The following is a 144,179-nucleotide window of genomic DNA, read 5'->3' on the forward strand; positions in this document are numbered from 1 at the left end:
TCCCGAGTGTTCATCCTGCAACACCCACACGTGCACACTCGGAGCACTCAAGGATGAAGATGTCCTTTAACCCCAAAGAATGAGACACATTTGTGACGATCCAAGAAGTGTCCCTAATAGAAGACTGGGATTTGAAGAGAGCAGAACTCCTTGCCAACAACGGACGGACTGGGTTTTTCTGCCGGAGCCAAGAGCACGGACAGGAGTCTCCTGGGAAGGCAAGAGAGCGTGTGGGGATGCATGTCCATGTTGAAGTCTGGTGATGCTTCGAATGGACAAAGAATTTGACCTGCAGGCAGGGAAGCTGTAGATCCGACTTCAGGGAGAAGTGCAGGAATTCAGGATTCGGTTGTCTTTCCGACTTCCACAAAAAAACCATGAGGCAGGTCGAGCAGGGACTGAGGTGGCCTCACCTTTTCTCAAGTTTTATCTGCCAGAGAGCAGTGAACAGGAAGCTCCGAGAGAAAGCCAGTGGCCTGAGCTAACTGTCTGAGAAGACTGTACGTAGTAGCGTATCTCTGGAAAATTCTAGAAGAAACGTATGGTCATAGGATCACAGACAAATGAAAGATGATATGCTTTAAAATTAGGGCTTTCTCACAAGGGAAGATGACTTTTCCCTACAATGCAGTAAACCTCAAACGACTCGGCATGCAAACCACAGCCTTGCAGTTGCTGTCCTGTTTGTGTAAATAATCTTCAGAGTTCAGTTGCTGGTGTCCATCCTAAACCCCTTCGCATCATCAATCATTTTTCCTGTTAACAGAGCTTGCTTTTTCTTACAGTGGAATTTCTCAGATCTTGCTTATTAACTGATCTAACTTCTGAGACTTAACTAGACATTTTTTTTAAAAAAAAGATTTATTTATTTGACAGCCAGATTGACCCAAAGAGAGACACAGACAGAGAGAAAGGCAGAGACAGAGAGACATTCCACCCACTGAGTCACTCCACAACTGCTGCCAACAGCGAGGGTCAGGGCAGGCTAAAACCAGAAAGCAGTCTCTCTACCCAGGCCTCCTATGTGGGTTACACAGACACCATTGGCAGCGAGCTGGATCAGAAGCCAGGACTCTAAACCAAGGTTCTGGTTTATAATGCTGGAGTTCTAGCTGGTGGTTTAATGTGCAACACCACAAACCAGAACCCCAAACTAGACTTTTTTTTTTTAATTAGAGAGAGTCAGCAAAACACAAGGTGGAAAGGACAGAGCTCCTTTGCTTCTAATGAAGTACTTTTCATTTTAGTTTTAATTTTTACCTCTTACGTATACAAATATATTGTTAAGGACATGTTTATACATTCATGTAATCCAGGTACAGTATGATGGTACTGTTTAATGGACCCATTACATCTTATTTTTAAAAACGCCCTTTTTTGGGCCCGGCGCGGTGGCGCAAGTGGTTAAGTCCTCGCCTTGCACGCCCGGGATCCCATATGGGCGCCGGTTCTAGTCCCGGCAGCCCCACTTCCCTTCCAGCTCCCTGCCTGTGGCCCGGGAAAGCAGTCGAGGACGGCCCAAAGCCTTGGGAACCTGCACCCGCGTGGGAGACCCAGAAGAGGCTCCTGGCTTCGGATCGGCATAGTATCGGCCCGTTGCGGCTCACTTGGGGAGTGAATCATCGGATGGAAGATCTTCCTCTCTGTCTCTCCTCTCTGTATATCCGCCTTTCCAATGAAAAAATAATAAAAATAAATCTTAAAAAAAAAAAAAAAAAAAACGCCCTTTTAGAAGCCACTGCTGTGGCATAGTACGCTAAGCTTTCACTTGCATTGTCAACATCCGTATGGTTGCTTGTTGGTGTCCCAGCTGCTCCACTTCTGATCCAGCTCCTTGCTTGTGCCCTGGGAAATCATCAGAGAACAGCTCAGGTCTTTGGGCCTCTACAAGGCCACCTTGGGAAGTGGCCCAGAGGATGGAAGATCTCTCTGTGTCCTTCTCTGTAACTCTGCGTTTCAAGTAAAAAAGAAAATGAGTCTTGAAAACATATGCTTTTAGAGTGCTTCATTTTTAGTGGACCTACATGCAATGAGCTATTCTTCCGTGCTTACTAAAGATGACTACTAAGAATTTTCTGGAAGTATTAATAGACATAAGTATTCAACTTAATGTTTCCTAGTTCCTGAAGTTGCCTTTTTTTCCCTCCACCTTGCCTGCTGTCCCCTGCCTTCTTTTTTGTTTTGTTTTGGTTTGGTTTGATTTTGGAAACACAGAACCATCTTTCCGTATCTCGTTCCCCTCCATTACTTCTCAGACTGTTAACACTGGTTGTGTGATTGTACCTCCAAACGCACCGAGCACCCGGCGCTGTGATTTGGGTCTGGGGAGCTGGCTACAGTTGTTATGGACAATTACAACCACCCTCTTGTCTTTTCTCTCTTTGTGCTGTTCTTTCTGTCTTTTTAAGGCCGATACGCATGATCCTTCAGTGAACACTTCAGTAACGTAGGAGTGAGGCAGTGTTGCTTTTATTATTTTTATTATTGTAAAGCTTTTATTTGTTTTTATTGGAAAGGCAGATTAGATTTACAGAGAGGAGGGAGACAGAGAGAAGATTTTCCATTCACGGTTTTCTTTCCGAATGGCCACAACTATTGGAGCTAAGACAAGATGCAGGAGCTTCTTGGACCCCTACGTGGGTGCAGCTCCACAGGCAGGGAGCTGGAGGGGAAGTGGAGCAGCCAGGACTTGAACCGGTGCCCCTGTGGGATCCCAGTGCGTGCAAGGCAAGGGTTTGGCCATTGAGCTGTTATACCACGTCCATCGGTGTTGCTTTTCTCAGTCTTTCATGCATAAGATTTAGCTTAGTCATAACCCTTTGTGCAATCCTGTGCAAGGAAAACTCTGCCTGCTGATGACAAACTTGTGGGAGGCTTACAGAGGAGTTTGTGGGATGGGCCTCAGGCTACCTTTCTCCTAGAGAGGAGCTCTGGAACCTCAGCTCTTTCTAGCTCACCTAACTACAAACATAAGTCATTGCATCGGATTGTTGCCCTGCTGTGAATTCCACATACTGATAGGGACCTGTTTGCAACTGGCTTATCTTTCTCTGTATTTGTTTTGATTCCACTGGTAGATTGTTAGCTCCTTGAAAACACAGACTCCTTGTGTCTCCTTTCATCATCCCAGTACCAACCAACCCGTGTTTACTATTGATGATGAACATGCCTGTTGCATTTTGATTAGATTATATTTTGAAAAAAAAAATTGAAGGCTTTTTATTTGGTAGAGCATCGGATTTTTTCCTCTTTTTTTTTAAACACCTCAGGCTCCGCCTAGAAACATATCTTTCACTATTACCTTTTCCTCCATTTACCCATCCACTGTCCTCCCTTAACCATCTTGAAAATTCTGCTTAGCCAACGTTCTTCTAACAGCTCAAGCAGATGTCCAGAATCACATTTTTATTATATCTCTGGAAATTTGAGGCTTGCATTTGGAGGTTGCAATGAATCATGGTGGACATTTAGTTCTTGGAAAGACTGACTGAACAGTTATGAAACTGGAACTCAGAGCTGCAGGTTAAGCAGCCATCTTAGCCTGGATGCAATGCTTGCATCCAATAGGAGCGCTGGTTGGGAGTTCTAACTACTCTCCCGATTGGTCCAACCCCCCACTAATGCACCTGGAAAAGCAGCAAGGGGTAGTCGAAGTGTTTGGGCCCTGCCACTCCCATGAGAGATCCTGAGGGAGCTCTGAATTCTTGGTTTCGGCTTGGTCTAACCCTGGCTGGTGTGGCCATTGGGGACTTAATCATCGTGGATGAAAACTCTGTCTCTCTTTGTGTGTCTTTCTCTGTCTCTGTCTCTTACACACACACACACACTATATGTACATACACTCTGTCTCCCTCTCTTACTGTAAGTCTACCTTTCAAATAAATGCATTAAAAAAACCCCTGAAACTCAAGGAATGAAATAGGATCAGAGAATCAAAGTGAAAAGAAAAAAATTTACAAAATCCCATATGAGAGGGTCTGCCTGGTGTGTCACCACATTTGTCTTGCAGAAATGAATGGCTTAATTGCTCCTCCAGCTCAGGAGGATCAGCTGTCTGACTGGGCTCTGGTTGTTCCAGGGTAAGCCAGTGGGTGAGACACCTGCTAGTTCAAGTTCCAAAGGTTTCCTGAGTCATATTACAAATTCATTCCTGGGAATTTCATTGAGCTGCTTTTAAAGCAGTTTATATGCACAGCAGTAATGGGTAAACTAGCTATTTTGACACATTGCAAAAGAATGCTTTTGAAAAGCAAAACATTCCTGGTGGAAACAGACAAATGATTGAGGGACATTCCATTGTAGCTGAACTCACTGTTGTTGTAGGTGTTTAAACAGCCAGTTCCCATCTCGCTATTTAAATACCTATATTCTGAATTAGTTATTCACCAGGGGGAGATATGGGGAGAAGCAAAAATGGTACAATTAAGTTACAAATATAAGAGATACTGTCCAAAATATCCCAACTGTCCTCTTTTTCTTCTTTAACGAGTGTCATTATATTTTGATGTGTTTAATAATACAGCAGAGGTTAAATGAAACATGAAAAAGGGATGTACATTAAAATTGAGATAACTCTTCCTTCAGTGAAGTGGAACCCAGCAGATGTAGCAGCACACTGTAATTGCTGCCTGTTTCCTGTCAGTCTGATTAAGTTGCATTGTCCCAGCTCCAAGTGTAAGAATCAGTGGCTTCCCATTGGGCACAGCATGGGACGACGGGCTGAGGCAGTGGCATAACTGCACACACCTCCTGCTTCTCGTAATAGTGTAGATGTTCAATATACATTGATGACATATAAAATCAATAGGCTGTGGAGTGTACTAGGAGCACACCATAATCCGTCTTCTCAAAGTCGCATTCCAGGAAAGCCAAATAAGTAGCCTTCCCCCCTAATCTTAAGCTCGCTGGACCAACCCGCTTACTGCAGTGCTCAAACACTCCTTTTAAAGAAATAAGTGTATTAAATGTGATCACACATTAGCCAGATCTCTTCTCCCTTCCCAACTGTGTTCTGTAGGCTCTGACCCAAGCAGCCAATTGACAAATATTTGTTGAGTGTGTAAGGAAGTCCAGCATTCGTACGGAAAGACACCAGACAGTTTGTGATCCACTTGGGGAGAGAACACTGAGGTTACAGAGCTGTTAAGAGATACACTGAGTGAACAAGAGTTCAGGGAAGGGACAAGTTGGTGCAGCCTCAAGTGCTGTGAAAGGTTTTTCTTAAAGATGGATTTGCAATAGGCCTTGAAAGATAGAAAGGGGAGGGGAAGGAGGAAGGCATGAAATCATGGTGACCCAACTGCCTAGGTTCAAGTGAGCTGGGGAGACCTTGAACAGCCATGTCTAATTGGAACAGGTGATTTGGGGATAAAGCTAAATTAAGATTTTTGGAAGCAGTATTCCAATGAAGATACCACACTGCGGTGATCTTGCACCTTTCATAAAAATAGATCTATTAACGATAGTTATAAGCAGCAGCTCTCTAACTAGCTTAATTTCACTTGAGAAGTTGCTGATGTGAATTTTTGTGTTTAAAAGGTTCTGTTGGTGGCAATAGAAATGGAGTGTAAGCAGTCATTTAACTTAGATAGTTGATGTCCATGAGCCGATTTGTCTAATATTTTTCTGACAGTTAGAGATACATGCTGATGTGATGTAAACACTTGTATAGCCAACATTGCCATATGGTGAGCAATCAAACGACGCTCCACCATACTCGCTGTAAACATTTCAGACTTCTCACCTAAAAGAGGACATTAGGGAATGACCTAAAAGGACATGAAGATCTGGAATCTGCCCTCAGTATGCTCGCTTATTGAAGAGATGAGAATGACATCTAAATAATTCCATTACCACATAGCCCTAAGAGGACAGACAGCGCCTAAGGAAATTCAGAGAAGATGACTTACAGCTGCCAGCAATCCACGCATACCATTTTTTTGACACAGAGGTTTGATTCAAGTTTGACTTCAAGTTCTTAGGCATCATGTTTCTAGCAAGGGGCTGTGCCATTCAGATAAACTGTTCATTCGACCCATGTAGTCCATGTAAGCCCTGGAAATAACTTTGGAATAATTATGACTCTCTAGATTCCCAGGAAATGAACAGTTCCTCTAACCTGTAGTGGTCCCTGAGTGACTGATCTGAGATTGAGTTAACTGGAGTCCTGTGTGGAGCAGCTCAGATGGAAAGAAGCCACACTGATTTAGAGCTTCTTAATGATGATAACCTGTTTCCCTGGGGCTCCCTGTTATCCCCGCATGGCTGGAGGAATTCCAGGTACCCTTCAGTAATTTCTAGCTCTGCACTCAGCAGGGTTCACCTGTGCTGAGGTTTGCCAAGTCACTGGCTTCCAAGTGGCAGCTGCTGTTTTCCTCTTGCTCACTTCCTGAGGCTGGCCTTGTGGGTCTCCATCTTCACCTGCTATTCATCAGCAGACCGATGTGATGGCATGGTTAGCTGACCTGACTGGCGGAGCTGTCTATAAGACTTCCTGATTCAGACAGAGGGTTGCAGTGCAGTGATTGAAACCATCAATGGGGAAGCCTCCATTGCCTCTTGGAGTGCCTGTTTCACGTTCTATCTATTTTGACTTCTGATCTAGCTTCCTGCTAATGCACACCTAAGGAGACAGCAGATGCTGCCTCAACTATCTGGGTGCCTGCCCTTCACCTGGGTGACCCAGATGGAGCTCCTGGCTCCTGGTTTCTGTCTAAATCAGCTGGGCTTTTGCAGACATTTGGAGAGTGGACCAGTAGACAGAACTCTCTCACACTTTCAGATAAACAATGAAAAGAATTGTTTATTTTTATTATACCCGTGTTAAAGAGTTGTAAGGATTTACAAAATGACCCTGCTCCTTCCTTTGTTGGTCTCAGTGTCCTGCGGAAAACCAACTGTTGCTTCCAACTCAAGCATCAGTTTTTGTGAAAGCTGATTTAGGGGGCTGGTGCCATGGCATAGTTGGCTATGCTTTCACTTATGGCCCTGACATGCCGTATGGGCTCTGATTAGAGTCCCAGCTGGTCTACTTCTGATCCGGCTCTTGGCCTTGGAAAGGAGTGGAGGAAGGCTCAAGTCCTTAGGACCCTGCACCTATGTGGTAGACCTGCAACAAGCTCCATGATCTTGGTTTTTGATCGGCTCAGCTCTGACTCATTGTGGTCATTTGGGGAGTGAACCAACAGATAGAAGACTTTTCCCTCTGTTTCTCCTTTCTGTAACTCCACCTTGCAAATAAAAATAAAATATATCTTCAAAAATACATTTAAAAAGCTGTTTCAGATTGCTGGTTGCCATCTTCGTTCTTTAGGAGTCTGATAGAAATGCTTTCTGGGAATGGTGGAAGATAGGCTAATATCGGCATCTATTTTTTTTATATAGCTTTCTTTTTGTTGTGTATCAGCCCTAGACCTTGGACCAAGATGATGTGACACCATTTTTTTCTTTTATGTGATGTGTTTTTTCAAGTAACATCCTGGTCTTTTAAAAAAAATAGGTACGTGAGGGGCCTACGCTGTGGCCTAGCGGCTAAGGTCCTCTCCTTGAGCACACCGGGATCCCATATAGGTGCCGGTTCTGGTCCCGGCAGCTCTGCTTCCCATTCTGCGTCCTTGCTTGTGGGCTGGGAAAGCAGTCGAGGATGGCCCAAAGCCTTGGGACCCTGCACCCATGTGGGAGACCTGGGGGAGGTTCCTGGCCCCTGGCTTTGGATTGGCGTAGCACCAGCCATTGTGGTCACTTGGGGAGTGAATCATCAGGTGGAAGATCTTCCTCTCTGTCTCTCCTCCTCTCTGTATATCTGACTTTGTAATAAACATAAATAACTCTTTTAAAAAAAAATAGGTATGTGAGAGAAAAGCATACCTTTCTGCCTGTACGGATATACCTACTCCTTTTCTCATAAAAACATCTTCCTGTGTAGGAATGACATGTATTAGCAGTCTCCCTATTTGAAAATCAAATATATTTGATAAAGAGGCAAGCATAAAAGTATTATTAAGGGAAATACTACCTCCTGTATCTAGTGGTGTTTATTCTTTCTATTGTCCACAGGCCTGTTGAACATTGTTTTAGCTTTTTTGCATAATGCAATCAGTATGTGTGATGATCTTATGACAGCATGGCCTCCTCTTAGCACTGTTAACACAGTTCTTGACCTGAAACCTTGGGGAAAAAGAGATTCTGACACTCTGGGACCAGAACATGAAGACCTTGGACATCCTGGACTCTGGACAAACAAATATCAGAAACTTAAAAAAATAGAATATTATGCCTTGGCCAAAGCTGAAGCAAATCTGAAGCTGGAAGCTTCTTCCATGTCACCCATGTAGGTGCAATGTCTCAAGACTTTGGACCATCATCTACTACTTTCCCAGGCCACAGACATGGAGCTGGGTGGGAAGTGGAGCAGCCAGGACAGGAACCAGCACCCATATGGGATCCCAGTGCTTGATGGAGGTGGATTAGCCAATTGAGTCATTGCACCAGGCCTGAGAAAGACTTGCAACAGGTGAGCAGATTTCAAAAGAAAATGCTGATTATAAATAAAAAGTGCTTCAAATGAAGAGCAGAAAGAAGAGTTAAAAACAGAGCATGGATCCATCTGAGAGCAGCCTTTGGCATCAGGAAGACCTGGGCTTAGTCCTTGCTGTCCCCTACTTCCCGAGAAAAGCTTAGTGCAGGGCTAGTCAACCTGGATTCAGCCGACACCCCAGAGCAAATAATGCTTTGTCGTGAGTGGCTCTCCTGTGGATGGTATGATTAGCTGCATCTTTGGACTCTGCCAGTTGCAAGCCAGTGGTACCCTACTCGTCTGTTGTGACAACCCAAAACAGCTCCAAAGATTGCCAAAGATCTCCCGAGGTGAAAGAGAGTCTGATCTAGAGTCATTACTTTAGGCAAATTACTAAGACATTAAAAAGAAAAGTCATAGAAAACTATTGTGTAACCATCATGCTCCCAGCTAGAGCCAAAACTATTGCCAGGGAACTAAAACCAAGAACTTTGAAAAGATCATTCAGTCACATTGAATCATCTCAAGTTTCTTTCAGATTGAAGACTTACATTGGTCCCGGTGTGGTAGCCTAGTGGCTAAAGCCCTAGCCTTGAATATGCCAGGATCCTATATGGCCACCAGTTCTAATCCCAGTGGCCCTGCTTCCCATCCAGCTCCTTGCTTGTGGCCTAGGAAAGCAGTCGAGGACGTCCCAAAGCCTTGGGATCCTGCATCCATGTGAGAAGCCTGGAAGAGGCTCCTGGCTCCTTGCTTTGGATTGGCTCAGCTCCAGCCATTGCAGCCACTTGGGGAGTGAATCATCGGATGCAAGATCTTCCTCTCTGTCTCTCCTCCTCTCTGTATATCTGACTTTGCAATAAAAATAAAATCAATCTTTTTTTTAAAAAAGACATGAACTCTCCATTCCTTTTCTGCTTTGTGAAATGACAGAGAATTTGGCAAGCTATGGCATGGTGGGATTCAGGAATATTGCCAGCACAATTATGTAGCATCCACGTGTACTTACCAGGTGACTTACTTTAGAAAAGGAAGAATAATTATGTGAGCTAGGATGGGTTTGTAAGAACTAAGGAAGCCGGGCCCGGCGCGGTGGCGCAAGTGGTTAAAGGTCCTCGCCTTGCACGCCCGGGATCCCATATGGGCGCCGGTTCTAATCCCGGCAGCCCCGCTTCCCTTCCAGCTCCCTGCTTGTGGCCTGGGAAAGCAGTCGAGGACGGCCCAAAGCTTTGGGAACCTGCACCCGCGTGGGAGACCCGGAAGAGGCTCCTGGCTTCGGATCGGCATAGTATCGGCCCGTTGCGCTCACTTGGGGAGTGAATCATCGGACGGAAGATCTTCCTCTCTGTCTCTCCTCTCTGTATATCCGCCTTTCCAATGAAAAAATAATAAAAATAAATCTTAAAAAAAAAAAAAAAAAAAAAAGAACTAAGGAAGCCAAACAGCCCGATCTCTTCCTTCCTTCTCTCTTTCTCCATCCCCCCTCCCCTCCCCCTCCCCCTCCCTCCCCCCGTACCATCCTCTCTCTGTCTCTTCCTCTTTTCTTCCTGTATCATTCTTCCCTTTTTCTCTTTCTCTTCCTTCCTTTGTTTGTTGGGGGACGAGGGATATAGACTACTCATTTGAGTAATACTTGGGCACAAGTGGAGCATACCGCTTTATCATTCTGCTGCTCACCGTCTGGAGTTAGAGACCCATCCCACACCTGAAGGGCTCAAGATGCCAAGAGGAAGTAGTCTCTTGGACCAAGCACTCTTCTAACAAGCCAGCTCTCAGTTTAAGGTTCCTGTGGCCACTCCTCAGTCTTAGTGATTCAGTTGGAAGATTCGCAGAGCTCAGGAAAGCACGAACACTGTACTTAGCAATCAGGATTTCACTCTAAAGACAAGGCAAAGTGTAAGAGAGAACAGAGCAACCCATTGCTTCTACTCACAGAGTAGATGCTGTTAGTGTGTTTGCCACTCCACTTGTGTTTTGTTACGTAGGCAGACTGGATTAAATCATTGGCCCTGTCATTGAGCTGGTCCCCCCCCCCCCAACTCCTCCCTGGAGGTCAGGCAGCTCAAAGTCCCAACCTTATAATCATATGATTAGTCTTTCTGGTGGCCAGTCTTTATCCTGGTTATCTAGGAGCACGCAGTGAGTCATCTCATTAGCATAAGTGAGATATGCCTATCGCTCAGGAAATTCCAAGGTTTTTTTTGAAGCTCCCTGACAGGAACCTGGGACAAAGAACAGAAAAATTCTTTATTATGCCACAGGTAAATTTAAGGAAAGCTTTTTAAAATCCAAGCTGTTTTTATTAAGTAAGATGGCTGCTATAATGTCTTTTTATATGGATGGAACGTACAAGTGTGTAGACTAGTTAATGCTGTGGTAAGTGGAATTAATACTTAACTGAATAATTATATCTAAAGATTCAATGAAACTATGCGGGTCAGCTAATATTTTAGCAAAGTTGATAAAAATTCAAAAGTAGTTTAGACTTCGAAGAATTACAAAGATATGCATCTCTGAAAGATTCAGGTGTTAAAAGTTTCAGTTTCCTATTTTTTCACTCCATTTTCTCTCTTTAAATTCTGAGACTTAGTTTACCGTCCAGGATAACTAACACAGCTCCATCCTTAATGTTGCTATTCTGTGAAGGAGGAAGGCAGAAGAAAAACAAAGAGGAGATGTGTACATTTCCTTAAAATCTTTCCCGAGAATGCTCAGAGATGCTCGTTTACTGATCAAGGGCATGGACTTGCATCACCTAAGTGCAAGTGAGGCCGGGATATGTAATTTGTGTGTTTGTTTTGGTTGAGCAAAGGACTATCCTTTCTGTGAAACAAATGAGTAGACTTATTTAAAAAGCTGAGCTAAGACAAAGACTAACAAAATGGAATTTAGCAAGGTGAATAAATTAGATTTTAGATTAAAAGAACTCCAAAATTTAATAGGTAGAAGCAAAAGAATTTTAAGCAGAAGCAAAAAAATGACTGGATACGATACTAGTGTCACCAGTCCAATGCTGCCCCTGCTCTTTCCCGAGGAGGGACCCAAGCGAGGGACCCTTTGTCCGTTTAGAGTCGCAGACACAATGGCAATATAACAGTGGCACTGGGACAAGTTTATTTGATGATTAGAGAATAAAGATGTAGGAACCTGTTCTGGATTCTAGAACCATGAAAAAATGGCAGCAGAAAGGAGGAGGCAGGATATTCTTGGACTATTCCTATTTTCCTGGAATGCATGTCCCCTCCTTTCATAGTTGGATATTTTCTGTACTGGTGACTAATAGGTGTGTTGCTCAACATGGACATTAGATTACAACGATGTTTAGTGTTGCTTAGAAGTTGCTTGTGAAGCCATATTGGGTCTAGCATCTGGTTTTGACCAGTTAGCCTGAAAAGGCATTTCTAAGCTGAATGCATCCTGTTCTCAAAAAGAAGCAATGTTGGGGTGGGAGAGAAAGCTTAGACTGGGTAGGTGCTGCCCTAGATAATGACAGGAAACCTTGCTTAGCAATGTAGTCAAGGAGCAATTTTCACCTGCATAATATTCATCAGCAGTGCAAAGATGGATTAATAGTTTAATCCCTTTGTCACTCTTATGCTCAACATTTGGCCATGTTGGCTTCTTTTTCAATGTTTGGTTCCCATTCTTCAAAATTATAGCAGTGGCACAATGAATATTCAGAAAATTTCTTTGCATACCTTGTGAGACAATTTATAGTTTTAATTCTTGAAAAGCAATTGATAGGTCAAATGGCAGGCACGTTTGACTTTCTGTACAGCTTGCCTTGCAAAAAACACCAGTGCACAATTTTACAGTAAGAATGACTATGCATTTAGTAAATGTACCCAACACTGAATATTTAAAAAACTTCTCATTAATATGATAATGGAAGAATTATAGTGCATTGTAATTTAAACACATATTTCTATACATCTAAAATTGTCTTCGTTCAGATACCTGTTTTTTTCAAATTCTTCCATGCACTGTGGTCTTGCCCTATTTTCACCTTCCAGGGGAAACTAAAGTAGACATGGAATAGCCAGGTCCTCCCAGTGTAAGATGTGGTTGTCCCAAGGTGTGACACAAAGCACTGACTCCTTAATGTCATTGTTAAAGCTTATACTGAAGTACTTAATATGTACAAGAAGCAGGAAGAATAATTCAGAGAGCATATCTTTGCTCTATATCCAAAATAAGAAGTTGGTCATTGTTGAGGGAGTTAGATCGCCTTTGTTCATCCCTTTCACAGTGTCTCGTCTCCATCATCTCACTGGTGAAGGTGATTTTTCTACTCACAAGGTGCTGTTCTTTGATTGCAGACTTTCTACATGTCCAAGCATGATAAAATTCATTACACTAAGTTGGAGTATCTTGATGTGGCGAAATGTTATTTATTAAATTAGTAAATTATACTTTATTATTTTTATTGCACATGGTATATAATACATAAAAGGTGCTTACCAAGCCACTCATCATTTCCCTAACCCAACACAGCCATTACAGTTCCTGCTATAATATCTGTGGTGCCATCTTGTAAAATACTGAATTTCAGTCCTTTTAAGTCTAAATCACTGTGTTGTAGGAGGAATGGCAAACTCAGTTATATCAAGTTTAGCACTTAATTTCAAAGGAATACCAGCTGCGGAATGGAGACTTCAGGATTGGAAAAGATTACAGAAAGGTGCCTGCCCCATGATGTTAACGGAACAGACACAGGGTGAGGCCTGAAACCTTGGCAAGAGCAGATGAAATGAAGTACACAGAATGGCAGGAGTGCCACCGTCACACTACTGAACATGGCAAGCTGGATGCTTTACAACAGTGTCCCTATGCTGGACCCAGTCTCGCGAAATTGCCTTAATGAGAACGATCTAGAAATGTTAAACTCTTGTAGTTTTTCTATTTTTCTAAATTTGTATTTTGAGTTGCCATTCTTTCTGGTGCCACAAAACCTCATCTGATTAATCTGTATTAATTCGACTATTCTAGTACTTTTTTTTTAACAATCATTTTGGATCTATTCACAAATATTTTGAAGCCATTTTTTTCTGATCTGTGGCTAAAGCTTACTTCGTCCTGTCTAGTCCTGCTCCCTTCAAGGAAGGGAGTCTTGTGTAGTCAGCAGGCTCATGGTTTTTTGCAAGTGTTTCCTTACCAGGCTTTGGAGTCATCTCTCTTCCCTAACTTACCCTCCTCCATCCCAACTGATGATGAATGCCTCTACTCAGGTGCCCAGCCCATGCTGAACCCTTGGCCAAAAACCCCAACAAGCAGCTCAACCCAGATATAAGAGCCACAGGTTAGATCCTGACCTCTTCACCTTCTGCCCACTCTGGGTGGGTCCCCGTGAATTTTCCATAACAGCAATGTTTAGCTTACTGCTATTGCATTCTTAAATAATAGACTAGCATCAACATTCCAGATTATACTGGCCAAAACTCACAAATAGCAGTTGCATCCCCTGATTTTAAGAGTCAGTAGTTTAACTGCATAAAGAATTTGACAGAAACGAATTTTCTTTGTCAATCATTCTTGAAGTTATTTAAGTTATTGTAAAGTCAAAGGAAAGACACACATAAAACTGAGACATCTTTTTGCTATTGTTATCATGCTAAAGAAAAGTTGGAAATAGATACAAAATAAAATCACCTTAAAAAAGTGTGCTAAATATCAAATTCTTTAAGGAAAAACCCATCAGATCAGTTGAACCAATGCCTATCAATATTTCAAATAAGGTGACCAAATTACTGGCTACTGAGATTAGTACATATGAAAGGGCAGCAACAATTATTCAAATGATTGCAGAAAGATGAGAGGTGAAAAAGGAAGAAAGTAGTGCTACAACTTGGTATGAATTTCATTGAGTTCCGTAACTTTTGCTGACGATGACAGTGAGACACAAGTTACACAGAGAAACAGAGAAGGGAGAGAGAAAAGGAGTGTACCTATCATCTATCTGTCAGTATCTATCTGTCCAGGATCAGTCTATCTATCTGCATTCTAAAATAATGCCTATTTGTAGCAAAGGCCTAAAGAATGTTTGTTGTGTGAACACAATGTAGATAACCGAAACTTGAGGCTATTCAAAATAAAAAATAAAATAAAATAATAAAATGTGTAGTAGAAACCCCTTTGGAACATAAGATCAATTACATAGCTCTTTCTTGGGAAAAGAAATTCCCTTTCCATTTTTTTTTTCCTCGTACAAACTTCTTGGGTTGCATTGCTAATGATGACCTTCAACTGTGATCCACTTACTGGTCAGACCTGAGGTTTCCGATTGGCCTCTGTCCTGACTGTTTGATATAGGATGGACTGTCCTGCTGAGCTGTTATCAGCAGCTCTCTATCCCTTCAACCGGAAGAGGTCTCTGGTGTAGAAAGCACAGTAAGTCACTGGGGCAGTATTGAATAAACTGCTTAGCTAAGTGAGGGTGAGGATTGGGTACATTAGCTTCTTAGCTCATGCTGAAACAAAATATTGAAGCAATAGTTACAGTTAAAAATCAGAAAGAAACAGGATTCAAAAGCATGATCAAGAAATACACAGTGCATTTAAATAAATAAATGTTGCAGTTTGTAGCTCCATCTCATGAACAAGGTGCTGGGGGCTCTGCTTCCATCTCAGGCTTCCTGCCACGGTGCATCCTGGGCAGCAGCAGGAGATGGCGCCCCTCTCGGATCCCCCTCCTCCATGGGGGAGGCCAGGACTCAGTTCCTAACTACTGCCTTTGGCTTGATTCAGCCCTGGCTGTTGCTGGCATGTGGGGAGTGAACAAGCAGATGGAGACTCTTCTTTTTGTTTTTTTAAGTAAATAAAATAAACAGATAAGAAAAAAAAAAAACCTCATGAGCAAAATTAAAAGTCAAAAGGTAAAATGGAGGAAAAAGCTGTCACAGCTACCACGAAGGGCTGACCTAAATGAGTATGTATAAGGGAACTTTAAAAGCACTGGGATCCCATAGAAAAATGTACAAAAGACCAGAAGAAAGAATTTATCAAAGAGGAAGATGATTTTTTAAAAAAAGGTGGTGGAGAGGGAGGATAATGAATAGCCAGTAAAGCCACTGAATGTTACTGGTCCCAAATTAATATAAATAAGACCATAAAAAGCTTTTTTCAAAAAAAGCTTAACAGATTTGAAAAGATTGTTTTGGCATTAGTGTTAGTCACCAGTAGACCTGTAAGAAGGACAGACACTCTTTACATAGCACTGTTACAACTGAAAATGGTTACAATTGCTAAAAATGAATCTGACATTGTATTTCATGTTTATTAAGAAGGATATCTATGTGGACTAGGTCATTCTAAGTGTAGAAATCTGTTCTATGAAATAGTCTTAAGCTCAAAAATGTATGCTCACACACTTTGACAGAATTTGTAGCAGCATATTCTGAAACCCAAAGACATTCAACCACAGAGAGAATTATGTTGTACTGGGCTGAGGTAAAATCAGTCACTAAATGACATTACAGATAATTTTTAGTGGCATGGGAGAAAAGAAATGTAAAAGGCAGAATGCAAAATTTTATGCATAACAGGTTTATACTAAGTTTAAAAAAGTAGTAAGACTGGAAGGAAATCACAAAATATTAGAAAGGCTGAATTTACTGGTGGGATGTATTTTCACTGTCTCTTTTTAGTGTGTTCTCTCAGCTTATGCTTACACTGGTTGTCTGCAATGAGTAAGAATTATTTTCATATTCAGAAAAATATCATTATTCCCAAAGAAAATCTTTAGAATTAATTTTGCTTTTGGCCTAGTAGAAAATAAATGGGGGGAAATGTGCTGATAAATTGTTTTGTTGTACTTTTTAAGGAACAATTTCACAGATCTGTTCAAACACAAACTTTAAAGTAATAACGAATTTTTGGCAGGGAAGTGGTTTATTAAAATCTTAGTATATTAGAAGCAGAAGAAAAAGAATTCCCTTTGTAAGCTCTAGGTTCAAGTAGAATCACAACCTTTTTTTTTGTTTGTTTGGTTTTGCTTTACCTGTGCCATCACTATTCACTTATTTAAAAAACAAAACAAAACAAAACTACATATCAGGTATTTTGCCTTTATTTCTCGCAGTTTCTGAAAGTTCTGATGATTGAGCTGAAGACCAGGAAGAGGAGATAACTTTCCGGCACCACCTCCTTCACCTTCTCAGGCTTCTATGTCGTTTTTCTAACTGGCTGTGGTTCACCAGGAGAGAGCCTGTATCTTCACACATCCCGGAAGAACCGGCCTCTCCCACTGAGCCAGCCCAGGAGACACTGCCCAAGAGCTGGAGGCGGGGCAGGGCAGACTCCCAGGAACCTTGCAGAAGTTCATTCGCCTCCTTTTGACAGATGAGGACGCTGAAGTCCAGAGGGGTGAAGCGAGTTGCCACGGTCACACAGCCTGGTACAGGCACCGGTCACACAGCCTGGTACAGGCACCGTGCACGTGGAGTGCTAAGTTTTTTGATTTGAAAGCTAAGCTTACTATGGCTGCGTGGCGTGCTGACTTTGTTTAAATCATACAGATCATCTATTTTCTAAGTGAAGATCAAATTGTCTTCAATTTGAGACATTCTGAAGCTCTTTTTTTGTCCTCTTCAAATCATCTGCTTAATGACATCCAGCGAATCTACCCATTTAGATGAATTCGTGTCCGCAACCACATGCCAGACAACTGACTGGTCTTTCTGCGGGGTTAGGCTCATTTCCTTGGTCATCGTCTCTGCTAGCCTCTGCAACTAGTCAAGACTGGTGCACACTCATTCAAAAGCAATTCCTCTGTACCCCTAATCAACTCCAATTCTGCTCTGGCTTCACTCTGTACCCCCAGGTGGATGACTCCAGGATGGATGAGATAGAAACCTTTCTTCTGTAAAAAACGGAGTGAGGAATAGTGCCATCCTTGTAGCATTGTAGGACAATTAAATGAGACATTGTAAGCTCCTGATCCACTTTGGGTGGGGGCAGGGGGAGGCTCTGTGGGGTGGGTATCCTTTGTTCTGCCCCTCCTGTCCTGTTCCATGTTCTTTACTTAAAGGCTACTGTGTGCCAACTAAAGGCTTTGTTTTTCTTTTCCCCCAGGGACACTTTTTATTCTCTCTTCCTTAGCTCTTTTCTAAGGGACCTTTTGGAATTTCATACTTGCCCATTCTCCATTGCACTCCACAGGAAGGAACAAGATCTAATAGGCTTAGGATATAGTCATTAACCCTTCTCTTCCCTTTTTCATTGAAACCTAAACAAACAGCAAAAGAACTCAAAATGATAGGGACAGAGTCCCCAAACTGTCAAATAATCTTCTTCCAGTGGTCAAAGGAAGCTTGTCGAGGATGGACTGAAAATAAGGGGAAAAGAAAGATCCTCCCACCCCCCGCCCAAGTGACTTCTTTGGAGTCCCTTGTCTGTGCCCGGCAGGGCCCTGAAGGGTGGGTGACAGCTGGCCCTGACTCCCTGGGAGCCTGGCTTACACTAGGCATTCTGGATTGCACACGTGCTTATGGTGAAAGCGATACACGGTGCTGGGAGCACAGAATCTTTCCCACCCATTGACATTGAGGAGAACATTCCCCCCTCCCCATTTGATGGTAAGGAATTATTCTTCGCAATTAAAACCAAACGAATGACCGGGTGAAAATCCTTTCGCTGAAAGAGGGCTCAAGAAAGTTTCAGGGATACCAATTCTATGTTCTATGTCCCTTGCTCGCACATCCGCTGATCTGGGAAATGCCAGAGGCCTTGAGAGTATTCGTGACTGCTCCCTCCCCAAACCTCCAGGATCCTGGACAATCGGTGCTAAAGTGCTGTCCTCCGTCTACGTGTCCCAGCCAGGACATCTCCCTAAATACATTTCTGAGTGGAGAAAGACGATCCTGTTCTGCTGCGGGATCGCCCCGCAGTGATGGTGCGTGCGTGGGGCCGCGCGCATTCCGGAGCTCAGATTTCCTTCCGTGCAGGTCAAATGGTACAGTCTGTGGGCGGCCAGAGTGATAGGAACAGCTGTCCCTCAGAGGTGCTCAATGCTCCCGCTGCCAGAGTCGCCTGGAATTCTGCCGCACTGATACGTGAGTTCCAGGCATTTGAATCTAATATGTTCAAATCCTCCGGGAGTCGGGGGAGTCTGAACCACGCACAGGATTTGTTGTCACAGTTCAGCCCTCCTTCCCTTCTGCAGCCGGTCCTCTGTCCACTTTGGATACACACCGCGGCACGCACCGTCCTGGCTACATTCTCATCCGCATCTCGCACAGTCCTGGCAGGTGCGGCGGCAGTGGCGGCGCGGTCTCAGCCGGCTCGGTGCGCGGTGATGGCCACCCTCGCCCGCCGCGGGCTCCGCGCGAGCCCACCCGACGCTGCCTGGGCGCCCCGGCGAGGGCACCGCGGTCCTCCCGAGAGCGGGGCTCCGTGCGCTCCCCGCCGGCCCCACTGCCCCGCGCGCTCTCCAGCTCCGTCTCAGGGACGCGGTGGCTCCGCCTGGCACCGGGCAGCAGCTGCCTCTCTCGGCCTGCCGCCGATCGTGCTGCCGAGCCACTCGCGGGACCGAGAGGCCGTCGCCTCCCAGGCTGGCCCCGCGGCTTCCCCGCGCATCAGCCACCTCCCTCCCAAGGGAAAGCCACATCCGAGGAGAGATTTGAGTCAACCCCAGGGTTTTCGCAGCTGTCTGGATTTTCAGTTCGCGGGATCCCTGTCCTTCCTTTTTCTATAGGTGGTTCAAACTTTAGATTTAGGCTGCAAATGCACATCGTTAATAGTCCTTTAAGGAGAGCTAGGGGGAATGGAAACCTAAATGCTTGTGTGTGTGTGTGTGGGGGGGGGGGTGTTGGATCTCTGGCCTCTGCGGGCCAGGCTCCTCATTTTCGCTTGGACTCTTAACAACTTTAGCTAAGCAAGGCAATTTAGAACACTTTTCTCTTACTTGTCTTAGAGACTTGGTTAGGTGGCTCCAGGAAGAAGCCCAACAGCGCTGTGGTCAGCATGTTGAACTCTGGGATTAGAAATGTGGCATTTCTTTATATCTCGGAGTGGGGAGAAGGGGGCTCAGGTCTCTCTCCCGACCCCATGGAGGGCTTCCACATTCTGACCACACGACACCAGGAGGTGGCAGACACACGACACCAGGAGGCCAAACAGGTGGATTATCTCCTCCCAAGATTCTTCCGCTGTGATTCTCTCTGTTAATACTGAAAATAACACATTGAGTTAGATGTTAGTTTCTCTTTTTAGCTTCATGTTTTTAACTTTGAGGAGAAAGGGGGCTGGGGAGGAACTAATTGTCTCCTTTAAAAGCCAGGAAAAAAAACCCAATCCCATTGATCAATAGGGGAAACCGCAGGCCCACGCTGGCTCTGTGTAAGGAGCAGAGAAGCTTGGGCTGTGTCAGACCCAGGGGCACTGTAAAGCCAGCTGAGTTGGCTGCATGCTGAGGCGAGGGGTACCCAGCACGCGGGAGGGAGCGCAGTCTTCAAAAACATCTTGGGGAGACGCACAGGCCGGGTAACCTTTGTTGAGCCCAGTGAATCATTCCCTATATTGTTTTGGACCCTCCCCTGTGCTGGGCTACAGAGCCAACCTGCTGTACGAGGGGGAAGAAGACAAGCAAGATGTGGGAGCTCCCCCTGGTGCCTGGCTGTGTTCACGCTGACTGTAAGCCAGTGCGTCTACACCGCACCAGGAAAAGGAACTGAGCTCTGTCCACTTCAAAGGCTCATTTGTAAGAAGGTGGCAGAGTGCCTAGGTCAGGATCTCCTGGCTTTGAACTTGAACCCAACCTGTCACCTTGGGAGGACTTCTTGTCAGAGGGCATTTGTACTCCACAAAATGTGAAGTGGGGGATTTGTCTGCTCCCTGGTGAATCCCTTGGAATCCAGCTGGATGACTTTCTGTCTGAAATCGTTAGCCCACCATTGTCATATGACCTACTAATGTTCACACACATCTTTTCGTCCGTGGTGATGTGATCAAGATGTCACAGAACTCTCTAGCACCTGCTGAAAGAATGTTCCAGTAATGTGCTACGTTCACAGTGACCTTTGAAACTCGAGGGGTTAGGAAACTGTTGACTCTTGTCACCTGGAAAGGTGATTTCAGAAATTTCACTTGATCTGCTTGGGGTGTTCATACAGCGGCCCTCCAACGATTTATCAACAGGGATGTGGCTAGAGCCGATCCTGGTTCATATCGCCCAGAGTGCCAACGATGTAGGAATAAAATCCCTGCCAACGTCTGGGCAAATCGATTCAGGTACACACGTCAGTGTTAACATAGTGAAAGTGTCAGTGCCATGCTTGCACCTTGGAAGTGAAATGCAGCGTTTTCTTTTCATCTCACTGTACGCATATAATTTTGGTTAAGTGGGAACGCTTGGAAGCCGTAAGTGAAACTGAAGCCCACTCGAAAGACCGGTCACCAGTTTGAATGAATCCAGCTCCTGATGTTCCCGTGTACCCTTGCTGTTGCTTCTCCCAGCACGGTGTGCTCATCCCCTCTTCCGTGGAGGTCGTGCCTCCTGTCTGCTGCAGGGCCCTTTCTTGCATCCCGCCTCCTGCATTGGCCACTTACTTTTGTCTAGTTTAAGGATCACTTCTTTCCCTTTCACCTGCAGGGACTGCCCCCTTTGCTAAGGTCCTCTGTATGTGTTGTTTGTCACCACCAACGAGCTCTTCTTTGAGTGGACCCCACACGGACATAACGTGAAACCTGCACCAGGCCTGTGTGTTCTCGTGGCTCTGCGCTGAAATCTTCATGGGTAAAAGTCCCGGCTTTTGTTTCTTCTGTATATTCACTACCCAAGTATGCTGATGTGTTTAATAGTTTCCTGCTAAATGAGTAAATTGAAGGAATAATCCTGAGGGAATTTTTTAATCTCGAAAAATTTCTAAGTCCCATGTCTCTTAAATGAAAAATTGTCAAATTAAGGAGTCATTTCCAGAAGTTTAATTTATGTATTAGTTGTGCTTTGCATCCACCCCAAAAGGATTTAAGGTGGGCTTAAAATATTATGAAAACTAGACAAGATTATTAATTCTGTTCCTGCCGGCTCTAAAAATCATAGTTCTAGATCCCAGTGCAAACAATGCAGGGTTTTCTTTTAAGATAAAAAAAAAATCTGCTTTATAATATCTCTCATATTTATGCTAAAAAACAAATCAAAGCCACAGATAAAAATTTCAGAAATATTTTTGCATCTTCTCTGCATATCACACACACACATACGTGCGTGCATACACGCTCACACCAGAACGGCACTGGCAGTGAACATAGGTTGTTTAAAGTATAGCTATTCAACTGTCATATAAAGTGAAATCTATATTTTCCCTCCCTATATGACTATATATTTAACATCTCCATGCATATGTGTGTGCATACATATGTATATGTTATATACACACACTTCACATTATTATTTCAAAGGAGATTTTGCTCCTTCTGGCTACCAGCAATAACTAGTCAATATTTACACTCTTGAATATCGATGACATGGTGCATACACAGGAAAGCTGTGGAAAACATCTCCATTTTCAAACAAGGTTTTAATTATTTGTAAAGACTTCAATTGTTCACTATCTAATGTCATGGGTTGGTCCTCACAGTGTGAAGTGCAACTGTCCAGGACCCCCGCCGTATTATAAATAGGCTTCTAAAGCCGGGTTGATTGATGTTTGGCATAAAACGCTATTCCTCTGAGCACATATATTCCTTCTGTTCACCATTTTCATAGAAAAATACCAGGGCTGATTTTTTATTCAAATCTCCAATTTATGCAGGGTTTAAACTACTAAATACTTAAAGCCTTCTTCAGGTCTTTTTTTCCTTTTTGTTAGATAGGTAACTAAATCTTTTGCTTCAACACAAATAAGAATTGGAGATTTAGCAGATTCCTGTGGGGGAGAGAAAGAGTTTATTAATTATATTGAGAATCAAATAATACGCTTCTTTGACACTAATGTTCCATCTTTCTCCACCCCAAGCATCCTATGGGACAACTTTAAAGCTTTTATCAGGGTCTAGATTACTGCATTTATGGCTCCTTAAAAGAAAGAATTTAATGAATGGCATTCTGAGTTGAAGGGAGAGTTTAAGATGTAAGCTGCAACAGTGCGATGAATTTTTTTCCCCCAAATACATTCCAGGGATTGTACTATAAAATATCCAAGAATTAAAAAAAAAAAAGCACACTAAAGTACATTTTCATGAGCTTTAATAAATTTTTAATACTGATGAGATGTAAATTTTTTCTTCACAACCCTTATCTGCTTTTGACAGAGTCCTACAGAAAACTTTAAGTACCCGTTTAAAGCAATTTACAAGATATTGTAGCGATTCCCAGTAATAAAGAATGATAAGTGATCTTCTTAAAAATTTTTATATCGACAATATTAAACCCAAGTGCCTTATCCGGATTCAGCTGGTTTTGGCCAGTGCCTATGTTGGCACACTTTTCAGGAGTACACATTTACTTTTGAGGCTTTCTATCAGAAACAAATTTTACCTGACTATAATTCTGAAACTGCCATTACCTGATGAAAAGCAATACTTATTATTATCATATAACACTTATTACATACCAGACACATTGCTAGGCACATTATGTGTGTGTATACGCAGACATATATATAGACACATATACATATTGCCTTGGGTTTTTGTCACTATTCTTTGGTGGTGGTTACTTCATTGTCGTCATTTTAAGGAAGAGGAATTGCAGGCATAAAAAGAGTTAAAGTTATTTGCACAAAGTTAGCTGCTCAGTGAACGGTGATGGTAGGAACTGAACTCAGCACTTGGGTTTCATCATCCATATCCTAGGAATCAACCAATTTTTTTCTAAAAGGACCAAGTGGCAAATGTTTTAGGCTTTGCGGGTCGCACAGTCATAATTCTAGTGCAGAAGTGGGTCTAGATCATGTGGAAATGAATGACATGGCTTCATTTTAGTAAAGTTTGACTAAAAACAAAACTAAGCAGTTGATGGGGCAGATTTATGCTGTGGCCCATAGCCTGCCTGCATGACCAGTGCGGAGAAGGTCAGCTGAATGGGCTTCAGGTCAGAAGAGCTCAGGGCCTGTTTTCTGAGTAGGCAAAAGCAACATCAACCGGGGGCCTTGGAGGCGCCTTCCACCTTGAGGCTTGACTCTGAACATCACTTTCAAGCATCTGGAAGGTTTCCCTTTGAACACACTTGTGAAGTGGGGTTGTGCGTTAACTCATAATTCCTTGTCACTCTTGCATTGTAGCTTCTTGGTTCTATAAGCTGAGATAAAAATGTGTCTATCTTTCCCAAGCACGGAAGGCCACTTGGCTTCCCTCACGGGATAGCTTTGCTTTGTTCTTTGGGAATTATTGGAACCCCAAGGTCCTCTCTTTGCTCTCACCTTATCTTGGTTAGTTAGATATTTAGCTTGTTCCCATGTATCCGTGTGATTGCTTTCTGACTTTTAAGTCCACTTATGCCTGGTCACACCCACCTCCTGGACAACTTCTCTGATGCCAGCTGATTCTATAGAATTCTATTTTCATCTTCTCTTGGGTCCTCCATTACTATATCTATGACTATGCATTAGAAAGTGATTTCTGTCCTCGATCCCCAAACAGCCAACGCCCATCCATTCTCCCTGTCATTAGATACTTATTCTTCATGACAACTTGAAGTTTTTACTCACTGAAACTTATCAGTGGCTACCAGCACAACCCACTGGACAGATAAAGGTCTGGTTGTGGGTCTTTTCAAACAAGGCCATGAGATAAGGAGAGAAACAGAAAATAAACTCCTCTTTTCCAGTAACTTAACTAAAGTTAGGACATTTTCTTTCACATTCAAAAATAAAGTAATACGACTACTGGCAATCTATAGTGATTCTAGGAAACCTGCTCAGTGATTTGGCCCTGAAATTCTCTGAAATAACATGTTAAGGGTAATACAGTTTTAGTCTGACTGACTGGGAACACTACAAATGCAATAACTGAAAGAAAAACCAAATAACAGTGGATAACAAAAAGGAACCAATTCTAACCCTTACACTCCCTGTCACCAACAATGCTTTCTGTATTCTTCCCATTCAGATAAACTTCTTAAAACTCATTTTTTAATCCTAAGTATTAATGATGATTTATACTTTAAAGAACTAAGTGGAATCTTTATCCAGCAGGACAATTTTGTGCTGTTGAATTAATTCCTTGGACTCAAGCAAGTCTTTTAAAATTTCTTACATCATCATGAGATCAAAGGGCTCTTTGGATTCAAAGACAAAGCAGTAATCCCTTGTCTTGTGACCAAAAAGAATGATGATAACCAGTGATCCTGGCTCTTAAGTAGATTGCAGTGTCATTATAGGATGAATTTAACACATAGGAGACGATTACAACTACCAGGAGTATCGCAGTCAAAATTTATGAGTTCAAGGAAGGGAGGGATGGCTGAGTACAGGAGTTAGTGCTTTTCAGAGCAAGCAGGGTTCAAAATAGTGGAAATCCAGTTATGAGAGAAAGACCCAAACATGATGGGTAAAAACATCTTAACTCTATTTGTAGCTCAAGTTTGGGGTATACAACCTGGCATACAGTAAGAGTAAGAATGATTATAATCTCTACTTTCCAGGGAAGCAGTGTGGTGAATAAGCTCATGGATATGGGAGTCATACAGATCTTGATAAGGAACTTGGCCACACCACTGATTGCATGTTATTATCTGGCTAACCTTTGATAATGAAAGTGTTCTTTTCTTCAATTCTGTCACTGAAAAATAGAGAGAATAAGGGATAAAATCTCAGCATAGACTATGTTACACGTCATATCATCTGTGGATCTGTGGATTTCTTTTTTCCTTTCACTCTCAGAACTGAATCGAATGAGAGGTTGAACTCCAGGGAAGCCCCGGGGTCCTGAGGCCCTGTGCTTCACACTAGGGGCATTAGTAGCTGATAATACTAGGGATATTGTTATTGTAGAGGACACCAGGCTCGTCCTGAATGTGAAGGGACTCTGGTTTGAGTACAGAGAACAAAGCTCATTGAGTTAGTTTAGTGAAATATCTATCCCCACTTTAGGTTCAAGAGCCAAAAAAGACAATAATTAAACAAACAAACAAAAAAAGAAGCAGCAGCAGCCATGCAAATGCTATCGTAGGCTCAAACAGGGAAGACTTTATTATTGTTTGTCAATGAAAAGATAGGTTTTTGCCAACTTATTTCACTGTACAATGATGAACTAACTGTCAAAAACAGGCTGTAACCGATTGTAATAGAGCACTGTTTTGTAGCCAGCATCCCATGTGGGCACTGGTTTGAGTCCTGGCTGCTCCACTTCTGATCCAGCTCCCCGTTGATGGCCTGGGAAAGCAGCAGAGGAGGGCCTAAGTGTCTGGACCCTTGTACTCATGTGACTGACCTGGAAAAAGCACCTGGTTCCTGGCTTTGGATTGGCTTAACTCCAGCCACTGCGGAGATCTGGAGAGTGAACCAGTGGATAGAAGATCTGTCTCTTGGTAATACTACCTTTTAAATAAATCTTAAAAAAAAAAAAATAGGTTGTGGAGCTTGGCATGGTAGCCTAGTGGCTAAAGTCTTCATCTTGAACGCACTGGGATCCCATATGGGCACCAGTTCTAATCCTGATGGCCCTGCTTTCCATCCAGCTCTCTGCTCATGGCCTGGGAAAGGCTCAGCTCTGGCTCTTATGGCTGCTTGGGGAGTGAATCAACAGACAGATCTTCCTCTTTCTGTCTCTCCTCTCTGTATATCCGCTTTTCCAATAAATAAATAATAAAAATAAATCTTTAAAAAAAATCTTAAAAAGATAAATTGTGATGAAATCTTAAAGTGAGCTATTTTGTTTAACTAAATAGGAGCTACTTTTCTTCCTCATGTAGGGTGAAAATAGGCCTGTCTAAGTTAGGAAGGAAATTAGGGTGCGTTTTTATCTCTGTAGTGGCGAGGCAAGCTCAGTAAAGGAGTGAAAACTGAGGCCTCTGTACTGGATGGAGAGCGGTGTGAGGCCTGGGTATTTCCTAGGAGCATCCACTCCACGGCCAAAGGAGTATTTGTGAGCAAGTTGACAAACCCACTGACTGAAGACTGAGTTGAGGCTCTTGTCCCATGGAAGCTTCCATTCTACTGCTGGGTTCTGTGTTTAGTTTTGGCTCTGGCCCTCACCCAGGGTACAGTAGTTGCACTGAGAGAAAAGCTGTTGCAGCAACTCTTGAGGCCCCCATAAGCATTGTTTGTTTAGTTTTTGCTGGCTGGGTAGGCTCCTTCTAGCCCAAGATGCCCCAGTGGACTACACTGAGACATTGCTGTTTGCTTGAGATGGATGTGTCACTTAACAGCTCAGTTTGCCACTGCCCTGATGTGATCACCTCTGTCTTTATTGTAAGTGAAAAATGCGTTGAATTCACCTGACTGAATAGTCTAGCTTAACAACAACACAGTAGGCTATGGAATATATCATTTCCCTTTGGGATCGCAGGACTGCCAGTTACCACAAGCAAGGGTTCAACATGGCCAGCCCAGGAGAAGGGCAAAATTCAAGACATAAAATATAGTTTCCATTGGAGGTGTGCCACTTGGACATTATTGTCACGTGGAAAAATTCTAAGCTGGATCATGGCATATTAAATCATTTTAAGTTCGGGGCTGTCTGTAACTACTAAACAACCAAGCCACCAAAGGTTTGCTCTTAAACCTGCATCGTTAGTAGCAAAGCAGATGTTGTAAGTGGTACTAATTACCACGTGACATCAGCTTCAGAGACAAGAAGGAAACGTCCCTTAGAGCTGCCAAGTAGAAAGCAATTGATAAACTTTAAGATCTTAGTTTCACTACCACAGTGGAAATGCAAGGGAGGTTGTAAGGATTAATAACAGAGCCAATGCGGCTGGTGTTGTGGCACAGTGAGTTAGGCTGCTGTCTGTGAATTAACGTCCCGTATAGGCATCAATTTGAGTCCCGGTTGCTCTACTTCAGATCCAGGTACCTGCTAATGCTCTTGGGAAAGCAGTGAGGATGACTCAAGACTGTCGGCCTCTGTACCCATGTAGGAGACCAGGAAGAAGCTCCTGGCTCCTCACTCCTGACTCCTGGCTTGGGCCTTCCCTAGCCCCTGCTATTGCAGATGAAAGACTGCCCTTAATCCCTCTTCTGTCCCCGCCATGTCTCTCTCTCTCTCTTCAGAGACATAAAATAAATCCTTAAGAAAAAGAAGAAAATAGATAAGGTTGAAAGTGCTTGCTATTCATGAAATACAGAAGTGAAAATAGGGAGAGAAATGGAAGTGAAGCCTCTGGCAGGATCAAGGCGCTGTCTCTCCCCCTTGTTCTGTGACTTCTCTCAGACCATGGAAGAGGTTACCTGTGGCTGACACTGAGAAGTGGAGGGGTTATAGGCATATGTATATATACATGCAGTACATGAATTAATGGCTTTTTTTTTTTCTGCTCCCGGGGTCATTGCATTCCTTTGCTTGTATCCTGAGGACATTACCCTGCTCTCAACAGCCTTTCCTCTCCCCGACGTCAGGAGTACTAGATAGCTAGACAGTGAATCAGCCCAATCAATGGCTAAAAATATTTGAAAATTCCTTGGCCTTCATGTAAGTTGGGAAGATTTGGATGCATACTTGTCGAGCAAGTTTTGTTGCTGGCAGAGACTAACCTAGCTCAGAGAGATTATGGCCATATCCTTCTACACCTCTACCCTCCCAGGGAGGGGGTGCTTGGGGTGAAAAAAAAACCATAGATTTTCACCAGGGAAGACATTCTGTCCCCTGTGCTACTGAGGTCCCTCAAAGTCCAGTTAAAACTCAGTTGTTCTCATTGACAATCAGTGAGGGTGATTTTTGGCAAGGACCGACCATGTCATATTAGAACCAAGATCGTGCCCAAGCCTCATCTGATGGTAGCTCTGGGTTGGAGGGCAGGCTCTCAGAGAGATGTTAGCAAACCTCTGCCCCTTTCTAAAGGGGCTTAGCTGGAGCGAGACTGAAATTGTCTAAGTACAAAGGAAGTAGGGGAATACCCTGTTCTATTACCTAAGTCTTTCCACATGTGTGTATCTCCTGTGCATGCTCTATATAGCTATACAGCACTTGGTGCAGAGCTTAACTAAGGTTTGAGTGCAAAAACAAGTGATCAGAGAATAAGTGAAAAAGCCCTAAGGATTTCAGAAGAAGAAAGAAGACTAATTTGAGCAGAACTAGGGTGTGGCTGGGGGAGGAAAGGTTAGAGGACTGAGCCAAGTTCTTTCAGATCTTGGGAAAAGAAATGAGATGACAGACAGATAGTCCCTGATATGTTGAGATAAAATAAAGTCATGCCCTTTAATTATCCTAGTTAACATTCAAGTTATCTTATTAGGGCTCCATTTTTTTTTTTTTTACCATAATGCATATTTGGTAGAGTTGGTAGGTGAGAAAAGAACCAAGAAGTCTGATAATCTGTGAAAGATACAGGCCTGAGGTCATATTCCTGAAGTGTTTCAGTGTTCATATTTAGAATAGCACATTATTGTAAGAATTGGATGATTCTATCTTGTTTTAATTTTAACAGAATTCATGAGTCTCACGGGAATTTTTTTTAAAGCTAATTTCTTATACTTCTCAGCATCTCACATTAGATCTAGTTCAAATAAATTACCACAAGTTAGTGTAAGTTTATTTAGCGGTAAAATATTTTTGAAATCCACATGTAGGTTTTTTACAGTACTCACTTTCTATGAACTTCTTGAAAGCTCTTCCAGGATGTGTGTGTGTGTGTACTGGAGATAGAAACAAAAATGGATTCTGCTTAGCTCCTTGTTATAACCATTAGTTTATGTGAGTGAACTTAAATACTTTGTGGTATAAGGGGATGCTTTATTTCAAATATGACAAGATCCAAGAAAAATTTTCTTTGTATAATATTTATCGATGAGTCTAAAGCTTTGAGGTTACTTTTGGTGTTAAACTAAATTGTTAATGTGTCCAACAATGCTTTATTTTTCTGGACAAGAAAGATAGTTTAAAATATGTAATGACACTACAGTAAAAATAAAGTGAAAAATTTCCTTTGAACCACTATATTTTGAAGGTGAGCTATTTTAAAATCAGAATTCATAAGTCTTCAGCTCTGTTAAGAATGAATATATTTCACGTAATTTTAAGGTAGGCAAAAATAGCTTATAGTAAACAGTATCATCGAACATTCCTATTTTTTGAGTTGATGAAAAAAAAAAAAAACACTTGTGAATCAGTCTGTCAGACGTCAATATCAGCTCCAGCAGATTTGGGTTGTCTTCCCAATACAGTTAGGATAGCTGGCAGACCGGATATTGCAAGGTGCAGAGGGCAGTGATGGAAGAAGCACGAACAGAGTCCGGATTTGGGATAAACGGTGTCTCATGCTAGCTAACACAGGCTTCACCATGTTAGCCGGCAACTGTGAGGCTGGCGGCTTTCCTCCTGCCCAGGAGACGCTTGTACTAGGAAGAAATTCCTCTGATGAAGCATTTGACAAGCCTTAGTTCCTGATGTCTCACACTCAAGCCTTACTTTTGAGTCACATCTGTTAGTTTAAAGCATTTTTAGTTTATTGAAGAAGCCTTCACAAAGAAAAAACAGATGATGAAACTCTCATCTGTCAAAACTGTTATTAAAACCAGTAACAGTGTGAAATTTTGTTTAAATTGAAAGCATCATTTATTTGTATCAAACATTTTATAAACAGTCACATCTGAGAGAGGTTTGGGGGACCTGGAGAGCCCTCAGCAAAATGCAGCTCGTTAGGCTGCCTTGTGTAAGGCGGGGGGCTTCTTCACTTCATCTTACCAAGAGACCAGAAGGGCGAGACCCTCAGAGCAGTGGCTGGTCTGCCTTGAAGGGGAAGAGGGAGCCGGGAAGGTGGGCAGACGGAAGGCAGAAGCGGGAACAGAAAGACAGAGATCACATGGCGCCTGTTGCTGTCTGCTGATGGAGTAGGTGGAGCAGCGTGGGCTGTAACATCCTCAGAGGGCTGAGGGGAGAGAAGCGAGGGGAGAAAAGGGACACTGATGGATAGACTGAGCGAGGCTTCCTTCCCTTTTCTCCGTGTGGACGGTGGATGCTGTGAACAGACCTGCTACTGTTATCAAAGGGTGTTTCACAGCCAGGAATACAAGCCGCCCTTGAGCACCAGGAGCACTCGGTTCGTTTCGTCCGCTCTTCATTCAATCCAGATGTTTGGCAACGTGGAGACAAAACATCCGACACTGTGCTCTTGTGTAGACTTCGCCTTCAAATATACAAAAGATCCAGTTTCACATTCTCAACTGTCTCATGCTTCCCTGGCATGTTAGAGTCAGCAGCTTGAAGCTGGAATGTGCGTCCAAGGGAAGGAGAACAGTGCAACCACGTGCGTGATTTCCACAAGCCAATGGCCTTTCTTTTTTCTAGGTGATGTTGTCACACTTTCAGATCTTCTCTTAGGAAACAAACAATGTTTCCCTGGGAGGTGCAGGGCCATGGGATGGGGCTCACGGAGTATTACAGAGCAGTCCAATTCCACAATTCCCATTCAGACCCTTTGTTAAAGGTAACTGGTCTCAGACCTGTTCAGGTTTTGTGGGATGGCTGTCTCAATCCCTTCCTCACTGGTGAGAGGAAACTTTCTCTCCATCCTGGGTTGCACTGAGAAGTCTTTCTCTAGCCCAGCACACAGAGCAACTATTGGGATATGTGAGGTCTATTAAAACCAAGACCTCAGTCTGTGTCTCAGCTGTTACTGCTTTTGCAGCTTCAAGGAGGAGAAAGTGAAAAGTCCAGATATACTTCTAAAACAGCAAAATTACATTTCCTAGAAAAAGTACCCCTATTGTTACATTAATGTCCTATTTTCTTGAACATTTGTTCAGCACCAGAGAAAAAAGATGTAACTATTTTCTTAAATGAGCATTAATTTAAACTTCTATTTTATTTTACTGCAAACTTTTCTGCTCTTTTATTATTACTTATTTATTGCAATATAACTATTGCAGTAATGTTTTATAGGTTCTACATTTAGGCATTAGCAGCATTAATGAATGCACCTTTTGTGAGCTTTGAAATCCCTATGGCCCATCTAGTTTTCATTGTTGATTTGCTCTGAATCCAGTATCATTGTAGCTATAAGCTATATTTATCCATGGAAACAGAAACCAGTTGGGAAATAACACATTTTAAATTAAAGATGTAATCACAACATTTAACAATTTTTTAAAGAAACATTCATATTTTTATTGTTTGTGGAGTCAAAGTATAGTGATAATTCAACTTCCATTCAGTTTTTACAAATAGAGAATCATTCATTTTAATTTCAAGGAACGTCCCATAAGAGAAAACAATTAAAACTTCAATTTTTCTTGAAGAGAAGTGTGCCAGACTGATCACTAAGATTTTTCAGCACAATTTCCATTAAGAAAAGATGCTATGAGAAAAATGAAATGAACATAAAAGGAAAAGGAAAGATGACTTCAGTTTTCTGAAGGTGGATGATTAGCCTAGCAGCTAACACACTGTCAAGACATCCATGCCACATCAGAACAGCCAGCTTTGATGCCTGGCTGTGGCTCTTCATTACAGCTTCTGGCTAATGCAGATGATGGGAAGCCACAGGTGACAGCCCTAAGATCTGGAGACCTGCCGTCCAGGTGAGATGCTTGAATTGCATTTCAGCTCCCGACGACGGCTGTGAGGGCTTGTCCCTGGTCACTGTGGGCGTCTGAGCAGTGAATCAATAAATGCAAGCTCTGCATCTGTCTGTTTCTGAAATAAATGGATGAAATAATGTTTTTCTAACTAGTCAAGAATTTGTTCATGTTTTCTGTAAATGTATAACGGCAGTTGCCAAGTCATGTATATCAGGGTTTTGATAGAAATCGGGTGACACATTTTTACAAGAAGCACTGGGCTGGGTTTAGTAAAGAATGATTTTCAAAGACATATCTTGTTATAGCAGAGAGATGGAGCAGCGTGTCTGGAGTCTCCAGGGAAGGAACCATCATGAATCCATGTGAAAAAAATCCACTGAATCATGCACATCTTTGCTCCAGCCTATGTTCTTCATCAACTTTACCATTCTTTATTATATCATTCTACAGCTAGAAAAATAATCCCTGCTTAGTTTTAATCCTTTCATGTAGTACTGTTTAGTTCAGTACAACACTGAAACTTCTCCGAAGTTAATTGTGAGCATCTGGGCAGTACGTTTAGTTGACCAAAGGTCTTCTCGAGGCTCTAACTCCTCTTCTATGTTGATTGAAAAAAAATTTTTTCCCCTATTTTCTCCATCATTTTGTCTTTTCCTCTATCCTTTATTTCTGTTCTTAGTTCATACGTTTTGTTTCTCCCCAGTGTTTTGGCTTTAACTGAATACTGTTGGGTGCCTTTTTTCAGTGGATGACTCATAGTCTGAGAGCGCCAACTTCCATTTTTCTGCAGATAATTTCCTTAATCTTTCTCAAAAGCTGACTTTTCCAATTCCTGCTGTGCTGGAAAACCTGTGTATTCTAGCAGATTTCTGACTAATGCTTGCATATTCTTCCTGTAGAATGCAGCATCCAGCATCGCTGTCTGAGGTTTCAGATCTTCTGTAAATGGATATTTGGCCAAGATGGAGATACCATTTCCAGAGGTTAACATTGTGAGTTTTTATAAATGTGTAAATCAGGTACTTATCACCACAACTGAACGACAATAGCTTCCTATCACCCTAAAAGTTTTTCTATGTATATGCACAGTCATCCCCATGTTGACTCTAAGCAACTGTCATTCTTCCCTCCACCCCATCGTTAGAGATTGGGTTGGCCTTTGTGGAGTTTTTAATGTGTAGCATTTATTTAATTTGAAAGGAAGGGAGAGGGAGAGAGCGAGCTCTCATTTACTGGTTTGTTCCTCAGATGTTCATCATAGCTAGGACTGGTCCAGACTAAAGCCAGACCAAAGGCAGGAGCCAGGAATTCCATTCAGATCTCCCATACGCGTGGCAGGACCCATCTACTGGGGTTATCACCTGCTGCCTCCTACGGTTCACATTAGCAGGATGCTGAAATAACAAGTGAGTTCTTTTTTCTTTGCTTTTTAAAATTTTGCAAATACATAATTTAAATTTACTCTACAAGCACAGGCTTAATGCACCACTAACCATAATATTCTAGAAGCAAAAAACACATTTCCACAGGAGTATGGATAAGAGCTAAAAATAATAATATAATAAAAGGATATCTATTTCATTCCTATATATTTTTATATTCTACGTTAACTTTGATATATCAGATAAACCATGATATTTGTTTTTGGGGATTGGTTTGTTCACTAAGCCTAATCGTTTCCAGCTGCATTCATTGTGTTGCAAATTACAAGATATTATTTTTTGGTGACTGGGTAGTATTTCATAGTGCTCATATGCCCACTATTTCTTTAGCCAGTTGTCAGTTGGTGGACATCTATGTTGATTACAGATCTTAGCTAGTGTGAATTGAGCTGTAATAAACATGAGGATACAAATAACTTTCATATACTGGTATCATTTAATTTGGGCAATTTTCCAGGAGTGAGATGGCTGGGTCATATGACAAACCTATTTTTAGATTTCTGAGGAATCTCTGTACGGTCTTCCATAATGGTTACACTAGTTTACATTCCCATGAACAGGGTTTAGGCTGCCTTTTCCCTCACATCCTTCCCAGCATTTATTGGTTTCTGACTTTTGCATGGTAACTATTCTAACTGGGGTGAGATAAAACCTTATTGTGGTTTTTATTTGCATTTTCTGGATGGCTAGTGATCTGGAATATCTTGATATATATTAGTTGGCCACAAAAAAACATCCATTTCTTAACCGGATTATTTTGTTGTTGGGTTTCTTGGGCTCTTTATACATACTGGATATTTTATCTATTCCAATGTTTTCTTGGATTTTCCCAATGTTTTCCTCTAGTAATATGAGAGTATATGCTCATATAGATCCTTGATCCATTTAAAGTATTTTTCCTGTATGCAGTGAAAATAAGGGTTTTGTTTTTATACTTCTGCACATGTAGATCTAATTTTCCCAACAAGATTTGTTAAAGAGGCCATCCTTTCTCCAGAGACTGATTTTGTCCTACTTGTGACTTTTAAATAAGAACTAATTTCTTTTTTTTTTAAAGATTTATTTTTATTATTTTTTCATTGGAAAGGCAGATATACAGAGAGGAGAGACAGAGAGGAAGATCTTCCATCCGATGATTCACTCCCCAAGTGAGCCGCAACGGGTCGATACTATGCCGATCCGAAGCCAGGAGCCTCTTCCGGGTCTCCCACGCGGGTGCAGGTTCCCAAAGCCTTGGGCCGTCCTCAACTGCCTTCCCAGGCCACAGGCAGGGAGCTGGAAGGGAAGCGGGGCTGCCGGGACTAGAACCGGCGCCCATATGGGATCCCGGGCGTGCAAGGCGAGGACTTAACCACTTGCGCCACCGCGCCGGGCCCAATAAGAACTAATTTCAATGATTTTCAAACAATTCAAAAACCAATTGAAAGGGGATCAAATGCTCCCAAACTCCTTCAATGAGACCAACATCACTTTAATTCCAAAACCAAAGAGATACATCAAGGAAAGAGAACTACAGGCCAATATCCCTGATGGACATAGATACAAAAATTCTCAACAAAATATTAGCTAGTTGAATTCAATAGCACATTAGAAAATTATTCACCAGACCAAGTGGGACTTATCAGGGGTATGCAGGGATGGCTCAATGTGTGCATATCAATAAATGTGACGCATCACATTAGCAAATTGGAGAAATAAAAGCCATATGATTATTTTAATAGATGCAGAGAAAGCATTTGATAAAATACAGTGTCTCTTCTTGATAAAAAGCGTACGCAAATTAGAGAGAGAGAACGAACATTCCTCAGGATAAGCAAGGCAAGGTTTGACAAACCCACAGACGGCGTCATAGTGAAAGGAGAAAAGTTGTTGGAAGTATTTCCACCAAATTCACAACCAGACAAAAATGCCCACTTTTGCAACTGCTATTTAATACAGTTCTGGAAGTTTTAGCCAGAGTCGTTAGGTAAGAGGAAGAAATCAAAGGAATGCAAACTTAGAAAAGAGGAAATAACATGATCCTAGATAGGGGGAACCAGAAGACTCCACCAAGAGAGTGTTGGAATCCATGAGAGAGCCTGGTGGAGTTGCAGGATAGAAAACCACTACACAATAGTCTTTGTATGTAGAAAAACTGCCATGACTGAGAAAGATCTTGTAAGATCAGTGTCATTCACAATAGCAACAAAAACTGTAAATAGCTTAGGGTAAGTTTACCCCAGGATGTAGAAGATCTCTACAGTGAAAATTACAAAACATTAAAGAAGGAAATAGAAGAAGATTCACACAAACCAAAGGAAACGTCTCCCACGTTCATGGATTGGAGGAATTCAGACCATCAAAATGTCCATACTGCCACATGCAATTTACAGATTTCAGTGCAACCCCAATCAAAATATCAGAATACTAAGATCTAGGAAAAATAATGCTAAAACTCATATGCAAATACACGAGATCATGAATAGTTACAGTTATAACAAAAGCAAAGTGGAAGACATCACAATGCCACACCTCAAGACATACAACAAGGCAGTTACAATCAAAACAGCCTGATATTGGCACATGGAGACCTATGAAATTGAACTGACCATTTGTTTTTAATATGATTAGTGATGTGGCCACTTAAAAAATCAATTTGTTTCATGTTTTTTTTTTATAATCTACCCATCTTATTATTTTAAAAAAACCCTTTCATCTTATTTTGCTGACTTACTGTTATATTTCTTTTTACTGCCTGCTTTATAGCTATACTTAACAGATCCTTTAGGGTTTACAATACATATCTTTCATATATCACAGTTTATCCATATTATATTATGCTATTTCACACACAATATTATAGCCTCATAACAATGTATTTCTGTCTCTTAAACCCATCCATTTGGCTGTGTTTTTAACACAATTTGTTTCTCAATGTGTTATAAACCCCAAAGTAAATTCTACTTTAAACTGTCTATTATCTTCTAAAGAAAAATTTTGAAAGCGCAAAAATTATTTTTATTTTCCCTCAAATTTATCATTTTAACTGCTTTGTATTCCCTTCAGTAGTAAGCTTCCACCTGTAATTTTTTCTGTAGTGAAGGTCTTCTGGTAAAATATTTCTTAGTTTTAGTTTTTATTAAAAATCTTTATTTCACCATTACTTTAAAAATCTTTTTGTGCAATATATTACAGATTTCTTTTTCCATTGAATTTTTAAGGTAGCTTCTGCTTTACGTAATATTTGGTAAGAAGTCTACCGGTACACTCACGTTTTCTTCTTTGCAATGTCAATTTTCTTCTCTCATTGCCTGTAAGGTGTTTCTCTGCACTTTTTTTTTTTTTGAACAATTTAATTAGATTGACCTTTTCCCCACTCCTCTATTTTTCTTAGGGTTAATTTATTAACATCATTTCAGAGGGAGAGAGAGTGAAAGAGAGAGATGGAGAGAGCAGAGAGAAACACTCCAATTTTCTGGTTCACTCCTCAGATACCTACGATTGCCAGAGCTGATCTTCATTAACTCAAGGAGCTGGAAGTTTGGGCTGGGTCTCCCACACAGGTGGCATACACCCAGTTGCTTCAGCCGCGCTCTGTTGCCTCCCAGCCTATTCCTAGTTGGCCGGAAGCTAGAATAGCATGTTGGATCTGAAACTTGACCTCAGATATTCTGATATGGGGCGGAGGGGGAGGAGGTTGTTGTTGGTGGTGGTGGTGTGTGTGGCGGGGAGGTGTTAGGGGCCAGATTCTTAACTGGATTCTTAACTGTCAGAACAAACCATTCTGTTTGTTTGGAATTTTATGACTTTGTTGGACTCATCAAATTTAGACACATATTGGCTATTTTTTCATTAAGCATATATACATTTTTTTCTGACCTCTCATTTAACTTGCTTTCTAATATCTAGTCATACATATGTTAGTTTGATATTTTATTTTAGGTCAGTGAAGTTCTTTACTTCTTTTTAATCCTTTTCTTCATAAGTGTTTCCTTTAGTTTATATTATTGTATCAATGGAATCTTTTCGGTTCTGTAGTGCTTCATATATTAATAGATTCCATCCAATGAATTCTTCCATTTTACAGTTTTATTTTTTTTCCTAATTGTTTCATTTAGTTCTTTCTTGTATCTTCTACCTTATTTTTTTCTGCAAAAAAAATTTTTTTAAACCTTGAGCATCTATGTATTTATAATAGTTGTTTTAATGTCACTGCTAACTCCGTCATCTCTATTATGTAGGAATTCATTTCTTACTGGCTATTTTTTTTCTAGCATGGGCAATATCTTCAGATTCCTTCACATACTGAAATACTTGACTTGGTGAAAGATACTGCAAATTTATGTTTTTGTGGCACAAGATTTTATTATATTCTTTTAAAAAAAAACGTTAAACTCTTTTTTGGTGTGTAGCTAAACTTTTTGGAGAACAGTGGGATTATTCCAAGGCTTTAAACTGTTTTTTAGGACTGGTCAAGATGAGCCCGTTCCCTATGACTAACTTACGCATTGTTCCTCTTGTCTCCTTGTGTGTGTTTCATGTTTTGTTTCCATTCTAACAAGTGGAAAACAAAATTAATCTTGGCATATAAATGAATTCTGGGAACTTTTAAAAGTTGTATAAATCCATGACAATTCTTTTTGTCTTCCATAAGTTGTTTTTGTAGAACTTTACCACATACACATACATGCATATATATAATGAACGTATCATATATTTATTATTAATGTGTATACTTATATAATAAATATAATACATATATTTATTAAAGACTCAAGAAGATTCCCTGTTCAAGTTCATGGCTGCTCTTTCTCTGTGCAATTTTCTCTTTTCTGGTATTTTATGTGGTGAGTTTTTGCTACATAGGTTATTATGAACTATGATCTTTTTCTACTCAATTCAGCAACCTGGTGAAGTTCAGCTTGATTTTTCTCTCACTGAGTTAGAATATTGAAAATCACTTCCAGGCAAAATGCTAGTGCAGCTAGAGGATTTAGCTTATTCTTTGGTTCTTCTATTCAGAGATTACAGTCCTATGCTGCCAGTTGCCTGATTTCTGAAGGCAGTTGCTTCATAATATTGTCATTTTCCTGGTTGTGTATGACAGGAAGGCAAGTCTGGACCCTGTTACTGCATCATGGTTGAAAGTTAGTCTTGTGCCATCTTTGATTTCTCTCTCTTGCTTTGCTTTGCTTCCACATCCAACTTCCATTGTTTCCATTAACTCGATGGCTAATAAACCATTGCTAAAGAAGTTATTGCCTGTGTTAACATCTTTATTTTAATATATTTTACTTATTTGAAAGTCAGAGTTAGGGAGAGAGAGGGACAGCAACAGTGAGAATGAGAGCAAGGGCGAGAGAGTGAGAGTGGGAGAGCAACAGAAAGAGAGAGCGCTTCCATCAGTGGTTCACTCCCCAAATGGACACACCAGCCGGGCCAGGACTGGGCAGAAGCTGGAAGCCAGGTCTCCCACTTGCGTGCAGAGGCACAGGCACACGGGGTGTCTGCTACTGCTTCTTGTGCATCAGCTGGGAACGTGACTGGACTTGAATCTGGCACTCATTTTCAATGCTGGTGTTGCACACGGCAGGTTAACCCAGAATGCCACAATGCTAGTCCCCTGTTAACATCCTGACCTTATCCTTCTTTCAGATCTGCCACCGTAACCACAATGGAGAAGTCTAATGCCAGCTGTTCAACAGATACAGTTTATAAGCAACATTTCTGTCAAATATGCTGCCATTAATATTACTAACATATCACATGTCATAACACTAATTCGATAGAGAAAACAAGTTCTATTTTCACTTTATACTTACTGCTTCTCCTTTCCCTAACATGACTTTTTTTTTTTTAATGTTTAATGTCTTTTCTTCTTATTAGGCAAACCCCACAAAATAAGAAATTGCTCAGTCCTGTAATTAAGTGTTTGTATATACAAATATAAGTATGTAATACAAGGATTTCATTTACACTGCTTATTTGCTTCAGAGTCTGAAGGGGCCAATGATGTGGCATAGAGGTAAAGCTACCACCTGCAGCACGAGCATCCCATGTGGGTGTCAGTTTAAGTCCTGGCAACTTCACTTTCCATCCAGTCCTTTCTAACAGCCTCGGAAAAGTGGTGGAAACTGGCTAAGGTGGAAGACCCACAACAATAACCCCAGGTGTCACAACTACTTATGGAGAGAGCCAGTGGGTGGAAGATCTCTCTTCCTCTCTCCTTCTCTGTAACTGTGCCTTTCAAATCAATAAAAATGAATCTTGAAAGAAAAGCTGTTTGAGAGACACAGCAAGGGAAGAGCTCTTATCTGCTGACTCATCCTCAAATGCTCAAAATGAATGTCAAATGTAGGAACTGGGGACACCATTCAGTTCTCCCACAGTCACTTTTGGTGCCCAGGGTAGGCATTAGGAAGAAGCTGGACTTAGTAACAGAGCTGGACCCTGAACCTAGGCACCCTGATGAGATACTTGGATAGCTCTACCGGCGTCTGAACCACCAGGCCAATCACCAACAGGCTTGGAGTCATGGACACAAGCACACGTTCACTTAGTGTAGGGAATCACCGATTACAAACGTAATCATGGCCATGTTGGTGGGAAGAGTCCAGGTAAGTCTGGGCAGAGGCATGGGTGTCTGAATCGCCAAGGCATGTAGCTGTGGCTGGGGAATCCATGCCAGCCCAGGTTTCCTGCTGAGGATCCTAGGTCCCTGTCCACCTCTGCCAGGTGGTGGGCAAATCCTGAGCTTGTCCAGGGCCGAGGCTCAAGGCCCGGGAATTCCCTCTGTCCACAGAGATGATGCTGTGGGCAGAACTTGGGCAGCTCAGAGCATGCTCAGGCCCCCAGCTCCTCCCACTGCCGCCATGTTGGTGGGCGGAGTCCAGGGAAGTGTGCAGAGGCAAGGGTATCTGAATCTCCAGGCCATGTGGCTGTGGCTGGGTGAATCCACGCCAGGCAGCCCAGGCACTAACAGTGCCGGGCCAAGTCCGAGGGCCACCGGATGATGTACTCGGGGAATTTAGAGGTGTGGGCTTTCAGAGAATCTGGAAGATGGCACAGGTGGGGGTGAGCAGGGACTATAGGGTTCATGTCCAGATGAGGAATGACTTCTCTGGAATTTCCATGGACAAGGTAACTCTACTTGAAGGGCTGCAACAAGGAACACATTAGAGTATCAGAGAAGGGAATAGGTACTGTGAAGCTGGGCCAGGAAGTCGACAAATACGAGAGTGAATCATGTCTGGGGCAGGATCTGCAGGGGAATATGTGGGCCCACCCATGTAGAGCTGCAGTCTCTCTTGGCATGCTCAAGAACTGTGGCTGTGAATTGGCTTGGTTGAGGAGCTAAGGGGATGCCTCAGCTGGGTTGGCGTTCCCACTGGTGAATGCAAGAGCCCAAATCCGTGCATTGTCCCGGGCTGAACATGGCTACAATCTACCTTGGCATGGGTGTGACTTGGGTCTGGGGAGAGCCAGGATTGGCTAGACTCCAACACCCACTGGTACTCATGAGAGTCAAAGTAGGGTATAGAATGGGCTGGGCTAGGTCTCAACTCCCACTGAACCGTGTGAGAGCTGTGTCTGGGCCTGAACCAGGTGTGGATGGGCTGCAACACCCAATAGTGAGAACTGGAAAGAGTAAGGGCTGATTGGGTAAGGACACCATTCTTGCCAGGACAATAGGTGGACAAAGTCAACTTGGGTGGGGGACTCACTGCTATGTGCAAGATCTGCCACTAGGAGGAGACCAGGTAGAGGAGCTTGGTGAACTCCTTTGTCAGGTTGCAGTCCCTGCAGGTAAGTGCAAGAACCAAGGCAAAAAGCAGCCCAGACCAGACCAGGTTACAGTACCTGCTCACATACATGTGGGTCAGGTCTTGGGGTGGGCCAGGCCAGACCAGTTCTTAATATCCACTGACAGATCCATGAATCAGGATGTGGTGTGGGAGGGGCCAAGTCAGGCCACATCACCAGCCAGTTCACACTGGGGGCTGCTGAAGCACCCATTGGTGGATGCCAAGGGAAGATGAGCCGTGGCAGTCTGGGCAAGGCAGGTGTCAGGTCTGTGAGCCCAAGGGACAAAGAGGCCCTGGGATCTGCCAGTGAGGTGGGTACAGGATCTATGAACCCCAGGGGTGGGGGGAGGAGAGGCCTGGGTCCAGGTCACCAAGCCCACCTGCATGGTTGGGACCAGGTCTATCAGGCTTAAGAGTGGGGGTTCCAACTTGGCCTGGGTCTCCTGGTCTAGGTCCTAGGGCGCACCTATATAGTGGATGTTGGGTCTGTGAGCCCCGGAGATTGAGAGTCCAACAGGACCTGGATCTCCTGGTTTAGGTCCTGGGGTGCACCTATATAGTGGGTGTCCTTGGGCCTGCCTGTGTAGTGGGTATTGGATTCATGAGCCCCAGGGGTAGTGGGCCAGGAGCGTCTTGGGGTCTCCTGGTCCAGGTCACCAAGCCTGCCTACTTGGTGGGGGCTGAGTTTGTAAGGCCCAGAGGTGGGGGGATCTGGCAGGTCCTGCGTCACAAGGCTTGGGGCCTGGGACCCAACTGCACAATGGTTGCTGGATCCGTGAGCCCCATGAGTGGGAGATCCAGCATGACTCAGATTGCCTGGCTCAGGTTCATGAGACCACCGACGAGGACTGGTCTTCCTCAGTGTAAAGAATGAAGTACTACACGACAGACCATAGTGCACATGGAGGACATTGTATCTCATTGGAGCCTGCAGAGGACATCTGGCACCAGAGCAGAGAATCAAGAACAGAATATATGGACAACTATCCCAGTGAAAGGATGACAGCCAATATCTGGGTGATTGGAGATTATAAGGTGGATGGTGTCAGCCAATGGACATTGGAGGGATTCCTCATCCATAGGTCAGCGAGATCAACAGCATTTTGAAACTATCACATCCACCTGGGCAGAACCTTTGGAACATATGCCATTATGACCCTTTCCCCATCCTCGGATACTGGGATGGTGGGGAGGTTGGGGGTGGCCTATACCCTTATTACCTCCCTTCCCGAGAAATGGGAAGAAGATATAAAAAGCTTGGAAGCAATAATCACACCCATTTCTCCCTAGCACTAGAACCTTTCCATCCTGATCAACTATGTAAACATCATCTAAAACAGAAAGAAAGAAAGAAAGAAAGAAAGAAAGAAAGAAAGAAAGAAAGAAAGAAAGAAAGAAAGAAAGAAAGAAAGAAAGAGCTTAATAGTGCCCAGCACAGTAGCTTAATGGCTAAATCCTTGCCTTGAGTGCCCGGGATCCCCTACTGGTGCTAGTACATGTCCTGGATGCTCCACCTCCTATCCAGCTCCCTGCTTGTGGCCTGAGAAAGCAGTCGAGGACAGCCCGAAACCCTGAACCTGTATGGGAGACCTGAAGGAGGCTCGTAGCTCCTGACTTAGGATCAGCTCAACTTGGGCCCTTGCAGCCAGCTGGGGAATGAACCAGCCGATGGAAGATCTTTGTATATGTCTCTCTTCTCTCTGTAAATCTGCCTTTCCAATAAAAATAAATAAATCTTAAAAAAAGAACTTAATAAAAACATAAATATACATACACACATATACATATATCTATAGCACTATATAATAATACATAGCCTATTACAGACAAAATTGAACAGCAATCAAGGATTTTACTGATTACCAGTTTCTTTATATTAGAAAATACTACTAAAATGTTAGTTGCATTGCTGATTGCATGCAACTGATAGTCTATGTAATTGATTAAAATCATGAGTATTCAATTGTTTTTTTTCTGAAAAACATTTAGAAATATTTGTGTTATAATCTCATTATTCAAGTAGTTTGCACATACTTTGCCAAAAATCTCCTTTTCTTCATTTTAATGATATAGCTCCAAATCATTTTTCCTTTGTGTGTTTGATAACTATAAGAATGGGGCTGGTTTGAGAAGATAGACATGAGAATGTGATAAGAATTCTACCTGCTTTCTGTGGGTACCATTGCCATCGCTGAGATGAAGTGTGTTTATCTCGGTGTGCGGAAAGATCACATTCATCGCTTGAGTTCATTTCCATTGCAGGCTTTTTTTTTCTATCAAATCTAATTCAATATACATATTTTTTCCTTTAAGCATATGTGTTTACGTTCCTTTCAGCTTGCTTTCATCTGGGGAAGGGGAAGGGAATTAACCTTTATTTCATATCTACTTTTGACATAGCCTGGTTTCAGCACTTGACCTATATTGTTTCATTCAATCTTTTCTGTAATCCTGGAAAGCTGCAAAGCTGCCATCATTATTCTCATCTTCCTTCCTTCCTTCCTTCCTTTCTTCCTAAAGATTTATTTCTTTTTACTTGAAAAGGATATTTTACGGAGAGAGGAGTGACAGAGAGAGGTCTTCCATTCACTGGCTTACTCCCCAAAAGGCCACAACAGCTGGAGATGAGCCAATTTAAAACCAGGAGTGGGTGCAGGGTCCCAAATCTTTGGCCCATCCTCCATAACTTTCCTGGGCCATCATCAGGGAGCTGGGATGGAAGGGAGCAGCTGGAACACAAAACCAGTGCTCATATAGAATCCTGAAGCCTACAAGGGGAGCATTAGCTAAGAGGACCATCGTATGGGGCCCCATTATTCTCATTTTTAACATAAAAATCTGAGAGTTGGGGATCAATATATACAAGATGGTTTAATTAGGAAAGTGCAGAGCCAGAGCTCAAATAAAAACAATCCCCTTTTCTTTCTTTTCTTTTTAAAAATGGTATTATATGGCCTCTTGTTAGGGAATGATTTTATGGAAAGCTCGCAGGAGGTTACAAAGTCAATCATTTAAACAACAAGATTGGTATATCTGTGATATTTATGAAAACGCTTATGACAACATGACAAATGGATGTGCTCTGTGTTAGAATGTAGGAATCTCTTGGGATTTGCTCAGTATCAGAGTAAACTTCAAAGAGCCGTATTGCTCAACCATGTTCTGAAATGGGTTCTCTGTATGTAAGGATTCTCACTTTTAGTTTTGTGTTTTGGAGTGTGATCAATTGCTCTTAAGAGCCTATTGTGATTAATCTAGGTAAAAACCATCTGTGAACAAGTGTGCTAAGGTATGGGTGACAGTAATAGTGATGGCAATTTGGTGTCATTTGACATGCCACGAATTTCCCCCAAAGTCTCCCCTAATTGCGTTGCAACCTGCCATTTTTTGGAATTGTTAAAACTCTAAGCAATCCAACGAGACTGTAAATTACATATTATGATGGTATTTGTTGTCATTACTTTAGTAATATCCTGTTACGAGTGTGAGGCAAGATACAGAGTATGTTGGAATTGGCTCCAGAAAGATGAATTATAATCCCAAGTTACCCATGGCATAAGTTGAGTAATTTAAGCAGCCCCCAGTCTTCACTTTGTCAACCTTAAAATAAAGGGATTTAACAACAGAATCACGGTTGAAGTTTTTCTTTCCAAGTTATTTCCCCATGGAAAAGAAAGTAGCAAGTGAAAGAAGAAGAAAATACAAAAGACGCAAAAAGATACGCAATCAAAAAGTATTTTCCCATTCCAGCTTTATCATCCTTCTTGTTTCTTTGAACAGCTATATGCATGTCAACACACATTTCATCTGTACACATAGCCATGAATGTAGGCACATATGTGTTTGTATACAAATTTCCTTTTCTAACTCAAAAGGGAATACACTGTATTCATCGTTTAAATTCTATAATAGGACACATATCTTGGGGATGTTTTTCTTATCATATTTTATCATTATTTCTACAGTTCTATAATATTTAATTGTATGTATATGCCACAATTTGGTTAATCAATTCTCTGATGATCAACATTTTAAGTTTTCTACAAAGAAGATACTTGTCTGTGATATTTTAAGCAAAAATAGGCAAATGGAATGAATTCTGAGAAACGAAATTACTAGTACAAACTGATTTTTAAAATAAGTATGAGACAATGCATATCTATTTTTAAAAAATACACCGTTTTAGGGAAGATCATGGTTATTTATAAAAATCCAAGCAAAAAGGAATAACAAAAAAAGAGGAAACCAAAAATATATTTCAACTCATAGCTATATAGCACTCATCATTTTTTAAAAAATGATCCATTTAGTTCTAAGGCAATTACACAGAGATATAGAGAGAGCAAGACAGACAGATATATATTGAATGTGCTGGTTCACTCCCTCAGATGGCCACAATGTGATTAGAAGTGAGCCAAGCAAAGCCAGAAGCCTGAAGGCCCATCTCTCCCACGTGGATGGCAGAGGTGCAAGTGTCTGGGACACCAGCTACTTTCCTGGGCATGGTAGTAGAGAGCTGGATCTGAACCAGAGCAAGCAACCAGAGCTAGAACTTGTTGGGTTCTGACTCCTAACACCACCATTTTTACCTTAGGTGGCTATCATAATAGATACTTGTTAGAAAGACATAGCGATAAAAATAATTTCTTTTTCAAGAGACTCATGGAATTTTTATAATTTAAATGCTATACTGAATTTGTCTTTTATTTTAATCTACCATGATACAAAATTAATTGAAGCTATAGTAAGGGAATTCCTACACTAGCATTTCATTGCCACATAATATACTAGCTTGTATTGTAAGATTTATTTATTTTTATTTGAAAGGCAGTCTTATGAAAAGAGGAAAGACAGAGGGAGAAAGAGAGAGAGAGAGAGAGAGAGAGAGAGAGAGAGAGAGAGAGAGATGTTCCACCTGGGCCCAAATGGCCACAAGTGCTAGGGCTGGGCTGATTGAAAACACCTGAAACTTCTTCCAGGCCTCCCACGCAGGTGCAGGGGCTCAGGGCGATGGGGGTTCTTCGGATGCTTTGGCAGGTGTAGTAACAGGGAGGCGGCTCAGAATTAGAGCAGCTGGGACTTGAACAGACTCACTATATGATGTCAGCACCAAACCTTTGATGGCAAAGCGCAGGCCTTGAAATTAGTCTAAAATCTTCCTGTAAAATTAGAGAAATATTTGAAGCCCCCTGATAATGAAAGCCACTTATATACAATATTCTATTTTGCCTCTCCCACCGTCATGGTTTTTTAAAGTTAAAAAAAAAATCTTTTTTTTTTTTTTTTGAGGATCCATGACCTTATAATCAAATCTACAGAAATTAGTCTTTTGGTTTTAAAGTCATGTTTCTAGTTTTACTTGAGTCAGGAATGATCACATTTTTACAGCTAAGGCTTTTCTAGTCTTGGGTTATTCTGATTTACTTATTGGTCAGCAAGGTTTAAGTTTAATGAACAAATTTTTTTTAAGAGTCAAATGACTATTTTTCTAGGGGTTTGAATACTTTAAGAACACAAATTAGCTATCTTATACACAAGGAATCAATTACTATTTATAATATTCTTGGTTCCTATTTCCTTTAGAATTTTCTATAAATTATCATTTTCTAAAATAGAATGTTACATTGGAAACTGTACTTTGATCCTCATCTTGCAAATTATTTACCTTTGTTCTATGGCCACGTTATGGAGAGTGAGAGGACCATGTGTAGGGTTAAGGAGGAGTCTGGATTAGGCAAGCCTGGGTGGCTCTCGATACAGTCCAGAAACCACCGCACCACATGCTGAAGTTAGGAGCTTTTAAGCTCCCGTTGCTACATAACAGCCAGCGATTTTCTTCTCACATCATCCAGTCTGTGGGCCATATTCTGGTTGACACACGGTACAAATCAGCCAATCAACTTAGGTGGTACGCATCACAGACGATCCGACCAACTTACTCTCAGAACACCTTAAGCTAATCAGCTAGCACGTGTGTTTGGGGTTAGCTATGCTGCAAACTTAGTTAACAAACCGAAATGGAGTTGCATCTGCCAACCGTTACGAAGTGTCATCACACAGTAGTCTGAAGATTTGTTTTTTGAATTACACTCAAAATTTAATTTGAATATATCTTAGTATACATTTTCTTCTATAGCAATCTTTTTAAAGATTTATTTTTATTGGAAAGTCAGATATATAGAGAGGAAAAGAGGCAAAGAGGAAAATCTTCCGTCCGATGATTCACTCCCCAAGTGGCTGCAACGGCTGGAGTTGCACTGATTTGAAGCCAGGAGCCAGGAGCTCTTCTGGCTCTCCAACATAGGTTCAGAGTCCCAAGGCTTTGGGCCGTCCTCTCCTGCTTTTCCAGATCACAGGCAGGGAGCTGGATGGGAAGCAGGTCTGCTGGGATTAGAACCGGTGTGCATATGGGATCCTGGCGTGTTCAAGGCAAGGACTTTAGCCTCCAGGACATCTCGCTGGGCCCTTTCATATAACTTTTGAGGGAATTTGGTTACCCTAATTTTCATGTTTACATCTTTGATTCTCTGGAATTTTTATTATACTGTGTAACACTTTCTCATTAACTGTTTTCCAACTTGGCATTATTTTGGGATGACTGATTTGCTTTAGCCTTCATATATTATTTCTTCTTTCTGTTTCCTATGTCATTTATAGTTTTTCCTACCAGCAATTTAGTTTTTAAGCATGTATGTTTTCCTCTTGCTGTTTCTAGCATTTCTACTAATGCATGACACTATACTTTCTGTTCTCAGGTTATTTCCTCAACTTTTAGCTTCCTTTAGTTTTCATTTCATATGTCTTATTATCCCTGCACACACACACTCTTCCGTCTTGCCCCTGCTCCTACTGAAGTGAGTTCATATTATCTCCAGGTTTTTTTCCCCTTTGATATTGAGTTTTTTTCCACATAGAGTTTAACTCTTTCTTTTATTAAATTTAAATGCCCAGTTGTCTCTACAAGCGGAGATAGATCTGCCTTCTAACCCTGTTGAAATTCTACATGACAGCAGCCTCGGTTATCACAGACTTGTTCCTGGAATTTCTGCACGGTGCTTACCCACCACTCTGTGCGCTTCTGTGTAACTTGGGGAATGTTCCCAGAACTTTATTCTTTTTTTTCTTCCTCCTATTTCTGAGCAGCAAAATCTTGGTGATGAACAATGAAGAATGGCTTCAATATCTTGGGTAAAATGGATGCATATTAGTGGCCAAGTTTTAAAGATTATGCTGCCAAGTTGTTGCTCCTTTCTTGGGCTCTTTTCTATTGGTCTATTTTTAAAAACTTTATTGAGAATTTATTTGCTGATACAGTTAAATACAGGTAGGTTAATGTTTTAACCTGCCATATCTTTTTAATAGAAATACTCTGCATGATAACTATTGAGAATGTTTTCCAAAATAGCAGCCCCAATGTACTTTCACAAATAAGAAAGATGAAACTACAAATTGCCAATTCCCGAACTCTTTGTGAATCATGATATGTAGAGGTGCTATTTTTCATTTCAATGTGCTGCTTGTGTGAATGAAGTTGAGTAGAAACTTGTTTTCCTATTGATTTGTAGGAGTTCTTTATATATTATGGGAATTCACATTGGTAAGCATCTCCCCACTTCATCATTTTTCTTTTGGCCTTAATTTTGTTGTTGTCATCCTTTCTCTGAATTTGTAGTTTTTATAAAACTCAATATATGTTTTTTTATACTTACGAGTTTTATGACTTGCTTAGAAATGTTTTTTCAGTCCTAGACTTGAAAAAATCTGGAGGCTAAAAAAGTAGACCCCTCAGCTGGTCCAATTGTTTACACACATGTTCTAATGCCAAGCCTGAGTCTAGAAACCAGATTTCACACACGTTTTAAAAGTACTTTCCCTGGTTAGGGTTCGCTGGATATGGTCCTGTACCGGGCCCCCAAAATGTGCCATCCTTTACTCTAATTAATACTTCACAAACAGAATTAAACTTCTGCAAGGCCCAAAACTCATACTGGGCATTAATTAGAAACCAAAGAAGTTGTGTTCCAGCTCATGACTTTGTAAAAATGAGTCTTGGTGGGCGTTACTGAGATTGGAAAAAGGAGAGGGCGGTCATCTGCTGAACCAGAAGAACAAGGCGTCTTGCGTGATGTGGCTAGCGGCCTGGAGGACGGTGTAAAGTAAGACCAGGTTATTTCTGCCCTGGTAGCCAAGCAGGTGGAAAAGACTAGAGCAAAAGAGGAAAAATGAATATTTGGTAGAGCATTATTGTCACAGTTCTCTCAGAAACCTATTTTATCGCAGAGGGAAGACAGTGTTGGTTAAATTATGACAGCCATGCGCCACCCCGCCTTCTGCAGGGCCCTATTAAGCAGCCTGTCGGTAAGGCAGTGGCACAGACAGGGTATCTTCTGTTCAAAATGATAAGGTGGAGAACACGAGGCCAAACGGAATTATCCAAGTGGCAGAACATTCACATATAAAATAATTTATGGGTTCGCCATAAATGTTGTTAAAGTCTGGGACTTGTACAATGATGAGTTATGAATTCAGCCCTGTTAATGTTTCCTTTGCAATATGTGGTGGGAAAAAGCTATTAAAAGTACTATCGTCACTATTTATTCAAAGATTCCACACCACCAGAATAAATTGCCTAAAAGGAAACATCTTGTTCATAATGATTTGGAAAACAGAGCTTTAAGCCTTGTCCATTGAATGCTTAGCTTTATAATAAGGAAGCATTCATAATATATATGTGATATTTGTTAGTGCTAAACACATAGCCTAATGTTTCATGAAAGAACTATTGTGCTCTTGATTTTATAATAAACAGTAAAAATTCCCAGAGTAGATCTGATGCAAGTGGAATGTTTGCTTATATTTAACAAAGAGAAATAGTGTAAATAATTCACGAGATGCAATTTGACTCAATATTTTCCTGGCCTATGAGATGTATGGGCAGCCTGCTTTCATTTTCCCATCAATCTTTGCTCCCTTCTTCAAGTTGTGATCCCTTCTGGTTTGTAATTCACCTCTGGGTCAACTCGAAAATCGGTTCAGATCAACTGATGGAAACGTATGTGATACATCAAAGGGATGTGTGCTTTCTTCTTTCCTTGGGCTTGAAGTTCCACTTGCTGCCTCCTTTGAGAAAGACAATAAGAGCAGGGGAGGAGGACTCACCTCACAGAGCACCACTGCTTCCTGTTCCTCAGTAGGAAAGAGCTTGGCTTCTGGTCCCTCCCCCATGTCATGCAATCAAAGGTGGAATGGCCTTTTTAAAAGGCCATCAGTCTGGTGACATAGAGTGACTGTTCCTCGGTGGAAGCTTAGCTGTACTTCACTGGTCTGACTCTGCTGGCAGGGCCTGTGCTTGAATCTGGGCTCCTTCTTCTGGAAACTGTATCCAACCACTTTGGTTCCAAGGTGTGCCAAGAAGAGTCTCGCCTTGCCACCAGGGACAGATGGCAGTGTGAGGGTCAAGTCCAAACCCCCTTCCTTAGTAATACTGAAGGTCATACTAAGACTACAGACTTTCCTAGTCTCTGCATCATCTCTTCTCACCCACCAATTTCTTCCCGAAAACATTTCTTTTGGTTAATTTCCTGCCCATCTTTTCTTGCGTTATTAGGAATCTAAGTATATTTTTCCATTTTTGGTGATTGTCAAACTCTAACGAGGTTTTTCTGTTAGCTTCTTTCTTTGATCTGTAGCTGCTACTTCTTTAGAATGCAGCAAGGCAAATATTATTTTAAAATTGGCTACAGATAACCCATTCACTAAGTGCATGAGTCAACAGATGTTTTTCCTTACAAGCATGAGTTGTGTGAAAAAGGGTGATTGCCTCATTCTTCCTTCCCCCACCCCCAGCGCAGACTCACCCAGAAAAACAGTTCCCAAGGCTGCAAGGAGGAAATGGCCTCAAGTGACTGCGACAGAGTTTGAAATCAGAGCAGAAACAATGGCTTAGAAAGACATCTGTATCAGGACCGCCAAAACTTTAAAAAAATGTAAGGGACTGTTGCGTAAATCCTTCTGTTTCTGTCCTCGTGTGCCCGAGGTGGAGAAGGATGTGATGGAAGCCGTTTCCTCGATGAGCACATTGTACTTACGGGTTGTTCTCCAAAGCTCTGGGAACAAGGAGATGCTCCCGGTACCCATCGCTGGTAAATCTGAATCATCTCTGCTTCAGTTTCCTTAGGCTTCAACTCTGAGAACTTGTCAGAAGTGACTCAAAGTCCTTTCCAGCTCTAATCTCCTCTTGTTCGGTCCAAGTGCTTTCTGAGTTGCCGTCCGAGGCATGGCAGATACGAGCCAGCACCGAAGGAGTCGGTTTCCTGGAAGAATGTTATGCTCTTTGTGACAGGAACAGAGTTCTCTCCCTGGGCGTGGGTGGGTGTGCTGGGCAGAGATGAGGGTTCTTTCTGACTGTACTTTCTTCTAGGCCTGTTCTGGAAGCTTCCTCAGAACATCCAATTCTAACAAGAATTCTGCTAAGTCTGTCTAGCAAGATCCTGATCACCTTTGAGATCTGACTGTATTCTTTGTCTTCTAGCAGCCCACCCACAGGCAATGTCTGCTCTCCCAGGCCTGCTTTCATGAGAATCCTGTTAGGTCCGCTCAGCCAGAATGTATGTTGGTCCCAAGATTTTCTTCTTCTCCAACTCCCACCATGCTCTTCGACTAGAAGCTCCCACTCGCCCATGCTGTATTGGGAATTGAGTCTTATCCTTTTCCGATGGTGAATCCTATTGATATCTATCTGATGGTCCAGAATGAAGTCTTGCTTGTTGTGCTTTAACAACATAGAACAACTTCTTTTCCCTTGATACAAAAAAAGATTCTGGGGAACTTTGCCTAAGAACAGAATCTGGAAAGAGGAAAAGCTTATGAGATGTGGATTCTCCATCATCAGCATAGATGTCAGATGCACTGCAAAAGTTCACTTTGATGCACCCTGGATTGCCTTTTCAGAGAACTTAGAATGAATCCTCTGGGCTTGGACCCACACTGCTGAAGTTCATTGCACACCTTCAGATGTGTGGCTCTGCACATCACTTCAGCTTAACCAAGCCACCCTTCTCTTAACCCTCCAAACTATAAATATCGCTTCTTTTCTGCACCTTTTTTTTTTAAAAAGATTAATTTATTTTTATCGCCAAGTCAGATATACAGAGAGGAGGAGATACAGAGAGGAAGATCTTCCATCCTCTGATTCACACCCCAAGCAGCTTCAACAGTAGGAGCTGCACTGATCCGAAGCCAGGAGCCAGGAACTTCTTCCAGGTCTCCCATGCAGGTGCAGGGCCACAAGGCTTTGGACTGTCCTTGACTGCTTTCCCGGGCCACAAGCAGGGAGCTGGATGGGAAGCAGGGCTGCTGGGATTAGAACCGGAGTCCATATGGGAATCCCAGGGCATTGTAGGTGAGGACGTTAGCTTCTAAACCACTGCACTGGGTCCCTTTTCTGCACTCTTGACTGCAAATTATCAGACCAAATCTGTTAAACCAAGACCAAATTCATTCAAGTAAAGGGGAAGGAAATAATAACACTTTACATGCAGGACCACAGAAGAAGACAATGTAAATTATCACTTTATGCCAAGAAGCACAATAAAAGCATGGGGATATTCCAACCACTGAAACAAAGAGTGCACATGTTGTCCTGGGGGCCTTGGCGGACACCCCTCCAGAGGGCTCGCCTTGAAACACAGCATCCTCTGCAGCCTGCTCCCCACACCTGAGTGATTCTCTCCCAGTTGTCCTCTCAGTAGCCAAGGACATGGGTTCTGAACCAGTGCAAAGCCCATGGACCTTTTTCTGAGGTTACTGCTTTCTAAGACAACACTCTGGTTTTCCTTGGAGCACACCATTCGGGGATTGACCAGGAGTGAACCCTTTTAGTTCATCAGATCCAACAGTTTCATAGTTAAAAGTAGGTTAAGAGGCAGTTCATCAAAGTTCACATCGTACTAGGACATCTGACCTGAGTTGGGAGGCCTGCCTGGCCGTAAAGGGAGGTATTCTTTTGGGAGAGGCTGGCATGTTTATGATTCTTGAGGTTATGTGAGCTCAGTTTTTCCCCTTAAACATCTGCCACAGGTGCTGGAGAAACACTGCTTATATTTTCGTATGAACATGGTGTAAATAATGTCCACTTTCAATAAACCTTTAAAACCGAAACAGCTGCCATGTGGGACTTAGAAAACAACTTGTGACCCCCTGTGCATCTGGGGTGACCTTATCGCCAGCTCCACTTGAAACGGCTGCCCCTCCTCCCGCCCTCAGCTTCGGTTCACTGCCCTCTGAAGTTCAGAGCCCGTGACTGCCTTTTCACAAACACAGGGCGATGACTTTCAGCATCAGGTAAGGTGTTTGTCCTAAATTTTTGAAGAGATGCTGTAGGTGGAATGCTCACTGCACTCTAGGCTTTATGACCAACAAAAACAGCAACAAGCCTGGTTTTCCAGAACGTTTGAAAGGCACGCACAACCATCTCTCTCCTGTGTGTTATTTGTTATGTTAGTAATCACAGCAGCGAAGGATTTATCTTCTCAGTTCTGCCAGCTTTCCTGATGTTTTGACCTAGGGCAAAGGAGCAGTTGGTATAGCCTGTGTTCGAATATCTATTGAGTTTGGCTTTTCAGGCGTTTATACATTTCATTTGCTTCAACCACACAGGATTTTCTTTTGTACAATCTTCATAGTTTCAAAGAGTGAGAAGAGCTTTTTCTTCTGTATAACTAGCAGCAGACTCTTCAAACATCCCAGGAACAAACTGGGAGCATCGAGCAGGTAATAAGGTTAGAATTCTCACTTTTCATAGAAAGGTGTAGTTTACCCCTTTGAAGATGTATTTCTAAAGATCAGACATGAAACAGTGGAACAAAAACTACCTAGAACCGCTTTGCCTGTGACGTGTGTGCGCATGTGTGCCCTGCTCTGAGTAGCTGCTGCTTGAGTAGTTGAGTGCAAGTTTGCTCAGGTACAGCCTTAGATGACTCTGCTCAAGATCACTTCGCTCAGCTGTTTTCAACCAGGGCCATTTTGCTCTCCAGGGGACCATTGGTCACTTGCTGAGTTGATGGTTACAGCTGGGCGAAGTTTCTACTGGCACCCAGTGAGTAGAGATCAGTGATACTGCTAAATACTCATGCTAAAGTGTACAGTATAGTTGGATCATTTCCACAATGTTCCCTGAATTATCTTGTTGAAATGTTAGCAGTGAAGCCCAGCACAATAGCCTAGTGGCTAAAGTCCTCACCTTGCATATGCCGGGATCCCATATGGGTGCTGGTTCTAATTCCGGTTGCTCCATTTCCTTTCTAGCTCCCTGCTTGTAGCCTGGGAAAGCAGTATAGGATGGTCCAAAGCCTTGGGACCTTGCACCCGCTTGGGAGACCGGAAAGATGCTCCTGGCTCCTGGCTTCTGGCTTCAGGTTGGCTCAGCTCTGGTGTTTGCGGCCACTTGGGGAGTGAGCCAGCAGATAGAAGATCTTTCTCTCTGTCTCTTCTTCTCTCTGCAAATTTGCCTTTCCAATAAAAATAAATTTAAAAAATAAAAATAAAAATGAAATACAGTTTTAATGACGATATGGAAAAATCACAATTCTATGTACAGCTGGTGGGAGTATAAAATAGTGCAGATAACCATGGAAAGTACTCGAACTCATGAGGGAATCTTAACAAATTTGGAGAAAAATGAATAAAAATGTATATTTACTTTGATGCAAAACATGCTTGCAGCCCCCTGCATGGTTTTTTTTCATAACAATTCCTATTGAAAAGTTTGTGGTAAATTGAGCATTCACGTTCTACTGGATGCTATATCATGATAATCTCTAATGTAATATAGCAATAAATTTTAGGTTTCAAAATGTGTAATCTGTCTCAGCCATCCCAGTTAGTAGTTCAGCAGAAATAAGAATACAGCACGTGAAACTACATGTACGAGGGAATTCATTCTTACAATTTTTTGTAGCAATACAGAACTGGAAGCTAGAGGGATGTTCAGCAATAGAAAAGAGGCATGGCTGAATAAATTACAACGCATTCATTCTACAGTCTGTTACATAACCAATTAAAAATCACAATATCAATCCATATGAGTTAATTACTCAAAGTTTCCATCGCAAATTGACTAATACAACCCAGTTTCAAAGGAATTATATTATTTGGGGACAGCATGGGAAGTAAAGCTTCTATCTTGAATCTGTTTGATGGATTCCTCAGTACACTTGACACAGAATTTAAGAGGGAGGACTGAGACTGGCATGGTTTTATAGCAAGTTAATCCTCCGCCTGCCATGCTACCATCTCAAGGCACCAGTTCAAGTCCCAGATGCTTCCCTGCCCGTGGCCTGGGAAAGCAGCTGAGGATGGCCCAAGTCCTTGGCTCCTGGATCCTCGTGGGAGATGAGAAGAAACTCCTGGTTTCTGACTTTCTCTCTCCCTCCTCCTGCCTCTGCCCCTCTTCCTCCTTCGCCTTCAGTTCTGTTGCATTGGCTTATGCATCTGTCTTGGTTTCAGAGTTACATTTAAAGAATCACTTTAGCATTGTAGCAAGTTTTCATCTCGTTTTAGAGTTGATTTGTATTTCAAAGGATGTCATGACTGTTTTTATTCCTTTTCTCTTCAGGTTAACATTTAGAAGAAGCTTTGTCAGTTGGGATTCTGCAAGGTGAGTATATGCACTAATTTGTTGAGAAGTGACACCTTCACTGTGGGCTTTTTTTTTTTTTACCATTAAAAATCATGATTGTTCTCTATGTAGTCAGATTTTTAAAAAAAGATTTATTTTATTTATTTGAAAGGTAGAGGTGGGATAGAGGGAGAAATAGTAAGAGACATCTTCCATTCTGAGGCTCACTTTCACAGTGACTGCCAAAGCCAGCAGCCAGGAGCCTCGTCTGGGACTTCCTTGTGGGTACAGGGGCCCAAGGTCGTGGGCCACCCTCTGCTGCTTTCTGAAAAGCATTAGTAGGAAGTTGGGTTGGCACTAAATTAACCATGACAAACCGGCATCCCTATGCTTCGCAGTGACGCAGTGTCTTGAACAGGCCACAACCTGACCCCAAGTCAGATTTTGTAAAGTCCTTGAACAAAATTTTCTAGCTTTCACCACTGTGTTGCATACAGCTGAACAGCCTGATTTGATTTTTTCGTTAAAGAACTCTCCTAGCTTTTTAATGAGGTTTTCTTTTGCTTTTTTCACTCTATTCTCTTACTGTTATTTAGAGAATTGAGCAAAATTGCAAATGCTAGTGTTTTGTCAGATAATAGAACTGAATTTACTTTTTCATCCTAATATTTTTTATTGCTTCTCTTTGATTTGTTAGATATATTAAATAATATTATCCACATTAATGCACCTATAAAAAAAGATTTATTTTTATTGGAAAGTTAGATATACAGTGAGGAGGAGAGACAGAGAGGAAGATCTTCCATCCTCTGATTCACACCCCAAGCAGCTTCAACAGTAGGAGCTGCACTGATCTGAAGCCAGGAGCCAGGAGCTTCTTCCAGGTCTCCCACATGGATGCAGGGTCCCAAGACTTTGGGCCATCCTCTACTATTTTCCCAGGCCACAAGCAGGGAGCTGGATAGGAAGCAGGGCTGCCGGGATTAGAACCGGCGCCCGTATGGGAATCCCAGGGCATGTGAGGTGTGGCCTTTAGACACTTGGCTACTGTGCCAGGCCCACATTAATGCACTTCTTAAAAAGGCATTCTTTAAAAAGATTTATTTTATTTTTATTGGAAAGACAGATTTACAGAGAGAAGGAGAGACAGAGAGAAAAGTCTTCTGTCCGCTGGTTCACTCCCCAAGTGGCTGCAACAGCCCGAGCTGAGCCCATCTGAAGCAGCGATCCAGAAGCCTCCTCTGGGTCTCCCATGAGCCTGTAGGGTCCCAAAGCTTTGAGTCATCCTCTACTGCTTTCCCAGGCCACATGCAGGGAGCTGGATGGGAAGTGAAGCAGCCAGGAGATAAAGCAGCACCCATATGGGATCTTGGCACATGCTAGGTGAGTATTTTAGCTACTAGGCTATTGTGCTGGGTCCCACAATGATAGAGTTGTTATCTTATTAGTTCCTATATTGATGTCATTTGCCCGATTGTTACCATTCAATGTTTTCTTTATAGACTTTTCATCTGGTTAAGAAAGTTTCTTTTTAACTGTAGTTTGAAATAAACATTGGTTTTATCTTTTCATTTGTCAGCAAGGATTGAAATAGTCATTTTTTTATCTTTGCGAAGGTACAACATTGCATTTTAATTTTCTTAATTTCTTTAATTTTTTTTTAAATTTTGAATTTTATGGTACAATTCCACAGGATGTGGGATCCTCTCCCCTGTCAGGTTCCCACCCCAGACTGAGTTTCCCATCTTATGGTAACTGTCTAGTCTTTCCTCAGCAGTTTTAACTTCATACCCTTTGGTACTGTAAATTATTTTTCTAATTTTTGTCCCAATGGTTCTGGGATAGGCGGTCTTTGGTCATTTTTTAAAAAATTTTTTTGCACTTACTCTTTTTGAGAGTCAGTGCAGTAGCGTGCTATTTTAGCGCACTGGTTTGCACGCTTATTTGCTCAGGCTTTCGACTGAAGCCTAGCTTTCTTTTTTCTGCTCTGGCTTTGCAATTGGGGTTTTGTTTTTGTCCTTTTGGTTAGGATCCTTTTTCTTTTTTTTTTTTTTTTTTGGCTGTGACATATCTTAACAGAAATGGTTCATTTTAGTGGATCAGTAAAACTCAAACAGGAAGTGAATTTATGTTCTATTTGGTATGTCTTCTCTGGTTATTGGACTAGTCAGGATTTGGAGAAGAAAATCTTAATGATATTTTAAGCACTTGTTGTGTTTTAGAAAATCCCGGGTGTCCTGTCCTTTGAAGGCGTGTTTCGCCATGCCTCGCACTGCCCTGTCTCAGCGTCATCACGGCTCACGCTCCGCTCACGGGCAGCGCTACGCGGTTTCTCCTGACTATATTCGCCATAGGCTACTCTCCCTTTTCAAGTCAAAATTATTTTTTTTCTTACCCATTAACAGTCTATTTTATTTCCTATTGCTGTATCTATGCCTCACATCTTTTTATAATTTTATTTACTAACAGTAGTGATGTGAGGCCTGTTTGTTCTTACAGTTTTTAAATAGTGCACTTAATCTTCCTATTTTCAAACATCTATTTATTTCCTTGAAATGTCAAAATCCCTCAGGTTTTGATTTGTAATAGATTAAGTATCATTACTTTATAAGTGGGCTGTGATATTATGAATTTCTTATTAACCCAAAGTGGATTTCCAGGAGAGAATTTTAATTTGGGCATTTTTTTTTCTGTCATGAATGTTTGGTTTTATTTCATCATAGCCATAGACTATGGCTTGCATAATTTCTATTACTAAGTTTTTGAAAATATTTCCTTGTCTAATATACCATCAGTTCTGAGTTTGAAATGATTGTGTATTCTTCTGCATTGGTTACCAAGTTTCTGCATGGAATTCGTTAAATCAAACACATTCATTGTGTTAAATCATCATTTTGAGGGAGTGATTTTTCTATTGATTTCTAGGAGCAAAGTAGTAAAATATTCCATAATGTTAGTTAGTATGCCAGTTGCTGTCTGGATCTGAAAGAGATTTTTTTCCTAAAATGTGGTTTGATAGTTTCATGTTCAGCGCATGCAGCGTTCTGTTTCTTACGGAGGATACTGTCTTTGTCTCGTTGGATGCTTCCTGCCTTGGCTAACTGGCCTTGTAATGCTGCCATGTCTGCTGCCTGTTATTAGCGCTTGCCTGCTCTAGCTCTGTCCTTCCCTTTACGTTTGATCTTTCTGACTCATTTTGTTCTAGACGTATCTCTTGGAAACAGAGAGACCTTGATTTGGAGTAAAGAAAAACCTCACGCGAAATCCTCTGTCTTTAAACTGAAAAAAGTATCTGTGGCCATTTACGAAGGAAAATGAAAACACTTGGCCTCATTCTGACATCCCTGGTTGGTTTCCTATTTTTATGTAAATCAGTTTTTTACCCTTTCCTGGAGTGATCGGGTTATCTTTATTGTCATCTTGTTGTTGGCTTGTTTGAAGAGTTTACTTATTTTCACCATTCATCCAGGGTTTATGCTTTTTTAAAAACTTTTTTTAAAAAAAATTATCTATTTTTCTTAAATTTGGAAGTGGGATATGTAGAGAGGAGGAGAGACAGAAAGGAAGATCTTTGGTTCGCTGCTTCACTCCCCAGGTGGCCGCAACGGCCAGGCCGTGCCAATCCAGAGCCAAAAGCTAGCAGCCTCTGCTGGGTCTCCCACGCAGGTGCAGGTCCCAAGACCTTCCGCCATCCTCAACTGCTTTCCCAGGCCACAAGTAGGGGGCTGGATGGGAAGAGGGGCATCCGGATTAGAACCTGTGCCCATATGGGATCCTGGCGCGTGTAAGGTGAGAACTTTAGCTACTAGGCTATCGTGCCAGGCCCCCTTTCCTTTCTTTTTGTTTTTAAATACTGCATCTACACATGTTCTTTGTTGTTAATTCCTAATGCTGGTCAGTATTCTCCAAAGCAGGACCGAAACTTCCCCTTGATTTTTGACTGTTACCTACTTCGTGTTGCTGTGGGTAGAAATTTCATTTCAATGTTGTGGCTGATTTTCTTACATCTTGCTGTATTTTATCAGGAATTATTTCTTAATAATTGGACTAAGATTAAAGGCACCTTCATGATTTGGATATGTTTCTAAGCGTTGTGTGTTCCGAACTTATTCCTTTAGACTTACATGCCTTTCTTCCTTCTTGGATTTTTTTTTTTCCTTTTTTTCACTTTTCTGGCACCCATTCTGGAAGAATCTCTAGGAAGGCTTTGTGGGTGGCACAAATGCCTGTGAACGACTTTACTGAGTTACTGGGAATAGAAATGGAGAATTCAAATCATTTTCCTTCTCAACTTTGATGCTATTTTTTCTTTCTATTTTAGAATTCCAGTTCTGATTATTATTTTTTTTTTGAGTGGAAGAATGAAATAGGGATGCGATCGTTTTCTTTTCTGTTGTCAGGCTCCACTGGAGACGCGTTACGAGGCTAAGGAATTCAGAGAAGGCACTCATCTGTAGATAAATGTTGACGGAACCAAAAATTGGAACTTGCTTAGGGCAGTCTCCTCTGAGGAGGACACGTTTCAGCTAGATAATGCAACAACAGCACAAATTTACCGGTAAACTTAGACTGTAATCTACTGCAGATTCTGGACTTCATAATTTAAATACTAGATTGCGTTAGATCAAATAAATTTAGATTTTATTGGAATCATACAAAATCGAAAATAATTATACCCGTCACCATGTATCGTTAAATCTATTCCTGTGCTGATATCCCAGCGTATGCCTTATTCCTATCAGATTTCCTAGGACAGAAACTGGCAGACTAAGACGAGTCACTACTTGTTTTTGCAAGTAAAGTTTTGTTGGAACTCATTCATGCACGTATTGTGTATGGCCGTTTTTACACACTACAATAGCGGAGTTGGGTAGCTGCAAAGAGACTGCATGGCTCACAAAGTCTAAAATATTTATTATTTGGCTCTTGATAGGGCATGTCTACTAATCGCTGTCCTGGGACACTCATCAGGGCAGAGACGACCAGAACAACAGCTCATCTTGGACATCCTTAGCATGTCTAACGACTGTACAGATTGAAGACCAAAAGCCCATTGAGTATTATTCTGAAATAACTCAATGCTATCTCTGAATCACGCCCGTTAATGATCACTTGCCTTTTAAATGATTTTCTTCTTTGGATGTCGTTTCTTTCTTCTGTTCTGGGATTTGTGCAATTTAGCATTGTGGTTTTCGTTTCTTTGACTGCGTGATGTGAGGGAAGTTGGCATATTTTTAATGTGCCGTTGTGTGGGCTCGGGCTGTTGATTGCTTTTGGCCTAGGTGCTGTGCAGAGCTCCAAGGTTTGGCTTTCTGAACGCAGCCTGGCAAAACGGAAACATTTTGTGAAATTTTACAAATGTCACACACACTCGCACGCACACACATTTTAAATTGCAAAATTCTCCCCCCTTGGCACGCCATTTCTCCCAGGGTTTTGTTCTTCATAATAAATTAATAGACTTCCGTTCTGTAGGAGCACTTGAGCGGGGCGACCTGCCTTCGCGGGGATGAAACTCGCAGTGTAAAAGGTCGTTGATTTCCAGGACCTACTTTATTGTTCTGCCTTTCTCAAAAATCGAACAGTCTTGTATTCCAAAGAGAAGGCGGCTTTATTGTAAGCCCAACTGTTCTCTCAAAGATTCCTGATTTGATTCCCATTGAATACTATTTCTCTAGATCAGACCCAGAGGATCTGACTCCCAGCAGCTCTCTGCTGAATCCTGAGTGCACACATGAAAACCGAATTTAGAGAGAAAGGGGAGAAATGCTTTTTTTTTTTTTTGCGCACCAGTGCAACATCTAAAAATTTGTAGCAAGATGAACGTTCCTCCATATTTAGTATTTGAGTCCTTTTTTCCTCCATAGGCAACTAAGAAAGCTCTTTGCAAAGGAATCAATGACTTCAGCATGAGGGGCTATTGTCATTGGCTCACTGGTAACACTGAACTTTTCAGCTCCTGCTTAAGGTCATTCAGGATGTTGAGGTTGGGGGTGGAATTGTTGGGCGGACTTTACTCCTGTGGTGGCTGGGTTTCTGTATTTAGTATTGTGCCAGTGTTAAGACACGCCCCTGGCTTAAGCAAAATTTTCCAGTCTACCAAATTTGTAGCTCTGAGCTTCCAGCTCCATTTTATAGATTTCTGGCACTTTAAGTACTGCTCACAATGATATCTCACCCTTTCCCTTCAGCTTGACCCCAGGGTCCTTGCACCTGTGAGCTGTCTCCCCTGGCAGCTTCATTGAGATGGGCTTGGCTGCCTCATTCAATGGGCAGTACCCCTTTCAGTTCAGCCCTTTTAGGATCGGAGTCATTTGGCAACCCTCTGCATCCAGGATGTGCAAGAGCAACAAGGCCAAATGGGATTGCCTTAGCACATCATGTTGCCTGGAGAGCAGACAGTGTAGCTCAGAACCTAAAGAGAAAATAGAGTGTCTTTGTTTTGTCAGTTACAGATCTGGCTTCCCGCATGAATCCGCAACTGTTGGGGCTTGGGGGAAAGAAACTAAATGTTCAGTTCTATAATTTAGACAGTACCGTGGGGAATGCTCAGTGGACTGGAATGCTTGCTTCAGATCTGTCTTGGAAGTGTCAGAGTTAAAAATATGGGCTCCAACATCAGACTGTTAGGGTTAAAACCATGGCTCTCACTGTGCATAGCCAGGCTGTGCCTCGATCTCCTTGGAGGTAGGGTGAAAAAGCAGAGTCACCTCTGAGCTTTCCGATTTGGAAGTTACCAAGCATGTACGGTATGTGATTTAACATTTAAAGAAGTTGAAATTAAATGACAATGGCAGTTCTTTCCTTCACTTGTACTAGCCATGCTCAAAGTACCCAAGGTTCACATGTGACTGATGGTGACCGTATTGGGCCATGGAAGAGAATATTTCCATCATGAAGGTCTATTGGAAAGCAGTGGCTTAAGTCTCAAAGACCCCATGAGAAGTGAGTTGGTACGTCTAAAGCATTCAATGCAATGCCAGGCAAACAGAGAGGATTCAATATCATGATGATCATCGCCTCTGTATTCTACACTCCCAATTCCTCTTTCAAGTGGTAACCGATCTACTGAAGAAGGGTAGGGTTATTCATATTCCGGTGCTAGTATTTGCTCTAAAGCTCCCATGCACAAGTTTTTTTTTTTCCCCTCGCTCCATCTCTCCCTGCATTTTTTCTTCTGGAAGACATCATATGAAGAAGAACCTCTTGGCCAGACTGCCTGCTGTGAATCTAACAGTTTCGGGGCCCTTCACAGCATGGTCTCCTCCATCTCATCATGGCTGCTCTCTGGACATTTTCCTCTTTTTCAGCTGGACTTTTAGCTCCTTTTGGGAGCTCCAGGAACTTCTATTTATTATTCCCGGTAACCCACAGGTGCATGCTGAGATAGACATCTTCTAGCTGAATTTTTTCCCTATTTTCTGAAATAGGGAGCTGGACAAAAGTTTTCTGTCCTTAGAGTTGCTTAAACATGGCTCCCTCTTTCCAGGGTCTGTTGGTCCAGGTGTCCTCTCGGAAGACACATTTACATAGGAAAGATCACAGGAGAAAGGCAGTTGTTTAGCGAGACTCTCCTTCACAATGACACACTGCAGAGTGCTCCCCCGTCTTCCAAACCATCATCACCACCTTCGGCCTAGAGCTTCCCTGATTGCGATGCTATCACTTGTTGCTTAGCGATGACTCAAGACTTTGGCTTAGGGGATTTGTATCCAACGATTTCATTCCCATGGATTCTATCCTCAAGTGGTGACTAGTATCCTGAAGCTGTGTAATGGAAATGACAGTGGAGGAAGAGATGAGATAAATGCATCAAACACTGTGGAAGTAGAGTCGTAACTGCCTGATTGTCCACTGATTGGATGTAGGTGGTTAGGAGGAGAAGGCTGACATCTGACATGAAGTGTTGACTTAGTGACAGAGAATTCAAAAGTTTATGTACTGTTTTCTCAGTAGGAGCCATTTCTCAAACAAGGACCATTGTGCTGTGAAATTCACGCTTCCCGATGGTAAGCAGGTTCTAAGACAGATCCTCGAATGCAATGGTCCCATTACGATGCTCTACATGAGACGTAAAGGTAATGGTGGAAAATAAAAATGCACAGTTAACAGTTTGGACATCTTAACTGTAACATGAGTTGCTGAGTTTTTAGAACCAAGCAACAAATAATAGAAGTCAAAAATAAAAGTGATTTTCTTTGGGAATAATACATATTCATTTTCCCCTTGTGACTTAATGATATGCTGTCTCACAATATTTGCTGAGAGTCCTGTGATATCTTAGGAAGAGGAAGTTGCCTTTCCCTTTCTTGCAAGAGGATTTGCATGGAATTAAGACTTGGGGCCCTGCCATGGAAGTCTGATGTGTCCCTGGGTGCACCATAAATATTATCTGATGATGACAAGCATTTGATGAATAATTTTCAGAGTGTTGTTTGTAATTACTGCGGTAATAATAATTATAGATCCAAAAGCAGAAAAGCATAACTATCAAATTTAAGAATAAAAGGTTAAGCCTCATAGAAATGTGATCATTTTTACTGGTTGTGGAGAAAATGTTACAACGACTGAAGGAACATATGGGGAACTACCAGCAGACCAATTCATGTGTTGCAGCTATTTAACTGAATTACAAATGCAAAATGCATTCTTTTCCCAGTTTCATTCCATTGAAACCCAAATGGCTATGCGAAATGGTGTCATACACCTGGTGAAAAGCTTTGCTTTTTTAAAAATCTCATCGCTTCACCAAAGCGCCTGGTGTTGAACCAATAACAGCATTCTTTCCGTATTTTTAAAATGAGTTTAACCACTTTTCAGAATATTCAGTTCTCTTTCCATGGAACAATGAAGCATCGAGAGACTTTGAGCCTCTTTTCTCCCTTTGTGGCTTTGTTGGCATCATTGATGATGCTAGTCATGATTAGCAAAGTGAATGAGAAGGGCTTCCTTCCCCCTTACGGCCAGGAAACACAAGGAGAATATGTGTGTGTGTGTGTGTGTGTGTGTGTGTGTATTGTTGTTGACAGAAGTGGAAGACTATGTTGTAAAACAGTAGGAAACACCTTGCAAATTGCTAAGAGAATGTAACCAAGGATGGAGGATCAAAACCCACAAATTAAAAATTTTGGATTATAGTTGAGACTGCAACAACAAGAAAAGCACAAAAAAACCTCTTAGTTGAAGTGGAGGGAAATGGGATCTCTTAAAAAAACACATTTAAGTAACATTTGATGTGTTTGGGAACATGGGCTATATTTAGTCACAGCAAATTATATAAATTGGGCATTGCAAACTATTGGACCTTGAGCCACATCTGGTAACCAGTTGTGTTTTGTTTGGTCTACTTGCTGTTTACAAAAAAATATCTTATTGGCTATTAACATTTAAAAATCGGGAGTTTTCACGTAACAATCCAGATTTTTAGCTCTCCTGTAAAAAGATCTGGCAGCACAGGGGGCCTGAATGTCTGCAAGGTGTCTGTGGGTTGGAATAGAGACCAACTGTTCCCTCCGTGCCCTCAGAACTGCACTCAATGTTACACGGAGCTGGGAGTGAGCCCTTGCGATGCTGAGGCTCTTGGGCTATAACCCCTTGTGGCATCTGAGAAGGTTTGGAGGTAAGACATTCAGATCGGTGAAGACACAGAGCCCTGCAAATCTCTTCTTGCTTTCTTGCACATAGGTTTTTCTCATTTTAAGTTACCTTCGAAGACGCCTATTTTAAGTTCTTTAGGATAGAATTAAACAATCCGATAATGTTGTTTGATGGCTCTATTCACGATTTACTTGTGGACCCAGCCATCCCCCAGGTGGCCTTTTAAGCGAAAGCACTTAATTACTTTCTACAACCTAAGGGAATGTGAAATTACAAATACAGCTAGATTACTAAAGCACATGTTTGGTTCATAATTTGTATCTTGTGCTCATTTCCATCGTGCAATGGAATAGTTTAGAGCAGGAAAGCTTGGGGAGCAAGGGACTGCTTTAATAACATGGCACGAGTTAACTTTTAAATAAGATTTATTAATTTAACATAGAAAATCTAGGAAATAACGAAGTACATTATGAAGTTCAATTTTATAATGTGACTCCCAAACCATCTGAGGAATTAGATGCTTGCAGCATGTGAGGCAGTCTGATGGCAGGTATTCATGACTGTGAACTTGCTCACTGCTTGTAGTGTCTGATTCTCTAGCCAAAAATACACATAGTCAAGAGATGACCGCTTAGTCCTATGAATTAACAACACATAATGAAAAAATATACTTATGTTTAATATTTTAAGCACCATCTTTTCAAACACGGCTTATGATTACTTTCTAAGGGGATCGTAGAGCATACAAAGCTCACATTTATTTATTAATTATTTTACTTTTTGAAAACGTGGTCTTTTTGAATGGAGAGAATTCCAAAAGCTGAGAAACTTCTTCTGTTTTAAACCGAAGTCAGAAACACTGCATTTCCATGACCTTTTCCTTCAAAAGTTACTCAGAAGTTTTGATTCAAACTTTCCAAAATAAATTTTTCTTTGGCGTGAGACTAAAGTATAATAATTTTTGGTTCAAAAGAAGTTGTTGCGTGAGTTATGTTTTTTGAAGAAAAAAAAAACACTGGAAAGGAAATAAATTAGGGCTCCAAACAGAGTCCTACTTTGGGTTTAATTAGGAAGCAGGAGTTGTGGTGCTGCAATTACTGGTACTGGAAATGATGTGGCCACATCACCCATGTTATTTAGACATAAAAATTTCAACTTTCTCTTCCCAGAAAAATCAAGAGGTGTAGTCTGTACTGAAAAAAAAAATCTCTCGTGACGTCAGTAAGCCTACCACATCACCCGATGTGCCTAAGGAGACAGTCACACTGGTGCATGTAATAGAATGTAGCTTCCATCAGCACAGGAGTGGGTTAAGAGGGTGGATAAGGGGTGAGCAGTGGGGCCACTTGCTGACCCTTTGCGTCCCACCAACAGCTGCAAAAGCAAGACAGCACTCCTGAGATTTCATAGTTGGGTGAGAACATAGGAGCAAGGAACAAGAGGAGGGAGTTTTCTGGAAGCTTTGCGAAGAAGAGGGGGGAAACCCCACTGGAAGATGTCACAGGCATTCTATTCATGCCGTGTCATTTAGTGCAGTCTTCTCTCCCCTGTTCACCAGTCTGGAGCAAAAGTCAATCTCCAGGGTGACAACAGATGCTGGGGAGCACTCCAGCAAAGGATCACTCCCCAAAGAACAGGATGCTGTCTGTGATTCAACACCAGCCCCAGGAAGTAGAAGCCTGTCCACTCACGTCATTTTTCTGTTCATAGAACCAATGCAAGACATAATTGCATATTGTTATCATGTGTCCTTGGTCTCCTCTGGTTTGTGACAATTTCTCAGTCTAATTTTTTGATAGCTATCTATCTGTCTATCTGTCTATCTGTCTATTTCTCTGTCCATCTCTCTAACATTTCATCTCCCCAGAACTACATAATTCCAATACACTATGTGGGCCCAGAGAAGAAAATGTAGCGAGGATTTATAGTGTCCATTATGTGGCCTCATGTATTGGTACCCTACGTGTCTTCTCATTTAATTCTCATGATAATCCAGTCATCCAGATAATCCAGTTAGCTGCTACTATCATCACTGGTTTGGCAGGTTGAGAAGTTGATCTTCAAGTAGCAAAACCTGGAGAATGCTCTTGGTGCAGTGCTGAGCTGCAGTGAAGGACATCGGCAGCCCACACCAGTGCCCCTGGTTTGAAGCCCTGTTATTCCATTCCCAACCCAACTTCCGGTCACTGCACGTTCTATGACACAAGCGACAAGGTGGTTCAAGTACAGGGTTTTTGCCATCTGTGGATGAGATCTAACTGCGGTTACAGACTCTTCGATTTGGCCTGGAACAGCCAGTGCTGGCTGTTATGAAATTGGCGGAGTGAATCTGCTGACGAAGTTCTCTGTCTCTGCCTTTCAGATAAAATGATAAACACTATAAAAAGCCAAGTGAAACCCTGAAAAACAGAACAAAATAAAAATCAGGTAGTTAGCTTGGTTCTTAACTGTTATTCTATAAGTAATCAAAACATGTTAGAGAAGAGGATTTCATCATAACTGACTCTATCAGCTGAATGTGGAGTAGGGTGAAAAGGCAAAATGTGTGCCTTCTTAAACAACCAGGAAACATTCAATGATGGGGTGACATGGAGGGCAAGGAAGAGGCCCGAGTCCTGGTCTGGCAGTAATTCAAACTCCTAGCCTGACTCAGGCAGCAGGCACAGTGAAGACAGCAAGGCGTCTGCCTCTCAGCCAACGAGCAAGATCTGCTGGGAAAGACTGAGCATATCTAGCCATCACGGTGAAGGGCGAGACACGGATGAACAGGATCAAGAAATGACTTGTGATGCCGAACTCCTTTTGTGAATGATGGAAGGAGTCCAGGTCTGGGAAAGCTGTAAATCGTTAGAAACATCTCTGAAGAGCTGAGAGTAAATGTAGCTTATGCTTCGAACAGTAAACAAGGTAAGGCAGCCTTGCCCAAGTCTCTGGATGCTTTGTGGAGTCCTTCAAACAAAATGCACAGCTTGGCCCTCTGGGCACTTGCACATGTCCTTCATGCAAGGTGTCTGGGAGACCCTCTTTAGATTGGGCAAGGATGAATTAGTGCGGCTTTTTCTCCCCACCTTCCAGGCACAGGAAGGGCATCGCTGCTCGTTATCCAGGCTCCTCTCACCCTGGTGGGCGTGGGGATGAGACAGGCTTGGAAGCTGAGTGTAGGGTTCACTGCTTTCGTTAATGTGTGCAGCACCTGAAGGTGGTGGACAGACCTGAGAGTTCACAGCAGGTCATCTGTTCCGTTCCGCCTGGTTTTCCTTGATGGGCATTCGGTGTAATGACTCCACAACCTGCCGAGCATCTTCAAAACCTGGGAGCTCCAGCCGGCAGAGTGTTACTGGGTTTTTCTGAATTGAAGTCATAAGGATGAAGACAGCGAATGGAGCAGAAACTTCTATAAAGTAATTCTCTACACAGAGAATGAAACTTCTGTAACCAGGCTGCAGGTCCCATAGGACAGAGCTCTGGCTCGTCAGCATACCAGCTGTCCAAACAGGCCCTTTCTTGTCATTGTTTTCCCATTGGTTGCCACTAAGCTATGCGGAGTTATTACAGCCCCTTTGGACCACTGCACTGTAAGAGTGGCTACAGGGGTCAGGACTAAATGGTAGCATCTGAAAATCTGTCTTTCCTATCTATAAAAAGTCATGGAACAATCTGCCACATACAAGCCAGGGCTAATCCCATTTTGATCTACTACAATTGATAACTTAGATCAAGAATTGGAAAGCTTTCTGGAAAGATAAGATTGCAAACTATTTTTAGGCTTTGTGGCTCCTTAGCTATTGCAAATGTTCAATTTTACTAGTGGGTTTCCACTGCAGTAACAGTAAAATATGAAGATAAGTGTTAATAATAAGTTACTGAGCATGACTGTTCTCCAATAAAACTTTATTCAGAAATCAGCAGCTAGAATAAACCCATAGTAGTAGATAATAGAGAATATTACCAATGTCTGTGTTACATAATAGACTCTGAACTACTGAAAACCACAACTTTCTCTTCTTTGTAGCAGATTTCTTTTCCTTGTCTTTGGTATTCTTAAAGTCACTGCCTTCTTTTTTATTCTTGAAAAAAAAAAAGAAAAATTTTTTTTGACTTACTTGAAAGGCAGAAAGAGAGAGAGCTCTTTCATTTGTTGGTTCACTCCCCCAAATGCCTTTAACAGCTGGGGTTGTGCCAGACTGAAATCAGGAGTTTGGAACTTCCTCTGGGTCTGCCTAGTAAGTGGCAGGTCCTGATTGCTTTACCACAATCATTAACCAATTGTGGGCATCTCTGTCTGGATGTCTAATAAGTATCTCCAGAATAGTAATATTAATTCTACCATTGTGTAAATCCATCACTCACTTCAAGGCTAATTTGAGTAAAAGGAATTCTAACTAATCAAATATTCACACACCTGAGTGGTATGTGGCTCAGTGGTGGGTGTTGCTTAGGGTACCTGTATCCCATGTTGAAGTGCTGTCCAGGCCCTGGCCTGCATTTCAGCCTTCTTCTACCCCATGCTCGGGGGAACAGAAGGGATGGCTCTTGTAGCTGAGCTGGCCACACCCAAGCAGAGTTCCCAGTTTTAGCCTGACCCAGCCCTGCCTGGTAGTTGCACCCCAGTGCATGGAAAGTTCTCTTTCTTTATGTCTACTTTTCAGATAAATGAAAATAAATGTTTAAGAACTGCAGTCTCCAATCCAGGCATTTATCTTGGATATTCTCTTTTTAATCTGTCCATATCAAAACCACTCATAAGCCCCGCAGCATTTAGTCAGATTGTATTCTAAAGCCGCCACTTCTAGCACCGTTTGCTGGTCCAAGTGCTGGAGCTTCCAGCCCAGATGACTGCACCCTCTTCCTGTTGGCTCCTGTTTCCCTACAGCCCATCCCCTCAGAGTGAGCTGTGAAGCATAAATCAGAGTGTGTCACAAGGACTGCGAACAGCCTTCCAACCTTCCTATTCTTCCTATCAGCAAGTTCTCTTAACTCTTCCTCAAAATCATGTAATAAGATCCGGCTTCTTCTCTCGCAGGGTATGTGTGCTACCATCCATTTTGGCTTAAATTTAAGGAGGCTTACCACTTCACTGCGTCACATCCCAGCTTGAACCTCAGGCAATCTAAACTTGAACATGCCCTCCCCTCCAGGAACCTCCAATGTGTTTGAGTAGCTGCCTTCCTTTCTTCCTTTCTTTGTTTTTTTGTTTCTTTGTTTCTTTGTTTGTTTGTTTCTTTCTTTCTTTCTTTATCTCTTTCTTTCTTTCTTTCTCCCCCTCTCTCTCTTTCTTTCTTCTTTTTTTGTGTCTTTTTTCAATATGCAGCTCTCTAAACAAATCTCTCTCTTCAAAAGCCCCTCCCACCAGCCAAGTTGAAGGAGTGTTCCCATTCCTAGTATCTCATTTTATCTTTTATGAAAAAGTGATTTGTCCCTGTAAACTTTTACTTGTGGTTAAAGTGTTTATTATGTCTCATCTCAAGACACAGAGGCATCCTCTGGGTAAAACTCCTTCTTATCTTTCTCATTACTGTATTTTTAGTATTCACAGCAGTTCGTGGAACAAATATCCAATGACTGCCATTGCACTCGATGTCTGAGTCTTTAGCTGTCAGAGATCTCTGTGACCAATCAACAGCATATGGGAGGTGACAGGGAGAGCAGTAGGAGGAACAGTGGGCAAGCATCAGGAGGACGATGGTTTATAATTGACTAGGGCAGGAATATTATTATGGCAAAAGAGAACTGAAGAACAAAATCAAACCTTAACAAAATCCGCATCAAACAGCAAAGACAATTTCTCTATGAAATGATACACAAGTGGTCCATGTGTCTGAGCAGTTTGTGAACGATGGCTGCTTGGGTTACATCTCCATGGGAAAGAAGTTCTTGGGCATCCGACCCAGTCCCCAAATAATTTTAGGGAGCTAAAGATTCAGTCGCATTTCCCAGCCATCTTTGCAGATGAGGAGCCATTGGAAAGCAAATAGAAGTCATTGAACAGAGCTTCCTCTGAACACTTGTCTTTCTCTTCATTGCTGAGATACAAATTTAATGGCTGGAGCATGGGCAGCTATTTTGAAACCACAGTGTGAACCAGTTGCTGAATGGATATCAATAATTATTTTTGTTGACTTGAAATTATGCAAACAAAATAAGCCCTTCAGCGAACAGTAGACTGGCTGACCACAGTTCCCATCTCACACGGTCACACCGCATCTCCAAAGGGTTTGAGAGGACAAGCAATTCTGTTTTGTACATCATTGCATTTTTAAAAAACTGTATTGTTATTACTGTATTTCCAAAAGCAACAAACTGTATATCTTCCTGTGGGAAGTATTTTATAAAGGTTTGCCAAACATACTTTGAGGAAGTCAAGTCACCTCCATTGCTGACATCATCTTTCCAGGCTCAGATACATTACTTCTTAAACTCAAGCAGTCACTTGTCGATTTTCAAGTTTCTGAGGGATTATCCAGCCAGTCCTTTATTCATTCCAAGATAGCCTGCATTTTGTGGCTTCTGCTACTTTATTTTACATATCTTTACGTTCATTAAGTGCCACCACCGTAAAAATAATTCTTGGCAATTGTCTAGAATATTTAACTTATCAGAAGCTCATTAACTCTTTTGTTCTCAATTTAGTCATGCCCTGGCAAGGGATAAAAATATAATTAGCCCTTCTTTTACAGGAAAAGCCTGAGACGCAAATAGTCTGAGTGACTTAGTTTCTAAAAATAGGTTTAGAATGAGAACTGAAATCGCTTGCCTTCCATTGCTAACTAGTCCTTCCATTGCTAAAGATTGGCCAAGATTCCATATAGTGTCCGGCTCTTTTCTGTGTGTGTGCCCTGGGGCACTGTGTTAAGTAGGGTTCTAAAGTTATGTTCTGACTCATCAGGCATAAGGACTGCTCCACGGGACAGGATTGATGAAAGAATCCTGGTGAAGCTGAAGGAACTGTCCCCCTCTGGAGAACCTTAGGATGAGGATAGGCAGCGTCAATCCCAACATCTAGTCTCTTTTGCATCAGGAAGTTGGACTGGTAACAATGGCAATGAAAGGATATTAAATTTCTAAATATCTGACTTTGTCCTGGAAAGTCCTCGTGTATTTTATTTTTTTCTTTGAAGAAAGTTGTACTTAGAAGATGGCCTCTTCCACAGTTCAAACTACATGATGAGCTCATGTAAGGAATGCATTTTTAAATTTTAGCACTTTCTATAAAAGGGTTTTCTAAACCCCAAGCTGAAGTTGTTACCACAACGGGGAACATGGAGATAATTTTTCATTCTTTCATGCTATGCTGAATGTCAGCAGTGGAAATTCCTAAAAATAATCCTACCTTGTATTTAGATAGCACCTTTCCTGGGGGATCTCAAGCTACTCAGCAGACATCATGTAATTAATTCCCATAAAGCATCAAGAAGATGGTAGTATAATATTAGTGTTTGTCTTCTACATGAAAGTTAGGCATTTCATACTTACATTTTTTATTAATATGGTTTTCTGTGAACTTTATGCCAGGCAAAAATAGTACTTTATTTTTTTCTAAATGTATTTTAGAAGCAGACGGTTAAGTAGAGAGTGGTCTTTCTTCTGCTTATCTATTTCCAAATGTCCGTAAACAGTGTGGTGAAAGCCAGGAGCCAGGAACTCAATCCAGGTTTACTGTGTTGGGGGCAGGAATCCAGTCCCTGAGGCCTCGCTGTTGCCTCCCAGGATCCACATGAGTAGGAGCCTAGAGTCAGGAGCCAGAGCTGGGAATTGAATCCAGACATCCAGATGTGGAAGGCTGGCATTTGAACTATTAGGCAAGTGCCTTATCTATGCTCTGACTGTTGTGTTGCAGGATATCATGAGTGACAGAAATGAAGAGCATGTGAAAAGTGGGGAATTTCTCCCAGGACTGCTGCTGGAAGTTTGGGAGACTTTAGTTTCTGTTTGGGGCTCCTCAGGGAGCCATTTTGGGTATTAGAGAAGGGGACATGAAAGAGGAACCTGTATCCCTGCATAACAACCTGTATGACATATTTGAATGAATAGAGGCAAATGAGAAGGGTCAAATTGGAAAGAAGTGGATGATGTCATCCAGTCATTTGAGATGCCAAGTTGCTCCTGTCTGCACTTCCACCTTTTCATCTTCTTGGCATGCTTTTGTCTTTCTCTCTTCAACTCAAGTGTAAAAGATTGTCACAGGTCAGATCTACAGTCAGTTCTGGACACTTTAGAGTTACCTTCATCTGGGTCAACTTTAAACTTCATGTCCAGTTTTGCAATGAAAATATTAAGTGATTATACACACACACACACACACACTGTGCTTAAATTAGTGTCAGACAGGTAGTAAATGCTTGTGTAAACCATCATTACTGAACATGTCAGGTATTACTGAGTGGAAATGACCGCATCCCGGGTTTCCACACTCATGTGTCCTTCACACCTTCAAATCATGGGTAGCTTTCATCTCTATCCTTGCAGAAAACTGGTCCTGGCAGAGAAGATAACAAAGAAAGTGTCATCATGGCCACAGCAGGTGTCTGGAGAGCTCTAAGAGGAAAGAGGGACTGAGGATAAATCAAGCACTCTGCTGGAGGTGGGTGGGTGTGTGGTGATAACGGATGTACATAGCAAAGGTGGGTGAAACTCTGGAGGTCTCAGCTTGGAGGGACAGGCATCAGCTGCTGTGGAGCCCAAAGCTCTGATTTGGAAGGGGCAAATGTTTATGTAGGCTCCAGCTTGTGCCCAGCCCTGCAGGCTGCCTGTAAGCTTACAGCTGAACATAACCATCATGGCACTGTGTTCTCTGAAGTGGCCAACAGGAGGGAAGGGCCAGGGACATTCTCGCCAGCCCAAAGGTTCTGGTGCTGCCTTTGAGTGTTTTCAAATTGGCAAGAGTGGCCTGGTGATTTTCCACTGGCCAAGTCAATCTTCCGTGCTCATGGGCCTGAAATTTAGCATTTGTGCTGGTTCCAAAACTGGTCTCATTGGCTTCGACAGTCTTTCAAAAAAGCTGAAGATGTAACACCAAATCCATATGCAGAAGTGAACTGGGCCTTTAGTACTCCCAGATCCTAAACTTGAAGTGCCTTGTCTGCTTTTAGTTGATTCTACATCAGGCCCTAACTTAGTCTTGGCTCACCCTGAAAGGAAGACATTCTTGAGCAACGGCCCAAGGCCATGGAATTCTGCCCTTGGCACAAAACGGAAGCCTTCAATGAAGCATTCAGTACGACCTTAGCTGCATCAATTCTGCCATGCAGTAGTCACCTATGGTTCAAGGCCACAAAGAATACAAGAGACGGGATTCTTTCATGGATGCTAGCTGCAAGAAAAGATTTTCTTTTAAGATGTAGTCAGTTTTTGAGCAATAGAAAAACTGCCTTGACCGCTTCATTAAAAATAATTAAAAGACTCTTTTGAAAATTCTAGGATTAGTTAATGAAGTGATAGATAACAGTATCACTATTGTTTATTATATCAGCATTAGTGTCTATGCAAAGTCGGTGACATAGGCTCAAGGGTTCATGTTCCTAAGAGTTCACAGATTTAATTCCTAGTGCAAAGAAAAATTTGGAGAAGTTTAATAATTTGAATACTCTCTGTCTCCTCAGAAGGAGAATTTCTTGAAGGTTTTGTTAGTGGGGCAAACTTAATGCAAGGAACAGAAACCCAAAACAAGTAATCTGAGCAAAAAGGGAAAGTTCTTGGCTTACCCAGGACATGCGGAGGACAGGGAGTCCTTTTGCTTTCCGGGGCTAGTAAAGTGAACAGCACTTTCAAAGCTCTGGCTTGCTTACTTCTTATTGTAATTCATTTTCTTCTGTGTTGTTCTGTTTTCCTTAGGTTATTTCATTCTGAAGCTTGGCACAGAGGGCCAGCCAGCAGCATTTTCAGCTTCTATCAGACTTTACTGCTTAATGATGGAGCCAGGGCTGGTTTAGGAAATGCAGAGGGAAAGTCTGGGGCTAAAGTTATTGGCTCATCTGTTAGTGTGGTTTCCATGAGTGTAGGCAGGAAATGGGAGAAGGAGATACACTTCGAGATAAGCCAACTTGATCCCTGTCTAGGAGGCGATACCAAGTTTAGATTCTGTTCATTAAAACTGTTTTAGAGCTGGGCATTATGGTGCAGTGGGTTAAATTACCACTTAGCACTGCCACACTCCATGTTAGAGTGCCAGTTCAAGTGCTGGTTGCTCCACTTCCTGTTCAGGTTCCTACTGACGCACTTGGGAAGCAGTAGATGTTGACTCTAGTGGTTGGGGTTATGCCACCCACATGATAGACCAGAATAGAGTTCCTGGCTACTGGATTTGGCCCAGCGCAGCTTAGGCTTGTAGTAGCCATCTGGGGAGTGAGCCAGTAGATGGATGCTCTCTATTTCTATATTATATATATTTTTTCACTCTGCCTTTTAAATAAACAAATAAATAAACATTCTTGTTTTTTTTTTAAAGCATTCTTCATCAACATTCTTAACTCTCTCATCTCTCATCTTTCTCACATTCTTTATAAGCATGGATTACTTCCTATGTTCTGGCCATTGCCATTTCTATGTTGTACAATGACTTCTACTTGAGGCACAAAGGACCATGCAGAGTACAAATGAACAGATCCCAGAGTGAATTAAAGGTCCTGTTTTCACAGGGAGAGAGAGGAGTTCCTGGCTTCCTGGAAAACGAGAGCTGCAGTGCCAAGACAGGTGTTGATCTGTGCTTTATCACATTCTCCCACCTCCTGCCTGTGCACATGGCTACCTGATTTTTGTACACTGAATGTGAGTCCTGGAAGGGCTTGTTTTCCACAAGTGCTTGGAATTTCCCATGAGGTTACGTGCAGCCCCGTGTTGTGGGAAAGTCAGATGACTTTTTCCAGAGTCACCAATCCCATGCCTTATTCCATTCCCATGTCTATTTTAATATGAGCCAGAAGTGTAAAAGATAATAGGTGGCTAGTTCACAGTAGGTCCATAGTATTTTATAAACGTGCCCTTGTCAACTGTGCTGAGATAGGAGTGTAACTCATACAGGTACTTTTGGGGGTCACACTTTTAGAGAAGGAGCACGGTCGTCCTTTCCCTTCACTCTGCAGGGCTTCCCTTCACTCTCTGGGGCCACAGGGCTGTCCCATCTTGGGCTTAAAGGTGAGTGCAAAGCCGTAAGAATGGCAGGTCCACAAGAGGAAAGAAACCTCGAATCCTTACCTCTTATGTCCCCAAGACATCTGAGGATCCAGATGCCTTCTCAGAGCTCCTTGGGAGCAGAGAGTGATAAGACAGAGAGGTAAATGTGAAAAAAAAATCATCTTTCATGTTGCTCAACTCACTTTCATCTGGGATTTCTGTCAAGTACTCTGAGTTTATATCCTTCCTAAGACAGTGAGTCAAAATAGGTATATTCAGGTTAAGTCACCAAGAAGGGGCAGTGGCACAAATTGAGCAAAAATTTTAAAAAACCTGGAATATTTGAAGAATTATTTTGCTTGACATTCAGAAAAAATAACTTGCAAAAATAGAGTGATAAACATAATTAGTTGAACAGTCTGAGAGCATGTCATTTATCATGTATTATGGAAATCAGAGATATTTGAGGTGGAAAGAATTGGAAAAATTCATCTGGTCTCAAGTACCGCATTTTAGTGCAGAGTTTTCCAATCTTGACACTACTGATTTTTGGGCCAGGTGCTTCATTGCTATGAGGGGCTGTCCTAGGTATTGTAAGATGCTGAGCGTCAACCCTGGCTTGTACTCATTAGATGCTCGTACTGTGGTGTGCCCCACTCCCCAGGCAGGACAGTCAATGTCCCCAGGGTGTCGACTGCAGCGGGGAACGGTTCCCAGTGGAAAAGGTCTACATTTGAGACTAGGAAATGAAGACCATGTTAGTTAGAGGCTCAAATCCTTTGTGCCGGTTTATACACAAATTTGAAATGTGTGAGCCATTTGGAATATTGATTTAGAGCTTGGATACACACTAAAAGGAAATAAAAATAAAATGATAGCAATAATAGATGTTGATGAAAGCCAAGATTTCAGGGACCATCTTAATCTCTACTTAAACCTCTATGGACTTAGAATCTCCTATTCTAAAGTGGAAGAAGCTAAGCATGGTAGAGGCCACATGGAATTCACAAGGTCTCACATAACCAGGAGCCTATAGCACCTGTTTGAATCTGCCAATGAATCCATACAGGTCTTCACCACTTTAATAGAAAGGAAACCACAGAAAGAGCATCCTACCTTTGGAATCAAATTCTCACATCAGCAAAAACAAGTTACATAAATTACATACAGCCCTCTCTGACTGTGGGCTTCATATCTGTGAAGCCTACCACCCACTGAATCACAAATGTTTGGGGCAAGAAATGCATATATACTGAAAAGGTAGAATTTTTCCTAGTTGTTTTCTAAATATAAAACAACAACCATTTATATAACATTAATATTTGTTTTAACTATTATAAGAAATCTACAGAGAATTAAAGCATATGAAAAATTGTATGTTGCTTATATGTAAATATTGTGCTGTTTTCTATAAAGGACTTGAGTATCCAAGAATTTTGGGATCTGGTAGGGGTTCTGTAACCAATCTCCCATTGGATATTGAAGAGTGGCTTTATATTGGTATAGCTGTATAAATCCACACTTTCTATTTACGTCTTTATTTGAGAGGCAGATTCTGTCAACCGCTGGTTCACTTGTCACGTACTCACAACAGCCAGATCTGGACCAGGCTGAAGTGAGGAGGTGAGATCTCACTCGGGTGGCAGAACCCCAAGCCCTTATTACAACACCTGCTTCCTCCCAGGGAGATCAGTAGGAGGAAGCTTGGAGCTGGACTTAGGAGCTGAGCTGGGACTCAAACCTAGGTGCCCCGGAATTGGATTTGGTCACTCCAAGTGGCACACTAACCACTGAACAGGTGAGCATCCTGATGTGTTCTTTAATCCATGTGCATCTTTTCTCATTTTCTAAACATTTATTGATTCTACCTTTATAGAGGGCAATGAAGTAAAAAATGGAAAATACTTTATGCATTTACTTTCAGACACTGGATTGACCCCTGAGAGTAACACGAGAGAGAGTGCTTGTTTTGTTGTTATGATCCTAGTACTGATGAGGAAATGGGAGCAGCATCAGGTGTTGATTCAATTTGCTGTATCTTACCCAACCTTTCAGCAGCAGAGCTAAGATTAGCATCTAGCCGGTTTGACTCTGTTCATTTCTTAAGGCTGCCACAACAAAGGGTTACAAATTGAGTGGCTTAAGACAAGAAGATATTTATTGTCTCAAAATTCTTGGGGCAGGAAGTTTAAAATAAAGGTGTCAGCAGAGACATGTTCCCTCTGAAACTTGTAGGTGGATCCTTTGGTATTTGTTGGCTATTCTTAACATTCCCTAGTTTGTAGCTGCGTCACTCCTCTCCCTGCCTTATTGTCCCAGGAACTCTCCCTGTGTGTCTGTGTATTTCCATGGTGATCTTACAGAACACCTCTCTTTGAGCTGGAGGCCATTATACTTTAGTATAACAGCATCTTAATTAAGTATATTTGCAACAAACATACTTCCAAATATGGTCACATTCTTGGGTCCGGGGACAAGGATTTCAACATATCTTCTCTGGAATACACAATTCAGATTGCAGAAGTGCTTCCAACAGGCCATGAGGGCATCCTTGTTGCCCAGGTGTTTACAGGAGCACAGCAAGAATGGAGTGTGCCTAGATGATAATAATGATGTGGAAGCGAGAATCACGTCATCACTGAGGTGTGGAAGTTCAGAGACAGTGGAGAGGCTTAACTGAGACTGTTGATGGAGTGGCAGTGGACAGACCTTTCTCAGAGAAGTCACGGAGCAGGTGGGGGGACAGAAGGAAAGACAACACATGCGAACTCACCACACACACACTCTCTCTCTCTCTCTCAATGTAAATATATACCTAGGCAAGAAAACTCCAGGCTGATGCCCAGAATCAGGATCTCTCCAAGAGTTCTCAGTGTCTACACTAAATAAGAACAAGACAGGGGCATGTGTCCAAAAGTTGTCACTTTTGAGATCACAACTTCCTGAGATCAGCCAGACAAGTTCCCTCCTCAAGGGTAGTGCCACATTGCATAGCTGGGATTTCTGAAGCCAGAAGACGCTAAGGGCTTGCTCCTAACAGCATAGCTAGTAATTTTGGAGAACGGTGAATCCGGGCACATATTTTCTACTTTTTGGTTATACTGTTTTTTTCCTACAAATTGTAAAGCTAGAAAAATGGACTGGAGTGATATGATGAACTCTTGAATGCCAGGCTATCTCAACATGGAAGCACAGTGGGACACTTGGAAGATGGGGAAGAGGTCATGTCCAAAGACCTGGATGAGGCATGGGGAGAAGAGGGGCAGAAGGGGTAGAGAGATTCAGGGTGCAGACAGTAGGGGTTTGTGCTGGCACTCCACATTGGTAGAGGCAAGGATCAGGCAGTAGAGAGAGAGCCTTTGGACATCAAACAGAAATCCCTGAAGGTTTGCCTGTGGGCCCCTAGAGACAACCATAATGCCACCAATGGAGATGGGAGAATTTAGGAGTGATAAGTATAATAATCGATGCTGATTTGCCTGCCCTGAGGGGTTTTCCAGGTATTAGGACTTTCAATGCTGAAGTAGTGAAAGTTCCAATCCAAAGTCCTAGAAAAGAGTTGATTTTTCTAAGAAAAAAAAAAGTGGCTTTGGCTTATATTTTTATGGCACAAATGAATGCTAGATTTAGACATGACGAAACCTAAGAGTAAGACAAAAATCTCAAAGGAATCTTTCAGTTCTTAAATTCTAATAACCTTTGAATCCACCCAAGATTTATTTACCTGGTTGTATTTATGATTTGGAAGCATGGGGAAGAATATCAATGGCAGAGCCGGTTCTGTGGTCAGCATCCTCAGAGGGCCCTGCCTTTGTCAACTCATTATTCTGATCTAAACTGGAGTCTCTAAGGCAGACCCTTGGTGAAGGTCTTACCTGTTCTTTGGCACACTCTGCATCTCACAAGTACACATTTCTGTAAAATCATCATGCTTTTCTTGCTTGGATGTTTTAAAAAAAATTCAGATCTCCACAACACTTTCTTTTGCTGTTGTTGTGAGTAAATCCTTAATCTCAGACTTGTTTACATCAAACCCACCCTGAGGATATCTGCTCAACAATGAATGGCCTTTGTGTTTGTCTACTGGATGACAGCAGTGGCCAGTTCCTCGTTCACCTTGGTACTGAGGAGGTATGTTATTCACCATGTGGCTGGTAAGATGCATAGGAATAAATCCTGATTTCCCGGGCTCCCCGCCTCCCACCACCAAAATCTTATTTTAGATAGTAAGAGGTAATTTTTTCAGCACAGTGCACATAAAATTAAGCATGCAACTGCCATTATTAATGGGACTCAGGCATCTCATTCCTTGTCCCCCCCGACACACATACACAGCTATATTGCATTTGGGAGGCTGAAGCTGTGCTAGGCTGTTGGATCTGAATTGTAAAGTCTGTAACTCATCCCTTGAGATAAGGAGCAGCTTAATTTCTCATGGAAGGGAGACTGAGCTCTGGTCTCTCACATCTCAAAGGGCTTGTGCAGAAGAATCTATCTGTTGGCAAGTGGGGGAGTCTCATGCTTTGTTTTTCAAAAATCTGCCCATGTCAGTAGACTACGTTAGAAAATGCCCACAGCACTTTGTTTTGTAATTTTGTAAATTCAGTGTTGACCCAGTTCTGTATGTCACCTCAACACATGAGGAATTAATACCCTCTCTGTTTATTTGTAAGTTGCCATGTTTTCATGATGAGAAAATCTCTCCCATGTTGCTTTGGTTACATCCTCTGTAATGCGCGCGATACATCCTCTTCTCAAGGCAAAACCCTCTTGGTCTTTGAGGCTTGAATTTTACCTAGAAAAAAATGTTGGACTTTTTTTTTTCTTTCTAAAAGTAGGACTGGAAAACATTAGTGCCCGGTAAATATTTCTGGTGACCTCGTCTTTTCTCGCCCATCTGGGCTGGCCCAGTTCGGGGTAATGTATCGTTTAAGTAGAGGAAATCTGGATCCATTATAGTGCACAAATGACACAAGTGGCATAAAGAGCAGAATCAGGAGATGGTAGCTGTCAAGAGCAAGAAGCCTGAGAAATTATCTGGCATTAAAAAAAAGAGGCAAAATAAAAAATACCCAAACAAGAACAACAACAATAACAAAAAAAGAATCAATGATGGTGCCACCTGTGATTTAGAAAGGAACTTAATTCCATCCTATTGAATACTTTTGTAGGTTTCTCTTGGCAAAATTGATTGTGGCTGGAAGCCTACAGGTGAAAGCCATTACTTAAACTATGAATTTAGTAACTCTTCCAGCATAGTCATATGGACAGACTTAGCTACTAGATCTTTTCGCTGGGAGCAGATCCACCATGCCGAAGGCCAATAGCGTTATTAATGTTGCTCACAGTAAAAAGTTTTTTGTTTTGTTTCCTACGTGTTTCCCTCTGACAATAAGTACTTAGATTTTGCAAATTGAAAAAAGATGTTGAACTGAATCAGTTATGGCTTTCCTGACCCACACAGGCTACAAAAGCACTTAAAGTGTTTGGTGGTTATTGTTTTCCCTTGTAAAAAGATTCTCTTTCCCCACCACTCCCAATCTTAGTTTTCTTTTGTAAAGGATTTAAACTTTGAAATGTGCTCAACCAGGGAATAAAATCTAGTGAATACATCTCTGCATCAGCCATGGATGATTTTTCTGCCACCCAGTTCAATGTCTTCTAGTCTTCAAAGACTGTCTGATTTTGGTTGAGGTTGGGCTTGGGGGCCCATCGCATTTTGTACTTTCAATGTTACTCTTAACAAGCAGGAAGACTATAGTATAGAACTGCCAACTGGGTGCTTGACATGATGCTGGGGCTCTGTATGCATATAGCCCTTATCTTTTGTGGCATAAACTGCATCTGCACAGCTGCCAGAGATGAGTGGGCAAGAGCCAAAGCTAAGAGGGAGCTAATCCACCTGTCACACAGTTCCTGTAACTCTTCCAGCCTGGTGACAATGCCATGGTCATTTTGAAAGCTCTTAATACTCAAAAACCATTTGTTTCTTACAAATGCATGTTTAGATGTGGAAGAAAGTAACAGCTATCTAAAACTATACCTTTCCAGCAGACTATCCTATATAGTTCTCCCACACAGGAAGACAGGTGCAGGAAAATGAAATCTTTAAAATAAGTTAGCAAAACAACAGTTCCCTGGGGACTTTGGCTCCTCCTTAAATTTGTGAAACAAAGCACCTTGAAGACTGAGTTCTATATACACACAACACTATGCAATTCCCAAGGACACTGTTCTTGACATCTTGGACATGGGCCTTTTTTTTTTTTTTTTTGCTGAGAACTTTGTTTATTGAAGGTTTGTGCAGTGGTTCAGCAGAAATTATGCAGCATCTTTCCTCAAAGAGAGCTGCATTAATGTGCCAATGCCCTTTATTTAATGCACTTTAAAATTCTGACGCGCCTTTTAAAAAGTAGGAGTTGTGTTGGGAAAGTCTAATCACCGTTCTGCACGAACGGAAATGTGCTATTTTTGCAAGGGTAGTGCTGGAGTCGGCTTTTAGCATAAGGGCGTCGCTAGAGTACAGATGTCCGAAGAGACTGGTTCATTTGGATGCCCAAATCAACCAGCTAGAAACGTAACTTCTGCCGAAATTAGTCGGAGGGACTTCAACTAATCATTTAAGCAAGTGGGGAATGGAACATCTTACGATTGCAGGGAATATTCAGAATTAGTTCTACAGAGACTCGGTTGGAGGGCAAACTTTCTTCACTCCTGGAGCAGCATCCACCCCACTAGATTAGTCTGTGTGCTTATAATGACTTCATACAGATTTTTCAAGTCTCTTGGGATACTATAGTCTTGGACTGCTGCTCTAATCCATTTGCCTTTCTTCTCAATCATGGACCCACCCTTCTCTCTTTGGATGCCTCTCTTTGGATTTCTTCCCATTCCAATCAGTGTGTCCTTTTAAAAAGTGTTTCATTAAGGTTGAAGTTCCAAGGACATTACTCTGTTCTTTGAATAAAATGTGCCTTCTTTTATGAATGCAAACTGTCTGTGCCCTGACTGCACAATCAAAACAACAGGAAATACGCCCAGTGCACTCAGGCAAAATAGTGTGTGAGTCTCTTGGAAATATCTAGTAACAGGTGCAGTCAGATAGACTGGCAAAGTGTTTGGTTGCATAACAATTACTAATAAGAAGATAAACATTAGGTATGCATTATTAAATATTTTTTCATACCGAAGGAAAATTGTGCTTCCAGTAATGGTTTCTATGATGCTCAAACTCAATAAAAAATAAAAAATAAAAACAAAAAACACTTCAAACTCTCCAAATGTAAGCACTGTTCTAGTTGAACAAAATTTTCATATAAATATTTGTTTCTGTAAGTGGAAAGTATATACAATTTTAATCCAAATCATCGAAAGATCTGGGTCATCTCTCAATACTGGGTGATAGCTCTGTCAGTGGCTTTGGATGACAGTGTAATCCTATTTATTCCATGCTCTGCATGCTAGAGAAATTGCAGTTTAACAAACTAGTTAACATGAATACATTTCCCTCCTGTTTAATAAAAGAAAATACTTGCCAATTTTGAGGAAATTTTTGGTTTCTATGAATAAGGGTTTGGCACAGTCTTAAGAATGGTTCAGATGCAACTGGGTAGAAAATGGCTTTACAATTCTTTAAGACTTCATATTTCTGCAATTTTTAATGTATCTTATGCAATCTGGAAAAAGTATATATATATGTATACACACACACACACACACACACACACAGAGGAATTTGACCATTTAACATTACTTGCTATCTTCATACTAGTTTGCAAAGAACCTGAAAAAGAGGAAAAATTTTTATAGCCAAGAGAAGGGCATAGTAGTTGCAGTAATCCTTTTTTCTTAAATTTTGTTTTCCTACATTTGAATTTAATATTCATTTTTTTGCTGCCCTAAAAAAGCAAAAAGTCAAGTTTTAGATGAAAAAGGGTTGGTTATGTCTTAAAAATTTGAATAAGTTAAATCCAATAGAATGTTTCTGTGTGAAGAACAGGGTGTAAGTACTTGAAGTGCAGCACAAGAGTGAGGTGGGAAGAAAGGGAAGTGTGGAAACAGGGGAGAGGAGAAAAATCTATACACGTAAGTGGAAACATTCAAGAGCTTTACATTCTAATGAACGCATTGAATTGACTGCGTGGGAAAGTGAAGATGCAGCTGCCAAGATGAAGTTCTAACTCAACACACGCTGTCGGGTTTCTAGAGATTAAGGTTAGGAAAACTTAAAATCCAACATGGGTCCAGATATCATCAATACACAAAAATAGGAAAATGACCATAGATGACAGGAGACAGTCTATCCTCATCCTGTTCTGACAGAGGTGGGGGAAAGGCCAAATCATTGCTTCAATTCTCTGCTCACAAAAGCTCTCATCTCTCTCTGTTCCCACACATTCATATTCAGTTCAAATGGTGAGATTTTAACTACAGCTCTGGTAGTTAGGTTGGCGCTAACGCAAACATCAAGAAACTTGTCATTTTAAAACATGTTAGTAGCTCGGAAGCATTGAGGACTAAAACACTGCCAAGCAGTAGTCTGTGTATGTCTGTGCGTGTGTCTCTTTATCTGTGTACGTAGAAGATACACCAATGGACAGAGGAAAGAGAGAAGAGAGTTGTCAACATGAATGACATTGAAGAAAGATTTTCCTAAGGAGCATATTATGTGTGTGTGTATTCACCTATTAAAGAACATATGTGAAACTATATAAAATTATATAAATTGAACGTAAGTATTTCCAGCCACGGAAATAAACACACACATATTGTATATATATGTGCATGCTTTCAAAAATGGTTTTTGTTAGTAGCAGTTTTGTTTGTTTTGGGAAAGAAACAAGAAACAAGTGCCATTTTTCCTTGCTGCAACATGGTAGTCACTCCCACCAACCCTGGGTCTCCTGGCTACGCCAATTACCCTTGCTTAGCTCCTCATTATTCACAGTGTCCACCTGCCTGTGTGCATAATAAGGTTAATCATGAAATAAACTCATTGGATTTTTATTGAGTTCTTATACAGAATGTCTTCCAGAATTCTCAGTAATGCTGGGCCACCAGGAAATAGCGCTCCTGTGCTAAATGCTGCCCCCTCTGCTGGCTGTCTCAGAGGGAATGGTAAACTACTGGCTCACACATAAATAAGAGCTGTTGCTTGAGAATACAAGGCCATTTATTTTCAGGGAAACAGTGCTTCGCATTGAGACTTAGCCCTGTAGTCTTCTGGCATGGATGCTGGTAGCATCACCAGCACTTTTTCTTCCCAGAATGCCTTGGCTGCTGAAGGGGAAAAGGCTGATCTAGGGGAGGCTGAGTAGAATACAGCAGTTGTGCATCTTGGGCTTAGATAAGCAATCAGCCCCAGCTGGTTTCTGATTTCTTCTTCATTCTCTGCCCGAATCTGTTAAATTCCTAATGGGGGTGGGACAGATTCACACAGAGGGTCATAGCATGAAAGCAATTTTGATACAAATTTGATACAAATACATGCATCACATTTGATCCCATGAGTGTCACTGGACCTGAGACAGATTCTTGAGACTAATACAAAAGTTTAGACTCTTAGAAGAAGCATTGCATTCATTCATTGTAAGATGGTTTCTACAAAATACACACACACACACACACACACACACAGAGGAATTTGACTCTCAAAACAAGTTAGAAAATTAAAAAAAAATCTCAGAAATATAGGTTTGAACATTACTTAAATTTTTATGCAAAGGCTATTTTGTTTTGTAAAAAGATGAATTAATTAGACTTAATGTTCTAAGCATTATCTGGAATCTAAATTTTGTCTGGAAATCTAGGCACTGGGGAAAAATTCAAGCCTGTCTGATGAGGTTTTAGTAAATAGATTGGGTTCAATAACAAAGCGAGTTTTGTCCTATAGCTAGGAAAAATTTTGTATACAAAAGTATTGCTGGCCTTTGAGAAAAGATTAAGACGCTAAATCTTAGTTTTCAAATTGGGAACCATTATGAAATTCTAAAAAAAAAAGGAAGGAAAGAAGGAGGAAGAGAGAAAGAAAGAAAGAAAGAAAGAAAGAAAGAAAGAAAGAAAGAAAGAAAGAAAGAAAAGACGGTGCACAGTAGGAGAAATGAAGGAAGACATTAAAGGCATAGAAAATGCTATCTAGTGTGTTAGATCGCATTAGGCAGTGTAAATTCTTGAAAAATTACTTGATCACGTGACATACATTTTGCTATTATGTCGTTATTCAATAACTTACTTAAGGAAAAGAAGCCACACACACAAAAACGATAAAAAGAATAAAAAGGATGGATCTATAAAATCTGAATTTCTGAATTAATGGGAACTTGGGCTTTATTTTTGATGTCGATCTGCTTTGATTGTTTTTATATTTGGTACATGTTCCCACATACATACCTGGCACGAAATGTGGTGATATTGAAATATAGTTTCTTGCCTTTGAACTTCATGCATACCTTACTTGTCCTTCAGAAGGGGAAACATCCTGGTTTGGTTAATGGGCTTAAAAACAACAACAAAAGTAAATTGTGATAGCAATTAGATTTCTCAGTGAGCATGCTCAGTGGGTCTCTCAGGGTTGCTAGGCAACCAGCTGAAGGTGTGTGGCAAAGAGGGCCCCAAATGGGAACACAGAAGCACCTTTGGCATGAGTTTCACCTAGGCTAGACACTTGGGCTTGTTTAGTAATTAACTGGGGGGAGATCCCCTGGTGTCTTCCGTGCGCACCCTTTCCAGAATTTGGGGGAACGTTTTGTGATAAGGAAGGGGCCACAGACCCGGGGTTCCAGCAAGGCGGGTTCAAGGAGCCCGGTGAATCCTGCCACACACAGCCCTGCCTTTGAATCAGGATGCAGTTTTACAGTGCGTGCGTGTGACAAAGCATTTTTCATTTCGGGATTCGTGGTTAGCTCTTCTCCACCGCATGCGGGCTGCTCAATTATGTCACGGCACAATTCTAATCCTACCCCGGATCAGGCAACAGCCGACATCGGAAATTTAAGCCTTTCCCATAAATCCATTTTTACATCCTCGAGTCGTGTAACAGGGAGTTTCCAGTTAGACCGCGTCGTGTGAAATCGGAGGCTGCAGCCCGCTTTCGCACACTCCGGGATTCTGCTGAAGGAGCACTTACAAGTCCAAAATGAATCGGCTCTTAGCAAGCCCACCAAGTGCTTCCTCGGGTGAGCGTGTGGTGCCGTCCCCATCAGCACCTCCGAGTAGCAACCCGACCAAACACCTGGTTCGGTCCACGGTGACAGTTCACGGTCTCTCCAGTGGTAACAATTTAGAGGCAGGATGCTAAACAAGATATATACATGATGTCAAATATTGGCTGCACACATCTAAGCCAATCACTTCTAAATAAATTAACCATGGCACTGCCTAATACGATCCACCTGCTTTCTTACTAGCGTTGTTCCAGACCCTACCTGAACCCCCCTTTGATTAAATGTCAAAAGCTTGCCTTGTGCCTGCAGATTTCACTGAAGGCGGATAACAGAAAGGTTCCTCCTGTGACTCCATAAAACTGAAATAAATTCCACTGGCATCTTGTAAATTTTTATTTTCTACAATGACTGCAGGCCCCATCTGCGGCCCAGCTGTTATTAGAACGGAAAGCGTTGGCCCTTCTGCATTACAAAACAGCATAGAACAGTAATTGCCAGTGGAAGAGATTAAGTGTAGACACTAAAAATGTTTACTCGCAATGAATATGCATAACGATGGGTAGGAAACAGCACTGGAAGATTAAAAAGAGAGAAGGGTTTGTTTACAAGGCTGGGAAAAAAAAAAAAGAGTGGAATGTCAGTTGGCCCCGAGCCTGAAATAGGAACGAAAAACCTTTGGGCAAGGCATTAGGGAGAAAAACAGATGGTTTGTGAACCTTTTATTAGATAGAAAAATCATTAATCAAGCCCAGGCTGGAAATGGCAGGGTTTTTGGTAGTTCATATTTTAGTTTATTTTTTCTTAAAGTGACAGTAGAGTTTTTTTTTTTTTTTTCTTTTTTCTCTTTTCGTCTTTTTGGGACAGTCAGCCATGGATCTTCTGTGGACAGGCATTGCTTTTGTACACCATTCCACATGAGAGCCAGCTCGCTTGGTGTTAGCGCTGATGTGTTCTGCAGAGAAAATTCCTCCAAAGGGTTTCACATTTCAGCACCTGTTTTGCCCATATAGCAATTAAAAAAATGGCAGCGTGGAATATGGTGTTTTTTTTTTTTTTCATTCATTTGCCATTCCTTTGCTTTCAGAAACTGGGGAACACAATGAAGAAGAGGAACTTCATGCAAGGCCGTGCTGGTGCAGCTGACTCCCAGCAGGCTGTGCGAATGTGTCGCAGCAGTAATTACAAATGGGTTTATTCTCTGAGAGGAGATCCAGGCCATTTCAAAGAAAATTGAAGGAGTGTGCAAGGACCTCATTGGAAATGATATTTTCTGTTAAAGTAATCTGCACCTTTGGGGCTGGCAGAGGTTTTAGTTTGCAGTTTTGTTTATGATGGGAGAAAAATCTCAGGGAAGGATAACTCCTGCGATGAGCAGAATCCTGGAATTAATGGAGCAAAGCGCATCATTTGCTATTAGCCAGTCATCAAACCTTAGAAAGTATACCATGCCAAGGGCATTCTTGGTTCAATGAAATGCGTGTAATATTACGCGCATTCAAAAACTGTGCATATGTGGATAAACACATACTAATGTGTTTACAAGCATCTAAGTGTGTGCCTATATGGGTTTGTGTGTTTGTGCAGGAATAGAAGCATGCAAGATCATTTCCCACTGTGTCAACTTCAGGCGTGGGAGAAAGAACAGCAGCGCGTGATGGCTTACATGCAAGATTAGTCCAGATGAATCTTGATCTTATAGTCTCCAAATTTGGTTGTGATTTGCCCTGTGCCCGAAGCTGGCAACTCATTTCTGCTTTGAACAGCTACCCTTGAACCTGTGTTCTTCATGAGTGTGTTTAGTGTCAGGAAGAGAGACTGGCTTCATTTGGCTTCTCATTACTAAAACTATGTGTTGTTGATGAGGACTTCCTTGAACAGTTACTAGGAGCAATTTTTATAAAAAGGAATTAGGAGACTCTTTTTAGTGGCAAATGTTTTTCAGGAGCTTTATTCCCTAGCAAGTCAGCAGCTCATTGGGCAGGTTACTCCCTGGGAGATGCGCTCACAGATAATTAGCTGGTTTCTTTTCCTTATTTCCTAAGAGAGAAACTTTGGATATCAAGGACAGCAATCACTCGCCTTGTCATCTGACCATGCTCCCATCATCACACCTGTTCTTCCTGTTAAGGAAATGAAACCGGTTGAAATGGCCACATCAAAGGAACATGAAAGACCAGAAAGGGTCTCTCTGACGTCATGACGAGGTCTTAGGATGAGCACGAGCTTTTTCTTCCCCTTCCTCAGAGTTTCCTCCAGGAGCTTTGATAACTTCATGTGCTCACACTGAATGAACGCCACCGCCAAGGATGGGCATTGGTGATGGCCTCTCCACACACCCCAGACTCTCATCTTGTCCTGATGTGACTTAAAGTAGAACCTGAGGCTTGACGCTCAGAGACGTGGCTGAGACACTCCTTCAGAAACACATCTCCAACACAGTTCATGTTTTCTGTTTTGTGACATTCTTTCTCTGAAGAGATGCTTAAAGCAAAAGAGGTTTCCTGCCACGAAAATGACATTAATATTTCGTAAATTAAGAGTGAAGAGAATGTTTTGGCTGCTACGGGGACGTTTACCTTATGTCGTTTATCTAAACGCTTTTCGATTAAAACATGACACAATTTTTGGACCAGCTTTAACCGGAAAAAAAAACAATTCCAAGAACTTTCTTATTTCTGAGCCTAACATTCTTCAGTGTGTTCCTCACCAGAATCCACTGCGGACTCTCAAGCCTTTCCGCTCGAGGAGAAAGACTTCCGAAATAATAAATCTTTCCCGACGATCATCTGAGTGTACGAAATCCAACAATTCACCAAAACTCCACAAGGAGTTGTCGAATGCAAGAGTTTAAAAAGTAATTATACCTGTCCCTCACTGTGGTGACCACTGTGTTTCCAAAGGCAATCAATTTATTTTTTAAAAAAATTTATTTGCTGGTAACAAAAAAGCCCCCTTCCAAATCTTTTCATTGCAAAGTAATAAAGCCGTTTTAAGTGAGCACACACTGGAAGAAGCATTAAATTGCAAATGTGTTTATGAATTGGAAAATCTGGGAAAGAGTGAGATGTTAGGGACTGTTATAAAAAAAAAAATCTGACCCTCTGGTATTGTGCATGGCTACTGTCTTTTTTTCTTACAAAGTTGATCATAACTTTGCTTTAATCTCAGACCCTTTATTATTCCAATCTATTTATGGTTATACACTTTTTTTTTCCCTCTTAGAACCTGAAAGGTTTTTGCACTTGAGTTTGACGTGCTAGATTAGGGGAAGGAAAATACACTTGTAGAGCAGCTATTATAAAACAGCAATGGGAATAACAGTTGCCCACAGAGCAGCACAAAGAATCTGCCATAAACCATTCAACACTGAATGGAAGACTGAAACGAAGGCCAAGTGGCTTCTCTTGGGAGCAGTGAGGAACAGCTTCTCTTCCGACTGTGGATCCCACAGAAGAACTGCCCACGTATTCCTGAGAGCCGGCCTAATCGTGCTGAAATGAAGTCCCGCCGGCAGAGAGGCCCGCCATCAAGGCTGTGAAGAGGGGCTGAGAGGGGCTGAGGCTCTGAGCATGGGAGAGCAGGCCTCGTGGTCTAGCCTTGCTGGGCCATAGCCCATCATTCATAACAATGATCAAAAGAGAGACGATGTCTTCGCAGCTGCATTAAATTATTATGGAAATTGGCATTTGGAAATGAATTCAGGGTGAGGCAAGAACAAAAGAACAGCCACGAACAGGAGGGATCAGGTTGGCAGGCCGGAGGATGATTCTCAAAGGCAGAGCGGGTTGTGATCAGGCAAAAGTTATTTTCTCTGTCCTTTATTTTTCCTTCCGTTTGTAGAATTTACAGGAGGATGTTCTTCGTCATGCCACCTGCATGAAGCAAGAGCATGAACAAGGTCATGTTTTCTGAAGGACATGGGGAATATTTAATATAAATAAGGAGAAGACCTTATTAGAAGAGTTATAGGAGGAAGCAGTGACAGTCTCTGCTTCCAATTTTATAAAACCCCAGTTTCACAAGAAAAGTTTTTATCATGGGAGCAAAAGCTTGTGAGACATTCTAATATAAATGTTTTGTATTGGTAAAAAAAAAAGAAGTAGAAATTAAAAACATAAATTTTCCATTTTTTTAAGTATTGACTATTTTTCTCAAGATTTATTTTTATTGGAAAGTCAGATATACAGAGAGGAGGAGAGACAGAGAGGAAGATATTTCATCCAATGATTCACTCCCCAAGTGACAGCAATGACTGGAGCTAAGCCAATCTGAAGCCAGGAGCCCAGAGTTTCTTCTGGGTCTCCCACGCAGGTGCAGGGTCCCAAGGCTTTGGGCCGTCATGACTGTTTTCCCCGGCCACAAGCAGGGGAGCTGGATGGGAAGTGGGGCCATTGGGACATGAACTGGAGCCCATATGGGATCCTAGCGTGTGCAAGGTGAGGACTTTAGTTGTTAAGCTACTTCACTGGGCTCAATTCTATTCTTTAATAAACACAAGGACAAGACAAGACAAAAAAAGATAATAATTTGCAGTTGTGTAGCATTGGAATCTTTGATTTTCAAGGTTTTAATATCTATTTTCATTATGCTTTCGAATGAACTGAACCATTTTTCATTTTATTTGAAAGCCGAGAGGTGCGGGGAGAGAGACTGATTTTCTGCTTGCCAAGTTATTGCTCAGATGCCTGCAATAGCCAGGGCTTGTCCAGAGGAAGCCAGGAACAAGGAAGAGCATCCGAGTCTCCTCTGTGGTGTCAGCAACCCAAGCAGAATGACCACAGCTCCTCCCAGAACAGGCGTTAGCAGGAAGCTGGTGAGCAAGCTGAGTAGTTAGAATTAGAGCCAGGCACTGCGGTAAGAGATATGGCCCACAAGCAGTGCCCTAACTGCTGTGCTAATCCACCTCTCTTTCTATTTTGTATGTGTGAACTTTAAAAGTCTTGGGTAAACGATATTACTGAAGTTACAAAACAAATGGTTTTTGTGAATTGTCAAGTACACCCGAGGAAAACAATAAAATGTGGCCAGACACTGATGCACGTGTCCATCTCTGCTAATGAGATATCCAAAGATGAGCAAACACTCCCTCTTGTATGTCTAGCCTTGGTTTCCTTTGCCTCTACTATGAAGTTTTTGGAAAGTCTCTTCCTAGATTGGAGGATGGACGCTTATAATTGGCTCCTAGTAGCAGGTGAAAAGAAATCCCGCCTGAAGCACACTTAGATTTTATGCAAAGAAAACTAATCTAAACTCAAATTTTACTTTTGCAGTCAGACATCGTGGGTTTCTTTTGATCCCTGGGAATCTGTTAGTGGGAGGTGAGTAATATCTTCAATTTGGATGACCTGATTCTTTGATTACTGGGAGAAGAAGGAGCTCTCTCTTTCTCTTCAGTTTATTTAAGATGTGAGAAAATCACAGAAGTACAACTGGAGATAGAGTTGGCAGAGTGAGAGAAGGTGGGATACAGAACTTTTTTGATAGTGGTTATGCCTGTTGTTGATATACCCAAATTCTCTGGCATTGCTGAGGCTGAGTGCTGCTCCAAAGCCGTTACTAGGTGTTGGAAATTTGTGTATCATTCAGTGGAAAGTCATTCACCATCACATTAGAGACTTCTGTCTGTCACAGTATTATCTGTGAGATAGGAAAATGCCACCGGAACAGAGAATTTCATAATCCATCCCTGTGTCACCTGGTGTTATTTCCTACTTTTTTTGTACCCTCAACATTTTCCCTACTCTCAACATCCAAGGCTTACGTGCTACAATGATCTCAATGGGTTTACAAATGGATTTCTAAATTTAACTATTAAATGCATGTGAGCAGAGTTTTGATAAAAGGTAATTTGCAGTATTTTCCAGTTATGATAACATATCAAAAAGTACCTGTGCATTTACTTTTTAGGAAATATTCAGACGGAGAGGTCTCAGACTAGCTGAAGGAAAACCTGAAAGTGTAAGTAAGCGTTTGGCATTGTGACTGAGACACACACATGGGATACCTGGTTCAACCCCTGGTCCTGGCTTCTGACTCTCACGCTCCTACAGTGCAGACCCTGCGATGCAGTGATGATAACTCAAGGTTTCTGTCACCCCTGTCGGAGAGACCTCCAAACTGTTCCAGGCTCTTGTGTTTGGCTGTGGCCATTGTGGACATTTGGAAACTGGACCTGCAGATGGGAGCTCTCACTCTCCGTCAAACGCTGTTTCTATCTCTCAAAAAAAAAAAATCTGATAATGAATTTTTTGAATTCCAATAAACCCCTTCTGGTAATGCCAGCTCATAACTGGGTTTGAGAACTACTATCCCATATGAAACAAAATGTATATGCAATCTTAAATATGGGTGAGTAAAATTTCTTGATGTTCTGACTTCTCAATGAGTATGGAGCACTCAAGCAGCAAATGGTATATGACTAGTCTGAAAGAATCAGTGTACTTCTAGGAGTACTCAGTTTGTATTCTGAGCATAACTTAAAGGCCCAACAATTTCAAGCTCCTGGAATGAGGGTGTAGTTGTCAGAATACACATGAATATTTAACAGATATTGTGGGAATATCCAAAATGACTTTGAATATGTCCAAACAGCTTTGCCCTGGTGAATCTGTTGTTTTCTGGCCCTAGTTTGAAGGCGTAGCAGGTGCGTTCTCTGCCTCACCTACCCCTCATCCACAAGGGCCTTAGTCCCAAATAATCTTCTGAGTCTGGGGACAGACTGAATGGCCTCATAGCCCTTTAAAATATGATATGCATCTTGAAGTTAAATTGTCTTTCACATTCTGCAAGAGGCTGCATTTTTCTTCCAAGAACAACTTTTTTTTTTTTAAGCCTGTTTTCAGAAATGGAAAAAATGTGGAAAGATAAGGTCTTCTGGGGGAGTAGCTCATCCCTGGGAATGACTTGGAATGAGTTTTCCTGATGCGTTATGGGAGCATGAACACATATCCTGTTTTCCCTCTCAAGTCAGAGATTTTCACGGAGATGCCTGTTTACCCCAGCTCATTCACATTGCGCTCTTGTTTCTGAGACATCGGAAGGGAAACACTGGCACAAGGGTTCCACCCCCAGGTGTGATGAGGGTTTCGGAAGGGCAGATCTTTTTGAAGGTTATAATTGTTTTCTTTTTCTTTTTTTTTTTTTAAAGAAATTCCAAAATAACTCATCCGCTCTCCATGTCCCAGATGTTGTTGGACACAAGAATTTTGGAACGTTTGAATGAAAACTCAATCCCCTAAAGTTCAGCTGCGTCCCAGCTCTAAAACCAAACACTCACAAAAATGTATTTGTGCAATGATTCACATGACTTCCTCAGGGCTGTGCGTCCTGGGCTGTGTGAGTCAGTCACTAATGAACTGACGCACCATACTGTAAATTTTATAACAACCAAACTCCAGGATGCTGGAAACAAGGCCCTACTTCATGTTTTTTTTTTTGAGACTAAAGTTCTGAAAACATACTTTAATGTTGATTTTTATAATACCCTTAAGCTATGTTTTTTTTAAATAAACTAAAAAAAAAAAGCCAAAAATGCTCAAGTCTGGTAAAAAGTTTCCTGCATAGCATTGGCAATCATTTCAGTAAGACTTGTATTTTGAAGAACATATGTCTCAAGACAGCAGGATTAGTTACTATTATCTTGTCCAAATTTGAACAGATGACTTTGGAAAATGTAAATATCCATGATTTAAAAGCAGTAGAGATACAGGCCAAAACAGACTGAATAAAAAGCAAAGTTTCTCAAAGATTTGCACGAATCTTCGATGTTTGATTTTAACATGTACAAATCTGAGCTTTTCCTTCTCCGTCTGCACCATTCACCTGTGCCTCTATAATGGAAACCAGTTCCTGCAGCTCTGGTTACACATCTGTTTCATGCATGTGCGATTACAAGCCGTTATTTAGCAACTAGTAAAACTACAGGTGTCTGGATTTTAATGTAACCATTTTAAAAGAGCAGTTCATGGGCCTCTGATTATTATTTTTTATAGCTGGCAGTGTTGCTACCTTAGATTGCCAGCTCAAGGGTTAAGCATAACTCCATTGCTCTCCCATCTGGAAGAATCTCTGAAAACCATTTGAAAATCATTTTTAAAAAACCCTCTGAATCCATGCTGCCACATGCAGTTACCGTTGTATTCTGCACACACAGCTTGCCTTGCTGTAGCAACAGTGAACTGGATTTTCGGCCCTGGAAGCTGACATCATTAAATATGCATATCTATTTGTGTTACACACCTATAGCATCAAGCACATCACTTTGTTAAACAATGTTGACACATCACTTCGTACCAGTTGTAGGATGTCTACCCATGTCCTCACAACACAGAGCTTCAGTTCCTTAAAAACAAATGCTCTGATTTGTAGATTTCCTCATTTCTGCCTCTCACCGTTTAAGGGCAGCTAGAATATGGCGAAATTCCAGGAACCTTTTTTAACAACTACTGAAATGTATTATTTAATAGTAAGAATTCCAAGAACAAATTCAGCTTTTCTTGGAAAGACAGGTGATTTGAAAAATACAGATGGAGACAAAGGTTTTACAGATTATTATGTTTAGACTAAAATTAGGATTTAAACCAGTGAAAAATTTCTGCCCAGTGCCACCAAACTCAGCACACTTGGGAAGAGGTATAAGTCAAAATCAATTACAAATTTGACTTTGCTGCATAGTAATGGAGACAGGTCGAGCTGCTATATTTAAGGCTCTGGTGACATTTCTATTACAAATATAAGCATCATTTTCCAGGGATTTATTGCTCAGCCGTAATAATTTTTAGACAGGATCATTTATGAAATTCTAGGACTTGGCTCCCAAACCAGATATTTTTATTTACTCTTTTTAAATTAGGAAAGAGAGTTTAAATGTTCCGGATGAATGAAAGCAAATTAATAGCGAGGACTGTGGAAGTTTCTTTATTAAATAAAATTTGGCTATTTCACAGAAGCATTCGGAGACTGTAGTTAATTTCTTGGTAATATATTTCCATTTGCCCTTTATCCAAAACTGCATGATGATGTTTCTATGGCAGAGTTGGAAGCCAGGATGGATGACACTCCAAACATTTCAATCCTCCATGTGCTAATTAGTTACTCGAATTATAGTCAGGCAAATTTCCTTATATCTTGTATTAGCTTCAAAATAGGAAATAAATGAAGATGATCTTTATGGACTGCAGGAGAGTTTGTTTCTAGTGTTCTTTTTGTTTTAAGCTCACCAAGCCTTAGACTGAAACCCTTAGTGGGGCTTTTGTCTTACAAGGTCTCAATTTTCAAGGTGCGTCAAAATTTGCTCCCAACTGACCTTACCTATTTCATCTTTAATTGGTTTCCCTTAAAAATCCTATTGAGCAGCTAACCTGGACTGTTTGCTGTTTCTTAGCCACACCTGACTTATCCAACCTCTTCCGCTTTGTCTAAGTCCGTGTTTTCTCCGGAATCACTCCCATCCTCCCGGACTTACTTCAAAGTCCCGAACCTGTTTTTGTGATCCTCCTTACAGAAATCATTTGCCCATTGAATAGCAAGATAAGTGGTTTGTGCAAGTGTTTTGTGTATATCTTATCCATGAATTACATAATAGATGATCAATGAAGGTTTATTGATCCCGGAAGTGGATAAATAAATAAATGTTATTGAAGATGCATCTATCTCTCAAGTTACAGTCCCCTATTCAGGTAATATATAAGTGACAATGCATGACATAAGAATTTGCTAACTAAGAATATATAATATATACATTACCCTTAGGATATTCTAGCCCACCAGAAGGTAACTTACATATCAAATAGATACTAATAGAGCTTTTAATAATAGCTATCAGCTATTAATATTGCATCTGTTCTCAAAACTTTTCTAATGTATCTGAAATGTCATGAGTTTCTTCTCTATCTCTTGCACCGTGTCAAGCCTGTTCTATCTCCTAATAACAAAACACGCTCCTAGAACCAGGCACGATGGCTCATTTGGCTGATCCTCTCCCTGCAAGCAGCAAGATCTCATATGGGTGCCTGTTTGTGCTCCAGATGCTTAACTTCCCATTCAGCTTCATGCTAATCACCTGGGAAAGCAGAATATGGCTGAAGGCCCTGGGATCCTGCACCCAAGTGGGAGACCAGGAAGAAGTTTCTCACTGCTGGCTTCAGATCAGCTAGACTCCAGCCATTGCGGTCATTTGGGGACTGGGCCAACAGATGGAAGATCTTTCTCTCTGTCTCTCCTTCTACCTGTAAACCTGTAAATAAATAAAAAACATTTTTCTGAAGTATGCACAGATGTGTATGTCAATTCCTAGCTTGGAAAAATCCTTGGTGTCTCAAATAAACTTCTGGCATCTGCAAGTAAAATTCGAATCACTTAAGGTGTTATGTAGCTGTCTGCTTTCAACGTGCAGCCCTCGTTCCGTTTTTTTCTTCCTCCTTCCACATGTTATAAGCCTAATCTCTCTACCTTCATCATGAAAATGCCACTGCACATCCATCGCATGGATGGCTTCGTCCCGCCTTTTGCCTTCTCAGCCCCTTTGACCTAGATCTGGGTCTAGGACTCGAGCACCGTGCAGTGTGTACTACTTATTGCGGGTGCCTTTGTGTGGACCTGTGCTTCACTGCACCTCTACCTGTGATGAGTACTGTGAATCTTCAACTCGGATCACTACTTTCTGAGAACAGAAATCATGTCACCATCATCTTTGTTCTCTCTGTTTCAGGAGAGCTTACCCAGATTGTGCCCCAGGCCTTTTGAATGTATAAATGCTATAGACAAAGTAAATAGCGTGTTTTAACGTAGGCTAATGACTTCATGCTATCCTTTACTGAGACTTAGATTCTAAGGCAGGTAAATAGCTTCAGAAAATGAGAATTAGAGATCGGCATGGAATGATGGGCTTAGAGGGATGGACGTTTGACATAGCGATTTGGATACGCCTGCGAAGCCTGTGTTCCATGTAGGAATGTCTGAATGCCAGTCTCGGCTTCACTCCCAATTTCACTTTCCTGCGAGAGTGGTGGAGTGGGAGATGCACAGTTAATTTCTGGCTCCCAGTGTTAACTTAATCCATCCTTTGCTGTCGTGGGCATTTGGGGAGTGAACCAGTGAAATGGAGTTTTCTGTCTGACTATGGATCTGTCACTCTGTGTTTTTGTCTTTCAGATAACTAAATATCATAATATTAAAAATTAACTATAAAATTTAATACAGCTTATACTTTTAAAAATGAAGTAGAGTTGGCATAACGAGTTAAGCCACTCCCTACTATGCAGGCATCCCATGTGGGTGCTGGTTCGAGTCCCTGCTCCACTTCCAGTCCAGCTCCCTCTGAATATTCCCGGGAAAGCAGCAGTAAATGGCCCAAGTGCTTGGGCCCCTGTACCCACAAAGCAGATCTGGAGGAAGCCTCTAGTTCATGGTTTCAGGCTGTCCCAGCCCCAGCTGTTACGGCCATTTGGGAAGTGAACTAGACAAACTCTCTTTTTTTTTTCTCTGTGTGACTCTATCTTTCAAACAGATAAATACATCTTTAAAAAAAAAACACACACATTGAAAAATTAAGTCATAACACTTCAGTATTTATAATTGATGAAGCATTGGATGGTGAGATTTGATGAATTAGTTATGTCTTAGTTTTTTTCTACATAAAATGTGTTGACATTAATGAAGAAAAAATTTGGTTTTTTTAGAAACTTTGATTTCTAACCTCATTCTTTTCTTGAAGGTAGGATAGTTTGACATGAGCGGTTTCTACATTGGTAAGCATAACAGTACATCAGTGTGGGTAGTTTTATTTAAGTTTGGAAATTCAGGTGGACTAAAATACCTATGGCATAAGTGGTTACCTCACTCTCCAGGGTAATAATTGGCCTGGCAGAGAAGGTCAACAAAAGCTTCTTTATTAATCTTTTTCATAAACCATTTTCTTTTAAAACAAACTCCTTTTGTAAAGAATAAATATAGGCTTGAATTTGACTTTGTTAGCTGTCTGGACTGTAAAAATGGAAGTGTAAACCAAGCCACCCAATGAAAAGGAACAGGGGGTCTTTTCCATTCGGAAGAGAAATTATAAAACATTGCTCACAGCAGACATCTACTCATTTTTATATTTCATGCATTTTAAGAGTTGTTTTTGCAGCTATAATATTTTAAATAGTCAATCTCTAAATGCTTAGCGTTTTTTTTTTTTTCTAGTGGGGGGAAGAATCTGAAGTGGGGATGTAGGACTTCTCATGACGCAAGAGCCCAGGCACTTTTATGTTCAGAATCTCACAGATCTTTACAGTTCCCTGTGGACGTATTCTGGCATGTCTAATGTCAGATTTCTACAAAGAGCAATTGAATATTCTCTGTTAACCTGTTGCTGGAGCAGAAATCCCGGGTGATCCTGAAGGTGAATGTGGGAGGTTGTCATATCTTGATAATCCTGCAATTTCTGTACTATGACTTTCATTAGGAAGGAATGTGCACAGTTTATCTTCCAGATAGGAATATAACATCCAGAAAGGAGAAAGAAAATCACCTTTCTAGAGGGTGACCAGACTGAATCTCCACGCTTAGTCTATTTTTCATCAGCAGCCCACGCTTCCCACGGCTGTAGATTCGGGGGTTTTCTCTGGTAAACACGGTGATCTCTCCCTTTAATTGATTTTGTTCCCTTCTGAGTTTGGCAGCGAGTTGGAGGCAAGCACAGCTGCATGACTGCTGAGCCTGCTTCCAGATGCTTTCAGTTGAGACAGAAGCTCTTTTATCCTGGAAGCCCCAGCTGAATCAGGAGGGCAGAGGTCAGAACTACCTGTACACATTTGCTTTAACAGCACCAGCCAGCTTTGCTGACAGAATTGTATGGCTCCACATGTCCTCATTCAAGAGAGACATTTTTTTTATATAGCAAAGGATTCCCAATGAAGTACAGCATGTTGTGAGTATCCCAAAGCTGTAAAAATGAGTCAACTAGCCTCAGCTGAAAAGAGGGTCTTATTTTGTATGTTCTCTGTACCAGTGCTGTCCAACATAGCTTTCTGTAATGAAGGCAGTAGTCTGTGTTGGTGTTGCTCAATATGGTAGCCACTAGCAACATGTGCTAGCTTAATTCTTCAGATGTGATTACTGTGACTGAGGAACGGAATTTAAAAAAAATTATATTATTTGAAAGACAGAGGGAAAGAGAGAGTGTGTGTATGTGTGTGTGTGTGTGTGTGTGTGTGTTTTCCTATCTGCTGATTTACTTCCCAAATACCTTCAATGAATTGGTGCTGGTCTGGGCCAAACTGGGAGCCAAGAACTCAATCCAAGTCTCCATTTGGGTGTCAGGAACACAATCACTTGTGTTTGTGCTTAATCACCTTCCAGGATATGCATTAATAGGAACTTGGGAGTCAGGAGTCTGAATTAGATAAATACCTGCCCATACAACTGTACTTTACATTTAACTAAATTTAAATTTGAATAATCACATACAATTACTGCCTGCCACACTGGGTAGTACAGTTGTTTAATGGATGCAAGAATGACATGTAATGGGATAAAGTTATGTAAGTGATATATAGTTATTGCTGACTTTTCTTATATTCAATAATTGCCTTGTATCTCCTTATTGATAAATCAATGTACTGGAATGAGAGTTATGACCACATGATAACGTTGCTGAGGGCATTACTCAGTGCAACTGTAGTATCACAGACAAATAGGAAACCGCTTGTTACAGAGAGCAATACAGAAAAGCCAAGGGATCTGTGAAAAGAGAATCAGATTGGAATTTGGATCTACCCTATTTTTAAAGATTCATTTATTATTTATTTGAAAGGCAGGGTTGCAGAGAAAAGAAAGAAAGATCTTCCATTTACTGGTCTGTTCCCCAAATGGTCATAACAATTGGGGATGGGCTGGCCTGCAACCATGAGCCAGGAGCTTGCTCTGCGCCTCCCATCAGGGTGCAAGGACCCAAGGACTTGAGTCATCCTCCAATGCTTCTCCAGGTGCATTTGCAAGGAGCTGGATTGGAAGTGGAGCAGTTGGAATTTGCACTGGTGCCCATGTGAGATCCTGGAGTCACAGCTGGAGGTTTAACATGCTATGCCATATGTTGCCCCTGGCTCTACCGTTTCTGAATGACATTGAGAATTCAAATGCTTATCTTTTCTGTGGCCAACTTTCTTTCCATTTTGTCTTCCTTTGTGCATCTATTCATTGTTATCCCAATACTGCTACAGACATACCATCCTCAAAAACAGTGGATTAGAACTAAGTCATTTCTTGCTTATGCACCTGAATTTCGTCAAGCTGGAAGCATTGTACAAATCTAAGCTGGGTTTTACTGATGCTGTCTTCCAGCTACTAGTTAGTCCACATCGGTTCCCTTTGTCTTATATGTTTCTGTTACTTTTGGGTCATCTTGCACATACACTTTTCTTGGCGATGGTAGAAGCAAAGAAAGCAAGCTCTGCTCACTTGTCTGCTAGTATCTCATTGGATAAGTTATGTCACATGTCCAAGCTCAGAGTCAAAGCAGCAGGTGTTATACTCCCCGAACAAAGCTGCAAGGAGAAATGTTTGCCAAACAATGATCTAAGTGCCACACTCTCTATTTTTCCCAACTTGTTGGCATTTACTACTTGCTTACTTAGGTGTACATTTGCAAAATAATAATAATAGTAATAATAATAGAATTGGATGTTTGAAGCAACAGTTCTGATGCCACTGAAGATACTCACACCCCATAGGAGAATGCTGGTTTGAGTCCTAGCTGCTTCTTTTCTGATCCAGCTTCCAGCTAATCCATACAAACGAGAGGACTTCTGGCTTTGACTTGGCCCAGTTTTGGCCGTTGAAGAAGTCTGGGCTGTGAACTAGCGGATGGAAGATATTTTTCTAATAAAACGAAAATAAATAAATAATTTAAAAGTAATAGTAGTAATAATGTCTGAGTTATACTATTCTTTGGGGTTTCTGAAGATGTTTGGACAGAAGCTTTAAAAAACAAATTAAGTGAATAAAATACTTTTAATTATTTTCAATAATATTCTGTCACAGTTACAACTTTATTATAAGGAGAACAGAAACATTTTTTAAATAATGTTTTCTAAACAAATTAGTGAAACTTACATTCCCTTTCTTACCTAGGCAAGTAATTTATAGAATAGCATTAAAGTTGATGTCGACTATTTTCAGAAGGGATATTGTCATTGACTCTGTAATATCTGTTCTATAAATTCTTTCTCAGTCAGAGATAGCAGTGCAGTTAGAGGAACTGACACCCATTTAAAGGATGGGCAAGTGGCTGTCAGGATATTCCCATCTCCCTTTTCTGTCCTTTGTTTTAGTAATGATGGGGTAACATGGTTTTGTCCAGAGTCCCATCTTCCTGGTTATTGGAGCTGCTAAGGATGTCTTTCTACTCTTGAGAAAGCTGTAGGAAGCCATTTACTTTCATTGAGTAAAGGTGAATGAAGAAGCCAGAGACTTGAATTTCGGCTAATAGATGTCCTCCAGTTGTGGATGAGAGAAAGGCTCAATTGGGAATCCCAGAGAAACAGGACTGCAGCCTTGACTGGACCTCATCTCAAACCTGCTTTACTTGTTGACTTCGAATTCTGTGACTATCAGTTGTTCTAATCCTTTAAGCTTCTTTGTGACTGCATTCTATGATTACAATTTTCCTCAAATTATTCATGCTGTTTCATGTCTTTCTCTCTCCCTTTTGTATTTGTTAATCTGCAATATGGGCTAGTGGTATTCATAACTCTTACTGGATATGACAATGCTGAAAAATAAATGTAAGCCTATGTGCAGTAGCCTAGTGGCTAATGTCCTTGCGTTACATGCTCATGGATCCCATATGGGCACCAGTGCATGTCTTGGGCTGCTCCACTTCTCATCCAGCTCCTTGCTTGTGACCCGGGAAAACAGTAGAGGATGGCCCAAGACTTTGGGATCCTGCACCAGCATGGGAGACCCGGAATAAACTCCTGGCTCTTGGCTTCAGATTGGTTCAGCTCCAGTTATTGCAGTCACTTTGGGAGCGAATCATTAGATGTAAGATCTTTCTCCCTGTATTTCCTTCTGTATATCTGCCTTTCCAATGAGAATAAATAAATCTGAGGAAAAAAAAAAAGAAAAAAAATAGGAAACCAATTTTCAGTTATTTTGTAAAATTCCTAAGTAAATTTCTAAAGATAACATTCTGTTCTAAACAAATGGCTGCTTACAGATGAACCTGGAAAATGATACAGATAGTTCCAACATAGGGTAAACATCTGAGGATGACAGATAAAGTTGGAATTTCGGTTGTCATCAGGAATGAACGTGCACTTTCTGGAGTCCAGACTCCGGAAGCCTATTCCACCAAGATGGAGGAAACACCTCACCAATCTTATGGCTTGAAGTCAAACACCAGAATCAGTTTGCCCTCTCCTAAAGTGAAGTTGAAGAAAGCTGCTGTTGACTCAACTGTTTAAAACAGTAGCTTCGTAGGACTCCATGGACTCACGTGGGTTATTGGACAAAAACGCAAGGAACTAAGCCAACTCAGCTGATGACTGGATTTGTTAGGTCTGTTAAGTCATGCTATAGCAAGTAGAACACATCCTAATATACCCTTGATCTTGACTGAGTATCAGTTGCAGAAGTTAAGGCTGGACAAGAGACCAGGAAGACAAATCAGAGAAAGAGAGATCCCACACACCCGGTGGCTAAATCTCTTGCAAGCACAGAGATCCCATATGAGCGCTGGTTTGTGTCCTGGCTGCTCCACTCCCCTTCCTGCTCCCTGTTTACTGTCTGGGAAAGCAGTAGAGGATGGTGCAAGCTCTTGGGACCCTGTACCCATGTGGGAGACACGGAAGAGGCTGCTGGCTCTGAATCAGCTCAGCTCTGGCTGAGCTGACAGAAGAATCATGTAGAAGAAAAATGAAAGAGAAGAAAGAAAATTTAACATCAAATAAAACAATAAAACATGAAGCAGAATAAGAATTAATTTAATAGCATAGTCAGGATAAAATTGAGAAGATTCAGCATATTCAAAAAGATAAATGGAAAATATTAAATTCATTCAAAAGGACATTATGAATCATGCAGGCAGTGTTAAAACAAGGACAGGAAAATATGCAAAAGTAGAGATGCTGGAAATAAAAATATAGCAGTGAGATAGAAGAGAAAGTTAAATGCGAAAAAAAAATCTAGACATGGATAGTTGGAGATTTAGATGATAAATTAAGCAATAACACATTCCAACAACAAAGCTTTAATGCAGAAATAAGTATATTACATCTCTACATCTGTATTTCATGACAGAAGAGGAAGAAAAATTGTGTTGCTGAAATCTCTAAAAAGGAATGTACTAGAAAGAATTATAGGTTAATCATACAAGTATAGTTGCATTAATTCTAAATGAACCTATGAAATTGTCTTTTGCTAGTGTGTTTTTAGAAACATAAACAAACACGAATGTAATAAGTCAGTATCAGAAAATACATTATAATTTGTGCTAGCTAATGAGCTGTATGATTTTCTTAAAAGATATAGATAAAACTGATAAAATTCTACATTCATTAATAATTTCAAAATGATAGCAAAATATGAAACTCAGAGCAAATTAGGAATATATTAGGAACAGAAGAAAAATGAGTAATTCTTCATAATGGAGCACTTGGAGCGGACATTATGTATCTGTCAGCCACAGAGGACTCGACTTAACGTAAAGCTGGCTGCAGTCTTGTGCTGCAGCGGGGTGAGTTAATCCCCTGCCTGTGGCGCCAGCTTCCCTTACCTGCTGCTCTGCTTCCACTCCCAGTTCACAGGCACGTGAGCCTGTGAAGGCAGCAGAAGCTGGTCCAGCTAACTGAGCACCTGTCGCCTTTCTGAGAGACCAGGATGGAACATTCAGTTCACAGGACAAGTAGCCCAAATGGTCAATGCATACATGAAAACATGTATTAGGAATTATTGATAAGCAACCTAAAAGCAATTCATATTAGAAAGAAGAAATTTGACAAACAGCTGAAGTAATAAGAATTTTTGAGACTCGTCAAAATCAATCATCCGCTTATTTGAAGAAAAAGTCACACCTAAGCCATTTGTGTATGTAATCATGGAAAAACAAAAGAAATTACGTGTCACTTACAGTCTATGTAGAAGGAATGGCTTAAAATTTGATGTATTTATGTAAAAAAGCTTTATAGTTTTTTAAATGAATGTGCTGGAATGTTATATACACAATAATTCAATTTCAAAAATTTTTTCAAAAACAAGAAAATAATAGTACATAATGCAATTTATAATACATATGTATAGTATAACATAATGTATGATATAATGTGTGATATAACATATATGTATATATAGTGTAACACCATTTTTCTGAAGTTGAAAGCACAATAACTGGTGACATGCATTGTTACAGAACATTTACATATGGAAAGGTTCAACATTGTACCGGTGTTTATCCGAATTTGGATTTGATTAGTGGTTTTCTCAGGAGACGAAAATAAGAAAATGGATAGGGCAACAGTATCTAGGAAGTGTTCATCATTTTGAGTACTATTCATATCATTTCTTAAAATCATCGGAAGCAAGTATAAAAAAAGGATTACGATTTAGGAAAGCAAGTGGGAAACCGTTATGCTAATTCTCCTCACTCTTCTCTCTGAATCTTACGTAAAGAGGGGAGCGGATGGGAGCTGAGCCGTCCAGGGCGGAGTGGGGGGCACGGATTGATGAAGGATGAACAGTGGAGTTCAAATGTTACAAGCGCAGTGAGACTTCTGGTCCTTGCTGCTCCGCCTGACAAAGTGTCATTTTTTTTTTTTTTCAGAGCCCTCTCCTCTCCTTCACCTCAACCACTTGTAACTTAATATACACTTCTAGATTCAGACAAGTGGACAAAGGGTAAACCACTATTTCTAGGCGCACTAAGGGGCTGTGACTGGAATTCACTTGTTAAGATTACAGAGAAAAAAGGGTATTTTCAAATAATAACTAGTTGGGCCTCAGGAACTGTTGAATTGTATACTTCCTAGATGGAGGTCTACGGAGAAAGTTACAAGAATGGGCAATGCCTTGCCCCCATTTGATGTTTCTGAAGTCTCATAAGGATTGAATTGCTGCCCAGCTAGCACTATGAAAACTAAGTACCCTCTTTTATTTATTTATCATTACTGATGCATTAATTATATTAAAGGCATGTGATTTAACTACCTATTGCTTATTGGTAAAGAACTCTTTTATTTTACTTTTTATTTATTTTTATAAAATACACTAATTTTTTAAGATTTACTTATTTTTTTATTGGAAAGTCAGATTTCCAGGGAGGAGAGACAGAAAGATCTTCCATCTGCTGCTTTGCTCCCCAAGAGGTTGCCAACAGCAGATCTGAGCTGATCTGAAGCCAGGAGCTTCTTCCTGGTCTTCCATACAGGTGCAGGGTCTCAAGGTTTTGGGCCATCCTTGACTGCTTTCCCAGACTACAAGCAGGGAGCTGGAAGGGAAGTGGAGCAGCTAGGATATGAAACATTACCCATAAGGGATCCAGGCATATACAGGGCATGGACTTTAGCTACTAGGCTACCATACTGGGCCCTCTTTTTAACTTATTTTTTAAAGGTTTATTTATATTTATTGAAAGGGCAGATTTACAGAAGAGAAGTTAAACACTTTGCCACAAGCCCCCTTACAAACATTATTAAAGGAAAGAAGAATGCTGGAATGGAAAGATAAACTAACACGGGGAAAAGTTACACAATCTATGTATCTTTCAACATCTAAAAAAAGCAAGATCTTCTATCTATTGGCTTACTACCAAATGGCTGCCATGGTTAGAGCTGAGCTGATCTGACACCAGGAGCCAGGAACAACTTCTGGGCCTCCTGCATTGGCTGTCCTCGACTGCTTTCCAAGCTGCAAGCAGGGAGCTGGAAGGGAAGTGGAGCAGCCGGGGTTGGATCCAACGCTTGCAGGTGGAGCATTAGTTAATTCAGGCCTTGTGCCAGGCCTTTGGGGCTCTTACAGAATTGATGGCAGGAATATCTCAGTGTCTTAGGGAAAAAACAAGCAAAAACCAACATTCAGTGGCCTAAATAGGATAAACTGTATCCGTGTTTCTGAAAAAAATGAGATGTAGTGAAAATTGTGATTTATTCTGGTCAGATTCAACAGGGCCAGGGTTCCAGCTTCCTTCTGACGATTGGTTCTGTGGCTCTTCCCACTGGTGGAAGTCACCTTTCCAGTATTGCCCAGTGTTCAGGTCAGGCTGGAAGCAACTCAAAGCTGTGAGGTAGGCTGTGACAACTGCGAACACACAGATAAAGTGCTGGGGAAAGAAGGGCACTCGAGGAAGTCCTGATTTGCTTTGAGGCCTGGAGAATCTGTTCACTCCCTGTGGCATCTAGGTTTCTTGTTTTCCAGAAGGGAATTGCGGTGACAAGTGTTTGCCCAGGCAGACGCAGGTACGTTTTCTTAGTACCAGTCATTTGCATCCATAAAGGTGTGGTATATGTGACTTGTTCTAACAGTAAAATATTAACAGAAATTAGGTCTATGACCTATGGCTCATGGAGCGCAAACACATGAATGTCTTTTCTGTTGCTGCAGGTTGAGTCGAACCAAGCTGTCTCACCCCAGTCCCTGTTGGAGTCAGGTTCACTTCGGACGCTACGCAGTCTCAGTTCCGCTGACGAAGCCTTCGTTGCAGATCACGGTCATCCCAGCTAAAGGCATCCTGAGCAGCTTAGATCACTGCCAAGGGTCCTGCAAATCCTTCTGCATTGTTCACTATAATCTTTCTCAAGACACTCACCAAAGTGTCTCTTTTTAAAGACAAACATAGCTATTTTTCCTCCCACTGGAATCTTCCCAAAGAGTTTCCAATGTGTCGACTTTCCGTCTTGAGGCGAACCGAGAAGATGTTGAGCAGCATTCAAGGTGCTGTGAGAAGTCAGTGTCCTCTTTACAAAACATTCCTTGGCCAAAAATCCGTGGAGCTGATGGCGGGCTGTGGCATTGTCTTACTGAGCCGAACGTGCGAGGCTGCTTCGTCTTCACGCTGAACTTGTCTATCTTGAGTCTTGGCTGTCCGGGACAACGTGGGAAAGACATCAAAGTGTGTCAATGAACTTCTTCGGTCTCCATCTGCACTCACACACACACACACACGCACACACGCACACACACGCACGCACACACACGAGGCCACTGAAAAAAATTATAAGAAATGAAATTAAAATGTGCTTGGGTGCCAAAAATATTTAAATCCCCGGATAGTGGATTCATAATACACATTTTCAGGAACATTTTGAAGACAATTGCATATATAATTGCATTAAATATCTTGTTTTGCTAGTGATATGCATGAAATAACAATAGATAACAAGAGATAATTTGTTGGAAAATGAAAACAAAGTATCCATTTTTTTTTTCTAAACAAATGTTGAAGTGGTTGATACCCGGGTTTTTATTGGCAAACCAAATTTCACCAGCACCTTTCCATAAGTACTTATCCTTTATTTCCTGAGAATTATTGTAACTTGGTTTTCCTGTAATTCCTGCAAAACTAGAAATACAGCTCAGAAAGCCAGAAAGTCAACGAAATCAATAACCCAAAACTTTGGTGATTAACTGCAGAGGATACTTTTTTTTTACTGGAAGACATAAGTTTCCTAAAAGCATACTCTCTGTCTGCATTTATACCGATGCACGTAGCATGCAGCACTTGCGAAGATATAGGGTAAATATATTATTAGGAGCTGGCAGTGGCAATATGCACGTTGAGTTACATCCTTTGTAGCTGTGAATATTCTATATGGCTTACACTGGAAGATCAGAAATAATGAACGTGGACTGGTCTAATACACAGTACATGATATTTTAACTATCATTATCTATTATCTGTTTCTCTATGCATACATATATACATATAATCTGATAGATAGACATAATGCAACAAGTAGAAAACAGAGCAAAGGATTAAGAAAGTACCATGTGGATCTCAGTTGGAAAAGGGACAAAAATTAGTGAGCCCGGCTTCTTACATGTATCCTTGAGTTCTCTGATAATACATTGAACAAGGTTCTCCCAGGTTTCCCGGGAGACAAGCCAGAGAGCAAAGAAAGGCTGCGGATGGACAAGAATATGTCCCTCTCTGCTATGGGGAATTTAATTTAGGGAAAGTAACTTGCTAGACTGAATAGACTACTTAATAAAGAGAATTTAAGCCATTCTTTATACACATGAGTATCCAAATAGAATACACACTGAACCCTTTTGGCCTGAGCAATTAGAAGCTTTCTGAATGGTCTCAAAAGAAGCAGAGGCAAAATCAAAGAAAAACAAAATGACTTTCGGCAATTTATGTGCACATTGTTGCTTCTTCAGTTTTCAATAAGTGGGATTTTTGTTGTTCTTCTCCCTCTGTGGCCACTAGGTTCGTATTTTACTGCTCATTCAGCATTGTGAGAAAATAAAAGGCAATACATCAATTGATGATTACATCAGCCAATTCATGATTGGTGAGAGACAGAAGGAGGGAAAAATGAAGAGGAATTCTATCCACTGGTTCATTCCCCAAATGGCTGAAATGGTCAGAGCTGGGCAATCCAAAGGCAGGAGCCAGGCGCTCCTCCAGCTTCGCTCCCTGGATGTTTTTTATTCCAGCTTCTTGCTAAAGTGCGCCCTTTGTAGTAACAGATTATGGATTCAGTAGGTGGGTCCTGCCACACACCCTGGGTGACCCAAATTAACTGCCTGGCTCTTGACTTCAGCCTGGTGCATCCCAAGTCCTGTGGGCACATGGGCCATGAATCAATGAAAGGTTTCTTAAAAAAAAAAAACTAAACAGTAAATAACAATTATACACCTTTGAAATTTCAACTTTGGAAAGAGACATGGGAAATATAATAAAGAAAAAGCAACATTGGGAGCTTTCAGTTTTGTATCTTCTGTCCATCTCCTGGGTATGACCAGTGTGTTGTGTGCACACAAAGAGGTGCGTGCTGGAGTGAGTTCACAGGCAGCCTTGGAGGAAAAGAGGGCATTGGAGGGCATTGGAAGGACTTCACTGGAGACAGGAGGCAGCATTCCAAGGGAGGATAATGACCCACATCTGGGAAGGGGAATGGCATTTGGGGGAATCAAAGCATGCTCTCCTGTGTGTACAGCCCAGAGCTCACATGAAAGTGAGGCAGGGGCAGTAAGGTGACCTAAGCTGCTCAACACCACACTTGGATGCTGCAGTCTGCGCATGCACAGGGAGTGTCTTTGAAAGCACATGGGAGTTAATGTTTGCACTTTCTTTTCTTTTTCAATATTAGCAAAAGATAAACCTTGGCTTCAAGATTTGACAGTGCTCTAGGAGAAATCAGTTCATTGGTGGATTTTGCCTATTGCTTGTTTTAAATCTTAACACAGAGCAGAATCTATGAGAATGTCAGCCCAAAGAGGTAGGACCAGTATTCCTTCTCTGGTTTGTTAGTTCCAGAGCTCAAACCTCAACACTGCCTTGCATCCTCAAGGTGTGAGACCTGTAGAAGTTTGGTTGAAAGGACTTATCAGGAGAGATAATGTTATAGGCAAACACATCTCATCTTCGTTACTACCAATAACTATTGTGATTGCTTTGCCGCCTTCCCTGTAAGCATAATAGCCTTCAACAGACCTTCTGGTAGACCACATCTCTTGATTCTCACAACAACTCTGTTAAGAAGCAAGAATTTTAATTCGTAAAGTTAATTCTGGATTCCCAATTATCTGCACGATTAATCCAGGTTACATATGCAGTATTTTCATTTGCATTGTCGTAAAAATTGCAATGAACAGTTTGCCCTTCTTTTTTTCTCCAAAATAGTTTAAAATTCAGGACAGGTTGTTGAAATTCTGTCCAAAAGAGTGGGCTTATTTTAGCATTACATTTTTTTTCCGATTAAGTTTCACGTCCAAATAAAAGCTCAGATGTCACAAAGAATCATTTAGAACGAAGCATTACATCTTTAACACCACTTAATCACAACTGGACAAGGTGATGCACTTGGAAATCCCCAGAGAACAGGCAGGTGATCTGCTACATGTGTTTATTTATCTAAAACAATTTAGCAATTTACAACCTTATCGACTCCGATTTGCCTGTCCTGGAGCATTTTCCAGAACTCGTTGATTTGGTCTACATCAGACTTACTTTCCATGTCAACTTATCCTTCATGCAGTATACTTTTGTTTTTCTTGTTATGGAGCCCAAAGTTGCCCATATCTCTTGAGTAAATTAAAGATAATGCTATAAAACACCTGCTTAAAATTCCAGTCTGTCACTGACTACCTTCATTGGTATGAAACTCAGAGCCCCTCTTATTAAACACTGCTAAATATTCTCTTCATTTTCAAGACAAATATGAACAGAAACACAACTAAACATGCACTGTATTAAAATCATTGATTCACAATATTTAAATTTTCAGCTAGCCTCCAATTAGCAGGCTTTCCAATATTTGAACAGAAGACCATTTTAATGTAATTACAAACACATTTTAGGCATCTAAATTTTTTGCATAATTAGTTCCCTATTAAACTATTTATGTAGCCCTTTTTCCATCAGAAACAGAGAAAGCAGAACAATTTTATTCCTTACTGTTACAATAATTAACTATGCAAGTAGAACAGCATATTAATAGAGTATAATTTGTTTACATTTAAAAGAAAATTGTGTTAGATTAGCATAGCAAAAGACTATTTCCATACCCAGGCAATAATATGCAGGCCTAATAGCAATTTACAGTGTAGTTAAAGAATATTATTAATAAAGTAATACAGTATAATTCTGTTTGCCCCACCATATTTCACAATGTCCTTAATTACAGCTAATTCTATCGAGTCTAATTTGGGTGTTATTAAGCAGTAGACACAGGAATCTTAAATACAACCTTTGCTAATAATGAATGTAAAAGTTGTCATAGAACTTGTTCTTGTAAAACATAGGTGCAAGACGAGTATTTGTGTTTTCTCCCCAGGGTAAAATCTATAAACATACACATATGTAATTGATATTGAGATGCAAGCTTTTCAGGATCCAGTGTCTTACTATCAACTCAAGAAGATACTTACTATAAGTAAGCACAGTTAAGGTGATACAGCATAAGGAATGATAGGAGACAGGTGGGACTGGTCAACTAGAATTCTCTTAGGTGAAAATAGCCACGTATGAGTGACTTGAACTTTTTTGGACATGGTTAAATTGCAGGGCCAATTTTTGTCTCTAGTTGAAAAAAATTAATAATAATACTGCCTATTTAATATATACCCATATCTTACTAAGTGCTTTTGCTATTTCTTCATTAGAAACAAAGCAAGCTAGTAGTAAGTAGAAAACTTTGCCCAAGAGAATTCTAGATGACCAGTCCAAATGGTCACCTAATGGCCTTCTTATATCATCCAAAATATTTTTCTTTGTAGTTAACCTCTCACCTAATTGATAACACTGCATTGGTTCCACACCAGCTGGGTACCATGCATGCCTCTCATCAAGTTTTCAGGACTACTGTAGAAGGTAGGTAATTTTTTTTTTTCCAGATAAGTAAATTAAAGGTTTTGTTCTTTTTAAATTTTTGATTTAAAAAAAATTAACTGATATGTAAACATTATATGTATTTCTGAAGTATCATATAATCATCCAATCCTTGCATACATTTTGTCATGTTGAAATTATTGTTAATGTATCTATCCATTTAAATATTTATTACTTTATGGTGAAAGCATTCAAGCTTTGTCTTCTACGTTTAAAAAACACACAAAAGATTATTGTTGACAACAGTCATCCTCACTTCTCTTATCTTACTGTATCTCAGCACTTACTGACCAGCTTCACCCCACTCCCCCACCTCCACCTCTTTCTGGCAACCTGTAAGATCAACTTTTAGAAATTCCATACATGGGGGGACCAAGAATGATGGTTCAGTGACTAAATCCTCACCTTTCATGCACCAGAATCTCACCTAGGTGCTGATTCCTGTTCTGGCTGCTCCACTTCCCATTCTGCTCCCTGCTTGTGTCCTGGGAAAGCAGAGGAGGACAGCCCAAAGCCTTGGGACCATTGCACTTTATGGGAGACCAGGAAGAAGCTCCTGGCTTCGTATTGGTTGTGCTCCAGCCATTATGGCCACTTGGGGGTGAACCAGCAGATGGAAGATCTTTTTTTTTTTTCTGTCTCTCTTTCATATACCTGCTTTTCCAATAAAAATAAATAAATCTTTACCAAATATTCTACATATGAGTGTGATATGTGGTACTTGGGTCTATGTGTTGATTTCATGTAACATAGTGATCTCCAGTTCAGTCCATGCCGTAACAAGTGACAGCGTTCCATCCTTTTGATGACTGAATAGTGTTCTGCTATGTTTATGTGACGTATTTGCTTTGCTCATTCATCAGTTGAATTCTTCCCATTTCTTGGGCACACTAAATAATGTGGCAATAAATGAGGGAGTGCAACCGTGTCTATAAAGAATTAGTTTTATTCAGAGAGGTCACAAAATTAGCAAAAACTCAGTGAAGATTCTAACCAAGACCTAACGTAGCTCCAGCATTTGTACTCCACAGAAACGACTTGTTTTTCTTAGAAGATTCATGTACGACATTCCTTTGATCTCTTCAGAAGCGAGCTGAGGAGGGCATTCTGCATCGTCTTGGCCTTTGTGGTAGTGTCCCGTGTGCCCTCCCAGTTTTGAATTAAGTACAGATGTTGAGCTAGATTATGAAGAGTCTTTATCTTTTCTATAACTGTTGAATAAAAATCATGCAAAAATCATAACATTCAAATTTCTCTTTTACTATTCCTGCTTTTTAAAAAATACCATTGTTCTCTTCGTCTCTTTCTAGCTGACTTCATTCAGAACTGGTCATGGGTACTCTGAAAACTAGAGGCCTAGCACTAATAATCGAAAACTCCTTGGTGTCTACGTTTCAGGTTGCTTGGGAGCATGCTGGCAGTCCATCTCTCTGTTCATACTGTACCTTATGTACATCGGGTGATGTTAACCTACTGTGTCTTCCTGAAGATAATATTAAAATTAGTTTGCTTTTCTTGTGTAGGCACTACTAATTAAGTAAGAAGGGGATGGTAAGTAGGCTAGATGGTGAGAAGTTGTTCTGAAATGAAGAGTGTTTCCGTTAAAGTCCTGCCTTGCCCTGACTAGCTATGTGCCTGTATGCAGTGTGTCCATTGGAAGATTTGATACCAACAGAAATGATACACATCTGTGCTAGTAAGAGATGGACACATGTGGCTGTTGAGTACTTAGAATGTGACTAAGAAACACAATTAAAACTGTGTTTATTTGAATGAATTCAAATTTAAACAGCCACATGTGGCTAATCGCTTACTGGTGAATACAGTTTTAGAGAATAATCATCATCCTCATAAATTGGCAGTAAATGTAGTGTCTCTAAATACTTCAGAGTACAGCTATGGTCTGAAGTGAGATTATGTATGCAATGTGATTCATAAACTCTAAGGCATCCCTCAAATATGTCACTAATACAACTGCTAGTAATAACAGTGTCAGGAACAGTCCCTGCTTGTGCATAATCTTCAAAACAGAATTTCCTAGATTTCCAAGGATGAACTTCAGAAACGTCTTTTTTTTTTTTTTTTTTCTCTTTTCTGGGATTGTGTTGATCTGTGATTCTCCACTACCTAGGGGCAGATGGAAGTCATTGAATACTTAATTATGTATACTGTGGGGGGACCAAAGTAAATAGATAAAAAGGCAGGGAGTCCAGAGAATTAAATTCTAATTGTAGCTCTGCCATTGACTAACTGTTGACTCTTGGCTTCCCTTGAAGCTCCAGGAGCCCATTGTTAGAGTCTTTGACCACGGAAGGTCTCTCAATCGTTTCCAGGTCATAAAATGCTATCAAAGGAAAGGACCCTGGAGAGCATCTTCACTAATCCCTTGGTTTCCCTAAATGAGCAAACTCAAACTTAGTGATGGTCAGGGACTAGCCCAAAGTTGGCCTATTGGTGAAGTCACCTAAGATAGAGGTATTTGTCTCAGCAACTGGACCTCAGGCTGTGACTTTGTGAAAAATTAAGGGGAATGGTAGAAAGACACTGTTTAATGTTGCTGACAATAGATAGTAAATTGATGATCACAAAACCCCACAGGACTTAATCACGGTTTTATAAGAGTCATATAAACCTTACTGTAATTAGCTTAGCACCATGAGGTGGATTCATTCATGGAGGACATATTCCATTAAGTAGCTATGCAACTCTGCTTTTATGTTTGTGAAAGAATGGAGTTGACTGAGTCAATTGCCGAGGTCTCTGCTTTGAAAGTCTATGGCTTTAAGATCTATGCATTGTAGTTCTGAAAGTTGTACATGAACTCTTTGTTTATTTATGACACTAGCTTGTTCGTACAATTATTTGAAGAACAAAGATATGTGTATGTGTGAGTCATGTTACTCTAGCAATACAATTTGTTGCAAATATGGGTCTTTATGTGTGGTAAATCCATGGTTTTGGAAGAGCTTAAAACTCCATAGCAGGTATCGGTGATTTAGTGACTTAGGGAGATCATTTATTTGGTGATGAAGAGGGATTCAGCCATTGAAAAGATCTTTTTTTCTGGCGCATTTCAGTTTCTCATTTTCTTGAACACATTCTTAGGGTTCCCTGCAAACAATTTGAATTTTTAATAAGACTTATGTATTTGCTTTGAGGCAGGGGGGCGGGGTTCTTCCATTCTCTGGTTCATTTCCCAAAGCCAGCCAGCAGGCTTTGGGCCTACATGCATGGCAGGGACACAAAGCCATCGTCCACTGCTCTCCCAGGTACATTAGCAGGGAGATGGATTGGAATGGAGCAGCCCGGACTTGAACTGGCACCCAGATATGTGATACCAGCACCACAGGTGGTAGCTTCACCTGTTATGCCAGATTGTCCCCCCCTTTAAAAAAGGTATATTTATGAATTTTAAAGTGAAGTTTTAAAATTGGTATTGCATGTATAATCCCATGTTCAGAATTTTAGATGGAAACACAATGAACAGATATCTAACATTGTTAACAATAGGCTTAAAACACTGAATTTATGCTGGACTCATTTTATTTATTGAATTTATACCGGTGTTTTTTTGGTGACATGGTGATGTCCAGTGTTGAAATTTAGAAAAATGTCCCATAAGCTGGGGCAATGAAAAGAAAAACGTCCCATAAGCCTTCGTCACCCTACTGGGCTTCCCGAAGGACCCAGTTCCTGATGACGTAGTTCCAATCCTAGCAGTTGCCACTACTACAGAATCTAGTAGACATGAAGGAATATAAATGCTCACCATTTTTCTCCAGCTAAAATCTTAAGTAAGTAAAACTCTTTGCTATGAAGATGAATGTCACAGTGCTTTTTTCTTATTTTCTGAATTTTAGAGAAAATGGGGTAGGAATTAAAAAATAACACCAACTGATGTAAGAGCCATGAAGTCAATGCAGCAAGCTCAATTGTGCTGTGTGGGACTGGAAGAGGGGATGAGTCCATTCACAAGGAGAATGAGTTACCACTTACAGAAACTAGCCTCCTACAGAAAACAATGGCTGAATTCACTTGGAAATCCCTTGTCAAAAGGTAAATGAATAGACGAAAATTGACTTCTGCCTCCAGTCATGATGATGAATAGAAGGTGCATCTTGAATTGACAGGACAAAGAAACCAAGATGACCCGATAGTTTCCTTTCCTTCTTAATCTCTACGATTCTATGTTTTTGAATAATGGAGATGCTGTGCATTTGTGAATGGTAAGCAGCTCATTCTTGAATGTGAATGAGGGACATTTGGTAAAATTCTCCCTGAAGATGAATTTTTCTTTTGCTTCTCTTGGAATTCACATGTTATGGTTGTATAAGCTGTTCAGAACATACTGTGTTTTGAAATCTTCTCCTTTTATACTGACCTTACATAAAATTTTATTGTTCCTTTGTATCATCTTATTCAAATTAGCCTACATGTATAGAGATATACTATGCAGAATTCTCCAGGAGTTCAGCCGTAGGGTGCAGTAAGTACCCACACAGCTGTAGGAACAGGCAATGCATAATAGGAAGGGATAGCCATTGATCTGATCAATAGGAGTACTTTTTAAAATGTGAGTAATATTTGAAATGGGTGTTAATAAGTATAATTTGAACAACTGCAACATAAACTTTAGGTTTAAGGCACTATATAAATGCTGCTGGACTGTAGTGCCTCGCATTCAGGGATCCTAAAAAATAACTGGAAGCTATTTTGTACCGACTCAGAGAAGCAATGGTGAAGGATTGGTAATTCAATCTCTTAGTCCATGGGGGAGTAACTACAGATTTCATGGCAGAGGCGTGACACACTAAGTGCTGTATTTTGACATTACCCTAGCTCTGGCGTATGTGGCATATATTAAAATGGAAATTAGGAAGAGATGGGATCAGATGAGAAGACGAGAAGTGATGCGAACCTCCAGTACAGAGCTAATAGCAGAAAGGAGAGAGCACACAGGTAACAGGTGTGGGATTCTTATTCGTCATGATTTGAAGGGCATGAGCAACTTGAAGTCAAGGGGGACTATGAGGTTGAACTTGGATGAGGAGGCGGAAGGTGTTGCTAGAATGAATATGGTTGAGGAAGAGAAATGAAGGGTCGGAACTTCTCCAAAGTTATTGATGTTGTTTTAGCTGATGTTGATATTTTTCATTGTTTCTATTTCTCTCTGATGTTATTTCATCTGTAAGTCTTAAAGAAAGTTTGAAGATTTTACCCATCTGAACTGCACAAATCAACAACAATACATACAAAACAGAGTTGTGATACATCATTCTGCAAGGATGAATTAATTAGTATGCTCATTGAATCTTTACTCCAATAAAATATCAAATAGATTTTCAAGATGCTGAAAGTGTAGTCTGGGGAAGGGCAGCCATCACAGATTTTAATATTACCAAAATTGGCTTTACCTACTTTATTTGAACAGAAAGAACAAAGTCAGGGAGCCAGTGTTGCAGTGTCACGGGTTAACTTGCCACCTTATATGCCAGTATCCGATAGAGGAACTGGTTCAAGTCTAGGTTGCTCTGCTTTCAATCCAGCTCCCTGCTAATGTGCCTGGGAAAGCTATAGAAGATGGCCCGAGTGCTTGGCCCTGTACTCATAGGAGACCTAGAAGAAGCTCCTGGTCTTGCCCAGGTAGTAGATCAGTGGATAGAGGACCTTATGTGTGCTCGCTTTGCCTGTCTGCAGTTCTGCTTCTCAAATAAATGAGATGAATCATTAGGAAGGAAAGAGGAAAGGACCAATTACCAAGTGCAGCTTTGCATTGGGTTAGCATCAACCTCATTGACTTTTGGCTGTCTATTGAGCAATAGATGCTGTGAATTCTGTCAAATCAAACCCTCTAGTTCAAGTCCAATGTGATGGCTCTCCAGGAGTCTTGGGAACACAAATAATTTTATTTCCCTCCCTCTCTCAGGCTGAAAATATTCCATCAGTTTGATAGCAAAAATGTTGTCCCAAATAAAGGCCAGGGTGATTCCCTGACTGCTGCTATTACGTTGAAATCTTATCAGTCACCACGGTGGCAGGAGACTCACCAGCTTTCCTCCTGCCTTAATCAAATTAGAAAGTGTTTGTCATTCTTTCCCTAGCTAGCAGGAAATTAAGTTTCACTCAGGCATTTGGGTCACACCCTTAGTATCTAAGAATGATCTCCTTGTAAGATACATTTCCAGTGTTCAGTTGCTTTGCAGCTTTGGCTTTGATTGCTTTTTTCATAGAGTGAACATGTTCAAGGCAGCTTTAATATTTGACACAGCTGTTCCTGGGTTCAGGCCCAGCCTCATTGCAAGTCACGTGGTGACCCTGGCCAAGTCTCCCTTCCTGTCAGGGAAGAATCTGGAAGAAATTGTATCAATGTTTTTCTCGAAATCAGTCTGTTTTATTTCTTCACATGGGTATTGTTTAAACTGTAAAATGGTATCCAGCTCTGACAGGTGTTCTGTAGTTGACACGGAGGCAGTAGCTTGAGCAGCCACCATAGTGGTTTTTTTCTCAAGATTTGTTTTTCTCTTTCATATTTTCTTTCCTTTGATCTATTCCTTTCCAGCTGGTCCTCTGCGCTCGTGTAGTTCCGGCATTATTTCTTTTTCTGTAGTTGAGTCTCTGGGACTCCTGTGTTCTGGTGGGGTAGTCTTCCCTGCATAACTCGGTCCATGAGAGAATTACAAAGTGTTACCCAAAGCATCCCATAGGTACAACATTGAAAAGTTTCATTCTAAAATTCCCTCATCAAATGAATGCTTTTAGACTTGACTAGTGTAAAACTGGGTGATTGGGGCCCGGCGCGGTGGCGCAAGTGGTTAAAGGTCCTCGCCTTGCACGCCCGGGATCCCATATGGGCGCCTGGTTCTAATCCCGGCAGCCCCACTTCCCTTCCAGCTCCCTGCCTGTGGCCCGGGAAAGCAGTGGAGGACGGCCCAAAGCTTTGGGAACCTGCTCCCGCGCGGGAGACCCGGAAGAGGCTCCTGGCTTCGGATCGGCATAGTATCGGCCCGTTGCGCTCACTTGGGGAGTGAATCATCGGACGGAAGATCTTCCTCTCTGTCTCTCCTCTCTGTATATCCGCCTTTCCAATGAAAAAATAATAAAAATAAATCTTTAAAAAAAAAAAAACTGGGTGATTGAGAAATGAGTGTCACACTTGAATGGCTCCCTCCAACATTATGGCCACTTAGCAAATTTGAAAAATTGCTTCCTCTTACTTTTCCTTAAAAAAAAAAAGGCAAACAACAACAACAAAAACCCCTACCACAAGAGTACAATAACTAGGCCCCTTCCCACTGCCTCATTTCATCCTTTGTTGATGCTGTAAGAAAGAAGATTTATTTATGAGTGCTTAGCTCTAATGTTAGAATTCAAATTCAGAATGTGCTGCCATACAGATAGAATGCACCCCTGTGAGGCTTTTCAGGTTAGAGATATTTCAGATTTTCCTATACCAATTGACTCTAAAATATTTATATTGATCATTTCCCTACTTATTTCCTATATCACCGAGTCCCTGAAAAATGAACAAGAGTTGCAAGAACACATGCAAGCAGGAGAGCTTTCCAGGCAGTTGGAATCTTACCATCGTGAGCATGGTAGGGAAGTCTGTACTTTCATTGTTATTTTATTTTATTTTTTATACTTTGCACTTCACAGTGCAATCCAAAGTTGCCTAGTCAAATGTAATCTTTGTGCTTACAAATAAATTCAAACAGCTTGCTACTGTTTGTCACAATTTTCATTTGGACCCTTAGACTCTTGCTTTCTTTCTGTAAAAGCTACATTTTGCATTCATAAACCATTGCATGTTGCTCATTTAACCCTGTTCCCACGCTCCACTCCAAATGCATTTCTGAGTGACCCCGCATGTCAGCACTATAGCATTGTACAGTAAATAGAGTGTTTTGCTTCATAAATCAAGCATAGAACTTATAGCCAACTTCAGCATAAAAAAAAAGTCACTGAAATAATATGGCCCAGCTGCAGAAGATAGACATTGTATTCATAAAGCTAACCTTAAATTATGGACCTTTAAATCCAGATTTGACAAAGCTAAGGCCATTTTGGGATAACTCTGAGTAATCCTCATGAAATTCCAAATTTTTCTTTTGTTGTTTTGAAAGAAGTTTGTTTTTAAAGGAAAAGAGTGTTAGACTCTCTTCACCACAGTCATCTCCGATGGTGTCGGCCAGGCACCCCTGGGTGGCCAGTTCGCCTCAGTATGCAAGTCACTTTGCAAATCAGACAGTTTTTTCTTTAGGTACCTGCTCTCTGAGAAATTAGAGCTCTTATTTCATTCTCCCAATTATCAGTAAAATGGAAAGGTGAGTGAAAAAAATCAGGCTTGGATTTCTCTCTCATTGAACCCTAGAGTCTCGTTGAGGACATCTGAGGATAGAAACTGATTTTATTTCAAGAATTATATGTCTGTTGAAAGAAAGTCTAAAACCTAACAAATGCCCAGCTGGATATTTGTTCATCTTCCTTCACAGGTAAAAATGCCAGCAGTCAAGAAGTTAAAATATGCTGGAAGAACACAGGCTACAGTGCTCACTAAAGGATGCTTTAAAAATTACCTGTAAGAGGGGACGCCCCGTAACGGGAGAATTATCAACATACCAGAAAGATTAGGCCATAATCTCTGTCGCTAACACAATTTGCTGAAATAAATTAAAAGCATTCTATTTTCCCATTAAATTTTACTGCCCTTCATCACAAAAAAAGTCTGTGTTTTTGAAAGCACAAAACCAAACGCTTATAACAAATATAATTACAATAGTATAAGAATTAATGAGAGATGGTGAAAACTAATGTCTGTATTTTATCTTTCATGCATGTGGATAAAACACATTACCACTTTGTTAAAAGCATTTATCTGGTACCTATAAAATGAATTGGACTACTTTTTTTTTTTTTTTTAAATTTCAATGTCCTTGCTTACAGGTAATTTCTTTGTTCACCTAAGATAGAGGAGTCCAACTGAATAATGTTCTAGCATAAATTGCCTTCTGGAATTCAACTACTTCTTTTGAGAAGTAGCAATATCTTCAAATTAACCTCAGTTAACACAAATGGACTAAAAAAATGTTCAAAAATTTATGTAGTTCAAAAATTGTCAGATTTGTTGAAATGAATAATGTGTTTGGATTTTTGGAAGACCTTTACAAATTTTGAACCTCCTGCAGTTCCATTTGGTGTAAAGAATTATACTATAAACAAGGGGCTCCATCTGTACTTTTGAAATAACTATTCCGTTTTCCATTTCAGCGCTCAGACAAATTGACACGACAAACTGAAAAGCAGAAGTTAGTGTTCAAAGAAGTTCAAGAGTAAACATTTAGTCAATTTGTCTGCTTGGATGGAGATTCTGTGCGCAGGAGTCCACAAGTCCAGCTGTAGGTTCCAGATCTGATGGAGACCTTTCCCGCCAAGGGCTTTCCCACTGCCTCCAGCCCCATCCAGACCCTGATGCTACTTCCAGCCTCACTGCTTCCAGGTGTTCTATACACATCCTGTGTCACTTATGAATGAGTCAAAGTGTTAACATTTCATTCACTAGCGTTACTTACTGTTGTTGTTCTTCTGTCCTTTTCACTTAGAAGTTTAGGACGCTCTCTGGTCCCCATGTTTGGTGAAAGGGGAGAAAGGCACATTTCTGGGCGGGAGATGAAGATGATAACTGCTGTTAGGAGGGCTCAGTCAGGCAAGTTTCAGAATGATGTTGGAGTCACGTGGCTTTCCTGTTGCGCTCAACAGGAAATTATAGATCATCAACGCACTGGGTGTTGGTATAGGAGCCTTATGACCTTCTTGGTACAGCAGTTATCATTTTTAAACCATAGTTTAGGTAAATAAAAATTGGAAGGAATAAGAGCCACAAATTCAGACTCATTCAGAATGTTTGGTATGTGTCCTTCTCTTAATCACAAAATCCTTTATCCCCTATGATTTCCAATGGAGCATTGATGTCTGGGGACCCATGACCTACATCAGCACTCTCGCTCTCCCACACTCAGTGCCTGAGCAATGCCTGTCCTTGCAGACACGCATTCTGCACCTTTCTGGGCAAAGCCTGGCATGTCCCCAAGTCAATCCCTTTCAAGCCTTGTGCCTTCCCAACAATGTCCTCTCTCCCATCTTATCCTTTGCAAGTTCTTGTTGAATGTCCAGCTCCCATTCAGTGCCCCTGGGACTGTGGTGCCACATGATGAGTCCACACTCTCCTTTGCATCTTATAGCACATATGGTCTTCCTAAGTAATTTGAAATGCATCCAGTGTAGCCCAATGTTACTAATAGTGGCTTCCAAGAACATTTGGTTGAGTCGTTGATGCAGCATTCTGTGGAAGTCTTTGCTACTGGGTGAGGTAAGAGTGGTACCTGCTCATTTCTGTAATTCACATAAATCAAACTTGATAACATCTTTTCTACTACTGTCTAATGCAGTATTATTTCTCAGATGATAGGAGAATTAAATGTAAGCCTCTCTAAAATATAGAAAGCAATTAAAAGCAACTTAAATTCTGACCAGGTTTATTTGTTATAGAAATGCTAGTAAATTTCTTAGGTTGTTCTCATCACATGTTACAGTGTGACCACAGTATATGTTTTTCAGATTATCTTTTGAAAGTCATTTTTAAATCAATCTGTTAAACTTGGATTATTTCTTCACTTTTTGACCAAAGGAGATAGCAGGGGAATCTGAATAAAGGCAAGGAAAGGAAATTAGCATTCATGGAATCCTCAATATTTGCCGTATAATTCTCCATGCCATGACTATAAAGTAGATGGAATTATCTTCCTTGTGTGCCTGAGAAACCAGAGATTCAGTGGCATTAAACTCAAGGCTTTGTTTTCCGTGTCTTCTACTCTGCACTGTTACTTTCACATACAGAAAGCACTGGGGCTTTTGCTAACCCAGTCAGCGTTTAGTTGAAAATCCTTTTTCAGTTGCAACAGAAACATTGCCAGATATTTATCAAGTGTGTGCTGAGCCTTTCTACGGAATGGGAAGCTGGGATGATCTCTCACAGTGTAGATCTGCACCGATTCATCCGGCAGGATAATCCAACCTGTGAGGCGGAAGCCCTGCCATTCTTTTCCTGTGAAGTTTTCCGCTTCGAGTGGAGTTTTGTGTTCCCTCTTGGGGAAACTGATAGGTGCTCTGACGCTGTTGGAGGGGCCATGTGGCCCAAAGGACTGGAACATCTTAGCGGAGGATAAGGGTGAGGATTCTGAAAAGCCTGCAAGTAAAGCCTGCCAGGAGTAACTATAGAAGACGTATATTGTGGTCTGGATCTCCTGTTGAACTTCTCTGTGGTTATCTGTCAGAACTCTTGTGAACAGGTGCGATTTTCTAGTCTGGCTAGTAGTCAACTCATTGTGTCCAACTGTTTGGAAAATGTCTTGCTTTCACAGGATGCCAGTGTTTGAATTCTCTACTTCCGTTTCTTCACTGTTTCTTCCTGGTTTCTATAAAACCACTTTCTAAGTTGCTTTTTATTATTTCACTCACCAGCTTCATTGATGGCTTGTCAGCTCTGTTAACTTGCAGAGGTCTTCATTTAAGATGCTTGCCACACTTTCTCCTCTCCCTCACAACAAGGTAAGAGCTACTTCCTTCCCCTGGAGTCTAGGCTGGTGTTGTGAATTGGTTTATCCAATAGAATGTGAAAGAATTAATTCTTTGCTAGCTCTCATTCCAATCATCAGGAGGCCTGGAAATTTTCTTTTTCTCTTGGACATCAACTCTGTGTAAAACATCCTATTGTCTTGGGGCCACTAAGCTGTGAGCACACCCTGGCTAGGCACTGGATAGGACCTTGTAAAGCACGGAACTTTCTATCAGTCTTAACTCTATCAGATACCACATCTGAGGCACCAATGGGCAAGCAAAGGAATCATTTTGGATCTCCTGGCAAGTGCCATGTACACAAAACAACTATTCAATTTAGCCCAGCCTAGATTACAAAAGTAAAGGAACCCACTAAATTTTGAGTGTTTCATTTTATAGCAACAGATAACTGAAACAGTAGTTTAAAAGTTTGGTCCATAATGCACTTATTCTAGAGTTGGATGATCCAATGCAGTATTAGTCAAACATAATTGATTGAACTTAATTAAAATTACATTACTATGAAAATTCCAAGTTTTAATATCACTAACCATACACATGAGATGCTTAGTAGCCAGTTTTGCAGAATAGGTATAGTTTATTTCCACTGTATTATAAAGTTCTGTTGGGTTTTAGTTCTTTCACATTTTCTACACCTTTATGTTTCTTATTGTCAGAAATTGTCAACCACAGTGAATGGATTTGGGCAGCACAATGTCCTCATAGCTGGCTTAGTGTGAAGATGAATTTTATATGCTAAAATTTATCTCCTAGGCCTCTAAGCTACTCTAGGTACCAGTGCACCTTCTGAGATTGGAAATGGCAGGTGGTATTGAATTTTCTCTTTTACATTTATTGGAAGCCTAGCTCCTTTCTAAGAGAGGAATTTAGGTACTAACAACAATGAACCAACAGATCTCCATCAATGATATGAATGAATAATCTCTATCAACAATTAGTAGAGGAAAATCTAAAAATTAGATAGCAAAAACTAAAAATTCTCTCAGCAAAAAAACGAGGAGTAAGATTGGTCAGAGAAGTGTTAGGTCTGCCACTGACAGGTAGAGCTTTGAGGCTGCGTAGATGCTGTCATGAGGGCACTGCTTGGGGGGACAATGTGTGTAAGTGGCACTGGGAGAAGCAGATGCTGGAAATGGACGCACGGTAACAGGTATTCATGCTTTTGTTTTGAAGTATTTATTTAATACACGTTATGAGTCAAGCACTAAGTGGCAAAGACAAGTAAGGCATGATCCCATTTTCTGAATATTTACGTGTGATATCAGGGAGAGATAAACATAGACAAGTAAGATGAAAACAACAAAAAGCCAACGGATTTCCTGGAGGTGCAAAAGGAACGAGCCGGTATACGGAGTAAAGTGAAGTGAGGTGTTCTCTTGGATACATTCAGAGGATGTTCAAGGCAGAGAATAAATGTAGGAAGCTCACAGGTACTCAGATTCAGCAACCAGGGCCAGTAGAATCAATTTCAGCTGCAGTGCAGGTGTTTTTAGGGTGTGGAGATAAGAAAGATTGGGTTGGCAGAATTATGGGCATGAAAGATCTTGTGTAGAGTGTAGCCAAAATTGAGATGGAACGAGCAGAAGGAAGACTGTGATCAAGTTATTGTAATTGGTATTCTTTCATCAGATCAAAACTCATCGCTTCTTCCTTTTCCTGCTTTCAAGAACAACACCTAAGAAACGTTTGCTGTGTATTGGGCACTCTGCTTAGCCCTTCACATGTAGTAAAAGTTGTGTTCAAAAGGCAAAGCTGTGGAAGACACAAAGAAAGCAACATGACTTTTAAACTCAAGCACCTCCAAAACCTATATGGGCCGACAAGCACACCAAAGAAATAACTAGACAATGACATAAGAAAAGTAAATCAACCTTTCTTATCTATGTGTTCCACCTGCATGGTTTCAACCAACCTCCAATCAAAAATATTTAGAAAGCATTGTATTTATACCAGACATTGCAGATTTTTTTCTTGTTATTATTCCCTAAACAATTGAATAAAATAGTCATTTACATAGCACATATATTGTATTAGGCATCAAAAGCAGCTTAGAGTTGTGTGTTGGCTCTATAGCATTTTCTGTAAAGGAATTAGGCAAGGGACTTACAGCATCTTTCGGGGATCCTGGAATCGATCTTCAGCAGCTAATAAGAGGTGACTGTGTAGGATTAATTTCTGCTGTGTGTGGACAGTGAGTATTCCTCTGCACAAAGTCCTTGCAACTTAACACGGTGTTCCTATTTAGAATACGGTGCTGTTACTGGATGGGGCCCGAAGCAACGCGGAGATTGGCTTAATGAACACGCGAGTGCTGCAGACACAGAAGCTAAATGGCATTATGTTTACTCGTTTTTCCTCTGTGAGGAAGTGATCACGTGCTGGTGCCAGAGGGTTCAAGCACGGATGCGGTCTGCAAACTGATAGGACATAAATAGTTAACAGTCAAACCCTGGGCCCTCTTTGAACCTTTCAAGGCAGCGGATAAGTTGAATGCAGCAGTGAGAAAACAGAGCCACTTCTGCTCACCCATGGAAACAGTCAAGCTGCCACAGTCTGCGCAAGGTGCAAGTAACAGATCAGGCTTTCGGAGGACCCTGCACACACTGCACATTGCACGGTCTCACCTCGCTCTCGGAGCCTCTGCTTCACAGCTGGGCTGAAGGAATTAGCTTGCACACCAGAATATTAATGTCAGCATCTTTTATCACATGGGTTGGAGATTTGCAACCATTTGAAAAAAAAAATCCCTAACTCTGCTCATGATTATCTGTGATTTAGAGAAAGGGGCAGAGATATTAGAAAAAGAAGTCTGTGATTCAATGTTTTGTTAAACAGTCTCTTTGTTAAAAAAAAAAAAGCAACTGAAAATATCTGTGATTCTCTCTTATTTTGAAACTAGCATGACAGTGAAAAGAAAAAAAAAAGCAAAATAAAACAAACTAAAACCCCACACTCTAGAAGGTTATTTTGAAAAGGGAGGGCCCAGCACGACGGTTCAGTGGCTAAATCCTCGCCTTGCATGTTCCAGGATCCATTTTGGGCGCCCGTTCGTTTCCTGGCTGCTCACATTTAGCCACTTTCCATTTTGCTACCTGATTGTGGCCTGGGAGAGTAATAGAGGGTGGCAAAAGCCTTGGGACCCTGCACGCAAGTTGGAGACCCAGAATAAGCTCCTGGCCCCTGAATTTGGCTCAGCTCAGCTCTGGCTGTTGTAGCCAATGGGGAGTCAATTAGCAGATAAAATGTCTGTCTCTCCTTCTCTTTGTAAATCTGCCTTTCCAGTAAAAATAAGTCTTTAAGAATGTTTTGGAAGGGAACAGATCAATTGCTTCCCGATTTTTTCTCCCCCCATCCTACCTTGCTGGGCATTGGATATCAAGCAAGGCCGAGAAACATCACAACATGCTTTTAGACTGTGCTGTCATTTGGCAAATGCTGCCCGTCTTCTTAGGTCTAGAACACAATCCAAATCAGAAAAATTGGGAGAAGTCGATGAATACTGGTACAGGAATAAAATAGGCTAAGGGAGGATTCAACTCAACCACGGGATGATGTCTTGACAACCAGCTCAGATCAAGACTCAGGGTAACAGAATCCAACGAAGTGCAGGGGAAGGAGGCCAGTTTGGCTGTGGAGGACAAAGTCTTCTTCAAGCACGAAAAAAGTAGCTCATACTTTATGATAAGGACCAACAAACACCCATCCAAAAGCTTTCAGATTCTGACTTTTCTGTCATTGCATCTCAAAGGTGATACAATTTCTCTGGGTACTTGGGAAGAGAGTGAACCAAGCTATATCAAAATTAGCCCAGAACATGTTCACTGTCCTCCCATGGGGACCATTCACAGACAGCTGGGTATTTACTGGTGGTCAAACCCTCAAACCTCCATTACAACACAATTTTTCTGATTTTTTTAAAAAAGATTTATTTATTTTTATTGCAAAGTAAATAAAAATACACAGAGGAGGAGAGACAGAGAAGAAGATCTTCTGTCCGATGTTTCACTCCTTAAGCCTCCACAATGGCTGGAACTGAACCAATCCGAAGCCAGAAGCCAGGAGCCTTTTCAGGGTCTCCCACGTGGGTGTAGAGTCCCAAGGCCTTGGGTCGTCCTTGACTGCTTTCCTAGGCCACAAGCAGGGAGCTGGATGGGAAGCAGGGGCGCTGGGATTACAACGGGCGGCCATATAGTATCCCGGTACATTCAAGGTGAGGACTTTGGCTGCTCGGCTACCATGCCGGCCCAACACAACTTTCATGTAACATTAAAAAGGAAATCCAATGGAATTCCAGAATGAATTATCTTGTATGGATAATTTTCTTCTTCCTAACCTACACAAATAATCTTACATGTTCATAGATTGGAATGTTCAATGCTTGCTATGCATATATCTTATCACATTCATCCCTTTCCAATACCAAGTAAACCTGTCGTTTGGCCCTGTATGAATCTCAGCTTTCTCTCTTTAGATTTATTTGCTTAATTATTTCTTAAAAAGATTCACATACTTATTTGGGAGTTAGAATTACAGAGGAAGGAAGATATAAATAAAGAGAAAAGTCTTCCATCTACTGTTTTATTTCCCAATGGCTGCAATGGTCAGGGCTGGGCCAGACCAAAGCCAGAGCCAGGAGACTACCAAGTCTCTCACGTGAGTTCTGTGGTGCAATCTTGTCCCATCTCCTACTGCTTTTCCCAGGCCATTTGCAAGAAGCTGGATCAGAAGTCGGGCAGTCAGAATACTTGCTAGCTTCCATTTTTTATTGCTGTCATCACAAGTTGCAGCTTTATTTGCTAGGATGCAATACTGGCCCCATGCCTTCATCTCCTAGCCCGATATTAACTCAAACAACTGTGTGTATATTTTGTCTTTCCTGTACTTCTCATTCAGCCCTGGAAAAGATCCATCTCAGCAAATCTCAACCTTTGTTGTCATCGGTAAGAAAGAGCAAGCATGTGTACCATAATTCTGCTTCCCTCCCATGTTTAAATTGGAGGTGATGAAATTGTAACAAATCATTCCCAATTTTATAATGACGTAACAGTTACATTTGACAAATTAGTCCCTCCTGATCTTCCATCATGCCATTCAACACTCATTAGCCAAATGTTGAACTGTATGCTGGAAACTATGGCCATAGGATTGAGTAATTTCTGGGATTCAACAACCAAAAAAGAGAATCAGATAAAAATAGGTACAGAAACCACTGTCAGTGTGACGGCGGGTAGATGCCGGATGTCATATGGGTGGGAGGCAGTGAGGTTGGGTCCTCTGCCTGCTGGGCCTTTGTTGACTTGCGTTCTGATAGCTCTTCCACATCCTTTCCTTTCTCTGTGCAGAGCCTAGTCTCAGAAGCTGTCGACCCAATTGGTTTTTCCTCTTTAAGCCACAAAACCTGCCTGCCTTTCCCTGACTTATCCTCTGTTTTGCTAAACAATTCCAACCACTCATCCAAGAGCCTGTTTCTTCCTTTTCCTCTGCACCTGAGAATTTTTGGAACCTTGGCTGTGTCTGTCTGTCTTCTTGCTGGCCAAGGGTAGAACACCTATCCTTTCGAATGCTAATCTCTATTGGTTTCTCCTAATTCTACTTTCTCTAAGAGCTCACCTCTGTTTCCCTGTAGCCTTCCTTGTCATTTTCCTTTAAACACATTTCCATTAACTGAACAGCATCCTCTCATATGTTAAGATTTCTGGGTAATGATTTAGATTTTCCTACCATCTTACTATGTCAGGGTCATATTATATCTCCCAAAAATGCTCAATGTTGTGCCTATGGTACATATTCTTTAAAGGAGAAAAGAGTTACTGAATTTTCTAAGCTCTCAGCAGCCACACAAAGACTGTCTAACAGTAAAAACGATTGCAAATAGTATGTAAATTTAAGGTACTTCTCCACTGATGGACCAGTGTTGGGTTACTTAAATTTTATCTGTCACGGTTTTCTCAACTGCACAACAGAGATAATGATATGTATTGTTTGATCGATAAGTTGTGCAGCTCAGTTGAGATGATAGATCCAAATTACTCATATTCTGTTTCACAGAATGCATTCTCAATAAACACTGGTTTTTGTCACTAGGAAATAATGGTTGATGCAAACTAAATAAGAGATCTATTGTAGCAAAAGAATCAGGTGTATTTATGATATTTTTTGAGTGAAGGCAGTACCAACAGAGAAGTAAGTGACCAGTTTATCTGGATATATTATCCTAGTAGGTAGTCAGTCAATAAGTATACTAAATTCTCTTGTCTAAAAAAGCTCCTTCTGTGTATGGAGGATCCGTGAAGATTTCAAGCACAGTATTATTTGGTTAAAATTATTACTTTCCCCTTACACAAAACTGTGGCACGTTAAATCACTAGCTTCAAAAGGTGTAAATTCCAGGCCCGGAGAGTGATTCAGGCACAATTGATGCTTTGTGGTGCTGGGTGAAGAGATGTCTTCTCCTGTTTCCAGGAACAATAACGGTATTTCTAAAAGGCTGCCATGAGCTTTCGTTTGCGAAGTCTCATCAATTTGGAGTTTCGTCCTTGGGATGAAAGTAGACTGCTGTCCTCTGTTATTGTGGCAAGCAAATGAACAGCAGACACGTGTGAAAAGGTGGCTTATTTACCATCCCAACAAAGTAAATGGATTTTCAGAGAAGGCACATGGACATAGTTCCATCAAACAGCATACTTGGATTACTAACACAGGCAGGCATTCTTAACTTCTTTCTGGGCCACAAATGGCTAAACATACTACAATCCAGAATTTCGTAATTTAACAGCAAGAAAGCATACAAATAGACAAACACATAAAGAAAGATTGTGTAAGTCAACTTTTCTTCTTCTGTTTCTGTATAGCACCCATCCGACTCGAACATCTAAATTACTTGGGATTCAGTCAAAGTTTCATGCGTCTCCTTGTGAATTTAATAGATCCCCAACAATTTACTACATTGAACCTCAGGTTCTATTATTGTTTGTTCTGGCCCATACTTGCTTAATCTATTGAGGACATCTCTACAAAATGCAACTGCTTAAACATACATTAATGCTCACGAATGTAACTAAGAAAACTCTACCAGTAATGTAAAGGTTACAAGCTACAGTGTTTGTATAATTTGAAAACTAAAGACTATCTTACTATTTGGTATGTATTTCAGGACAAAAACCTACAACAAGAGTCAAACTGCTTTTCTGTCCTTACTCCCTGCTTTTCCCAGTATAGTTTATCATGTCCGTTGGTACAAAAATTGTGACTTTAAGAACAGTTTAGTTTTGCACCAACTAAGAGCTTAGAATTTTGTTAAATTATATTTTATTAATTTTCTTTTTTTAGAAAAATCTAACCTCTCTTTATTTATCCTGGGAATGTATCTATCATACAGATCATTAACTCTTCAGAAAATAACAGCTAGTTACTAACCAGCTTTTATAGCAATGCTACACTTGTGCAAAGAGCAAGGCTTCCATAAAACTGGTTCTGTCTTTTGTCTTCTCCACCTCTTTTGAAAACATCTATGTTTCACTGCTCATTTCTGAAGCCAGACCAAATGCTGTGTTCTGCTGTGGGTCCATAAAGATCCAAGAGGAAGGTATTTCTGAGAAGGAGAGAGCAAGATATTCCTGCTTCCCCCCACCCCCACAACAGCTTCTAGTTCTTTGGACACAACTGATATCCAAACAGATGCCCTTGGTCAAAAAATCAAAATGAAAAACAGTTAGACCTGTATTAGAACATGCAACATGGTGGTACAAAAACTAAAATCAAACTGTACTCTTGTTCTGTGGAAAAGGCTGTGTTTGCCTTCAAGATGATAACTAGAAATAAAGAAAGTGCTACCCTATCCTTTGCCAAGGCCAGCTGTAGTGAGGTTAGACTGGATTTTCTTACCCCCTCTGGCCACTCTAGCCATGCTGTTTCTCTCTTTATGTAGAAATGTTTATAGTTAAAAAAGGAGATTACTTTCTAAATTTACTAATTAGAAATATCATCTTTCTTTTCCATTGCTTGGTTGATCAGTCAGTAAATAATCTGGGAAAATATGATAGCATAAAAAATTGACTATATTATATCAAGAGGAGCTTGGAAAAATACATTTTCCGTTAGGAAACAATGGGTCACAGTAAATTCACGTGCTGCAATCACACCAGGGCAGCTTGTTTGCTTAGTTTATTGTTTATTTATGATTTACTGTCATCTTAAAGACCCATGGAATGGGAAGAAAATATAAGTCTAGCACAGATGTGTTGAGAAGGTCCCATGTCAGTAAAACAGCAAGTCTATCTCTGACTCCATGTGGAACGTAGAGGCGTTGAGAGGGTTCCGAGCGGCTAACATGGCAAGACGCACTCTGTCTGAAAGATACCTGCTCTTCCCCCATTGACTAGGTGAACAAATTAAATTGGAACATAAGTTTATCTTGGTATCAAACAAGTTTGAAATCCATGCCTGCTTCTTCTAAGAACTTTTGGGATAACGCCCTTGGATTTGAATATGTTTGCTTCATTGTCCGCATTAAATAAAAAAGTGTTGTTTGAAACACATTGTTTTGAAATATTACCCGTATTATTTAAAAAAAAAAACTATAAAAGCAAAACAAAGATATTTGGATGGGTATGGCAAAGGGAGGAGAAAAATTAAAATAACATTACAAGTCCTCCCACTCAAGTAGAATCTTTGCCATTATTTTGAAAAATAAAAGGTTTAGAGTTAGAAATATTGTCTTGTTCTTTTTAAGTCATAATTAAAGAAAAATAATTTCTGTGTTATCATCAGTTTTTGAATGATCTTATTGAACAGCTATAGTTTTATTTTTGGCTTTTTCTTCATTTTGTGACCATATATAGCAGTGTTATGAACAGCTGAAATGTATAAATACAACCATTTTATATTTATTGTCACATTCATTTGCTAAAGCTATATACCAATTCAGAGTGCCATCAGAGACTTTTGAAAATATCCATTTCTTCTTATCTTTAGCATGTGTGTTATATACTTCAAAAAGAATTTAACAGATAAAAAAATGCATCCTTGAAAATATAGATATTCTTTTTTTCTGATGAGAAGAAATGTTTTTCTTTATATTTCTTTTCTAAATGATCTTCCCTCTGAATTTGAATAATTATTGGCAGCTCTTATTAGATATCTCAAAATTTTTTTAATGGTTAAGCCTCCTAAAATGAATGTGTTTTTATAAGTTGAATTTGTTTTTCTTTTCATATTTTCTTCTACTTTGCCCCCTGCATTTCACTTAATTCAAATTCCTCATTCTGATTGTCAAGAGAGCAAAGGCTGTTGACCTTGTATGTGTCTATGTGCGGGTGTGTGTGTGTACTTATGCCTATGAGGAATTTACTTCGTTGAGGCTCTTCTTGCTGATCATTTTGAGTTTTGTTTTTGTTTTTTTGAGACTCAGATTATGTAGCTGCCTATAGGACAAAGTCTGCTCCCGGCTGGGATTGCCCGCTGATGATTTTACCATGCACTACGAACCCAGAGTGACCTGTCAGCCTAGTTACTAACTCCAAGCATTCATGGAAAGGCCTGGAGAATGTGGCGAACCAAAAACCCGCATGCTTTAGCAGATCTTCCTTTCATCCCACGACACATTGCACTGACTGGTGAAATAAGACTAGCAGAGATATGAGAGGAACAGCACAATGTTGCCTTCTTGGCCGCACACTTTTCATTCCCAAAGTATAACATTCATGTCTGTTAGCTAAATTCAGGAGAGAGATAATGAGAAACAGGTGATAGCCTTGAAAGCATCACACAGTTCCCCGAGCAACTGAGGGCTCTCCAAGATGATGCCCTGAGCATGCGCAGGGGAAATCGCAAGGAGTGTAAAGGCAGAAAACAGATCCAAGTCATGTCTGGAGTGAACGATGTGGTACAGTAGAGCACAGATGAGCTTTAGGGTGGTAACAGGGCAGCATCTGTGATTTCAACAACTGCATACTGGATGGAGATGAGAGTCTGCCCACTTTATACTCTCCTCACACCTTTTGTCTTCTTCCATCTCCTGAGAGAGGTGCCTGTTTATTTACTTTAATTGTATCAGAGGTAATGGGGCAGAGATAGGGTCTGGGTTTCATGACAAGATGGAACTGGTTGTGAGTCCAAGGGTAAATGACTTGTTTTCTTAAGACAACATCCTCAACTGTGAAGTGGAAAGAACAGAGATCTACCTGCCCAGGTTGTTGTGAACATTAGAGGTAATGATTGAGACGTCTGGCTCAGATCTTTGCAAATGACCAATTCCAGGCAATGGTCTTCCACTTGCTGTGACTGTTTTTGTTAATGTACAGGGTTAGATGCTAAGCCTTGACCTTGCACTGTATCAGAAATTGCCATTTGGGAAACAGAGCATGGATTTAAGTGTGCAGAAACTATTAATTCTTTTTGCTGTTTGAGACAAAATGGGATATGTGTATTTTTCCTATTGGTCCTGCTTTCATTACACAAAATACTTTCTGCTTATCCATATTACTAATGTAACATATTTTTTCAGAATAAATTGTATTAAAAAGGGGAAGAAGGAATTTCCAACATCGCTGTTGAACCATTTATGAGGTTAAGAAGCCTTAGCGATGGTTTAACTCAGCTTTATACCCCTGGAAATAGTGACAGTGTTAGCATATCGGAAATGATGTGCAGCATCAATATTGTTGAGCTAAAACAAACAGTCGCTTACTCATATACTTGTAAACTAGATCTTCCCTAAGGACCTGAATGTTATTAAATTAGAAAGTGAACTTGAAACAGTACTGATATTCAGGACTATATTGCCTTCATATTAAAAAAAAAAACATAGAACACATCAGGAAAGCAGTAAAAAAGAAAAAGCAGAGATGAAATATTCCTGTCTGATGAAGTTGGCCCCATAAAGAGGGACTAAAAGATGGCAGGAGTCTCTTGCCATCCCTCCGGAAGATGGAAGGCGCTAACAGGTTACCACAGTCAACATGACTGAAAATGGATTGCCAATCATAAATTAAAATTAAGGAGTTTAAATATGATATGAAATCATTTAATCTTAATGATTTGTTCTGGTTCTCAGAGGCAATTATTTACTAACACTTATGTTTATTGCTCTTCTGACTTTTTAAAATTACAGTAAACCCCCAAATTCAATTATACACTCTAGTGTATATTTCAAGCAATAGTACTGTAAATAAAAGGAAAACTAATTAATAAACTGCTTAGTCTAGCAGACCTAAATCAAGTACAATGGCAAATACTGAATAACTGGATCAAGGTGTGAAAGCTGTGGAAAAGATCCATCTGGTGACCCTGGAAAATCTGAAGACTGGAAGCAATGGGTCCCTTTTCTTTAAAAAAGAAAAAAAAATATATATATATATATAATATGTACTCTTTGATAAATGACTTCTAGCAGGTTAGGCGAATTGTAATTTTCTACCATTAGGGGAGGTTAAAAACATATATTTGAAAACTGAAACTTTCCCATCAAACAATCAGGGTTTTGGTTTGCCAGTGAAAATTCTATTGTTTTGGGCGTTTTTATCTCCCTTATCATCCTCAGCCGGCACATGCTTCGGAAATTATAGAGGCTCATCCAGCTGTGTTTGGGGTTCCTTAAACATCTCACACTATTCCTCAAATGTTTGGGGTTTGACACAAACCCCAAATGCATTTGGCTAAGCACGTTTTCCCTTGATTTTTAAACACATGTGGGTTTTATGGGAAATTTAATCCATGTGTTTTTGATTCCTTTACACTTAACTCATCAAAATGTTGTTGTGTAAGGTCTCTTTGATGTCCAAGAAGCTTTGCAAGCTCTTTTTTTTAATGGGACACTTTAATCCTTTTTTCTTAGAAACAGGAAGTTGCATGATGCCAAGAAAAAAAAATAAACGCCCACATCACTATGGTGGTGTTTGATTGAATATTATAAAACCCTAGGGTTCAATTTAGTCCAGAATTCGAGTGAAATAATTCTCCTGATCATTAATTCCTTGTTAACTTTGTTTCTTCTGGGTGGTTTTTGAAATAACAAAAGGTCATATTTTTCCTCCTGAGCATATTTAGATACAATAGAAAATCATAAAAAGTTTCTAAATGAATGATGATGGTTTATAGATGATGTTGGCATGTTGACCTATTTAAACCCTGTATAAGAAGCCCTAGATATTGAGGGTCATTTCAACCTGCTCTATTTGCCAGGAGGGAGCTAAGAAAAGGGTCACTTTGAAAGGAGAATACTCAATGTAGATAAGGTTAAGCTCAGTTGTCCAAAATGTTGAGAAACCAATTGAGAGAATCATGTTGGATTTTGAAGTATGTAAATAAGGATGACAGGGCCCAGAGAACGGCTCAGTGGTTAAGTCCTCCCTTTGCATGTGCTAAGATCCCATATGGGCCCCGGTTTGTGTGCCAGCTGCTCAATTTCCCTTCCAGCTCTCTGTTTGTGTCCTGGGAAAGCAGCAGAGGATGGCCCAAAGCCTTGAGATACTGTCCCCAGGTGGGATACCCGGAAGAAGTTCCTGGATCCTGGCTTCCAATCAGCTCTGGCCATTTCGGTCACTTGGGGAGTGAAGCAGCAGATGGAAGATCTTTATGTCTGTCGCTTCTTCTCTCTGTGTATCTGCCTTTCTAATAAAAAAGAAAAAGAAAATAAAAGAAAAGGTGAAACTGATGACAGTTTCACTTTTCTCTTGAGTGTCTATGAAGTTTAAACTAGCTAATACTGTAATTAAGTAAAGTAATATCATCTGGCATGTTGTAGGTCCTCAGCAGGTGTAGCTATTTTTAATTACTTCTCATCAGACCAGATCTGGGATGGAATTTCTAGGCTGCTTGTTGCTACGACATGGAGAAAGAGCCTTGCTGTCTTCAACCTCGGGTTTCTCACCTCCCAGAGGCCTTAGCATTATCGTGAGGCTGACACAAAAACTAGGTGGCATTTGGCGTCTTGTGCGTGTCAGCATTGTGTCTTTCAGAACAAAGAAGTGACTTGCTCCAAATTACAAAAGTATGAGTCATAAACCCAGGATTACATTTTAAAATTTTACTTACAAGGCAGAAACACACTTAGAGACAGGAAAAGAGACAAAGAGGGATGTTCCCAAATGCCTGCAATAGCCAGGCCTAGACCAAGCAACGTCAGACTTCCAAATCCCCCTTTGGGACTCCCATGTGGGTGGCAGGAATTGAAGCACTTGAGCCATCATGTGCTGTCTTCCTAGGAACCTTGTCAGGAAGCTGGATCACAAGCGGAGCAGCCGGTCTCGGGGCAAGCACTGTGCTATGGAATGTAGGCATCCCAACAGGTGACCCACCCGGCGGCTTGCCTGCCCCAAGACCAGGATTGGAACTAAACAGCTCACACTCTTTTTATGGATTTTTCTGAAGATGAGCAGTGAATATTTAGCAATAAAAATGAAGAACAAGGAGTAGATATCATGATGGTTTTGGAAATGTTATTAGTAGCTAATACATAAGACAGGACACACTGTCACTTCTTCCTTTGAAATTAGAGCAAGGTGAAGCAAAGACAAGAGTTGTGTTTATCAAAGACAGTTTGGTGACTTGATCTCTATCTCGCTGGTGTTGAGCCTGACCCAGGCAGTCCAGAAAGCGCTTTAATCTTTTCTGTCTTCTCTCTGTTGGCTCTCTGCTCTGAAAAGCCCATGTTTGAGATGAGATGCTGGGGTAGAACGCTGTGGGCAGGAGGCATAAACAGATCCTGCTCTTTCACTGTTGTCAACTGGGGATTCCCTAAAATTAACTCCCCCTCTTCTATCACCAAAACCGTCAGAACTGCCCTACCAATTACAATGGCAAATGTAATGAAAGAATGTATAATATGTGGAGGTGGTCACCGATGTTCACTTCAGTGACCCACAGCTGTCAGAACAGCGGTAGAGGGCAAAGTCCTTATAAAATAGCATATATTCTTCATTACCTGATAAGATAAACAGAACGGGAAGACCAAACTGTCCCATCTTAGGAACTATAGGCAAACAGATATGAAACTGATCATGTACATGAATAATTAATATTTTCCCAAATGACAAAACTATTTTTCACTGTAGTTTGAGAAATATCTTTTGAGCAAAATGAGAGACCTGCATTGTGTTTCAGTGGGTAAGAATATATGCTCAAGTTAGTCTTCTATTTATATCTCACATAAATGGTGGAAGAAATGGTATTTTTAATTGTAGGTGCTATAATGTGGAAGAATAGCTTATCATAAATATTGATGAATAGTGTGGTAGATGGTCATTTTTCTATCCAATCTTCAGTGGATTGGCATTATTTGCGGTGACTTATTTTTTTATTTGAGTAATAATAATGAACATCTCTGATCCCTTAACCTACTTTGTGTACTGTTCTTGATTGCTTTGAGTTACTAAAACCACACAGGTAGGTGTTATAATTCTCATTTTACAGATGGACAAGTTGGACTACATAAGCTAAACAACTTTTCCCAGATCATCCTATTGGTAAGAGATAGAGCTCAGAATGCAAAGTGTTTACCTAAAATACCAGCGATTTGATTTTCAATGATTTTTATGTTATCTTCTCTCATATAACCACACCCTTCACAACAACACCATGTTTGCTAGCAGGCTCTTTGTCTACTGTCTGTGTGATCCATCTTTGTGTTTCCTGAAGCTCTACACTCATGCCTTCTTCAGGGTTGTTGCTCAGTAGATAACAAATCTTACTTCCTTTCTATCTCAGATGAAAATATGAGTTTATATCCAGAAAATCTGGCTATAAACTGAGTTTTGCATGACTGTGAGCCCCAGAAGTTTCATAAGAGACTAAGAAGATTTAGAACACTTGGACAATGTCAGCTCTGAGGGGTGGGAAGCCAGGAAGACTTCTAGGTGTTCTAAGGTAGCTTTAAGGGCTTGCTTTGGAAAAAAACAACTGTACTGCGCTCAAAATTTTGAATTATATAGTGATTTAACTTTTCATGGCACTATCCATCACGCATCCAGCAACACAAGCCAATGGTGCAAATCTCAATACTGAAAGTCTTAGTATTAAGTAGAAAACTTCAGGCGTGTTGAAAACATGGCAAGAGGAAGGATGCTAAGACAACAGGAAGACTAGGCAATTGTTTTGCTTCATGACACAGAAGGCTTTAGAAGTTCTTTCGTGGGTACTCTTTCAGTGCCATTTTTATTTTAGAATTTTAAATTTGCAAAAAAAAAAAGCATAGATTTCCTATTTACTTTTACCTGTGCCTGACATACGTGTCAAAAACCGAGATACATTGGTGCATAATACAGCCTGTGAATGAAACCAGAGACTTTCCTCGGATTTCTCCAGTGTTCATACCAGTCTGTGGTAGTTTCCCTGTTTTTCCTTGTTTATCATTTGCAATTACATTTTAAGAGGAAAGAGAGTCACCTTCATCCTTACACTTTTGTGTGTGTGTGTGTGTGTATGTATGGGATTGTGTATAAATGAATGATAGTGCATATGAATCCATGCATGAAAGTGCATAGATGCAAGAATAGTCAGGGGAGATGCTTAAACAGAGACCTAAATTAATTGATCAGAACCAAAGGACAGGAAGAGTTAGGAAAGTAGATTCAGTGTAGAGACAGTAGCAAGTACATAGTCCCAACTGCAGGAAAAGGTTCTGTGTTTTTGGGAGATCATGAAAGGCAAGCATGGCTAGAGGCCAGTGTCAGGACGGCATGGTCAGCAAGAAATTAAAAAGCTCTGTGAGGTAGGCTAGAACCAGATTACGCAAGGCTTAGGAGACCTGTTTCCCACGTGTCATTTCCTTCTTGGATGACATATTTTGTTGCTTTTACAAATTAGAAATAAAAATGATTCCCCCAAGTTGGCCCTAGGTGGAATTAGCTATGGCTACTTCCATCCTGACCACATGGGTTGACCCACTTTCACTCTTGACAGGTAGATATCTGGCTGACCTCTGAGATCATCCCACAACACCTGCTTTTCCATGTGAAGTCCTGTCTGAATGTACTGAGAGGAGTTATCTTTTAGAGCCATCGGGATTCTCAATGATACATTAGCTGTGGATATTTCCTTTCCCCTGGAAACCAACCCCTATCCTACCCCTCAATTTCCCTGGCATCCAATCTATGCAAGTCACCAAGTAGGATAGCACTGAAGTGCATACTATCACTATTTTGGTGGGCTGAAAGATTTGATCTCTAGTAAGAGGTGTTCAAAAACTGTACATCCTCCAGCTGAATATTTGTCCAAATTCCCTTTCTGAAGGGATAGGCCATCCTTTGATTTCCTGCTATTGATCTGTCTAGTTCATGAGCTGAACACCTCTCGTCTAACTAGACCTTTGCTTCATATGTGGGGTCCAACGTGAATAGGCGTTCTTGAGCCTTCTGTAGAGTTTCTTCTGCAGAAACTGTCAAATACATAAAGTTGGAGAGTTTCAAAGGCAATAAGTACAACTTCAGCCTCTGCTCTCACAAGAGCTCTTCAAATCTTCTATCATCCACAAAATAAAACACATAAATTGGAATTGATTTTTATAAAACCTTCATAAAAATAAATCTAAACATGTGGGAACATCTGTTGGATGGCTCAGGAATTTTATTTTTTATTATTTTTGAGGGAGTCCAGCTTTGAAGATCTGGAACCAATTAAAATTGGCAATGTGCAAAATTAATCAGATATTCAGATAAACACACAGGAAGCGACCATCACAGAGGTAATTTCCTTGGTTATAATTTCCACACCAACCTCCCAGTGAATGAGCGATCGGTGTGACCAGTGCTTCTGAGACATGCACCCCTAGTTTGAAGTCTGGATTTATCATTCATTATTTCTGCGATCTTGGAGAGGTTACTAATCTTCAGTTTACATATTTTTTAAACGGAGGTAACATTTCTACTATTCAGGATGATCATAAATAGTAAGTGGGATCGTTTATACCAATGTTAAATGACCAATAAAAGGGAGCCATCAATATAATCGTTATTGCCAATAAGATAAAATATGTATTGCACTTACTCTATGTAAAGTTTCCCAGTACAGGAGGGACTGAATAAAGAATTCAACATCGTCTCTGTTTGTAGAACTGGAACTTCTCTCTGCAGAAGGTTAATGATCAGTAGGTGATCTAAGTACAAAAGTTAAAAAAAAAATTAGGAAACGATGAGCCATCAGAGTCACAGAAACAGGAAGATCTCTGAATGTAAGAAGTACAGGACTCACACAGAACAGACAGCAAAGAGTATTCTATTGCTGAGCTCAGCAATTACACAGTTGTAAATTATATCTTAAAGATCGCATCAACAAACGTATTGTTACATGAATCGTTATGCTTAATAAAAGTGAGATTTTGATAAGAAAATAGTATGGAGACAGTTACCAAGCGTTAACCGGATGAATTAAGGTCAGTAAAGCATATTGAATCGACTGAAGCCCTTGCACAAATCAGAACTTCTTTTTCCCTGAGAAATTCTTGTCATGGGTTGTGATATTTTTGTTAGACTTTGATAGCTGCTCTCACTCAGCAGCTCAGATCTTGTGGAGAGCATGTGATAAGGCCAGCGGCATCCGAGATGAGCATGTATCAGTATTGTAACACCTTAAGGCCTATCGCCCTTACAAAACCCTTGTCACTTTAGTTTAATTGCAAATTCCCTGGAGAGCCTCCTCTAATGACCCATTTACATTAAAGCTTTTAAATTAGATTTCAATCTTAATTTCACTTGAAATGTTACCCTGGAGTAATCATTCCATTATAAATCATTTTATTTGATTTTATGGAATTGCTCAATTACAAGAGAAGTATTGAAATAAAGTGCAGCTATATTGAGAAAAGCAGAGAGACAAAAGCCGAGTCTGTTTGACTTTGGGAAAATGTTATCAGTCGGGGCAAAACTTGGTCATTTACAAGCCACACAATGCCGTACAGTACTGAACGGGGAGGGCGATTTTGTGGTCGAGATAATTGGAGCACTGTGGCAGTTTGAATGGATAGTGGGGCTTGAACTTGGGAAGGAAGCATAGAAGAATGTCAAGATCATTCTAGATCTAGGTGGGCTGCTTTTCTTTCCTGCTGGACAAATTGCTGACTCAAAGAGGCCACCTTTGACGACTAAGTGGCATTTCAGAAACTCCCTTCTTGAAGCCCGGTTTTCATTTATAAGCGTGGGCTCTCGGTTCTCCTTAGGGTCATAGCACTTCACTATGTTGCTTATTTTATTGAGCTTCCCTCTCTGCCTTGAAATTTTTCTACAATCTCAACATGAAAAGGATCACCATGGCTTTCTAACTTGCCTTGCTGGGGGAGGGGTGCCAATGTTCTTTATTGTTTGAATGTATTCCATGTTGCTTTCTTCAGTTTAATTTGGAGAAGAAAAGAAAGACCAAACAGGACTTCTGTATTCATAATAAGCAGACAAATCTTGTAGGATATTGCAAATATAAATAGTCTGACCTCTGAATTAAACCAAGGAGGTCATTAACATCTAGAGTGAAGTGATTTTTCCCTTTCGGTTTGGTAACAATTTTGCTTACCAGCAGAGCAAGAACTTTTCTGAGCTAGGAAATTCAATGTAGTTCCTTTCTACAATGTCAATATTTCACTCTGCAAATACGGGCTTCTTTCAAGACTCATAAGAGATTTATTTAAGATTCTTTGTAAAGAAACAGATGATGATGGTCAGCAACAACTCACTTGGGATTGGCACTGTTGCTCAGTGGGAAAGCCTGCAGGCCAGGACACCAGCATACCGTCAGAGCACTAGTTCCTGTGTCAGTTGCTTCACTTCTGATAGTTTTGCTTTGAATGGGCTGAAAACAAGCAGAAGATGGTCCGAATTCTTGGGCCTCTGATTCACATGGGAGAACTGGAAGAAGCTGATGGTGCCTGGCTTCCTTCTGGCCCCTTGCTGTGGTGGCCATTTAGGAAGTGAATCAGGGCATGGATGATCTCTCTCTCATTTTCTCTTTCTTTCTATAATTGTACCTTTCAAATGAATACAATAAATCTATAAAGCAAAATTCATAGAATGCAAGTAAGAGTTAATTAATGTAATAACTCACTATATTTGTCAGGCATTATCCTAAAGTACAGAGCCTGTCACCTGTAATTTTTTCAGATTTTCCCATATGGTCTGGAACTTAGTCGATGTTTATAAATGAGTTGTTTGTAGTTAAAATATATATTGACTGTTTGATCCAAGGATTTCTTATATTCAT

This window comes from Ochotona curzoniae, unplaced genomic scaffold (genome assembly GCF_017591425.1).
Source record: "Ochotona curzoniae isolate NIBS_2020 unplaced genomic scaffold, NIBS_Ocur_1.0 contig_43, whole genome shotgun sequence".
NCBI classification, from domain to species: Eukaryota; Metazoa; Chordata; class Mammalia; order Lagomorpha; family Ochotonidae; genus Ochotona; species Ochotona curzoniae.